Below are 135,412 nucleotides of genomic sequence, written 5' to 3' on the forward strand. Positions count from 1 at the left end.
CCAGCAGACAATGCATGGCTTAGAATTGCCACAGCTTCTTGGCCCGGGAGGGCAAGAAGGTGTTGGCTGCACCTGGCAGCAGGAGAGAGCTTTGTCTCAGCAGGAGCTGCCCAGGGGCTGCAGGCACCGCCTCCCCGCCCACCTTGGGGGTCACCTAAGGGCTCCCCCTGCCCCCACACTAGGGTCCTCAGCACCAACTTCCGCCTCCATTCCTTTCTGCTCTGGAAAGGAGGGGTCAGCGGCCTGCATGAGAGACTGGTCTCATGGTGGGGGGGGGGGTGACACATGTCTATGCCCATTTCTGTCCCTGCGGGTTGGGCTCTATGGCACTCGCTAGATCTGTGTATGTCCATGATCAGATCCAAGTACGTGTGTGTGTGTGTGTGTGTGTGTGTGTGTGTGTGTGTTTGTATAGTGTCATAAGGGTGGGGTGTGGGAGGGGCCTGGGTGTATGTATGTCATACCCGTGTTCATGGCTGGGCGATCCTCTGAAGGACGACTGGTCAGTGTGCCCAAGGCCCAAGGGGACATCTGGGCACCAGGTGTGTGCTATGTATGTCCCTGTGTGGTTGTGACTGCCAGTGTCACTTTGTGTCAGTGACACCTTGTATGTCTTTGTATCAGGGTCAGTGTGCTCCTTCCCTGGGTCATTAGGCATGTGTGTCCAGGTACCGGATGGCGCATGTTTGCACGAGAGCGTGTTAGCACATTTCCCCTTTACTAGTGTCATTCTGCGTGCCCGGCTGTGTCCTCTGCGATGCCACAGCTGCCAAGATGTTTTGGTGTGGCTTTGTGTGTGCCTTTGGGTGTCTATGTATAGGAGCTGTGTGTCTGGAGTGCGTCAGAGTGTGGTTGTGTGATGATGCCTGTCAGTGTGTCAGTGTGAATACGTATGTGCCAGCATGCGCTGGTGTGTGTGTCTTCGTGTGGATCGGTGTGTGTCCATGTGAGGCCCTTGCTGGCATGTGTAAACGTGGTTCGTAACTGGAACGCGGGTGTGCAGGTTATCATCCTGTGATGGTGGGCCTGGGTGCCCGTCAGCGTGTGGGTCGTGGGCTGGTGTGCGGGGGCGTGTGTCCATGCCGTGTGTGTGTGTGGGGGGGGGGTCTGTGTGTGCTCGGTTGTTGGAACGTGGAACGTGTGGCAATGCGTTCTGTACGTGACATGTGTGGCGGGGTCCGAACCCTGCTGTGTGTCAGCATGTGTCTGCGATGGAACGCGAGCCAGCACGTGTCGGGGTGGCTGTGTCGGTGTGCGCCCCCGCGCGCGCGTGTGTGTGCATGTGTGCGTGTGTGCGTGTGAGAGTGTGTGTGTATGTGTGTGTGCGCGCCGGCCGCCGCTCCCCCGCCCTGCCCGCCCCTCCCCGCGCCCCTCCTCCCGCCCGCGCCGCCCGCCCGCTCCCTCTCCCCGGAGTGCGCCGCTTCCAAACTTTGTCTAAACTTTCACTTTCACAGCGCGGCGGCGGCGGCGTTGGCGGCGGCGGCGGGCGAGGGTGACCGGCCGAGCGGCGGCGGCATGGAGTAGACGCGCAGCGGCGGCGGCAGCAGCGGACGCGAGAGGCAGCGGCGAGCGCGGCGGCGGCGGCGGCGGCGGCGGCGGCGGCGGCGGCGGCCCCGGAGCCGGCGGGGCCGAGCCTGCGAGCGGCGAGCGCGGGGCCGCGGGCCGGGCGGGCGCAGCGCGGCGGAGGCCGGAGGAGCCGAGCCGGAGCCGGAGCCCGAGCGCGGCCGCCGCCTGCCGGGCCTCCCCTCGCCGCGGCCGGCCGCCGCGCTCCCGCCCGGGCGCCCAGCTATGTACTCCCCGTACTGCCTCACCCAGGTACCGGCCGCCGCCCCTGGGCGACCGGGGAGGGGAGCGGGCGCAGGAGGCCGGCGGGCGGGCGGGCGGGCGGCCGGAGGGGGCGCGCGGCGGCCGGGGTGGGGGGGGGGAGTGAGCCTGCGGGCGGCCGAGGGGTGCAAGCCATGCTGTGGGCAGTCCCGGCACGCCTGCGGGCGTCACGGTGCGCGTGCGACCCTGGCCACCGGGCGGACTCCTGTTGGGGGCTCTGGGGGTGGCCGGCTGCGTGCGTGGCGCTGCCCCTGGAGCGCGGAGCGGGAGTGCGTGTGTGTGTGTGTGTGTGTGTGTGTGTGTGTGCGCGCACGCGCTCGACTGGGGTGCGGTGGACTCCCGCCGACCTGTGGGCGACTGTGCTGTGCACCCGGGCAGCGTGGCCACTGGCAGTGGTTGCGGGGGTGACAGAGTGGCAGGGGGGTGGTCCCGAGGGCGCAGAGCGGGGACTGGGTCCCGCGGCGCTCTCTGGGGCGGGCGCAGCTTTTCCCGAGGGTGGCAGCGGCCGGCATGCGTGGCGGCGGCCCCTGCGTGCAGCCGGGGTGCCCGGGGCCGGCCGAGCGGCCCGGGCGTCGCCCCAAAGTCTTTGTTCAGGCCTCACATGGGAGCGGGGCTAAGAAAATGGCGGGGCTCCCAAATTTCGGAGGGTTAGGGGAGGGGAGGGAGGGACGGGCGCGCTGCCAGCCGGGGCCGCGCCTCTCGGCCGACCCTGGACGTCGCAGCCGCGGCCCCCCCACCGCCCCAAACTTTCCTCGGCGCAAACTTTCCGGCCCCAGCTACCCCGGCTGCGGCGCGGTGGACCAGGCGGGCCGGGGTGGGGGAATCCTGTCCTGCCGCCCAGAGGCGGGAGGGGCGGGAGGCAACCGTGGATGCGGCCGACGGTGCTGCGGCCACGCCGTCGGGTCAGCCGCGGGCACTGAGAGCCGACCTTGGCGCGCTGCGAGAGCAGAGCGCGTCCCGCCTCCAGCGAAGTTCCCTGCGCAGCGCTCCGCGGAGGCAAAAGCGCGGGGGATGCCTGCCCTGCCACTCCGCCTTCCCTGGGCGGTGGCCCCAGGCTTCGAGAGGGCACAAGAACTGTCCAGAGTCCCGCAGTGGCCCTGGTAGCGCTGCCTGCCGGGCCAGGCCGCTGCTGGCAACACAGACTCGGAAGAGGGGACACCTGGGGGCTGCCTCGCCCTGCCTGCCAGCAAGGCCTGCGTGTGTGAGGGGAATCTTTAGGCCGGGCCCGGGGTCCTAATTGTCTCCTCTGCCCAGCCTGAGCCTTGCCAGCCTTCTGCCAAGCGTGCCCACAGATGGGAGTGGGAGTCCAAGTGAATATGGCTGCTACCAGGTGGTGATGTGCGGCGAGGGGGCAAGAGAGCATGTCAGGGGCTGCGTGTCAGCCGTGGCCACACCATACTCCCGTATCCACAGATGCGAGTGTGTATGTGTGTGTCAGTCTTGGGGGTCTGCCTGTGGCTCCTCTGGGTGGCGGTGGGCAGGCCTGCGTGGTATGGACATGTGTGTGGCCCGGAAAGCGGGTTTTCCTGTTTCGCAACTGGGTGTCGTGAGTGTTGGTGAGGTGCACACGCACATGTATGTATCACAGTGTGCATGCAGGTGTGAGCAGGCACTCTGGCCACTGTGTCAGTATGAGGGACCCCACCCCCCCCGGCCCCCGCATCTGTGCCTCTGACTGGCCAGTCGCTCTGTCTTGGACCGCATGACAACCCCGTCCACCCAGCGGGGTCTGAGCTGTGGCTGTCTTTGGGGCGGTGTTTGGCTGGACTGCGTGCCGGTGTTCGGGGCCTAGTGGAATCAAGACCCCATGCTCGAGTGTCTCCTTGCCCCCCAGCTACACCGCCGGCGCCCTGGCCTGCCCCGGGAGACCTGGCTAGGGCTTGGGCCCCTGGGAAAGAAAATGCCAGCCGATCCCCCGGTGATAAGACTAGGAAAGGGCTGGGGCACACCATGGCCATGGGCCATGGCCAGGGCTTGACTCTATGATACCCCAGAAGGGGGCAAGGGCTCAGCTCTGTCACAGGCCTGAGTGTGCCAGGGTGGATGGGGAGGAGAGCGGGCATGGTGTCTCTGGGTTGCATCCCTCAGCTCTATGCCGGCGGCTGCTGTCAGCTGGTCAGCAGGGTCTGGTCTGCCCCTCCCGACAGTCACATCTCTTGGATCCAGAGTCTCTGTTTTTACAAATCTTTCTGCTTCCATAATTTGCCCTGCCACTCTCTGTCTTTTTCTCTGTCTCTGTCTCTATATCTGGCTTGCTCTGCCCCTTTTCTGTCTCTCTCTCTCTGCCTCTGTCCTTCTAGATCTTTGACTGTCCCTGTCTCTCCTTGTCTCTGTCTCTGACTTTGGTTCTGGCCCCATCTCTGCTTCTCCCCTCCCCATGAGTCTCGGACTCTCTCTGTCTCTGTGGCCTCTCTCTCTCTCTCTCTCTCCCCCTTTTCTTTTTTTCAACCCAGAATTGGCTTCGATTTTAAAGTCAATAAATGATTGAGCAGGAACGAGCTTGGAGCAGCGGGGCCCTGGCGGGGAAAGGCACTGTGGGCGAGGGGGAAGGGCGGTGGGGGGGGGGGGGAAATCTCCTTCTGGAAAAAGCATCGAAATCCAGGGCGGCTGGGCGGGGCGCTTGCTGGCGCTGCATGAGCCCACTGCAGCCGTAGGCCTGAGTCCTCGGCAGACAGGAGGGGATGGACGGATGGGACCCCCTTCCCCGGCAAATAGACACGCTCCAGAACGTGGACATACACATACATCACCGTCGCCCCTAAAACGCGGACATAAATGACCTGCTCGTGCTGATCATCCAGACAGACACATGGACACTGACACACTTACAGACACAGGAAATGGTGGACCTGTGTTCGCTCCCACCCACAACGTGCACGCGCACACACACACACACACACACACACACACACCCCGCCTTGTGATGGGACATGTATATCGATGTAGGTTCATGAAGACATATCCAAGAGACAGTCCAAGAAAGGCTGACTCAAGTGTGTGTCCCCCCCCCAACCCCGCTCTTGCTCATATAGACTCGAGGACAGATAGACTCAAGGACCGAGGGATGGACAGACACACACCTTTATGTAAGACGCAATGCTGTTGGCTCACCTAGGTGCATATATAGACCTGCATGCTTGCTGACATTTCCTGCCACGCAGCCACGTGGGCAGTAGAATGTTCACGGACCCCTGTTTCTGGGCAGCTACACACACGCTCCTTCCAGGGAAGGGGGAATGGCTGGGGTGTCCCTGAAGCCCCTGCCTCAGCTGTCTCCTTGGGTCACTGTGGCCGCCCTGCTGCCCCCGTGATGCCGTTGCTCCCCTGGCACGGTGCAGCGCCCCCCTTTTATGGCACATTTTCTTCCTGTCTCCGGCCCTGCCTGCTTCATGCCCACTTCTGGGATAGGAGGTGTGCGCAGGCCGGAGCCGGCATGGGGCGGGCCATGCTTGGGGCTATGTTAGGCTCCATTAGACGTTTTGAGGCTGGACCAGGCCAAGCTTGGAGCCGAGGGGCATGCTGGGCTAATCTGGGGGGGTCCTGGCCGAGCCAGGAATGTCTTGTGTGGCCTCAGGGGCTCCCAGAAGGAGGCTGTGGGTGCAGAGATCAAGAATTGGGCTGTTTTTTTTTTTTTTTTTTTTTTTTTATAAGACAGTACAGGGTTTGAGCTCTGCCTCTGCGTCTTCTAATCCTGTGACTTGAACCACACGATCTTCCTGGTCTGCAAAATGGGTATCTCTCAGGCTGTGGTTAGGCTTAGCACAGTGCCTGGTATGTAGCATGTGCTCAAGAAACGGAATGACTTGTTGTCATTTTGGTTATCATCGTTAAATCACCCGTAGGCCTTCCTGACTGAGGGAAAACTGCTTGAGGCGGGTGGAAGGCAGAGTGGAGTGAGTGCCTCCCAACCATAGGAGTCCAAGTGGACTGCCTGGAGGAGGAAGCAAGAGAAGAGTTTGGGAGGAGGGAAGCCGGCTCATGGCCCAGCTCCTTTCCCTTGGGTGGGGTCCTATCAGCCAGGCAGAGGGCAGCAGAGATGATGGGGCGCGGGCAGGGGGTGGCAGGGGAGAGACAAGCCACGCGCTGACTGCCCTGTGGGGACCAGATACCTTTTTGGGGACCACTGGCTGCCTTGACCCTTTCCCTAATCTTGACCTTGACCTCAACCAGGCTCACTTTGGGGCTAGGCTCTGAGGTCTTGTTCTGGAGTGTGCAGGAATGTGTGTGTACATGAGTGTCCAAATGTGAGTGGGGCGAAGAGCCTGGGGTTGGGGGTGGGTCCCGATGATGGCTTAGGGATGTCTGTGTGGCTCCAGAGTCGTTTCTGCGTTTGCACCCGAATGGTGTCACCTGGGCCCACGATGGGGATAGGATGCATATGGGGGGGGGGTCCTATGTGGGCACTTGGCAGGGTCAGGCAGTCATTGCGGGTGTGTGCAGGGGGTGGGCACACAGCTGTGCCTGCTGGTGAAATTCCCCTGGTAGTGAATGTCTGACTGCTGCCTCCCATGTTCAACCTGCTGGGAGCCTGGTCTTTTCCGTCGGCTTGGTCCTTGTTTTTCTGCTCTCGAAGCACAAATTTGGGGTCCCTCGCTTTCCTCCAGCTGGGCCAAGAGAGGTAGAGGAGGCACGGACACCTGCGTTTTCCTCCAACAAAGCGCTGAGGACGGGGCTCCCGTCCCCCCAAGCTGGGGTGGGGGAAAGAAGGGTGTGTGTTCATTTTCCCGTCCACAAAGCCCCAGGTATGGAGGCGCAGAAGCCAGGGGAGGGCTGTGGATGGCCAACTGGGTTCTCCCTGATCCACATGTGGTCACTGGCGTGTTGGGCTTCAGAGCCACCATTTTGCTGCAGACGGCCATGCGGCCGCGAATGTCTGCACGGGTCCCTTTGCAAGTGTCCCCGAGTCTCCAGGCGTGCATCGTTGGGTGCTGCCTGCCTGTGTCTCCGGGGGTCATCCGAAGCTCTATCTCTGTGGATTCTGGCAGCAGTGAGGTTGAGGGTGTGTGCCCATTGGGTGTCTGATGTCGTCTTTGTGTCGCGGTGCTGCGGTGGCATGGCATGTCCCTGTGCAACCCAACGTATCCTCTGGATGTGTGGCAAAGGTCGTATCCGTGCGCCTTACTCTGCGTGTCGACCTGTGTCAGCAACCGAGTCCGTGCCTGGGTCTCCAGGTGTCACCCCCCCCCCCGTGGCATTTTGTGTGCTGGGCTCGTCCCTCTGACCACCAATGTGCATCTCACCACAAGGGCCCCTCTCCCTGGCCTCCCTTGGCTTTTTGGCAGCGTGCGAAGTGCCCACTATGGCGGCCAGGCTAGCGGCTGGGAGCGGGCCGGCCTCTCCACGGCTTCCCATGAGGTCGGGCAGCCGTGGTGGCCCTGCTGTGGGCCCCGCCCGTGCCCCTGGCCCGGCATGGACAGAAGCCCGTTGTGTGGCGAGGTGCGGGTGTGTGTTTGGGCCGCCCACAGGCCTCCCTCTGTCTGCCGGGTGCGCATTGATCTTGGCTTCTGCCTGTGTCCGTCCTGGCCTGGCCAGCTGGGGTGTCCGGCTGTCTCTGTGGGCTGAGCCCTCCGCCCCCACTGCCCCCACAGTCAAGCCTGCCCTGAGTCCCACACCTCCTGTGCCTCCCGCTGTCCCTCAGAGGCTCTGAGAGCTCAGATTTGGAAACTGAGGGCCCCCCCTTCTTTCTCTCTCTCTCTCTCTTTCTCTCTCTCTCTGTCTTTCCTCCCTCTCTCCTCCCCTCCTCCCGCTCCCTCTCTCCCTCTCTCTCTCCTCCTGCCAAACGCGTCTTGGCTCTGTCTGAATATCTCTCCTCCTCGATTTTTGGCTCCAGCTCTGGGCGCGTTCACTAAAAGAAGGGCTAGCTCCCCCCTTCCCTAACCCCCCCTCCTCGCTGCCTCCCCCCTCCTGAGGAGCCCCTCTGAGAGCGGGAGTGGCCGTGTGTAGGGGCCTGGGCCCCCCAAGTGGGCTGGGCCAAGGGGGCACAGGCCTGATGGGTGAGGGGGCTGGGTGGACAGGGCCTGGCAGCCTGAGGGGGGCGGCCGCCAGGGTGACCGCGCTGCCTGGCTGGCCGGGCGGGCAGGTGGGGAGGGGTCGGGGGCATGGAGCTGGGGTGTCTGGCTTCTGGTGGGGCTGGCAGGCCTCTGTGAGGCGCAGCTGTGCCCAGAACTCTGAGCTGCGTTTGCCACCACTACCGATGTGGCTGCGCCAGCCGGGGAGGGGGAGGCGGGTGGCGGGCACTGCGGCGATCCGTAGCCAATCGGAAGGCAGGGTTGCTCTGGGGAGCTTTCCCCCTACTGGGGCCCCACCCCGAGGGGAAGCTGGGGGGTGGTGGGCAGCAGCGGGCAGGGGGCCGTGCCACCACCGCTGCTGAGGACCCTGCCCCCTTGGCCGAAAGCTCGGTGCCAGTCTTCCTGGCACGGATCGGGCAAGGGCGGGGGTCTGTCCCCACCTGAATCTGCGGGAGCCCAGCCGGAGGAAGGGGCAGCTCAGAGGCCCACCCCGCCCCCTTGACCTGAGGAGGTGGCTTTCAGCCCCGGGGGCAGTCGGGACCTGGGGGTGGGGGGGGCAGATCATCCGGGAGATCCCATCGAAATATTGGCTCCCGTAAAATCGTCTCGGGCGGCTTATCCTGGGCCCATCTCACACAAAGTCGCACCCCGTCACCGGCACACGCGGGCACAAAGGATCACGCCGTCACACACAGGCACAGCACACCTTCCCTGAATCGGGAGCGCACAGACACCGGCGTCCCCACACAAAGGGACTTGCCTTCAGCACGCCAACGCCTAGAGACGCCCACCACACCCGAACACGTTGGCGTGGGCGTCGCACGCAGGGACGTGCGCTTGGGCGCAGACCCGCGGCCGCGCACGGTCACACGGAGACGCGCCACGCGGCACACGGCGCAGACACACGCGCTGCTTGTTGGCAAACACACAGGGGTGTGGAGCGTCTCACGGACCCACAGACACTCGGCGAGAGGCACGTGCACGTGCCAGGCACCCAGAAACGCACGCGAGAGCCCTGATCCCCGCACCCCCCCACCCCCCCACCCCCCGCCCCCCGCCCCAGACACACAGGAGCACATGCACTCAGCGTGCACGTGCACACAGTGTGTTGCACACAGCAACACACCCTCAGACATGCCGTGACGCACACGCACACACTTGGCAACGTCTGGGAATACATTTGGTCATCGCACTCGGAGGGGCGTCTGCTGCCGGTGGGGGGAGGCCAGGGATGCCGCCCAACACCCCGCAGCGCCCAGGACGCCCCCACCACAAGCACCGATCCGGCCCCCGATGTCACCAGCGCCGAAATGGAGACACCCAGCCCTCCTATTGTCAGTAACACACACGTGGACACAACTCACACCCACGACACACACGCACACACACGCACAGCCGCACACACAGTCTTGCTCATCAGGACCCAGAGGTTGTCGCAGATGCGACACCCCCTATACATAAGCCCGGGCACAAACGGTCTGGCGGTACACAGTCCCGAATTGCCCGGGTCCATGTGGCTGAGCGTCACGCCCACACAGACATTCACACCTGGCTTACACCTGGCCCTGCTTGGAAATGGTGTCTGAGAGATGACACCTGGCCTCCTCGGACCTCCCCTCTGCCTGCCTGCCCTCTGGCTGTCTTTGAGCGGCAGATTCAACCACCCTGACCTCTCCTGGTGGAATTTGGGACTCTGAATCCCTTGGGCCAGTTTGTCGCAGCCTGGGGAAGAAGCTTGGGGAGCCATATGCCTACCCTGCCCCCGGGGCACCCCCAGCCCTCCGGCCTCGCGGCCCTGCTCTGACCGTCCCGCTTCTGGAAGCCATCGAGACAGTCCAGGATGGAGGCGAGGCTAATTTCTGAAACTCTTGTCCTCCGTGGGGCTGTCTCGTTACTCCTCTGGCCATGGACTCTTCATTTCTGACTCCGCAGAAAGAGACAAGAAAGATGGCTGGCAGAATTGTGCAGGGAGAGAGCATTTTCTAGAATTATAATGACATGTCCTAAAAGCCATAGTGATTGGCTAAAGTGTGCCGTGTGTGTGCTTATCATGTTGCGCCCTGTGCTGAGTGTCTTCCCAGCTTGTCCCCGTGGAATCCTTCCACGTGAGGCAGGGGTGGCAGGGGTTAGCTGTGCCCATGTGGGTGCTAATAAGGCAGGCATTTGGGACACTTAGTCATTATTAGGAGAGTGGGGACTCAGAGCCAGTTTCCTGGGTTTGAATCCCGGTTCTGCTCTTCACTAGCTGTGTGACCTTGGACGAGTCGCTCAACCTCTCTGGGCCTCTAGTTTCCTCTCACAGGTTATGGTAAGGATCAGAGGAGTTGGCTTGTGGAACGTGCTTTAACATAGTGCTTGATGCGAAATAAGTGCTTGATTTTATAGATGAGAAGCCGAGAGACCTATCCAGCGTCAGGGTCAAGGGCTAGGAGGTGGCAGAGCCTGCGCCTCTTCTCTGGTGGCCGCCACCCTAAGTCCCACTGATGGAACAGAATCGTCCGGCAGCTTATTCTCTGGCCTTTACCAAAATTTCAGAGTGGGCCCGTACACCCCCACACTCCCATTGGAAGCTTGCCCCAGCTGTCAGCCCTTGAAGCCTCCTTACCACTCTGACCCTCAGATCTTCCTCCATTCGGGGCTCTGAGTGACAGTGGCTGGTTGCCTCACCCCCCTGCACCACCACTGGCCAGGCTCGCCTTCGGTACCCTGACAATGGGCACGATGCCTTCTCCCACACCTCGCTGGGCACCCTGCTGGAGCCTGAGTGCTGGGGGTGCAGCTGGGGGCCTATGCATTCCTTCAACAAATATTTACCAAGTACCTCTGGGTGCCAGGCCCTGTTCTAGACCCTGGGGGCTCCGCAGGGAGCAAAATCAGCAGAGGCGCCGGCCCCAGTGGGAGGGCAGACAGTGAACCTGATAAACAAGGGAGTGCCCGGTACTTGAGACAGTGACAGGTGCTAAGAGGGAAGGCACAGGTAGGGCCCACGGAAGCGCTGGGCAGCCGTGGTTTTAGCAGAGGTGATCTGGGAGGCCTCGCGGCACGGTGCTGACTTTCAACCCCACGCAGCTCTGCCACAGCTCAAGTGTGGCCTCCCAGGCCCTTTTCCCTCTCAGAGGGGACAGCCTGGAGGTCAAGGATACGTGGCTTAGCACGGATGCCCCCACCGTCTGCCCCAAACGCGCGGCCTGTCGTCGGTGCGGCCCGAGATCACCCGTTCCCCGTGCTTGTGGCTACACCGTAGGCTGCCCCCCCAAGACCAGGAGACAAGATGGCCGGGGTTTCTCCTGTGTAGAAACTGGGCGTCGACGGGCACCCGGTGTTCTCGACCCTGCTGCTCTGAGCTGGGGGTGGGGCGGGGGCAGCTGGTGGCCCGGAGTGGCACTTCCACCTGGGCCCCTCGATTTAGCTCCCCCGGGGCGGGCCCAGTTTATTTTTACCCCAGCCCGTCACCTTGGCCATGCCAGGCCGCGCCATCTTTTAGGGTCTTGGGGACCTGCCCACGGCTCGAGGGGACCTGGCTTTGTCTGCCGGACCTCTGATCCCCGCTGGGCCCCTGCCTTCCTCCAACCCCAAAGCTCTAGATGTGAGGGGTCCCGGGCCGGGGCCGGTGGGGTCGGCGCCGCCGGCCGGCAACCACCGTGCCCAGCCTGGTGGCGTTCAGTTTGGCGCCCTGCCTGCCCGCCACCCCCACCCCACGCCCGGGCAGAGCCCAGCGGCTGCTGCTGCCAGTCTCCATTTCAAAGCTTGGGGTGGGGGTGGGGGAGCGTTGGGCGCCTCCCGGCCCCCTGCCTGTCCCGTGCCACCTGGGGCTTGTGCCCCCATGCCTGCTGCCTGGAAAGGCCCCGGGCTGCCTTTCTCGCCGCCCCTTTGCAGCCCAGAGCTCGGCGAGGATGCCCGGCTGGCTTCCATCATCCCTGCTCGCTTCCTCCCTTGCTCGCCTGCTTGCCTGTAATGGCTCACCATTTTTGGCATCTCCTCCCCCTCCCCCTCCCCTAGGCACCAACCTCACTTCCACGCCCGCCATCGCTGGCTCTCAGGCCTTCTCTGCTGCCTGGGGCTGGGACCCTGGAAATGAGAGTTTGGGAGGGCCAGGCGTGTGGGCACCAGGGGCTTTCTGGGTGCATGTGTGTGTGTGTGTGTGTGTGTGTCTGTCTGTCTGTCTGGATGGGGACGCGTGCTCCGAGCCAGCGCGTACAACCTGCCTCAAGGCTGGCAGAGCTGGGCTGCAGAAAGGGGGCAGCACAGAAAGCGTAGACCCTCCCGTTTCTAACCAGACCCAGGGACCCAGAGTCAGCCTCTGGGCCACCAGGAGACCAGGGTGGGCCTTCTTGCCAATGTCCAGGGCCTGGACTGGCAGAGGCAAGGCTTTATCTGTGGGGTGCCCAGATCCTTCCTCCCCCGCCCCCAGGTCCCCCCAGGGCTTCAAGATTCCTGCTCCTCCTCCTGGAACTTTGGGGAGGGGAATTCAGCCCCATGTTGGGCACTCATGCCCCCAGAGGGGCAAGGGACTTTGGAGGAACCGGTTTACTACCCCCCCCCCCCCAAGCTCGCTGCCCGGGCCTCTCTGCCTCTCTCGGCACTAAACAAAGTTTGCTAAGTAACTTCAAATGTTATTTGAGGACGGCCTGGCCTCAGCCCAAGGCGGCCCTGTGGAAACTTGTTTTTCGCTGCCGAGGCTGCAAGTATCAAAGACACGCTTTCGGGGGGGGGGGTGCTTCGATGTCTCTCCCCCCTCTGTGGCAGGGGCTGGCCCTGAATGGACACACAGACGCACAGAGGCCCGCACCGACAGAGGGACGCATCCATCATGCAGTGTCTTGCACACCACACGCACGACAGCCGTGGACCACAGCCCATATAGCACACAAAACATACACGTCCTGACACACCGAGAGGGGGGCGGGGTTCACAGGGTGCTGCCCCCAGCCCACAGGGCCTGGGAGTTTTCCAGCCGGTGAGGTTTCTCGAAACCTGAAGTCCTGTATTCTCAGGTCTCCTGGGCACTAGCTGGTGCTCAGGCAAGTCCCTTCCCCTCTCTCGGCCTCAGTTTCCCCAGCTGTAGAGGGAAGAGGTGGGCCGGGGTGGTGTGAGAAGGGGAATCCCACGCTGATCAGGAGAGGGCCTGGGGTTTTCTCGTCCCTCCGGCAGGGTTGATATAAGGAGCGAGTCCCTAAAATCAGGGTCTGATACGAGCCTAGAGTACAAGCAGCGTTTTTAAGTGTTAGCGGGCATTTTTGGCAGCCCCCACCACCCCCCAAAACCTGATATGTGCCCACCGCGACTGGAGGCTCCAACCTCAAGCAGCCCCGGGTTCTCCAGGTCCCAGGGAAGAAGTGTCTGGTCTTCTCACCTTCTCCCTCCATTTCTCCCCTGGTTTTTCTTGAGCTTTCCCCAAATCCCTCCTTCTCTTGGTCTCCACCAGCCCTGGCCAGGCCTGGAGCTCAGGGAAAGTGTGGGAAACAGGCTTGGGGTCTGTGTCCCTCACTGAAGCCAGCCTGACCAGGGGGTCCTGCGCACCCTGAGATCCCCGATGGCCCTCCTGGGATCCTCTGAACCCAAGCAAGAAGCTGGGGGGGGGGGGAGCGGTGGGCACCTGAGTTGACCACAGCGGGTAAAGGGGAGGCTTTATCATAGGGTCCCTCTGACCCGTCACCTACCGAGGCTCACAAGCAAAGTGGAGTCCACTGGACACAACAGAAAAGCCAAGGCCCGAGAAGACACTGGACTGACTCTCTGTGGTCCCTGAGAGCCTCCCTCTCTCACTGTCAGCCAGACCCTCACTGAGGTAGGTTTTCGGGAGTCCCCCAGTCCCAGCCCTACACACTGCCTCATCTCCACTCACAGTCGGTACCCGCAACACCCCGCCACCCGCAGTCTGTCGCGCAGTGACAGCCTGTCACAGGCACTGCCGCACACCGGCACAATCTGTCGTCCACGCACAGTCTCACACACAACCTGTCACACACACGCACACACACACAGCGGCACAGTCGCACGCACAGCCAGCCTCCCGCCATCACACCAAGCGTCACAGCTTGTCACAGCCATAGACTCCTCACAATAAAAATAACAGCTACCAACTCCAGAGCAATTATGCCTGGGCAGCAGGCGGAGTGTGTGTGTGTGTGTGTGTGTGTGCGTGCGTGTGTGCGCGCGCGTGCACGTGTGGATGCACGTGACCTCCTGTAACCCTCTCAACCTGAGGCGGCTATGAGTAACCTGTTTTACAGATGAGGAAACAGAGGCCACAAGGTCAAGTGCCAAGGTCATGGCGCTAGAAATGGGGGTGGGGGAGGAATTAGTCAGGCCCCCAGGGGCAAGCAAGGCTTAAACAGGTCACCCTGCCTTTCAACTCACTCCTATTCAGCCAGTATTCACCTTCCTGGCCCTCCCCGTGGGAATTCCCTTCCCATTCCCTGGATGGGCAGAACTGAGGCTCTGAGCAGTCCAGCCAAGAAACAGGGGAAGGGGCCTCAAACTGTCTGCCCTCTGCTGAGGAAATTTGAGCCATGCTCTCCACCCCGAATGCTATTTGGCTCCTTGTGGGCCCGTGGTGGCAGGATTCCGTGTGTAGGAGCCTTTGACTGGGGCCAGGGTCTCTGTCCACGGGGTGGGGGCGGGGGAGCGGGGAATTGGCAGCTGTAGGCACCAGTGAAGTCCCTCAGCCCTAGCCAGGGCCCAGAGACTCCCCAAGGCCCTCCGCATTCCAGGGCGATTCCTCCTCCCCCTCTGCTGCCCGCCTTCCCTCACTTTCCCCTTCTTTGTTCCACCCCTGCCGCTCCCCGGGGCTTCCCCCATTAGAGCTGCCCTGGCCAAAACCAACACGCCTCCAATGACTTCCCGCCGAGGCTGGCTGGGCAGCTGGCCCTGCCCCCTGGCCTGCTCAGGCTCTGCTGGCCTCAACGGTGGCCCCAGCACACGTGGCCACTCCTAGGGGGCTTGAAAGCACATGTGCACGCCCTTGCACAGCATCCCGACGGTGCGCCCTGGCACCCGCATACCCATGTCTGACCACCCAGCAGGGCACTCAGGCGGGCTCTCGTGTGCACACCTAAGCACAGTCCTGCACAGAGGCTCAGATGGGTCTCAAGCACACCCTTGCCTGGCACTCCCCCCATGGGGATCCCAGGCACCACCAGTTAATATGCACACGCAGGCCTGGCACCCCAGTGAGATTGCCAGGAGCACACATGGCCATACACATGCCCCTTGCCCGACATCAGATGGGGTCCCCCCAACACACACACACACACACACACACACACACACACACACACCACGCATTCTCCTGCTTGTGCCCGGACCTGGCTCCGAGCGAGCGAGCACAGGCACTGCCCTGTGCCCCCATGGGTGTGCTGGGCCAAGGTGGGTCAGTGAGCCTAGGGGAGCTGCTGGTGCCCACACACGTGGCTCCAGGCCCACGCAGGTACTCACCTCCCCAGGCTGCACACGCGTGTGTTTCACGCGAGCCGCACACCTGCCAGGCCGCCCAGGGCACCTGGCTCCAAAGCAGCATTCAGGTTGTTGGGGGAGGAGACCGGGAAGCGGAGGCCTGATTCCCACCGCCAGCCGGATTTCTCTTAGAACACCCGCCTCCCCAAATGTCCCTGGGGCGAAGGTGAGCGCCCAGAACTGCTACCCAGTGGCGCCCCTGCATGTGATATATTTATATTGGAAATTTGTACCTTTAAATATAATTTATATAGAACCTCCCCCCCCATTTCTTCTCCACGTTTCTACTTGGATTTTGCCACCCCCCCACTCGGCTTCGTCCCAAACCTGCAAACCCACTTCGCCAAGCAGGGACGTGGGGCCAGGCGGCAGCAGCCTTCCCCCTTCCCACTGTGGACGCCCCACGTTCTTAAAGGCCGGGCCACACCAATGAATCCTGCCGCGCTCCCCCCGAAACACAATCGCGGGGGTGGGTGCTGGCGGCCAGACGTTGCTTTTTGGTGTGTGTTTGCTGTTGCTGCTTAAATTAATCCTGAGTGACGGCCCACAATTCCTCTCCACAAAGAGGCCATTTAATGCCCCCTCCTCCGCCGAAACTTCCCTTTGCCCCCCTGAGTCCAGCTGGGCGACTCAGACCCTGCGCTGCCCTCCTGGCCTTCCCCTCAGGTGTGCCTGGGGCGGAGGGAGTTTCCCTGGTGCGCACCACAGGATCTCAGGAGCGAGGGTGGGTGGATTTTGGAGGAGTGGGAGATAATCTTAAAATAGAAGCACACTGCTGAGGAGAGGTGGTGGTGGGGTTGCCTCAGGACTCCGTAGATGGCCCCACTGCCCCACTGTGGCGCTTTGATGCCCCGAAGATATCCCCCCTCCCCACCAGTGCGCCATGCATCACAATCGTGTGCCTTTGCAAACCCCGGCAGAAATGTGCCACCCGTGCCACGTACTAGCCCCAGCCTATGCCCCTTGCCAGGTGCCCGCCGCCTACAAGCTCCTTTCATTGTCGCCTCCAAGGTGTTCTTTTTCTGCGTGGCATTCCGGACCCGCTGCAATTAGCTCACGCCCCAAGGGGTAGGGGGGTGGGGCACAGGTGGGTGGAGGTCATGGGGAGCACCCCCCCCCACCTACTCGGGCAAGAGGAGGGCAGTATTCTTTCCACCCGGCAGAACACGGGTGCTGACAGTCACGGTCACTTGCGCCACACACCACGGGGTGGGAAAGGACAACATACCCCTCGACGGGGCGAATGGCCCCGGCCCTAGGGCACCAAGAGGGCCGTTGGCCCTGAGCGGGCCTTGCGCGAAGTCGGGTGTGCGCGTGCGCGGAGGCGAAAAGGCGGGAAGCCGTCGTGCAACAGGCGCCTGTGCACACGACGGTTGGGTCGCTTGGGCGGAACCGCGCCGGGCGTTGAGAGAGGAGTGAGGACCACTGCCCCCGAGGGCAGGTGAGGGGAAACCGGGAGCAGGTGTGAAGGAGCGGAGGCACAAGGCGAGGCTTTGAACGTTGCGGCCCTGAGGTCCGGAACCTTCGGTGTCCTTGCTCCCTCCCCGCCCCAGCACCAAGCCGCCCGGGCTCCCTCCCCGCCCGGGCGCGGCCTAACCCCTCGTGGCGACAACCCAAAAGTGGCCCCGCGTCGAGGGCCGGCCGGGTTCGCGTTCGGAGGCCCTTGCCATTTGCAGCGGCAAAGGCCGCCGCCAGAAGGGGCTCAAATGGCGGCGTTTTGGCCTGTAAGCTGGTTGGGTCCCCAGACGCCCCGGGTGGGGCTGTGGGCCGCCTTTGCCTAAGTTTCCCTCTTTCGTGCCCGTCCGGATACGCGACAGGGGATAATGCGCGCGAGGGCTTTGGAATGAATGCGATGTTGATAATTCCTGTTATTCTTTGGTTGCGCGGAGGACCTTGGGGGTTAAATGCCCCCAGAATCCGACGGCAACTTTGGGTCCTCAATCTGGAGAGGGTCCCTTCTCTGCGCCGCATTGTGTGCGCAGCGCTGTCTCCGGACCCCAGGCCTCCGAAGAGCCTCCCCGCTTCTCCCCAGGCCGCTTTTTTTTGGGGGGGGGGAACGAGGGAGGAGAAATTTACCAGGGGAGATTTTTGTTTGTTTCGAGGGTTGGCTGGGTTTGGGGGCGTTTGGCCTCCAGCAAGCACGGGGAAGAAATGTGACTAAGTGGCAGAAAATGTGCTTTCCCTTCCCCTCTCCTCTGCCTTCAGGCCGCGAGAGTTGCGCAGTCTCCAAGAACCTTTAAAAAAATTTCCTCCAGATCCCCTCTGAGCCACACTGCCTTCTCTCTCCTGGCTGACTTCTTGAATTGGGGGTGCTAAGCCCCCTTCCCCCCACCGTTGCCAGCCATTTTGCAGCACTACCTGGGCAGGCCCTGGGGGGAAAAGGATGGAAAAGTGGGAAAAGAACGTGTGCGCCGAGTGGGCCCGACTTAACCTGTTGGAGGAGGCTGGTGTCCGGATAAAGCCACCCAGCCGCTCCTCCGGAGCTCCGAGCAGCACCCTGGCATTCAGAGAAATTGCCCCGGGGGCCTCCCAGCCGGCCCGCGGAAACCAGTCATTAACCCGACTTCTTATCGCCCAAATTACTTAAATGCGCTTTGGTGGTGTTAGGTCCTTTAACTTTTCCATGTGCAGATGACTCAGCCTACTCCAGCTGCGCCTGGGGAGGTGACCCGGGCAGCGGCTGACCCTGCACCCTGAACCCAGAGGCGGCCCATCCCAGCAGCACCCTAGGGCCCCAGGCTCCCAGACCACACTTGGCTCCCCCCCCCCCGCCCCCCTCCACTTTATATTTCAGGTCATTTTCTCTCTCCCTTTTTTTTTTAAATATATTTTTTTAATTTAAAGGAGTTTTATTACTTTTTTTTTTTTTTTAAGCGTGAGACAGAGGCTGATGGAAACGGGCTGTTAAAAAAAGAAAGAAAGATACATGCCGGTGGCACTCTGTGGAGCTGGCGAGCCTCGCCTGCCTCACGACTGAGCTTTTTGGTCGCCAGTTCCCTTGTAGAACCGGGCATGGGGGCACCTGGGATCTCCGCTGCTGAAAAGGCGCTATAGAAATGCAAGGAATTATTATGATTTTAATAAAATTGTGTCTCATTTAGGAGCGCGCTTCTGCGCTGCCTCTGTCGTCGGAGCCCGGGTTTGCCGCGGCAAAGTCTGTAATCAGAGAAAAATACCAGCTTTGTTGAGGGTTAGAATGTATCATTGGCTAATGTGTGTGGTTTTTTTTTTTTTTAATAATGCTAAGCATTGGAATAATTAAAGAGTGAGAAATAACTCGTCTCTTCTCTCCCCTCGTCATTGTCTTATTTAAGGGTGAAAAGCGTGCTTTTAGGCAGAGCTGGTTAGTTTTAATGCGGGCTTTTTTTTTTTTTTTTTCTCGCCTGCCTTTCCCTCCGCTCCGGTCTGATTCGCAAATCCCCAAACTGGCACCAGCCGGGAAACTTGCGGCAGGCCGTTCTTCTCCCGGAGTTGGGAGCCTCGCTTTCCTTTTTTCCCCTCTTTCAGAGACAACCCTCTCCTCTTCCCTCCCCCGCCTCTGGGCCCTGACCCACTGCCTGGTTTGCGCTAGAGCGATTTAAAAAAGAAAGAAAGGAAGAAAGGAGCCGGGCTCTGGTACCCCTGTGCCAGCCGAGGGCGCGTTTCCCAGGCGGCGGGCTGGTGGGAAAGTCAAACCGGGTGGGGGGTGTGGGGTCTCAGAGGCAGAGTCTTGATGCCTACCCTGCGCTCCAGCACCACCAGTGCCCCCCCCCCGCAAAAGAATCAAGTATTTCTAAAGATCGCAGGATTAGAGAGCTCAGATCCCTTGTCATATTTTAAATTAAGCTGAACAGTTCTTTCTTCTCGGCCCCATATGCAATAGGAAGTGAAAATTCGGTCCTTGAGCCTGCCTTGGCAGCCCGGAGGAGCCGTGGTAGGGGAGCGAGCTGCCCACTGGGGCTGGGCCTGGCGTCCAGCCCCAGGACAGTGCTACCGCCCACGGGGCCTAGGTTTGAGGCAGGGGAACAGGGTACAGGGCCAGTGGCGGGCACGGCCTGGGGAGATGTGGGAATAGAGGGAAGGGCTCTTCACGAGGGCTGCAGAGGTCTGCTTCAGGCTGGTGGGGTGCTAAGTGGCTGCCCTTGGTCTTCCCCTCAGTCGTGGGGTGGATGGGCTCAAAAGGAAGAGGGGTTTCTGTAGTGCTTGGGGAAGTCACAGCTCCCTGTGAGAAAGGAAAGGGAAAAGTGGGCAAGAAACGGGGGTAGAGACTTGTGCCCACAGGCACCACAGGCAGTGCCTTCGCGTTGCAAAGGAGTTCTTTATTTGCTTCAGGTGTTTTTCATTAAATGTGTTTCTCTTTTGATTTTCCTTGTTATTTGGTGCTTAGACTTTTCAGCGATCCCTTGCATTTGTCTTTTTACATAAGCAAAAACCCCCCCACCCCTTGGAGAGATATTGTGGGAGGTACTTTGCCTTCAGTGCTTTCTCTTTCCTGCTTTTTTTAAAATTTAATTTTAAAATTATAAAGTAAATTTAGTGCGAGTGAAAGTGAGGGGGGGAGCCAGCTGGGGCTGGAGCCAGGGAAGGGGGAGGCAGATGTAGGAGGTTTGGGCCTCCCTTCCCGAGGCAGCTCTGCCCCAGGACCCCCTCACTCCTCTCCCTGCTAGACTCTTGGGGACAGGAATGAGGGCAGCCTGCCTGGATAGGTGCTCATTTACCCCTCAGGAATCTCTGACTCCACGGAGCCCCCCCCCCCCCCTTACCCACACACACCCGAGCCTCCCCCCCCAATCTCTGCCCGCCTGCAGGCAGGGTGAACGGAGGGTCTCTTACTCCCCCCCCTTGGTCACCATGGCTGTTTGGTTTTCAGCTCGGTGGGCCCTGTTTGTCCACCATACACATGCCCTGCTGGTCTGCTAACCCCGCTGCACAGTTGGTTGCCCTGTTGATGGGATCAGAGCTGGGCAGGCACAGAGAAAGAGGGACAGAGAGGCGAAACCCCTTTGGAGCAGTGAGGATTCGAGGGGCTTCTTTTCACCACGCATTTTTTTGTGGTCCTAGGAGGAGTACGGACCGCTCTGTTAACACACGTGTGTGCAGAGGTGCTCGCATTTGACACTACTGGTGGGGCAGGAGCTCCTTCTAAGGCACATAAACTATGAGAACTTCATAGCTTAAACGCTAAAGGCCTGTTCAGCCGTGCCGAATATGTTCGATCTCTTAATCCGGGTGGTGTGACACAGGTGAGTTCACTTTGTGAACGTGGATCGCGCTCCAGCCTTACAAGCGTGCGACCTGCTGCTCTTTCCACACACTTCAATTAAAAAGTTTAGTTTTAAGAAAGCAAGGAAGACCCAGCCTCAAAAGAAAAGGCATCACCTCACAAAATAACAACAATAATAATAATTATTATTATTGTAATAAATGATGATTTAAATAAGAATGTCCTCCAGCCTGCTTTGCTCAGGTCTCCCGCTAAGGAACGGTGGGAGGGCTTGTAAAAATTAGTGGGCTGATAAAAAAGCTCACAGGCGTGTGGCCCACGAGGCTTCCAGACCCATCCACGTGTGTGCCGAGTGCCAGGAAACTGCCTGCAGACCCAGGTTTAGCCGTAGGATTTTCACATCTCAGGACCCAAGGATGAAAAGTGGTTAAGGAAGAAGTTACTTGCCAATTACATTTTGCTGTCAACATCTGGAAAGCGAAATTGCAGCTGTTCTCCCTGCCCCCCGATTACCACCTCTCCTTTTTTCTGTACACTTAAATTTTTGTACGCGTGCCATCCATATTTCGGTTTTCTGCTCTGCTAAAACATCCTCACGGCTCTGTTCAAATCGAGTTGTTTTTGGGCTTGGGCTTTAAATACATACACATGTATCTTCTAGTCTGACAGTATAATTTTTTGAGCAGTTTATTTGAGCAGGCTGGCAATCAATTGATAATCCCTTCCCTTTTCTTTCCCCTTCTCGGCCTTCTCGGGACTGTTTAGGCCAGAAGCTTCCAGGGAGGACTTTCTGGGCTGCCTTCGCCTCTGCTCCTCTGGGCAGGTACTACCGGCTTCACCCTCCACGGCCCTTCTGCGGTGTTTTTGTTTTCCCTTCGCCCCCCAAAAATATTTGAACCAAAAAGCCTCTTTTTTTTTTCCTCCACCCACAGCAAACTGAAAGGGCTAGTGAACCGTGATTCAACAGAGCGAGGGCGCCTCTTTTCTTCCTTAGCATTAATTAACTCAAGTTCGTTAGGACGTTGGGTCTGTCGCCCACAGTTTTCTCTTGTGTGTGCTGAATCGGGTCATAGAGGGAGACTTCCCGTGCAAACAGTTTGTGTTGGAGCTGGAGGACACAGAGGGGGAGAGAGGGGGAGAAAGAAAGGGAGCCGGAGAGGGATGGATTGTGGCCGAGGGGTGGTCAGGTCCTGAGCTCCCGGCACCCCACCCCCCACCCCGCCCCGTGCCAGCCCCTGCAAGGGCTAGACCCCAGGGGGAATGAGGATTCTCGGGTTTTCTTGGCAATGATCCTGATAATAAAATAGTTGGCGGGGGGGGGGGGGCGGGGAGCAATACATTTTGAGGGATTGAAAAAATGTCTTCCTTCCAACTCCTAAAATTGTACATTTTGGGAAAGCCGCTTGCCCAGACAGGGCCGGCCCAGCTACCCTGAGCCCTCAAGCAGTGCAAAATCCCAGGCCGTTCCCATCCTGGCCACCCTGCTCTCTGCCCCCGGCTCTGGGCACTGCCTGTTGCTCCAGCAACTGCAAGAAATAGGCTCTCTCTGTGGGCCAAGGGTGTGAGGAGTGCAGACCGGCCGAGGGCACCGGGGGTTTGGAGAAACTCTCCTCTTGCCCTTGGCCCTTCTGTCCTGTGGCAGGGAGAGCAGACCAGGTAAAGCAAAGGGGTGTCACAAGGGACGCCGACGGAGCTCTTGAAGAGGGCCTGGGGAGGCTGCAAGAGGGGTCTTGGAGGTGCGGGGATGACTGGTTTGGGGAGGGAGGGGGACATCCCCTCGGGAGGATCCGCTCCGCAAGCCTTTTCTGGGATCGGGAGTTACAGTTGGCCTCCGGCGAATTTTCAACATTTTGCCTTTTGCTCCGGCCTTCTCTCTTGGCCTCTGGGTATTTTTACAGTGGCCCCGCAGGGACCTCATCTCGACTGGTTTCTCCTCTTCCCCTTGCCTTTCGGCAGTTTTTCAGTTCTCGGAGAAAGTTATGAAGCTGGCCTGTGGGGGTTCTTCCTTCCTGGGGGGGGGCGCGCCTTGGCCACATGGGGTGACACTTTCCAGTGGTACTCAGTGGGTGAGACTCAGGCTCCGCACCGCTCTTGCCCCTCGAGGCCGGTGCCTGTCTGTCATCTGCCCTGTGTGCTCCGGCGGAGGTCTGGGCTCTGGCCTCCCTGGCTTTGACTTCTATTCAGTGACACAAGGAAGTTTGAAGCTAAATAGTGAATTAAGGCCTAGAGTTTTTGTTTTTGTATTCTCTGCAGAGGATGGAAGTGAATTTACAGAGGCACTAGAGCGAATAGACGGTCTCCCCAATACCTCTCTTCCTACCCTATTTTATTTGGTGCCAGGAGGGTGAGGGGAGATGTGCCTGGAACAGGGTATCGTTGGGAGCCAGACCGAAGCTGCCTGTTGGCCCGGTCCCAGGCCACCGTTCCCGGTTTGTAGACAGGAGGAGAAAAAGAAGGGAAAGGGAGGCGGTTTTATAGGAGAGGAATGAGTGGCCTGGTTCTGATGCAGGCCCTGTCCTAGACCCAGCATGGGGGTGTGGGGCGATTCCATTCAGCAAGCGTGAGGACGCTAGAAAAACCGTGCGGGCCTGCCTTTCCTGAGCAGAGGAAAACAGGCCCAAGTCAGCCAAAAACCCGCTTTGTCCAAATTCTCTGAGCCTCCTCGCAATGTGCATTTTCTGGTTTCCATGCTTGGCATTTCCAGATTCTTGGATAATTTTACTCTGGCTACAGAGCCCCTTCCCGCCTTCCCCCACCCCCCGGAGAGGGGAGGCCCCACCTACCTCCAGGATAAGCAGCCTGGCCCCTTCCCTCTGCTTCCTACAATTTTGGTTTTTTTGTTTTTTTGTTTTTTTTTTTCCATCTCTGCCCCAGAGTCCGGACACTGCCTTCTCCTGCACCTTCTTGTGTCCCTCCTTCTGTGGGGCAGGCTGGGAGATGTTGGGGATACGAAGTTGGCCTCTTTGGCTTCGGCCCAAGGATGAATGAGAAAATCCCAGGAATTGGGCAGATTAATCAGGGCTCTATTCGTGGCTTTTTAAAATTTCCTGCTTCCTTTTTCACCCAGGCTGCAGATAATGTAGTAGTAAAATGGATACTGAAATATCTGGTTATTCCTATGTAGGCCTTGGGTTTTGTCAGTTATCTGCGCTCACTGTGTATAGTTATCGGAATTAGCATGGAGTGAGTGTGTGTGTGTGTGTGTGTGTGTGTATGTGTATATATATATATATATACACATACACACACACACACATAGTTAGCATGTGTCCAGGGTCTGAGAGAATAAATTTGGGTCTTAAAGCAAGCAGGATGTGGACAAATAGGATTATTTTTAACGATAAAGAAACGTTCAAACAGCAGCCCTGCCCTTAAAGATATAACTTCTTCCCCTTCTCAGTGTTTCATTATTGGCAGGTATAGGCCGCTTTTGAAACCTGTCTTGGGCTAGGAAAATTATTTTGTTTCCTTGAAGACTTTTGAAGACTGAGTGAAGTTCTATATGAATTTTCCTATTTTCCCTTAAATAATACACAAGGCTTCATTTATTTGGTGGCGTTCTGGAAAAGCACACACTCTACTTTCTTACGATGGAAGCGGTCATTTTCCTTAGCTGGATTTTCTTTTTTGCCCCTGACCCAGAGCCCTTGTCTTTTGTCCCTGCTCCTGTTTTTTCTTTTTTTTTTTTCTTTCTTCTTTTTTCTTTTCGGCCCTGTCCTCTCTCCGTCCATCTTTGTCTTTCTTTCTCTCTTTGCAGTTTTGGGCCCAGCTTGGCTTTCTCTCTCCAGGTTTGGCTTTCTTCTCTCTCTCTCTCTCTCTCTCTCTCTCTCTCTCTCTCTCTCTTTCTCCCTCTTTCTTTTCCTCTTTTTCTGTGGTCTAATCAGTCTTTTTCTTTTGGAGGCACATTTTTCCTAGTGATGGCTGAAACTGGCTTGGGTATTTCAGAAATGTTCCAGTGAAAACTGTTGCTTTAAAAAAATCAAATTCTGTATACTTGACCAGAATAAGAGAGGCCCTCCTCTTGCAAAGGCAGAAAAATTCCTTATGTTGCTTTTTAAAAGTCTTATCTCTGGCTTCTCAATTTTTCTTTTACGTGAAGAAAATACCTTTCCCCCCAAATTGCCTGCTTTCCCTTTATTCATTCCTCCCTCTTGTCTTTAGTTTTCTTTTTTTGCTCACTTCTCTTCCCAGCACCGCTGGCTTCCTCTCCCCCTCCCTGTTTTTTTCTGTCATTCTCTTTCCCCCTCCCCTCTGTGGCTCAGAGGCCTGCCCGTCCCCTTGCTCCCTCCATCCCCTTAACCCTTGTACTTGTGGGTGACTCAGCCCTGAGAAGCCTTGAATTGTCTGAGGGTTTTTTGTCTTGGCTCTTGTCCGTGTGCAGGGTGCACGGTCTCTGAAGCTCTCAGCCCCGGCGGGAGGGGAGAAGGGAAGGAGGCTGAGTCTGGGACAGGTAATCTTCCAACAGAGCCTCCACTCTGGTAACAAAAGGGGGACAGTCCCCTTTTGTCTGGGGCTCCTGAGGGGCGTGGCCAGGGCCCGGAGGCACCACCAGTGGCAGGCAGGAGGAGGAGGCTGCAGGGGTAGGGGCACACCAAGTGTTTCTAATGGAACCCGAGTGATTCTTCTCTGTGTGTGCCCACGAGAGAGAGAGAGAGAGAGAGAGAGAGAGAGAGAGAGAGAGAGACCTTCTCCCCTCCCTCTCCAAGAGTTAGGAATACCCTGGCCCCTGGCCGCTCTTCCAGTAAACTCTCCCTCACACCGCAGACAGCGGCCCCCGTGGGAACAGGGTGAGGGGAGAGCACACCCTGGGGATCCACTCTGCCCACCTTCAAGGTTACAGCAACTGGCAGGAGAAGGACAATTGGCGATTGTTCTCCTTCCGTGTTACTCCCCTGGGAAGGGCCTGTTGCTTCTCCTGTTAAGGGATCATTGAGGGGGCGCAGTGGGCCCTGTGTGGATCCCTGAGGCTCTACTGAGACGCTCCACTGGCCCTCCTGGGCCTCTTCTATGTCCAGTCTCTCTGCCACGCCATCGACCTTTGACCCCTCCATCCATCCAGGAGTGAATCATGGATCTTGTCCTATTTCCTTAACTTCCACGTGGATCCTTCCACCTGCCATCTCCCCATCACCCACCCAGCTGTACCAGCGGATCCGGCTTCGGAATCAAGCCGTGTTCGGCACATCTCTTCCACTCAGCCCCGTGGTCTGTGAGACGGAATATGCCAGAATTCTCCAGGAGGCTCATGTTGGTCATATTCTGTGCGGTGTCCAATATTCAGGATAAATCAAAATACCAGGAAAAGACCCGCATGCCAAATATAAATGCACTTGTAATTTTTGCCATCCCATCTTGACTTTAGAAAGATCGCTTCTCTCCAGGTGGAAAGGCAGCGTTTGGTATCTTATGTCACTCAGTTAACATCTTCGGCTGATCGGACTGAAGCTGGTTATTAACATGATGTTAATTATTGAACCCTACGCTAAGAGGCCTGTCCGCAACGACACCTGCCTCCTGCTTGTTCACCTCTGTTTCTCTTGGGGTCAGCTGTGGGCTCACTTCAGGCCGTTCGGGGACCTGGACTGGGGTCCCAGGTGCTGGCCAGCACCTTTCTCATTGTCAGGGTTCAGCGCCAGCCCAGGGCTGCATGTTTTGTTTTGGCACAGCCCGGGCGCTCTTCCGGGAACCTTTCTGCCAGCATAAAGGCCATTGAGCACAGGGTTTCAGATGGGGAAGAAAGGGGCACGAGTGAGCAGTGACCTTTTTTCTGCTGCCAGCTGAGGGCTGAGCCTCGCCTGGGGAGAGGGGAGCTGTAGGGACAGTTCTGAGCCGGATCAGTCTCTCCATGTCTGTTTGTGAACTCCTCTGCTCGGCCTCTCATAACTGTTTCCTCCTTACAGCTTCTCCAAGGCCTACGGCAGGCCGCTCAGTAGCCCCTCGTAGAGACAGCCCTGTGGAGCTGGCTCTCCTGGCCTCCCTCTCTCGTGCCCACCTTCCTGCCTGGTCCTGCCTGGTTTGGAAGGGCGGGGGGGGGGTGGGAGGGGCGGGGAGGGCTCTTCTCTGTGATTTTGGTTTCCCCAAAGTTGCCCTGCTTTTCCTGCTAGAGCCCTTTCCTCTCTGTTGTTTCCTTTCTTAGCTTTTCCCCTCTCACATCGGTTTCTTTCTGTATGCTCCTGCACCTTGCTCCCTACGGTTCGGGGCCCCTTAGCCTGAACTGAACTGGGGGCTAGGGGAGTGCCGTCCCTGCTCCAGCCAAGAAACCCCAAACACGGATCAAGTGGACGGACGGGGCAGGGCTAGAGACGGCAAAGAATGAAGCTCCTGGGGGTTGGGGGGAGGCATCATCGTAAGACTCTGTGACTGTTCGGAAGCAGTGTCCATCTTCCTGCCTTTGTCACTTCTCCCTGGGATTGGCTGCTGTGTTTGTGGCTGCATGTAGTGCTTGTCAGCGGAGTGCTGTGACAGGAGGCTATTTTAATAAACTGTTGCAGTTTCCCCGAGCCGAGCTGCATTGCGTTGGCATCCCTCGTCACCGCTAATGGAGCGTGCGTGGCTGGGTGTGGGCTGAGGGAGGCGGTCGAGCTCGCTGGGGGCCTGGGGGTGGGGGTGCACCTCGTCTGGGAGTGCTCCTGCCGGCGGCAGCCAGGCCCCGGGGAGGAAGGGGTGGCCGCACCCTGGGCGCCAGGTCCCTGCCCTGGAAGTGCGGCTGGCATGGACACTTTCCGAGCTCTCTTTCTTCTTCTCTTTCTATTCATAGCACCGCAGGCTCGCGGGTCTGGCCAGGGAGGAAAACTTCCACTCGCCCCTGTGCGCTCCATAAATAAAAAAAGAAATAGAACCAGAAAGAGAGTGTGAGGGCCTGAGAGAAAGAGACTGAAACCAAAACACAGAGAAGGCGCAGCTGCTCTCCCCAAGGCCTTCTGGGGCGCCCGCCCGAGCCAGGCCTTTATTTATTTCTTTTTCTGGCTTAAAAAAAGAAAAAAAAATCCGTGTCTTCCTCAATCCTAGTCCCCCCAGCCCTACCCCCCCACTCCGAATTTGCTGGCTGGCTGCTGCCAAATGGACCCGAGTGGGAGCCTGGAATGAAAAATTCATAACTGCTGGACTTTGCTTGTTCATTAGACGTGAACTTGTCGATTGGGCAAATTGTTTTTGGTCTCCAACTGCCGGGGGCTCTCCCCACCCTCCCGACTCGCCTGGTTCCCTCCTCCCCTTGGACACAGCCATTGGCTGCTCGAGGATGTCTCATTGCCAAATAGGTGGATCCTTCTCTCTCCCTCTCTCTCTCTCTCCCTCTCTCTCTCTCTCTCTCTTGCTTCCCCCCCTTTTTACTGGCTTTGGCACAGGCAAATGGATGGGGATTGAGCATGAAAGGGAGAGAGAGGGAGTTTGAGAGAGAAAAGCAAAAAAAAAAAATATATATATATATCTATCCAAAATCCAACCAGCACACACACGCGCGCGCACACACACACACACACACACACCACACTCGCACACACTTACACACACAGCACCATCCCATCCACGTCCTCCCTCGCTCTCTCCCTCTTTCTCTTCTTTCCTCCCTCCCTCCCTTACTCCCTCTCTCTCTTTTGCACGCGTCTGCCAGCGACGGTCTGCAGCCGGTCCGAACTCGTCCTCTTCCCCGGGAATCTGCGAGCTCCCCCTTTGCCTGTGATCAGGCTCAGAGGCGGAGGGAGGCGGCAGAAGTTTACATCCCTGTGCCGCTGCCAAAGCCGAAAGCCTTTTTCTTCAGCTGCCGCCTTCCCCCTCCTGGTTTTTGTTTTTGTTTTGTTTTGCACGGGGTGGGGGGGGGTGGAGTGGGGTGGGGGGTGGGGTAGGGTGTGCTGTGTGTTGGGGGTGGTGATTGGGAGGTAGGTTTTGATTTTGAAATTTTGCATATTTTCCTTCTCTCTCTTTTTTCTTAAACTGAAAGAGGATGCACAGGAGGCGAAATTGAACATTTTTTTTTGTTGGCTTTTGTTTACCTGGCGTGTGTGGCAACCGGCTCGCTCCCTCTCTCTGCTTGCTATCCCTGACCTTTCTTTCTTTTTGCTCCTTTTCAAAAAAAATATTAATTTCCCCCTTCTGTGCAATGGAGCGTGGAGGGGGGAGGAGGGGGAAGGGTTTGAGAATCCACCCAAGCCCGGCCCCTATTCCCCAGAACACCAATAATAACCCCCTTTAAAACATTTACCTTCCTCCCCTGCTCCTCCCCCTCCCCCCTCCCCCCACCCGCCCCCAACTCACAACTCTGTTGAGTCCAGAAGCTCAGAATCGGGCGTTGGGCTTTGCCGGGTGCTTCAGATCAATGGTAATTATTTAATTTTTTCCAGTTTTATTTTTGTAAACAGAAATCAATTATTATTTAAACTTCAAACAAGCAAACAAGCAAAAAAAAAAAAAAAACCAAAAAAAAAAAAAAAAAACCAAAAAGCGAGAGCCCAGCCCTCTGTCACCTGAGTGGGAAAGAGGGTGAAGGGGTCAGTGGGGAAGGGGCTGCAGGACGCCCCACGAGGCTTTTAACCCTAATGTGGCCGAGGCAACCACCTTATTTGTGCTAACAAGAAGTGTTTTGTTCCTTATTACCGTGATTAACATTAGTATCGGTGTCGGTAACAAAGCTGAAATCACATATTTAGGATTTAGATCTGATTAAAAAAAAAATGCTGGGGTGGATGTTCCAATTGGAGCAGGAGAAAAGGGAATGAAAACAGCGTGGGGAGGGGACAGCCAAATCCGGTTCCTCGCTGGCTCCTGGATGTCATGTTCTCTCTTTTTGGGGGTGGCCAAAAACCGACCGGTGTCGGGACACGAGGCGGCCCCCGCGCGCCTCGTCTGTGCGTCCACGGGAGTCCGTGCAGACCCGGACGCCGCGCCACCGGGGCGAGCTGCCGGGAGTTTGCGGCTGCGATAGACCATGGAGATGTCATGGGCGCGACAGAGCCTGGCGGGGATACCAGCAGCGTGTGTGTGTGGACGGCAACGTTGTCTGTGCGCGCGTGTGTGTGAGTGAGTGAGGGAGAGAGAGAGAGAGAGAGAGAGAGAGAATAGGTGTGTGCTCAGGCTCTGGGTGCCTCTGTCTGGCTGCTGAGGCTGAGATGGGAGCGAGCGGCTGGCTCGGCTGGCGGTGGCTCCAGACCACACTTTCGTAGAACAATCACGAGAGAAAATTGTCGTGGGAGGGGGGGAGGAGGAGGAGGAGGCGGCGGCGATTTTTTTTTCGTGTGCCCCCCTTCTAACGCTTCTTTTCTCCTTTTCTCTTTCCCCCTCACCCCGTCTTCCCCTCCTCCCGTCCTCCCTCGCCCCGCATGCTCCCGGCTTGCCGCCTGCAGGATGAGTTCCACCCGTTCATCGAGGCGCTGCTGCCTCACGTCCGCGCCTTCTCCTACACCTGGTTCAACCTGCAGGCGCGGAAGCGCAAGTACTTCAAGAAGCACGAGAAGCGGATGTCGAAGGACGAGGAGCGGGCGGTGAAGGACGAGCTGCTGGGCGAGAAGCCCGAGATCAAGCAGAAGTGGGCATCCCGGCTGCTGGCCAAGCTGCGCAAAGACATCCGGCCCGAGTTCCGAGAGGACTTTGTGCTGACCATCACGGGCAAGAAGCCCCCCTGCTGCGTGCTCTCCAACCCCGACCAGAAGGGCAAGATCCGGCGGATTGACTGCCTGCGCCAGGCCGACAAGGTGTGGCGGCTGGACCTGGTCATGGTGATTTTGTTTAAGGGGATCCCCCTGGAAAGTACTGATGGGGAGCGGCTCTACAAGTCGCCCCAGTGCTCGAACCCCGGCCTCTGCGTCCAGCCACATCACATTGGAGTCACAATCAAAGAACTGGATCTTTATCTGGCTTACTTTGTCCACACTCCAGGTAGGTCACTTCCAACCCCCCCCCCCCCCCCCCCCATTTTATTTCCCTCGCTGGCATTTGTTTTGTGTACGGTTCCTCTTCTTTCCGAGGGATGCAGGCAGTAGGCCTCACGAGTGCGCCTGTCCTGCCCAGGGCTGCAGCGTGTCTGATGTTCCCTGTTGCCTTCTTCCGTTTCCCTCCACGCTCTTCATGCTCCCTCTTTTGCTCCCTTGCCACGTTACCTGCGGGGTTGTCGGCCGTCTCCGTCTTTGGAGGACTCATCCTACCCCAGAGGCGCTGCAGGTCTCAGGACTGGGGCCAGGCTGCCCCAGAATTATCCACCAGGGTGAGAGTTGGTGATGAACACTACTGCACACAGACAAAAATCACTCGTTGCTCAGATTTAAAATGAGTCAGAAGAGGCACCGGGAGCCAGGTGCTGGCTTGCCTGCGGCTTCCCCGCAAGTCCTGGGGAAAAGCGGGATTTGGCACAAGCCGGGTGGGCAGCGGTTCGGTGGAGAGAGGGGCGTGTAAAAGCCCGGGTTATGAGCCAGAATGAATAGAAAAGAGGAGACAAGGCAGAGGTGGGCAGATTCTGGGACCCAGATGCCCAGTCCGGAGCCGGAGCCGGAGCCGTTTGGGCTGGGATTGTTGAGATTTGACTGTCGGAGAGTAGGAAAGTCATTTGACTTCACAGAGAGTGAAAAGGCGCATGAGATTCCTTCCGCTCTCCCCTCCGAGGCGTGCCGGCTGAAGTGGGGAGACCCCAGGATGGATGCCCGAGGCCCCCACCCCTCTGCTGGGAAGCCGGAGAGGCAGTCCCCAGCACAGGCGTGTCGGGGAGTGGCGTAGTTGCAGCAGTGGTCTGAAAGGAACAAACAATCCAAAAACTCTGTAAATTTCCCTTTTCCTTTTGTGTTCCAAGCAGTTCCACTTCTCCGCTTTGCTTTTCCAGTTTTGCCCAGCATTTTGGGTCGGGGTGGTTCAGTTCTCTTCCTCCGTTCCTTCCCCCCACCCTTTCCCTTTTTATAATTTCTTTCCGCTTTTGTTTTCTTACAAATTGAAACAGAGATGGCTGGTTAATTTTTAGCCTCCACTCAGCTACGCCCAATTTACTGCCGCCTTTGAAACCTAAACGGGCGGCACTCTGTGATTAAGCAAGGCAGAAGTGTGTTTACATTATGCCCAACCAACTTGTAATGAGAGGGCTACCAAACCTTTCCTTTTTCTCTGTGTGTGTGTGTGTGTGTGTGTGTGTGTGTGTGTGTGTGTGTGTGTTTTCCCTTTCCACTATTCCGGTATTTTTTCTCCCTTGTTTCCCTTCTTTCTGTCTTTATGCAAATGTAACAGAATGTGGCTTAACTTCAACTCTAGTGAGTGTTCTTTCCCGCAAGTGTGTGTGTGTGTGTGTGTGTGTGTGTGTGTGTGTGTGTGTGTCTTCCTTCCTGTTCATTCATAAAAAAGAAAAGCAACTCACTTTTCTGCTGTGGTCACTCCCTTGCCTGTTTGGGAAGTTGGGAGGAGTCGTATGACTTAATCCAGAAATGAAATTTTGGGGAACTTTTAGCATTGCGTCGGGAAAGTAACTTCCACTAGGATTAGCACTGAGGGTTTCTATGTTGGCGAACTCTGGGGATGAAAAGGTGGTATTTGAGGCCTCTCTCCTTACTCACACTCTCTCTCATTCTGAGAGGTGGCTTTGATAGTTTGTTGGAGGCAGTGGACATCCCCCTCCCACCGCCCCCACAGCCATTCCTCTCTCCGTGGATCTTTCTAGGCTTGCACTTGGCCTGGTGTGACTATCGTGACCCCTCATGAAGAATGACCAACTGCCAGTCCTCTCCTCTGTTCGCCCTTTTTCTTTCTGGAAATGAGACTGAAGAAACAAAATTTAAAGTTATCCTCTCATTCTCTGTCTCTACAGCAAGTCGGAGTGGGGAGGGTGTGTGCCTGGTAGTGCTGAAGGGAGCTTGGGGGAGGCTTGGAGCCTTGAGTTTGTGTCTGTCAGATAGATCCTCTGCAAGGGCATTCTGTACCTTCTGATTTTAGAACTAGGGCCGCTGAGATGGAAATCAATACTCACCTCTCTCTGGCTTCCTCCTACCCTGCTCTCTAGCTAGATCCCTGTAGCCAAGCTGTTTCCCTGGACTCTTATTTTAGGCCAAATTCTTTTTTTTTTTAATTTTTTTTAACATTTATTTATTTTTGAGACAGAGAGAGAGAGAGAGAGAGAGAGAGAGAGAGAGAGACAGAGCATGAACAGGGGAGGGTCAGAGAAAGAGGGAGACACAGAATCTGAAACAGGCTCCAGGCTCTGAGCTGTCAGCACAGAGCCCGATGCGGGGCTCGAACCCACGGACTGCGAGAGCATGACCTGAGCCGAAGTCGGCCGCTTAACCGACTGAGCCACCCAGGCGCCCCTATTTTAGGCCAAATTCTTGACGGCTGCCAGCATGAGGCTAAGGTAGGATGAAGTGTGCGTGAGGAAGGAGACCGTTTCTGGCCAGCCTCCTGGCTCCTGGACTAACCAGGCAGGTGTCTGTCGTGAGAAAGGAGGCATCCCCGCCCGCCCCCCAGCTATAATGAGATCATTTGCCCAGGAATATGAGTGAATTCATTGCCCCATCGAATGCGGCCGCGGCCATTTCTGTCCCGGCTGAGGTCCAGTTCCTTGATAAAAGCTGAGTGGAGAACTGGGGATATTTCAAAAGAATTCGTCTATACTCTAGCTCCCTGGACTCCAGATAGTTTCGACGAAGGTAGGATTTCTTGCTGGAATTGCTTTAATTCACATGTGCCTTACTGAAGGAGTAGGGGTGAATCGGTGCAGCATGGGCCTTGGGTAGATGGTCTCAAGATAGTGAGGTGCAGCCACAGCCTTTTTCTCCCCAAGCCACCCCAGTTGGCTAGAAAATGTCTTCTTCTGGCCGAGCCCCCAAACAGCATGGATCTGACAGCACAGCCTTCTCCTGCCCATGCCCCCCCCCCCCCCCGCCACCCCACCCCTGGACATGCTCAGCAGGGTGCCCCTTGCTCCTTCCTCCTGGTATAAACCAGGAGTAGGGGCTAGGGTGGCAAGGTCTCAGATGAGAGTTGCTTTGGATTCTTAAAGTACGTTTCTTCCCCGAAGACTGGGTTGAAGGACGCAGTCTGGGCCGAGCAGGCGGTGCCGGGTTTGGTGACAAGTGAACTTGACACGGTGGTAAGCATGGGGACGTTGCTTTACCTCCAAGTGCCATCATCATCCGTGGCCCTCTTGTGTTTTTGTTTTGCCCCACTTGAAGCTTCGAGAGGTGGCATGGCTGGGGAGGAAATAAAGGACGTGTGCGCGCGTGTGTGTGTGTGTGTGTGTGTGTGTGATGTCGGGAGCTCCACTCCCAGAGCGTGGGGTCCAAAAGACCGCCCAGGGTGTGTTACGGCCTCTTGAGCGTGGCCTTCCTGCTGGGAAGGAATCTTGCCATGCGTTTGTCCCATTCGGGAGGGGAGGTTGAGGCAGAGTGGGGTCAGAGAACCCGGCCATGGGGAGTAGTGGTGCGTTCCCGGTGATGTCCTTCCATCCAAAGAGGTTGCCCGAAGGCAGGTGGTTGGAGATATAGGGGAGCGTGGGTCTAGGAGGCCTCTGCTTGTGTGTGAGGAAGGATGGCTGAGCTGGTCCAGAAGTGCTGCTGGGCTATCTCCAGAGCTGCTTCTGCAGGGCTCTGAAGGTGATCTGGTATCTTCGGACCTGCCCTAACCTAGGCTTCGGTCCTAGAAAATGGAAAAATCTGGGGCGCCCGTCTGACTCAGCCTGTAGAGCATGTGACTCTTGATCTTGGGGTTGTGAATTTGAGCCCACAACGAGTGTAGAGGTTCCTTAAAAGTTAAAAAAGAGTCTGAAAGTAATAAAAAGCTTCACCGAATGGAAATGTCAGCTTCTCCCTGTCGGATTCCTCTGACAGGCCCCAGTGGAAGCCCGTGAAGTCCAGATACTCGGGTGGTGATTTTCTTTATCTCGGCTGGTTCACGATGGAGAAATTCACATGTAGAAGGAGCCCCCATCACCAATGCTGGTAGTTGCTGACTGACTTACGGTCAGGCTCCACTCACTCATCCATACCCCCCACTGCCCACCCACGCTGGGTTGTTTAGAAGAAAACCCAGGCATTGTAGCTTTTCATCTGTAAATATATCTGTGCATGTCTCTAAAGATGAGGAGTCTTGAAGAACGCAACCACACTATCACTATACCTAAAAATAATCAACCGTTTCTTCAGCCTGGTCAGGCTAGTAAGCGTTCACATTTCCCTAATTATCTCCCAGTTTTGTTTGTCTGGGTCAGGATCAAAATCAGAATCAGGTGCACACAGGGGCGCCTTGCTGGCTCCGCTGGTGGAGCATGGGGCTCTTGATCTCCAGGTCGTGAGTTCAAGCCCCATGCTGGGCGTAGAGCTTACTTAAAAGAAAAAAAAGAAAGGAAGGAAGGAAGAAAATCAGGTGCACGCATTGCGACGGGTCGATATGTCTTTCAGACTCACGATCTCTAGGCGGTCCTCCTCCACCTTGGTTTCTTTTCTGCCAGTTTTTGGGTTGTTGCTGTTGAAGGAAGTGGGTCATTTGTCCTGTAGGGTTTCTCCATCTGGGCTCTGCAGACTGTGCTCCCCTGGGTTGTTTGTGCAACACTCTGAAAGGAGATTCTGCCTCCCTCCTCGCCTCCGGGTCCTGGGACGGCCGGACCTTACCCGTCACAGGAAATGGATTGGCACCTAAGGATTTGTCTAAGTGAACTTTTCCAAGTGCACAGTCACCCTTCTCGGGTGTAAGAGTTCCCTGGTTTTGCTCTCTGCTTCAGACCTCGGGGCTTTGCAGTGAGTGCTGGTTTTCAGGTCCGAGGGAGGACTCTTCCTCTGGGCCCTTCCATGGTGGTACAGGGCATCGTTCGGCCATGTTAGCCCTGCCAAGATACAGACGATGCCAGCGATGCCCCTAAGCCTTTGCTGGACCCTCGGCCCATCTGGTGGCTCTGGTGGCAGTGCATGGGAGAGACCACAGGAGCGCCAGCCGCCTTCCTGGGGGACTGGCCCCTAGCGCGGCCTCTGGGCCACCTCACCCACTGCCTCTTTTTTCAAGGCCCAGAAATGCCACTGGTCTGCGTCGTTGAGGCAGCACCATCTGGTACCAGGGCTGGCGTAGACTGCAGGGCCCAGGAACCAGATTCGTAAGACTCGCGAGAGGCGCGGATCATCTTTTAACCCAACGTAAGGTCCCCTTTAGAACGTCCTGGAGGAGGTGTCACTGTTGTTCAAAGGTCAGCTTTGGCCACTGTAAAATTCTTCCGTTCGTCCAACCCAGAGAATGGTTAGAGGGTTGCAGCTAGCCTGTAAAGACACCAGCACATAGCAGGCAGGTGACGGATCACCGCTGCTGGCTGTCCTTGCTGTTGTTAGGATCTCATGAGCCCAAGGCTGCCTCCCTGTCGCCTTTACCTGTCAGTCTCACTTCTGTCAGGGGACAACTCAGGTGAGCGCTGAGTTTTCTGTGACACGGCAGCCTCTCGGATGCTGAAGCCTGCTCTCATGGTTCCTTTCCACCCTTCTCCCCAGGAAGCTGTCCTCTCTCCAGGCCAAACGTTGCCAGTCCCTCACGCCTCCCGCAGTGGATGCAGCTCCTCGAGCCCTTGCCATTTTGGTCACCACTTCCTGGAGGCCCTCTTAAACTGGAGCATTTGGTATGGAACACAGAAACTCCAGGCGCGATCAGGTCCCGTGGTCGCTGCGGGATTTGCAGGGCCTTCCGGCTACGTAATGTGTGGGGCCCGGTGCAAAACGAAAAGTGCGGGGCTCCTGGTTCAGAGTGATGAGGGATTGCGACGGGACGACAGTGAGAGCGTTAAGACCAAGCACGGGGTGCGTGTGACTGTCCAGGTTGCATACCTGTGAAGCCGGCCCGGGCCGCCTGTGCTCTGTTAATGTGACATGGGATGCCTTGCTTGGTGGGGTGGAAGGGTGACGGGGCTCAGGCTAGCCTCAAGAAGGGGATGTGACCCCCAAGAGGAGATGAGAAATGCCCAGTCAGGCGAGCTGTTGCCTACAGGCCTGGGACAGTCCTTTGGCTTGGTCTCCTTCTAGGACTCCCCTGACCATCTGCTCGTGTCACCTTTGTCCATAGCCTGTCTGCTCAACCAGTCGGGTCCACGCTGGTTGCGATGCACAGGGGTTCTCGGTGGAGTGCTCACTCTGCTGGCTGAGTTGGAAGCTATAGCTCAAGGGAAAAAAAGAATCACCCTCGTCTGAGCTTGAACCAGCGCTGTGGTTCAAGCCAGAGGGGACCTGGACGCCCTGAGCATGGGGACCAGCTGTGCTCCACCACCCACCCAGAGGAAACGGGGCCGCTCTGCAGCAGGAGGGCCGGGGTCCAGACGCGCGGAAGGACTTCCTGAGGATTCAGTTTACTTCTTGGCATTGCTGGAGGGTGGTCGAATTTCCTTTATTCACGAAACACGCGCTGGGTGAACCTACTGTGAGCGAGGCCGTTCTAAGAATGAGAGACTCCCGCATTCGGCTGGCAGGGTTTGGGTGAGGGCCTCGTAGTGACTTCTAGAAGATGCGGTCCCGTGGGCGTGGAGTGTGCAGTGATCCGTGCGGGGAGGGAGGGAAGACCCGTTGGGGCTTCACCAGGGGCCGTGAAGAGGGAGGCAGGGCCCATCTCTGCCGCTTTCTAGTGCTGCAGAGACCTGGGGTGCCGAGGAAGGGTTGGCCAGAGGGCCGTGCCATGGTCCCCCTCTGTTCTGGTGTCCGCAGCAGCTGTGTGGAGAGGACACAGCTGAGCATCCCCTTTTCTGCCCAAGGGAGAGGGTGGCTCCCTCCCCACCCCTTTTTCTCTTTGCCCCATCAGTCCCACCCCCCACCCCTGTCTCAGGAGCTGCCACGCTTCAGTTATCTTATCCTTCAGTGTCCGATTCAGAAGTCCTTTCAAAGGCCCCAGCCGTGTCAGCGCGGTGCTCGCACAAAAGGCCTCTTTGATTTCTTGTTTGTTTTCATTTGCCAGTGGAGGGGGAGGGGGCTGGAGAGAAAGAGCTTCTGGGTTTTAAAATTTTTATTTGGGTTGCTTCATTCTCAGAGGGGTCGGGTCCCTGGAACTCCTTTCTGAGTTGGGGGCTCGAGGCGATGGGCGGTCTTCTGGGCTGACGCAGGAAGTGGGGGCTGCCCCCACCAAGCAAGAGGGGGAAGCGTGGGGGCTCAGGATGGAGTCGTTGGTTCACCTCGGGCCTGTGCTAGGCCAGAGGGTCGGAAGGGGCAGGTCAGAACCTACTGCTTGGGTAGGGAAAGGTCCGACGTGCCGGGGACCGAAGTACATTCCCCTGGTAGCCACGTCCCCTGTAGAGGCCTTTGTCACAGCTGTAGGATTGGAGTGGTCCTGAACCTTGACTTTGCCGTTTTCCCTCTATCGTCCCAGATTCTGCTGTTTCCCTCTCGGTTGGATGGGAAGGGAGCGGGGGCCCTTCTAGCATGCAGACTCCTTGGAGATCCTTTACATACAGACTGGCCTCCCCACTGTCTGTCAGGGCGTGAAGTAGAGGGGTGACCGGTCTACCCAGCAGCCTGGTGTCCTGTGGGGCAAGGCCTGGGACAAGCCCCTGTCTTTGCAGGCTTGCTCTCTCACCTCCCCCCTCCCCGGCCCTCCCCTTACCTCTTGCCTCTCTCCGTGATGGTTTGTGAGACCGCTGCAGCGCGGGTGCCCCTCCCAGGGCACAAGGCCCATGGCTCGCGGAGGACTTTGAGGACAGGGGGCTGAGGCCGAAAGGAGCCGGAGGGCCTCTCTCGCCAGCAGTCTGGGACCAGAGGCACCCAGACCGATGCCCGTCGGGGTGCCTACTTCAAGCACACGTGGGTGCGTCCCAACATACAGTAAGAAGAGGGGCGGCCCATGGGTTGTCATGCCTGTGTGGAGGCCCGACTGCTGCGGCTCAGAAGGGAGCGCCGAGAGTGAGTGTTGGGCAGGTGGTCACGGGCGTCAGCAACAGGGAAGAGTGCCCACTGGGTGAGGGGGCTCCGCAGGGCCTGGTTGGCAGACGGGAGGAGGAGGCTGGGGGGCTGAGAGATAGATAAATATAGCTGATGGCATTTCTGATGATAGGTTTTTCTTGGCACCAAGGGCACCGTGGAAAACAGCACGACAAACGCCGGCCCCGCAGGCCGCTGTCGCCATTTTAAGCATGTTTGAGCCGAGGGGTGGCTGGCGTTAGAAGAGGGTCCCAGCAGGCGGAGGGGCTGCGGCAGGGAGGTCTGGCTGGACTCTGCCTCGCCCCCCCCCCCCCTGGGTGCCTGTGTTTTTGCCTCTGTCCGGATGGCTATCTCATAACTGATTTTCTGGTCCTCTGGGGAGTACAAAAATATTTTGGGGTTGCTAACTGAAGGGGTACCCATTCGTTCAGGCTCCCGACAACTTCTTGTTCCCCGTCGATGCAGGGAGGGGGGGGCACACCCCTGCTCTCCATCCCCTTCTTTAATTCCGTTTTTTCCACCGAAGGCCCCGTGTGGCTAAGGCATCGTGCCGAGTCCTGTCTGTGTGTTAACCACCCAAATTCTCACACCGATTCCGAGTTTGAATCTGTGCTCCTGGCTGCGTGCGTGTGTTTGTGCTCAGGTGACACACAGCGGGGGATCGGTGCAGTGGGGGATCAGTGGATCAGACCCGGGGGGGGGGGCCTGGGAGTCTTCCTGGAAGATAACCTGTTTGAACCCCATCTTGAAAGGACAGTGAGGAATTAGCTCGTTTTCGTCAGCCAGCTGAGCCTTTTCAGCCGCCCGAAGCTGATCCCCTTTCTCACAATGGTGGAGTGATATAGGCAGGGCAGGTATTATTATCCCCACTGTACAGAGAAGGGAACCCAAGTACAGAGATGTCACGGCACTGAGGTCACACGACGAGTTTCCAGCAGAAGGACCCCAAGATCCAGGTCATGGAGCACCTCAGCTGCCACCTGTGGGCCTTGCTGCTCCTCGAACTTCACGGGGATTGCTGGCCTTGGCAGAGTCTCAGAGGAGAAAGCTGTGCGGGTCCCCATGGTCTCCGTTGCTCTCTAGGAGCTGAGCCGGTGAGGCTGGAGCCTAGCCTGTGGCTCAGCTCAAGGGCTCCCCCAGCTGCTGAGCACGTGGGGTGGAGACAGTGATCGGGCACCTGGCCTGTCCTTGACACTGGCCTCCCCACCAGCTGGCCCCCTGCCTCTGACCCAAGAGGCAGCATGATACGGGTTGGGCCCACTGGATGCCTCCACCCTGCTGTGGCCAGCCCGGCTTCTTGGCACCTCTCCCCGGAGTGTGGGGAAGGGCAGGTAGAGTGGGCAGGAAGTCCAGGCCTGGGGCCAGGCCGCTCGGCTGGATCTTGGGATCCCTGATCCTTGCTGTGTCACGCCCTTTTCCTGGGAGTCTGCTTGGAACTGAAGTTTGAAATAAGAAAAATGAATGCAGTTGTCCCAATTAACCAGATGATGGCTGGAAGTTTTGCAGTAATCTGCCCTACATTGTCTTTTATGCTCCTTCACATAAACTCTCACGCATACCCCTTTCTTAAAGTTTGAAAACTTTGGATCTGCGTGCGTAAAAACTCTCCCAGCACGTGGAGGGGTTGGGTTATAGGAGAGGCTAGCCCATGCTAGAGATTTTCCTGTTTCCGTGGCTGGTAAGATAGGGACATAACCTCTTAACCACTGATAACAGCTCCTGTAGAGCAGAGTTTTCCAACCACAGCTCTCTCGGCCCTGGGGCCAGATCATTCTGTGTTGTGGAGACCGTCCGGTGCATTGCGGGGTGGTTAACAACATCTCTGGCCTCGACCCGCTAGATGTCAGTTGCGACGCTCCACCCCGGGTGTGACAACTGAGATACCTCAGGACATTTCCATGGGGAGAGAATTGCCCCAGCTGAGAGCCTCTGGCTTAGAAGAAACAGAGGGATTCAGGCAGAACATTGCCCGCCTTCACCTCTTGCCTCTCCCCTCAGTCTCATGGCAACAGAACCTCTGAGCCCTGGCTGTTCCCCTGTATGTCCTATGCCATTTTCCCTTTCTGGGCAGCAGGACCCTGGGCTGAAGCCATCTGGGGGCTCCTCTCCCTCCTGGGAATCATGAGCCCATCTGAGAGTCTCCTACCGAATATCCCTCCTCATATCTCGCGTCATGGTCTCTCCATGTGCTGAGGCCACTGATCTGGGGACTAGAAGAGGGGGTCTGCTCTCCAGCTGACCCAGGCCTATGTGGCGAGCCAGCGGCTCCGTCAGGCCCATCCCAGACCCCAGAGAGCAGCAGACATTTGTTTCTGCAGCGTGGGATGCAGAGACCAGAAGTGTCGCCTGAGCCTCAACACTACTCTTTTTAAATGATGTATTGGATTTTTTTTTATTACAGTAGTAAAACACGCTCTTTCTAAAAAATTCAAACAATAGAGAAATGAGAGAGACAGACAAGCTCCCCAAATAACCCTCCTGAGCCAGAGAGAAACTCACTTCTCAGGTCTGTGTAAGTTCTTCTCATTTCTTTTCATTAATTCCTGTATCAAATAACTTTTAAATATGGAGATATCTATTTTAAGAGCAGATGGTATGTTTGGGCTAATTGAACCGGGTCCAGGGAGTGCCACTGTGGTCTTAACTTTTCCCATTCCCTGCCCGTTCCAGCAATGTGTCCCCCATCACCCCAGGTGCAGAGCCGGTATCTGTCCTCTTTGACCCCTCCCCCGCCAGGTGACAGTTTCTGCTTATCCTTCCGGGAGCATGATGACCAGCAGGATGTACGTTGGTATCTGAGCAGCCAGGATCCTGCTGTGGGCATTTCTGCTGGCAGTATAACACCGATGGTGGAAGTCAGGGCCTGCCCCCCCCCCCCGCCAAAGGCTCAGCCACCAGGGGGGTTGGGGTGTGGCAGGGGCACTGAGGGAAGGAGGGGCGGATGAGAAGTGGCCTGCTTGGCTGTGCCCCGCTTGGCCCCGGCCTCTCCTCTCTGGAGCCAGCTTCCCAGCTCCTTCCTAGAGGGCCAGAGTGATCCTCTGTGTGGGGTAGACTCTTCAAGTAGCCTGGCATCCTAGAGGCTTTTCTAGACCCTCCAGTCTCCTTCCAGGGTTGGTGGTGGCTGCTGCCTTTTTCCTTTCTTAAAGGAAAGGGGGTGAAATGTCCCTCAGCCTTCCAGGATATATCCCATCAGAATTCTTCGTGTTGGGCTTAAAGATATGGCAGAGAGGAGAGTGTCCTCTCCAGGCCAGGGGCAGGGACAAGGCTGGAAGGAATCTGGAGAGAGCTTTGCGGCTGGGTCAGCCGGTCTAGGGGAAGCTGCAGATGACAGCCGGGAGTAGGGTGACACCTGGTGACTCTTCTGGACTGGGCAGAGTGTGCAGAGAGATCAGGAGATCCCCGGAGGTGGCCTGCAGGAGGCTGACTGAGTGCAGCCTTTGAGGAGTGTGTCCTTATTATATCCCCATTAGCGCATAATTATTATATAATGGGTGTTATTGCATAATGGCAGTTATATAACACGTGGCCCAGAATACGGGGTGTGTGTGTGTGTGTGTGTGTGTGTGTGTGTGTGTGTGTAATAAGTGTATATTCTCTGGCTATAAATAGCTGCCAGCCCTGCACTGAATCTGTGGTCACACCAGAGGCACCTTATAAATACCCAGCAGTGGGCTATAAATTTCTGAGTGGTGACGTAGGCAGACATGATACCTAGTTAGGAGGTGGTGGGAGGGACTTTCAGCCCCACCCGGCCACATGACATCATTGTTTCCATAGTAATAAGAACGCTCCCTGGGGGACCAAGCAAAGAGAGGCCTTTAAAGGGAGGAGGCAAATGGATAGGAAGCTGGGTGGGGGTGCTTTGCCTGGGGCTGACCAGGGTGGGATCCCCTGGGCAGAGGGCTGCAGGAGTAAGACAGGCCATCTCCCCGCAGGTATAGGAAACTCCATTTTCTTTCGTCTCTTCTTCAGAGGGTTTCAGGGCGCCTCCTTGTGTGGCTGGTTGTGCTGACTCTGCTGCCTGTTAGCGAGAGAGCCGGGGGAGCCACATGGTCTCTCCATCCTTCCCTCTCCCAGGTGACCTCTTCGTGGCTCTGGGGCCACTCGCCGAAGGGGAGTTGAACAGGGGCAAACCAGGGCTCTGCACCCCAGTCATATCCTCCACGGGGCGGGACTGCTTCCCCTACCAGAGGTTTTAGGCCAATTTTGGCCTTAGTAATATAAGAAATATGTGAACAATTTGGAGCGCATCTCAGCGAGCCTTGTGGAAGTCATGGCACTGGGAGATGGCGCCCGGGAAGAAAGAGGAGACACGGAAAGTGTTTGGCCCCAGAAGAAGCTAGGGGGTGGGATGCAATCTATTTATGTGTCTGAGACGTCGTAGTTTCGTACTGGGTGGCGAAGAGCTACTCTTCGAGTTCCTGAGGGTAGAGGAAGAGATCCGTTTGCTGGCAGGTGGTGGCATTGAGGTTAGCTGGGAGGAAGGAAGGATGAGTGACCAACTTGTCACAGTATGACCGGTAGTTTTCTGATTTCAGCACTAAAGGTCCCTTGTCCCAGGAAATCCTTTTGTCCCTTGCAAACCAGGACGGCTGGTCATCCTAGAACAATGGTTTTCAACCAGGGGTGAGTTTGCCTCCAGGGATCCTTTGGCAATGTCCGTGGACACTTTGGGTTGTCACAGCCAGGGGAGGATGATGTTGGCATCTAGTGAGTCGAGGCCAGGGCACAGGGTAGTCGATAGTCCCTCAACAAGGAATCGTCTGGCTCCAAACGTCACTAGTGGTGAGACGGAGAAGCCCTGTGTTGCAGGGGGTGTGGTAAGCAGAGCTTCTGGGTCTCCTCAAGACCTCCCTTGCCTAGCAGAGAGCCCCTTACTTACCCCGCCTCCTCCCTGCATTTCTTGCAGCTCTATTTTTTTGTGCTTTGATTGGTTATGTGCAGGGTTCTGGGGCCCGGAGACTTTTTTCTAGGGAATCCTGGGGCTTCTGAGAGGGTCCTTCCCCCTCTCAAAGCCCAGAGGCTTTTGCAGCTAAGACCGTGCTGAGCATGAGGCCTGCTAGGCAGCATGGCACTGGTGTGGATCTTTTGCTTGTTACTAAAAAATAATAAAAATGGAAAAGCCATTAAATAGCCATCCCTGCTTGCCTACCAAAGAGTTCCCGAGAGGCAAAACCTGCGTGCTTCCCTCGCCTTTCAGGCAAGCTCTTCCCGTGTAGGCCTGAGCAGGCCACCGTGGCTGCCGGCCCTAGGGGTCCCCTGAGTGTGCCAGTCCCAGGGCAAGAGCTTGTTTCCCCAAAAGCCCACTCCCAGACCCGGCAACGGGGGCAGGACTCTGCCACTCAAATGGGACCCTTTGCAAATGGGACAGATGAGGAAGCTCTGAATCCTATTCTAGCATGTGGGGTTCACAGAAATCTGGCTTACCTGATGTCATTGGTGGCAGATTGAACATTTTGCCTTCATGCGTGAAATGTAACCACGAGAGTATGTAGCACTTTCTCTCTCACCTGTGTTTCGTGCCTGTTTCGTTTACTGCCCGGCCGTGGCCTGCCTGGCGCCCTCTGGCCCTGATCACGTGCATAGTGTGGCCAATTAGGTCATTGTTTCTGCCGGGAGGGGGCCCACGGACGATGGCCGATATGGTGGTTCCGTGGTCTCGTCTGCACCGGGTAGCTGGCCAGAGCAGGAGGATCAGCTGGGCTGCAGGCTGCCCCTTATGTGTGTTGAGCTCAACTTTTGAGTTTGGACTTGGGATCGAGATAGCTAATGAGCACGGGCTGGGGAGGCAGGGCCCACAAGGCTGTAAGCAAGGCCCTGCCTGCTGCGCCACGGGGAACTCTGTGGGGAGCGGTGCTGGCTCCAAGCACAAAGGCCACTGCTCCACGGAGGAGTAATCTTCAGGGTATTGCCAGCCCGAGAATATGGCCAAATGAGAGGCCCCTGCCCCGAGGATGGGCCAGATTTCTCTCACTTCTTTATGGTATTGTGGTTTATGAAGCGGGCCCGGCACACGGATCTCTGGGCACAGTTTCAAATACAAACATTTCTTTTAAATTAAACAACACATGCAGTCTCTCTGTCTCTCTGTCTCTGTCTCTCTCTCTCTCTCTCTCTCTCTCTCACACACACACACACACACACACGCACGCACGCGCACACACACCCGGTCTGTTCACGCCGTGCTGCTGCCCAGGAGTATTCGGCCACGTGGGTCAGTAACTGAGGATGATGATTCTGAGGCCACCATTTAATATTAGATTTTGTAACTCAGAGATTCATTAATACAATTACTCAGATGCCAGCCTGGCTTGGCAAGGTCTCTTGAATTGTGTTCCTCTCCGACAAAGCGCTCTGGCTGCAGGGATGCCCCTGGTGTGCCAGAGCCCCACTCACTGGTTCGCGGGCTGTGGGCAGAGGCATGTGTTGGCCTCCTTGGCACACCCTCTCTGGGAGAGGCTGGGCGATCCCATGGTGGCAAGTCCTGCCTTGATGTGTCTCATTAGGAGACAGGCACCTCTGGAGAGTCTGCCGGCAGAAGTGAACAGTCAGCTGGGCGAGGCCCCATTTGGATGCAAGGTTGACCCGGGCTCGGCGGGTGGCCGGGTAATTTTGCTCCCCTGGGACACTTTGCGCTCATTTCGTAGGTTTTTCTCGCTAGGCTAGAATCTTGGAACTAGGACTGTGTTGTATCTGCCTTTGCATCGGTCCCTTGCCCAGTGTGTAGCTTTGTACAATCCCCAAACCCATTTTGAATATTGAATTACCTTCAGATGGGAAGTAGCCGACTGCCTATCCTTGAGATGACACAAAGGCACCGAATGGCATACAAATCAGAGAAGGGGCTGATGAAGGAAGGGACTGAAGGCAGGGGAGAGTGGCCGGTGTGCTAAGCAGCCATCACGAGGGGAGAATTCTGACAGATGAGGAGTGGTAGAAGCTTCTGGAAGGACAGCGGCAGGCGAGTGAGAAGCTGTGGGTTAGTGGGTTGACAGGGGTTCGGTTTCTCAAAAAAATGTATATATTTTTTTGCTTTATGGCCATTGACATACCAAGAAGATAGGGAAAGAGCAGCTCTCTTCCTGGCCCCCTCCTTCCCCTGGCCCTTTGTTAGAGGGGCCCCTCTGGGTGGGCCACCGGCCCCGGTTCGGCCGGCCCGCGCTCTCTGGCCCGCGCTCTCTGGCCTTCCCTCTGTCTCTCTGGCTGGCCCTGCGGGACCAGAAGGGGCGACCCCCCTCCTGGCCTTGCGGCAAGCACACGGTCCCCTGAGCCCGTGGCCTCTGCAGAGGCAGCCTGCGGGGCTGCCGAGCTCACCCGTGACAGGATCTCCTCCCGTGTCAGATCCTCTCCCCGCCCTGCTAACCTCGTAGATGCCCTGCAGCGTAGGCTGGGAGGCTGCGGGCCCGGAGCATCCGCTCCCGCTGGCTGGCGTGGAGCTCAGGCATCCGAAGTGTTTGCCTTTTGCTCTCCCCCTCGCCCCCCCTCCTCTTGCTTCAGAAGCCCTGGCCTCCAGGCCCCTGTGTGGAGGCAGACTCGTGGCTGCTGTTCCAGCCCTGTCTTCGGGAAGACCCCTCTGGCCTTGGCCTCCCCGGCCGAAGATGACCGCCGTCCCCCCAGCTGGTACCTGTGCTCCCGGCTCTGGTGGCTGGATTTGGTTCTTAACAATAAATTATTAAAGGAATGTGAACAGTCTCTCGCACAGTGGCACACGCACAGTCACCTTTCTGGGCCAATCCCAACGTCTCTTCCGCCGCTGCTGCCCCTTTGCTGGCCTCAGACCTCAGAGTGGGTCCCATTCGTTTTCGAGGTGATTCCCAGCTCTTCCCTCTCCGCCTGAAGACTCTCCAGCCAGCTGCTTCCTCCTTTCCCTGAGCCTCTTTCCTCAGGCCCCACGCGCCTGCCCGATACATTCTAGGAGGCCCCTTTCCCCTCCAGAGTCCCCCTTGTCTAGTTAGAGGAGTGGCCCCCTGCCCGGTCTCGGGGGTGGGGCGGGTGGGAGTACGGCGTGCTGCGGGGTGGCAGCGGTTTGGGGGTGTCACGCTCCTCCTTGCTCTGTGTCGTTTGGCCTGGTGTCCACGTGAGCATGAAAGTTTCATGTGAACACCGACGGACCCGCAGTGCTGTGGTTTCCCTTTGCCTCGTTATGTTCTTCTGCGATGTGGGGGGCGGTCACCTACATACAGTCTCTCATCCATCCGCTGCTTTAAAAAAAAGATATTTTCCCGATTCTAAGACTCGTGCACATTCATCATAAAAGACACCACATAAGCACAAAGTCTAGAGGGGTCAACAATTATCAACATTCTGGGGCGCCTGGGTGGGCGCCTGGGTGGCTCGGTCGGTCAAGCGTCCGCCTTCGGCTCAGGTCACGATCTCGCGGGTCGTGGGTCCGAGCCCCGCGTCGGGCTCTGTGCTGACGGCTCAGAGCCTGGAGCCTGCTTCCGATTTTGTGTCTCCCTCCCTCTCTGCCCCTCCCCAACTAGCACTCTGTCTGTCTCTGTCTCTCAAAAAATAAAATAATTTTAATTTTTTTAATCGTTTTTATCACCATTCTGCCACTTAAATAGCCACTAGTAAGCTTTTGTTGTATTTTTTGTACCTATTTGTGCACATGTTTTATTTTTAAAAAATTCTCGAGTTTATGATACTAACACTTTTGGGTGCTACTTTTACAATTTTAACACCTCTGTGTATTCGGCCGTATCACAATTTTTCAAAAACGAATTTTTGGTGGTTTAGCGTCTTTTCTTAGCTGCATTTCCCCTCACTTTCAACATTTCTAATGAATTCTATCCTCTTTTCATTTTGGAAATGAGAAATTACCTTTTATTATTAATGTAAGAGGTGCTTGGGTTTTTAAAAATTATTTATTTTGAGAGAGAGAGAGAGAGCGAGAGAGAGAGAGAGAGAGCGCGCGCGCGCAGGTGTGTGCAGGGGAGGGGCAGAGAAAGGGAGAGACAGAATTCTAAGCAGGCTCTGCGCTGTCAGTGCAGAGCCCGATGTGGGGCTCGAACTCATGAACTGTAAAATCATGACCTGAGCCAAGATCAAGAGTTGGATGCTGGGGTGCCTGGGTGGCTCAGTCAGTTAAGCGTCCGACTTCGGCTCAGGTCATGATCTCACGGTTCATGAGTTCGGGCCCTGCATCAGGCTCTGTGCTCACAGCTCGGAGCCTGGAGCCTGCTTCAGATTTTGTCTCCCCCTCTCTCTCTGCCCCTCCCCTGCTCATGCTCTGCCTGCCCCCCCCCTCAAAAATAAATAAAAACAGGGGCGCCTGGGTGGCTCAGTCGGTTAAGCGTCCGACTTCAGCCAGGTCACGATCTCGCGGTCCGTGGGTTCGAGCCCCGCGTCGGGCTCTGGGCTGACGGCTCAGAGCCTGGAGCCTGCTTCAGATTGTGTGTCTCCCTCTCTCTCTGCCCCTCCCCCGTTCATGCTCTGTCTCTCTCTGTCTCAAAAATAAATAAATGTTAAAAAAAAAATTTAAAAAATAATAAAAACATAATTTTTTTTTTTTTTAAAAGAACCAGATGCTTAACCGACTGAGCCACCCAGGTGCCCTATTATTGGTGCTTGTTTAAAAAAAAAATACAGGGGCGCCTGGTTGCCTCAGTCAGAAGAGCATGTGACTTTTGATGTTGGGGTCGTGGGTTCAAGCCCCGCGTGGGGTGTACAGATAACTTAAAAAAATACAAACATGCTTTTTAAACTGCTGCGTGAGACTTGAGCGGGCCAGAGTTGATGTAATCCCTCATCGGTGGAAGCCTTTACGGGGTACATCCTGCTGGGGTGGACATCCTGGTGTGGCAAACTTTGCAGCTCCGTGTGTGAACTTCAGACAAGACTTCCTAGCAGTTGAATTACCAGGCAAGGGGTACAGACTCTTCTTCATGTGGATTGTTACATTGCTGTCTGGCAGTTTGGTTCCCACAGACGACACGTGAGGACTTTGTTCATGCCACCCAGAGCCCCAGAAAGACACCACCATCGTTTACACACATGACACGCCCATCCTGTATATGTTACATGAGGGTGTCTTTTTTTTTTTTAATTGATACACTCCACCCCATAGTGCGGGGCTCGAACTCACAACCCCAAGATCAAGAGTCGTGTCCTCTACCGTGTCCGGGTGCCCCCAGGATGCGCTTTGTATGAGCCCACCCTCCCGTCCCTGTCATAGACGTCTGTCTGTTGCGTCGGCTCACGTGTCCCCAGGAGACATGGCCCTGTCATCCGCTGTAAGAGCTAATCTTGGACATCACCCCTGGACACCTCTGGGTTAGCACTGCTGGCAGGGGAGAGGTCCTCGGGGCCCTGGCATGGCAGTGTCCGTTCCCTCGGGCCGGGAGCTGGCAGGGGAGCCCCGGGACCGCCTGGCAGTGAGCAGGTGCTGGACACAGCATCTGAAAGGCAGCAGCCCCCCAGCGCCACGGCGGAGGCGCGGGCACACGGTGGCCACCGGCAAGCGCCTCGAGAGCTCCCGAGGAAGCAGCTGCTGCTGACCCCCGAGGCCAGCCCGGCCGTCTGCCGCCAGCACCCTGGGCCTGCCTGGGGAGGTGCATTCCTCCTGTGCCTGGAGGGGAGGCTAAGGGAGGGCGAATCCCTCACTCTGGGCCGTGGACGCTGTCTTCGCTAACACACACACACACAGAGATGCCCCAGAGATGGCATCCCCCAGGGCCACATGGCCCCCGTGCCCTACCCCGGAGCCAGGACTGTCTCCTCTCCCAGGTGTCTAGGCACGCGTGCGTGAGCTGCTCTCCTCAGGCTCCGTCCCCACCGGCACCTGCCCCGTGCCCCTGCCTCTGCGTGTGCACACGCGGGTGTTCGTTCGCCTTGAACCCGGGCCTTGTGTCACTCTCTCCCTCTCTGGCCCGTTGAGGCTGCAGGGTCTCAGACCCCTGGCGACTCTCGTCCCCCACCCTTCTGCTCGGTGCGCCGTCTCGCCCGGAACTGGACCGTCCCCAGGCACGGCAAGGTCGGAGCCTCCTCGTGACCCCTGCGGCCCAGCGGGAGGCCTGTGAGGTGCAGCGGCGGAGGGAGCCGCGGACAGGGAGGCCTTTCTTCCCTCCTCGCCGCAGCAGCTGTGGTGTGGCATCCCTGCCTCCAGGGCCCGTGGCCACGCCACCGTGGGTGGCACGCGTGTTTATGAAACTTAGTCCGTTCTTTTCCTCCGCGAGGGTTCGGCAAGTGTTACCCTGTGTGTGCCTGTGCGGTGCTTGTGTGTCTGAGTGTCAGAAGGTGGGCGTCTGTGTGTGAGTGTGGGCTGGAGGGTGTGTGTAAATGTCAGCGCGAATCACACCCTGGGGACGTAAGAGGCAACTTGGAGGGTCACCCGGTTCGCCCTGTGCTTGCTCCCATGAGGACGCAGAAGCCCAAGGAGAGTGCGGTTACCTGCCCCTCCCACCCCCGCCACCCAGTGAGTAGCACCCAGGTCACCCAGGGGCACAGCCGGAGGACTCCAGGCCCTGAGCCCCTCTGGCCTGGAGCGAGCGTCCACGGAGGCAAGCGTGTGCACTTGCCACAAAGTGTCAGGCCCTGCCCTGCCTGCTCGGCGCCTGAGCAGCTCCTTTCTGGGGCTCTTTGTGAACCTGCCTCGCTATTAATCTACCTGTTAGTAAAAGAGATTACAATTGCCATAATTACAGGGCGCTATGGCTCCACCGTCAGGAGCAGGGCTGAGTGAGAGGCGAGGGGTGGGGGGAGTCCAGCCCCACAGGAAGCTGCTATTAAAAGCCCCATGTTTTGATATGGCACAGGGACAACAGCCCTTCCCGGGGCAGGGGGGGGGGCTCAGGGGGAGGGGGTGGGCTGGGTTCCCACTGTGGGCTCTGGCATGACACAGGAGGTCAACGGGGCTAAGGACGGGGAGGGCAGGACGAGGGCCCCTGGCCACTCTGACCTCACGGGCCCCATGCTGAAGGAACAAGCCTTTGCAGGCCGAGAATGGAGGAGACATGGTGGCACTTGTCAGGATGGGACAGTGGCTCTTTCTGAAGGGGCTCCGCAGCCACCAGCCCCCCACTGGTTTGTGTGGACACGCAGGAGCACCTGGTGTGTGCCAGCCCAGAGTTGTGTGTGACATGCTCCTAGAAAAGGACCCGGGTGATCATATTACATAGAGGTTCTCAGCGTGTGTGTGTGTGTGTGTGTGTGTGTGTGTGTGTGTGTGTGTGTGAAAAAGAGAGAGAGAGAGAGAAAGAGAGGGAGAGATTCTATCCCCAGGGGACTTCGGGCAATGTCTGGGGACATTTTTGGTTGTCACTACTGGTGACAGTGGGCTGAGGCCAGGGATGCTACCAACTGTCCTACAGTGGACAGTATAGCCCCCCACAGCAGAGAATGATCCTTCCCCAACGTCACAGGTGTCACGGTGGGGAACCCTCAACACAGCAGAGGAAAGGAATGGCAGCGGGCAAGTCAGACTAGAGGAAGGCCCTGAGGACTTCCTGGAGACCTGAGCAAGTCTGTCCCTGGTGGCAGCCCAGGCCAGCAACCCAGTGTCCTGACCCCATGTCGGGGGACCACAGGCTATGGGCGTTCCTAGCCATTTCCCTCCCTTTTCTGGCAGCAAGAGCTAGACCCAGATTGGGGTTCTCACCCTTTCGCACTGCCCCCGGCCCACGTCTTCATCGCCCACTGAGGCATCTGGAAGGGAGGGGCTCAGATATTCTCCCTCAGTTGGAGCCTCCCAGGCCCCTCCGGGTGGGAAGGGCTTGCGCCCTCCTGCTGCCATCCTGCGAGGACACCAGCCACACCCTGGCTTCTCCGGAATGCACATCTGGCCCGGCTTCTGCTCTGAGGCATGGAGCAGAGCAGGGCAGCAGCCTCACCAGTGAACCCAAGTTTGCCCTTCTCTGGATGGGCGCGGGAAGCCTTCCTCCACTATTCGCTGTTGTCCACAAAAGAGACACTGCTGCCCCCTTTCCACTTCTGTTTCCACTTTTTGCTCCCAACTTTGCCCCCCCCCCGACCCTCCCCGCCGCCGCAAGGTGCTCCTTGGGAGAGAGGACAGGGTGGTCGAATAGGAGGCACACTAGGAAGTGGCCCGTGGTGCTGGGCAAGGTGGATGTGGGCACTCCTCGGTCCTCCCTCTTAGGGTGCGTGCACTCCTTGCGAGCGGCCTGTGTGCGGAGCGGCTTCTGGTGCCCTCTCCGCCCTCAGGCAGCCGAGTCTCTGTTATTCCGCAGACAAAGCGCTGAGCTTTTCAGCTGTTGTGAATTCTGTGTTTCACACCGAGTCCTTAATAGTGGAGTCACTTTGCCTGCCCCCCCCTTTTTCTGCCTTGACAGGTCCAACCTTATAATTTTACCTTCTCCCGTCTCGTGGTTGCTCCTTTCCTTCCCTCTCCCCTTCCTGGGGTTTTTGCGGCTCGTCTCTGGGAACCCCCTTTAGGAGGAATCGCTCCTGACAAGAGGGGTGGGGCTTCCTGTCAAACATTGGGAGTTGATGTTTTGTTTGGTAAAGTGTCTGTAAATAGGCTGTGAGGCATTAATTCTACACGGATCCCTGTGCACTAGAGCGTCTTTTTGTGTCTGTGCACGTCTCCGTGCGTGTGAATGTCAGGAGCAGAGAGAAAGAGAAGAGAAGGAGGAGAGAGGAGAGGGATCGCGGCTGAGGGTCCTGGTTCCCTTCCTTCTGGGACATTGTCTTGGCCTAAATCACAGGCCCCGATCAGGAGAGGGCCCAAGGCCCAAACCCTTCGAGGGCCAAGGAGAATGTCAGGAAAGAAGCCGTTGTGTACTATGGCGTTTCTGGGCTGGCTGTTCAGAAGGTTGGAATGGGACGGTGGGCCTGTGACTCTGGGTATCTAGGATTCTGAGGCCCTGAGAGATGGGTCATGGAGGAAACTATTCCTCCCGCCCAGCATCAGCGGGTCACCTCAGATTCTCGGGAGCAGTGTTGGTCTTCTACCCATGGACAGGGGCCCGTTTTTCCCTGGACACGAGGCTGTCTCCTAGGCGATTCAAAGCCACTCCCTGTGCTTTTAATGTTTCTGAAATTAATTGATTGTTTTCTTTTAAAAAGTAACCTCTACCCCTAGCGTGAGGCTCGAACTAATGACCCCAAGACCAAGAGTCGCATGCTCTACCGACTGAGTCAGTCAGGCACCCCTTGTTTTGTTTTGTTTTAAAGTAAGACTTCTTGGGGCGCCTGGCTGGCTCAGTCAGTTAAGCGTCTGACTTCGGCTCAGGTCATGAGCTCACGGTCCGTGAGTTCGAGCCCCGCGTCGGGCTCTGTGCTGACAGCTCAGAGCCTGGAGCCTGCTTCAGAGTCTGTGTCTCCCTCTCTCTCTGCCCCTCCCCTGCTCATGCTCTGTCTCTCTCTGTCTCAAAAATAAATAAAAACATTAAAAAAAAAATAAAGTAAGACTTCTTGGGGAGCCTGGCTGGCTCAGTCGGTAATGCCCGCAACTCATGATCTCAGGGCTGAGTTCAAGTCCCACGTTGGGCTCGGAGCCTGCTCGAAAATAAAAAAATAAATAGAGTAAGGCTTCTTGTTGCCTTAGATTGGCCCCCTGTTTAAGCTTCAGCTGGCTTACCTATCCCAGGATTTGGGCTCATAGTAAACTCACTAAAAACCCCGGTGCACCTGACTTTACTAGCTCAGCCACATCCGTTTTCCCCGCCATCAGCCTTCCAGACCGCGGAATACCCTCCCTTTCAGCTGCTCCTCAGCTGACACCCTCCCTGAATCCATTTTGCGCTGCTCTTCCCCGGCCCTGTTAGAAAATGTCGGCTCCAACCACACCGTCTTGCCAACAAAGGTGCAGAACGATTTTGGCTGCTTCGTCCAGGAAATAAATTCCTCTCCGGTGCCAGAAACCATTGAGTGGTGCCCCGTGTTGAGCTCCGGGGCCCAGCACCACGGGCAGGGCGTTGCTCCGGGCGAGAAGGGTGGAAGCTCGGCCTCCGGAGGCTCTGGGGACGAGAGCCTTGCTTGCCGCCCATTCCACGTGCCTTGGTCAAGGATCCGAGAACTTGCCGCTTGGCCTGTTCTCCCAGGCCTGGCTTTCCATCTGCGACTGCCTGTGGTCCCGTTAGTCCCTTGACCCCGGGTAGACAGACAGACAGACACACACACACACACACACACACACACACACACACGCCCCCACCTGCCCTGTGGCATCCAGGCTCCTTTCTTTCCAGGTACCTCGCCCAGGTTCTCCTGCTCCGTCTGCCTTCTAAAGGTTGATTTCCCCAGGGTCCTCCCACTCTCCTCTCCTCTTCCTGTAATTGATGATGCTGTCAGTGTCACTGAGCCCCATCTCACCTAAGCCCACGACAGTCCCCTCCCACTGTTGTAAGGATTACCCCGAGTTATGCCTGGAAACCCTGTGGACAGAAGAACCTTCAGCCTGGGGCCCGTCCCCTCCATGCACATCTGCCCCCAACCTCTGATCTCCCTGGCTCATCTCAGGACTGATGTCTCCAAACTCTTCTTTTGAGCTCCCCCCGGCCAACAGCCAGTTGAAACAGTATCCATAGTGACCTCACAACACTCCCTGCTCCTCGCTTTTGTATCCATTCCATGCCTGTCTCCTTTGGGTTGTCACCAACTACCCAAGCTTGTGAGCCCTTGCAACCAAATTAATGTGGCCCTATGGTGGCTCTGAAGCATCCCTGCCTCTTCACCATCACCGTCGTTTTCCAAATTCAGCTTCCCTCTTCCAGATTTGTTTTTTATTGGGAAATAATCCGCATAACACAAGCCACTGTTTTATTATTTTTTTTAAGTTTTATTTATTTACTTTGAGAGACACAGAGAAAACGTGAGTCGGGAAGGAGAAAGAGAGAGAGAGAGAGAGAGAGAGAGAGAGAGAGAGAGAGAATCCCAAGTAGGCTCTGCACTGCCAGCACAGAGCCCGACGCAGGGCTTCAAATCACGGAACCGTGAGATCATGACCTGAGTCGAAACCAAGAGTCGGACGCTTAACTGACTGAGCCACCCAGGTGCCCCACAGGCCACTATTTTTTTTTTTAAGAGGAGTCCATTGGGTTTATTTTTTTTCCAGCGTTTACTTATTTTTGAGAGAGAGAGAGATTGAGAGAGAGACAGAGCACGAGCAGGGGAGGGCAGGCAGAGAGAGAGGGAGACACAGAATTCGAAGCAGGCTCCAGGCTCCGAGCTGTCAGCCCAGAGCCCGACGCGGGGCTCGAACCCACAGACCACGAGACCATGACCTGAGCTGAAGTCGGACGCTTAACCGACTGAGCCACCCAGGCGCCCCGTACCGCATCTTTTAAATCCATTCTCCCATTGATGATCATTTGGGGTGTTTCCACTTGGGGGCGATTGTGGACAGGGCCGCTGTGAACATGTGTGTTACAAGTAATTTACGTGGACATATATATTTTTTTAAATTCTCTCGAGTATATACCGAGGAGGGGAATTGCTCTCTCCTCTAGAGTTTTGTGACCACCTTCGGCTGGGCAGGTGGCCATACCATTCTGGTCGCACCAGCTGCCGTCTTCTTAGGTGGGAACCCAGGATCTCTCACAGTCTAGCCTCTGCTGGTGGTTCCAGCATCATCTCCCCTCACTGTCCCTGGCACTGTGTTCCTGCAAACAGAGCTCCCTGCAGGCTTCAAGGATGCTGTGCTGGTCCTCCCCTCTCGGCTTCTGCTCACGGTTGTCTCCATCTACCTTCCTCTTTACCCCTTTGTCCAAACACCTCTCTCTTTTACACCCCAGCCCAGCTGCCACCTACCCTTGGTGCAGACTTCTCCCACCTCACTCCTCGCCCCCAGAGCCTAGCCCTCCTTTGGGAGGCCCTGCAGTTTAGCCATTATGCCCCCCAGCTTCGAACTGTGGGGGGATTTTCCCAGGGCAGCTTCTCTGGTCCTGTATTCAGGGGCATCTGGCAGGTAATAGGTGCTTAACAAACCTGTTGGATTAACGTTAAGGCATCGTATGTGCCTTCCTTGCAAGGGGCAGGTCTCTGGGTGAACCACCTGGGTGCCCCTGCAGACGCACAAATGAATATACTCAGGCAGTATGCCTCCCATCACCTTCTGGGCCCCAGGGTGTTAGCGTCCTCCCATTCGCTTCTCCATGGCCCCATGGGAGCAATGAAAGGAGGCGTATGGGACAGGATTCCAGGAGCCCCAGAGGTGATTCTGAGGGAACCCAGCCCCCTTTAACCCAAATAGGTGAACAGCAGGTCACCTGTGACCCGTTTTCTCGCTGTTCTTCGCTGCTCCTCTAAGCACAGAAGGGTTGTTCTTTCCTCCCATCCAGACCCAGCCGGTCTGGAGGTGGCCCCAGAGTGGCCTCCGTGGCCCAGTGTTGTTGGCTATGAGCACGGGCTCGCCTGAAGGGCCCTGTGCACCCTGGGGACCTTCCCGAGGCCAGGGCAGGGGGCGAGCAGAGGAGCCAGGAGGCAGCTGCCCCAGGCTTGGATGGATGCTGTGCCTGGATCCCAGATCCCGTCACAGAGGGTAGGGCTAAGGCTGTCCCACAAGGTGTAAAGGACCCTGCTTGCCCCCCCCCCTGCACCAACCCCACTCAGGCTCTGCCGGGTGGCCCGGGTGGGTGGGTGGCTCAAGGGGGCATGCCGGCCACCCCACTGCAGGCCGAAGGAGAAGCAGGGGCGCACTCACTCAGGGTAGGGGGGATGGAAAGAGAAGGGGAAATGCAGTCTGCACCTGAGGGGGGTCTGCACCAATCAGCAGGCAGGGGAGGCCACCCTCTTCTCCCTATGGCCTACCCACCCCCCCCCCACTGCCACCGAATCCTACCCTGTCCTTTCCTAGCTGGGGGTCTAGCTGTAGTCAGCCAGCCACACACAGGCAGGTTCCCCAGACAAGCTGGAGGCCCAGTGGCCCCGCTCCTGGCAACTCGCCGCCTTCCTAGGCGCTGCCTGGCCCTCCTCCTCCTCCGCCTCCCTCAGCAGCCCTCTCCTCTCCCTGGGCCTCTTCCCCACGTGGCTCATTACAACTCCAGTTGTTCAGGTCTTGACCTCAAGAGCCTTCCCTATTGACCCCTGACCAGCGATACTAATCTGTGTCAACAGGCCCCAGGGGTTAAAGAAACACAACCGCTGAGCTGCCTCCTTAGCAGGTGCCTGGAGGGGGCAGGGTGGCTCCTGGGAGTGCGGCTGGCAGAAAGGAGCTTCCTTAGCACCGCCCCCTCCCCACTTCACCCCGCCCTCCTGCTCCCCCTTTCCTGCTCTCTGGGATTCTCTTTTACTCTGCAGACCCCCTCCAGCCCACGGTCCCCTCCTCTCTGCCACCACTTCCTCCGGTCTTTTCCTTTGCTCTCCACTCTGCCTTGTAGAAATCAGGACCAAATGCCCCCTTGTGTCCAGGTCGTGCTGCCCTTGTGCTGTTCCCCCATCTGCACTCCTTCTCTCCCTCTCCCTCTCTCTGTCTCTCCCTCCTCCTCCTCCTCCTCCTCCTCCTCCTCCTCCTCCTCCTCCTCTCATTTTCAATCCTGGTCAGGATTCTCCCACTTTGCCTGTGGTTCTCACACAGGAGTCTACATCAGCATCCCCTGGGGGTCTTGTTAGACACCGATCCCTGGGCCTGCCCTGAGGGCATCTGCATTTCCAACTAGTTGCCAGGTGCTGCTGGCCCTCCGGGCTGCCCCCTCCCCACCCCAGCCTCTGCCAGCTGCCCACTCCCCCCACCCCCTTCTGCACCTTTGTCCCCAGGGGTGAGGCCACACTTGGGAGGCTGAGGAGGCAAACTGCTGGCCACCTTGGTGGGAAGCTCAGACGGGAGTCATCCCTGTGGGGGACGGACCCTCCCCTCCAGCAATCACTGTATTCCCAGAGCACAGGAGTGGGTCACCTGAAGGGTGATAATGCAGGGGTTGAGGCGTCCGGCTGGCTCGGTCAGTACAGCATGAGACTCTTGATCTTGGGGTCATGACTTTGAGCCCCACGTTAGGGGTAGAGTTTACAAGAAAAGAAAAAAGGAAAGGAAAGGAAAGAAAGAAAAAGATAGCGCAGGGTCTTCTGGGTGGGACCCATCCTGTATTGTTGGGAGTCATGCAAGGGAGAACCCCCTGGCCCTGACTCTGCTCGGGGCCATGTCAGCATGAGGGGCCACCCTCCTGACTTAGACAAGACAATCTGGGTCCTCTCAAGAGTTGTGTGTCACATGTGTCCCCTTTCTTTCTTCTTAAGCTTATTTATTTTGAGAGAGAGAGAGAGAGAGAGAGAGAGAGAGAAAGAAAGAATCCCAAGCAGGCCTGCACTGTCAGCGCGGAGCCTGATGCGGGGTTCCAACCCACGAACTGTGAGATCATGACCCGAGCTGAAATCAAGAGTTGGACGCTTATCCCACTAAGCCACCCAGGTGCCCCACCGGTGTCCCCTTTCTTGGAATGTGCCCTTAACTCTACCCACTGATGGAACCGTAGGCCACCTCCGCATAGCATCAGCTGCTGTGTGCTGCAGGGGGCCTCCCCCACCCCCACGTGCGTGTAACACACCCACACACCACGGGAGGGAGAATGCTGGGCACACGGACGTTGACCTCTGGCATTGTTCCGTATGGCCCCTGACACCCAGGAGTCTGTATTCCCACGTTGGCCTCGTCCTGCTCACAGCAAGAAGGACACCCAGGTAGAAGAGACCCCACAGGCCAGGAGTCCGCCTGCCTTCTTTACCCCCATTTTGAGCTTCTGTTACTGCCCCGCTCGCCCATCGTAACACATTCTCTCCTTCTGTGGGAGCTGCCCCACGCGTCTCGACTAGATACACACTTGTCGGCCGGCGATGGCCCCTGGGAACGTGCTGAACAGAGCGCTGGTGGGGCTCTAGCAGGGAGAGGCCACCACAGGCCTTGTGTGCTTGGGTGGGCTTGACGACATTTTGCAGGGGTCTTTCTTACTGCCTGTGGATGTGCCGGTGGGCTCAGGAATCCCAGCTGGGGGTCAAGCTGGCCAGTGGGGCACCCCTGGGTGCTCCCCGCCTTCCCTGGGTGCTCTTACTCTCTTGTGACTTTCTATTCTGTCCCCCCACTCCCCCAGACCCCTCCTTCCCTTCTTCCTCTTGGCTGTGGCTCCCTGGCAAGGCTGGAGAGAAATAGACAAACTCTTCAAAAAAAATTTTTTTAAGTTTCCCAAACTTTTCCAGATGCCAAGAAGAGGCCAGAGAAACCCTGCAACTGCGGGGGTGTGGGTGGGTGGGGTGGGGAACATGTTCCAAGGCCTCCCCCCCCCCCGCTCGGTGGAAAGGAGGGAAACTAGGGGAACAGGGTGACTTTGGAACCTCAGACAGCCCACCTGGAGGTCAGAGGGCCACTTTGCCATCCCCAACATGTGCCCAGCCTCACTTAACCCCCCCCCCCAGTGTGGTGAGGCAGAAGCAGAGGATAATGTCCACAGGGCTCCTAGGGACTGCAGTATCACATTGCAAAGGAAGTGACTTCTGGGGTTCAGTAGGACTGAATTTGGGACAGAGCACCAACCCCCCAAGCTGAGTGAGGTCAGGAGCTGAGAAGAGAGGTAACCTGGCCCCAAGGGCTCCCTCCCCCATATTCTGGGGCCTGATAAGAGAACCCACCACTGCTGGAACGAGGGGTGCGGGGGACAGACATGAGGGGGTGGTGTGGGGGGACCGTGCAGGCACCACTGTCCTCCCCTGGTCGCACCCATAAGGGGTGCTGCCCCCACCTCTGCCGTTCTGTCCATCCACTCCCTGGACACCTCCTAAAACAAAGGCCTCTTTGTGGTCCTGGCCCACTGGCCCGCTGCCAGCCACATTCTTTGCGTGTTTCCTGAGCACAGATCCCAGCTCAGTGGTCAGCTCCTCCCCCATTGGCCCAACTCCTCTGGGCTCAGAGCAGTCCCCTCTCTGCTGCCCTGCCCAGGGTCCTCCCACAGCTCCCATCCCTCCTGTCAACAGATGTGGGTCGAGAAGGGAGAGCCCTAGGAGCTCAGCCTCTGGGCCCACAGAGCTATCAGGGGCAAGCGGAGATTCTAGCCATCCTGGCTCTGACTGATCTCAGTCCGTTCCGCTGAGCCTTAATGTTCCCTTCTGTGCGAATGGGGGAAATAACTACCCCGTGGAACTATCAGACCGGTCAAATGTCTCCCAAACACCCAGCTCCTGCCTGCCACACAGTGGCTGTACCAAGTAACTCAAGCTCCCCGCATTCGGCACTGCACCCCGGGGGCTTGGGGAGCTGGTGGTAACTTCGGTGGATGGCTAAGGAGCTCAGAGGGTCTCCAGAGCCTTGAGTGGGACACTTCCTACAGTCCCATGGGAGACCCAGAACCCAAGGCTTACTCTAGGGGAGCCCTTGCCCTCCTGTGGGATAGAGCTAGGTCCTTAACAGTGGCCCACCAATACCAGGAGTGGTCCTGTTCCCTGTGCCCCCTGCCCTTCCTGGCACCTACCTCAGTCTGTAACAGCGTTGGGCAGCCCTCTTTGGGTTAGACGTGGGCCAGGGCAGGGGCTAGATCTCTGAATAAGGGGACCTGGGAAGGGTGAAGGCAGGGAGCCCAATGGAGAGACGGCTCTGCTTTTAGCAATAGAGCACTTTGGAAAGTCGGCAGATACACCCCCTGTCACCTCCAGTCACCAGTTACTCATGGTCACACACGGTCCTAATGAAGTCCTAGATTGCTGCTCTGGGGTCCCCCCCCCCCTTGTTAAAAAAAATGTTCATAATTTGGAAAGAAAAGAAGCTTTTTACAAGCTGGCGGCTCTAGGGAACTTTCCGTCGGGTTCTTTCTGGCCTCGTGATGGGTGGGGCCCACTTTTCCCTTCCTTCTCTCGAGCTCTCCTAATAATCCCCCTCCCCCAGCCCCACTAAACACACACACACGCTTTAGGCGACCTATAGCCGGCTGTCACCCCCAGAAAGCTGAAGGAAGGTTGGGGACCTGTCTGTGCCCCCCCCCACCCCCCGCCTTGGGCCCCAGCCAAGCCCCAGCACCACCTCCCTCGCCCCCAGAGATCTCTGACCTGGGCCTAGAGTCCTCAGAGAGCAGCCCTTCCCAGAATCCGCCCCGGGCCCCAGCCGTGCCCGCCCTCCCCCAGGGCTTGCCCCACTCCCCTGCTGAGTGAGGGTCCCCCGAGTCCTCCAGGAGTCCTGGGGCCCCTCCGGGGAGGAGGCGAGAGGTGCTGAGCTCACCGCCTCGGCATCTGCCCTCCCCCTCTCTGGTGCGAGGGCCGGCCGCACTCCCGCCAGCGCCTCGCTCCCTAATAGCTTTTTAAGTCCAACCACATGTGTCTGCGGAGCAAGGAGCCGCCCCTCGCAGGGCCTCGGCTCCCCTCCCTCGCCGGAGACCACCCTCCACTCGGAGCAGCCTCGGGGCTGGGGGAGGGGGTCTGCCTCCCGAGAGCCCATCTGCTTGCCGCCGGCCCAGCTGGGCGAGGAGGGCCGTGGAGGCGGCTGAGCGCTCGGGGCTCCCGGGAGCGCTGTGCGAGGAGGCCGGCCCGAGGCTCCGCGGGGCTCGAGGTCCGCCGGCCTCCCTTGCCGGTTCTGGGGTCCGCGATCCTCTCTCCCTGGGGCAGCAGGGAGGAGCCAGCTGTCTGGGTCTGGGAGCCCGAAGTGGGCGCCTAGGAGGTGGAGGGGGAGCTCCGACCTCCGCCTAGGGCCTCCCCGGCCACGGCTTTGTGCCAGCACCTCTCTCCCGCGCCCGGCTCCGCTGTGGTGACCCCGTGATCGCCCCCTCTGACTCGTACACGTGTGGCTCCCTGTGCGTGTGAGTGGTCTGTGGGGAGGCCTGTGGGGTGCGGTTTCGCAGAAGGGGAGTGAGGGCTGAGAACCAACGGGCAGGCAGGCCTGGGGTCCTAATGAGAAAATTGCTTCCAGCCAGGGAGCCCTGCTCTGCGGCTGAAATTGCATCCAGCCCGAGCCAACTCTGCTGCCGCAGTCCCGCCCTTCGGAAGGAGGTGGGGGAGCAGCCCTGGGCAGGGGGAGGAGCGGGGCTTGCACAAGACTCAGACCCCCTCCTCCCTGCCCCCCCCCACCCCCAACACCTTGGAGAGAGTCTTCCGGCCTCTCGGGGGAGGAGGGGACTCAAGTGAGCTCCAGGGCCAGGCTTGGCTCAGGACCCTACAGCTTGATCCTTGGGAGGCAGAGGCGGGAGAGGGGACGGAGAGATTCTCCTCCTCTCCCTTCCTCTCAGTTCCACCACATTCGTAGAGCCCCCACTGCGGGCGGAGGTCCTCAGAGAGGTGGACCCATTTACAGGTTTACTGAGAAAGGGTGCGAAGAGCGCTTTGTCTCCACAGAGATCCTGGGTGCAAGTCGATCCTGCCAGGAGTAATTTGAAATTCAGCCTCTCCCAAAGACTTAGGGTTCAGCCCCTCCTGCCTGCTGCCCCTGCACTCGGGGGGAGCCCTGTGTCTGCACACACCCCCCCCCCAGGCTAGGGGACCCACTCAGTGAAAAGCCAGCTTAGCTTGCTTTCTTCGGTTGCTCCAGCCTTTCAGGAGAACCACCTACAGGAAGAGCAGAAACCGAGGCCCCGAAGCCAGCCCTGCTTCTGAGGAAAGCTGCCAGTTGGCTCCGTGAACTCCAGCCCCACAGATGAACCAGCCTCGGGCGTGCCCTTGCCCTGCCCCAGTGAACCAGAAGGTCCACCTTCTGGTTACCTGCGGGGAAGACCTATCCCACTCCTGGGAAAATACTTTTCCTCACCTGGGGCTCTGGTCTCCGCTGCTGCTTTGCTCAGACTCTGGATCACCTGTTTTTTAGATTTTCGAGCTGGTGGTTAGGGACGAGGGTTGTGGGGCGGGGGGAGGGGGCAGAAAGAGAATGGGCCGCATCCAAGTGCTTAGCTGCCCTTGGCACCTGAGGTGAACCTGACCATGAGATTGCTCCCCAGAGAGCCTGCCCGTCAGCCTGGACCTTCCTGTCCCCCCGACCCCCTGGGTGGGGCCTCACCCAGCACTGGCAAGTTGTAAAGGCTGAGCAGAGCAGGGAGTGAGCAGGAGTGCTCGAGGGAGGGAAGGAGGCAGGAGGAAGGAAACAACCCCATTGTCATCCCCCAAATTACTGGCTGGGATGGCAGGGGAGGAGGCGGAAAGCCGACATTGTTTACTTAATTAAAAGTAAACAACAATTTGCGCTGCCAGCCTCCCATTAGCTGTGTGCCGAGCCCCAGAGCTGGGGACTCGGCTTTCGCTCCCGCCAAGCCTGGCTCCTGTCACAACACCCCCAGCCTGGGCTCCCCAGGGCCCTGCACCCTTCCCTGGTTCTGTCCTTCTCAGTCTGAGCGGAGGAAACAAGCTAAAACCAGTAGTGTCTCAGCGTCCTCTGGGGTGGGATGAGAGTCACTTGGCAGGTCACCTTGGGGTGAGAGACCCCTGCGTGTGTACATGGTTAGGCCTGGTTGTGGTCCAGCAGGGCAGGGCGGCGGGGGGGGGGGGGGCACCACCTGTCAGTTTAGCCAGATGTTGGCTCACTGGGGAAGGTGGCCTCCCTGCTTCTCTCCCTACCTGAGTCTCCAGTCTTCACTACCTGGAGGCTTGGGCCTCTCTGCCCCACCTCCCACTTTTTTCCTTTTCCCTTTTAGCAGCTTATAAACATCCTTCTCCCATCTTTTTGGCTCTGCTCCCAGAAGGGGGCTGTTCGAGGCTCCAGGAGGGCTTAGGGAGAGAAGCGAGCTCCCTGGGCCCGGGGAGAAGGGCTGCTGGAACTAAGTCTCCCCTCCCCCCATCCCTGCCAGGACAGCCACAGGTGACCCCGGGAACAGGGGAGGCGAGTTGGCCTCTGCTAGGCTGAGCTGGGGACACCCAGCTCCAGCATTTCTGGAGCCCCCAAGCAGGAGGGATGGTAGGATGCTGAGAGGGTGGTGCATTGATTTCCTTCCACCCACCTCCAGGGACTGAGCAGGGTAGCGTACCTTTCCAGGGGTCTGTCCCCAGGCAAGTCCCCACCTCTCCTGTGGACTCCGCTGTCCCCCCCCCCCCACTCCAGCGATACAGAGGTCAGGCTTCAGGTCTGGTTCAGGGCATGACTTTGGCTTCTGACTTTAACCATGACAGCTTTCCCTTCCTCTGTGGAGGTGGGGGCAAGTCACTTCCCAGCTCCGTGCTGCTTATCAGACCATTGCTGAGCTGGAGTTGCCCTCAGACTCCTCTGGCCAGATGGGTAAGGTGGGGAGAATATTTCAGAAAAAAAGAGCCAGACCTGAGACACTTGGGAAGTCAAGCCACTGGGATTTAAGCCCAAAGGGGGAGAGGTAGGGCAAGGCCCTGGTAGTAAATACGAGAGTCTCAGTTTTCATCTTGTGCCCCAGAGTGGCGGGTCCCACCAGGCTGATTCTTCCCCGAGGCGACATTCGCCAATGGCGGAGACACTTTTGGTTGTCACTACTTGAGGGGGTGTGATGCTACTGGCATCTAGTGGGTGGAGGCCAGAGATGCTCAAATCTTGCCCCACCACAGGGAATGGGCCATGGGGTGGGGTTTTGGAGAACCCTGGAGTTTGGCCCTCCGGCAAGATTTAGATACCCACCCTCTCCAAAAGCCATCCTGCCCCACCCACCCCTCTCCTCCCCCAATATTTGCATCCTTTTTGTCTTCCTCTGCCCCCATCAGGATTCACACATCCACACGCTCCCAGCTCCCGGATTCACACACATCAGGACTTTCACATGCACTCACACACACAGAAAAATCTGGGAAGTCTGTCCCGCGCTTAATTGAATTAAAGGACTGGGGTTTGGCAGGACATTGTGTATCTGAGCTGCAGCTTCTCGCAGCCGTTTCAGCTCCGGACAGGATGGTTCAGGCTCCCTGCGATTCCAGCTGCTGCTGTTCCTCTCCCCTCGCCTTCCCCCACTTTTCAAGCCAGGGGCCTGGGAAGGGCCAGGTCAGCGACACCCTACTCCTCTTCTCTCCGCTCCCTGCCTTGCGTTTAGATACTGCTGGCAGGGGGTCGGGCCTCCTGAAAAGCAGGTACCCCCTAGCATGAGGCCAGGGGACTGGAGCAGACCGGTCCAGTCCAGTCCCTCGTTCCAGGTCTCCTGCTGCCCCATGCCAGGGTCCGGAGCTACAGGGTGTCACTGGTTGGAAATGGGACGCGCTTCTTGGCCCGATGTACAGCCATCCAGCTCTGTCTGCCAGGCCCGAGGGCTCCGGGGAGCCCGCCCGCCCTAGTGGGCAGAGTGGGATTGCCAGCAGAGGGCACACGGTGCTGGGGTGGGAGGACTACCGTGCCTCAGGTCCTTTCCCCAACCTGAGCCCATGGGGTGGGGTAGGGCATAGGGTGTGCAAGGCGAAGGGGACGCTTTTCTACGTCTCTTCCCTCCCACTGCTGCCAGGCTCCTTCTGTCAGCCTGTGCTTTGGCAGACTGTGGAGGTGGGCCTGTTCTCAAGTCTCCCTTTACAACCCCACTCTGGCCCCTTCTTGGGAAACAGGAGTGACCTCAGTCCCTGTCTCTCATCTGAGGATGACTCCAGCACCAGAACCCAGCCCTCACTCTGAGGAAGCCCTGCAGGAGCCACGTCTATAGCCCAGAGCCCAAGGGTATTAGAAAGGTCCCATGTCTAGAATAGGTACAGGGGACGCCCTGGGCCTCACTGTGGGCGGGGGGGGGGGGGGGTAGTCAGCCAGCCTGTGCCTCCTGGGGCTCCATCTTCTAGCATGTGCCACCCTCCCTGGCCATGCTTTTGTGGGGGGGGGGCTGCTGCATGCAGATCTGCCCCCCCCCAAAAAAACCCCCACAGCTTAAGAGCAGCCAGGGCAAACTGCTAATGGCCGGTAGTGCAGGCGTCCAGAAAGCCCATTGGAGGATCCAGCCCAGCCCAGCCCCACATGTGTGACCCTAGGTACTTGGGCAAGGCCGGGGGTACGGAGCAGGGCTCCCCCCACTACCCGCCCCTGCTAGGCTGCTCCACTGGCTGACAGGAGGAGTGGGAGAAGGATTGGGGGGTCAGGGAAGCGGCCAGACCCAGTCCGGAGCCCTGAGCAGCGATCTGCACTGCCCAGGGTCAGGGGGGTGGGGGGAGCGGGCCTCACCTCGGCTAACCTCCCTGCCGAACAAAGGGGCCTTTCTCCACACCCGCCTGGGAGGGTGTGCCTGCCCGACGGCTGCCGCCACTGCAGAGAGCGCTGTTGTTTTTTTTCTTCCTCTTCTTCTTCTTCTTGACTTTTCTCCATTTCTCTCCCTCTTTTTGGTGCCTGATCTCTGACTTTTAGTCTCCATTTTTAACTTTTTGAGAGGCGGGGGCGGGCGGGGGGGGGGAGGCGGAAATCTTCCTCTTCAAGCGTTTATCGAGTACAAGCGTTTATCAAGTACAGGGGCAGGTCTGTGCTGCCCAAAGGTGGGGGCGTCGTGGGAGTGTTGGGAACAGTCCTGGGGTCACGCGGCCGCAGACTCGCCCACATCCAGAGCAGCCCCGCTCCGGGGAAGGCAGGTAGGGACCGAGCGGCGCGCTGGCGCCGTGCAGGGTGGGCCCGGGCTCGCTGGTTTACCCCCACAGCCGTGCACCTGGCAGCTCCCCCCTTCCCGCTCCTCCTCGCTCGCCCGTTCCCCGGCCCCCTTCCATCCGGCCCCCGCACCGCAAGCTGTTCCTAATCAATGAGAACGGGAAGCTCGGCCCTCACATTACATCACGGGATGTGCTTGGCAGCGGCAACGGCAGCAACGGGAGCCGCTGCCTCGGGCAGCACAGCCCTGGGTTCGAGCGGCCTAGGTCTGGCCGGGTCCTCCTTCCTGCTCAGGCCTCGTGGGTGTTGCAGAGGGAACCCGGGCCCCCGAAGCCTCCCGCGGGCGGCGCGCAGGTTCGCCGCCCCCGCCCCCGGCCGGGTCCCTGGCGCTGCCGGCGGAGGGCAGCTAGTGTTAACTCGCTGCGCCACCTAGCTACGGCGTCCGGGAATGCAGCGCGCCGTTCCCCCGGGGTGCGGCCCCTGGGCCCAGCTGCCCCACTCTCCGGAAAGCCCCATCCGGCCCTTCGGGGCATTGTCAATGGAGAGCTCGGCACCTGCCAACCTGGAGGGTCGATATCTAGCAGCCCGGACCATCCCAGCCCTGTGACTCTGTGTAGCTGCCCTTTGACAGGTGGCCAGCCTCAGTACTGTGTGCAGGTCCAAGCTTCTGGGAGATGCCCCTCAAGCTGCTGTTCAGGATCACAGCAAAGCTGAGACACAGGGCCCTGGAAGCTGACCTCCTTGCCCCATCTGTGCTGTCTTTATGTGTGCCTCACGCTTTATAGAGTATAAAACCATCGGGTCTCCTCTGTAAAAATCCCTACTCACAGCTCACTGTGCCGTCCAAGGCAAGCCTGGCAGGGGTTGGACCGGGAGGGAAAGGAGGCCTGGGAGACCACCGGGTGCCTCATAACAGCAGGTCTAGGATTTGGATTCCAGGCCCAGGGCTCGTTCTGGCACCCAGAGCCGTCTCGTCCCCTCAGGAGGCCACCTGCCTACCCACTTATTCAACCCAGCCTGGGCTTTCAGGGCTGTAAGTTGGAGATTTTGAGTCAGAGGCCCAGATTCTTCACGTCTTATCTGGACAGCTCTGGACGGTGGCTGCCTGAAGGCGTCTGGGGCTGGGGAGTGGGGAGCAGAGCAAGCTGGCGAGAGCGTCTCCCTGCCCTGCCCTCCACAGGGAGACACTGCATCCTTCCTCTGGTTAGTGCAGCCCTCGGGCGCGGGGGTCTGTGTGGCCAGGCCTGCACTCCGGGCCCACCTGGGCTTTGCAGGAGAATTAGTGCTACTGGGGTTTCCACATCAATTCCTCGGGTATTGAGCGTCAAGGATGGACCTGCAGGAAAAAATGTTCTCGGGACGCGGAAGGTGCCAAACACCTGGTGCTTCTGTCCCCCGGGTGGTCAGTGTAGCCACAGTTGGAAGAAGGATCTAGAAGGATCTAGAAGGATCTATTTAGAGTCTTGTCAACCGCTCCCAACTGCACGTCCAGGTGTGGTGGATATAGTCGTGAACAAAACACTGATAGGCCTTGACCCCAAGGGGATGATGGTCTGGTGGGGTGCTCCCAGGCAGGAACCCCTGGACCTGGGAGGCCTGGTGGCCAAGTCCTTAGGGCTCTTGAGCCCTCCAAAGCCAGAGTTTTCCACTCTTCCAGCCCTGGCCCAGCCAGAGGCTCCCAGTGTGGATGGGATTTGAAGGAAGGGCTACTTGGCCTCCAGACTCCAGGCAGCAGTCCTCCACTTAGACCTTTGATTGTGGCACATGTTTGTGTTTGTTGCCCTTCCGTGAGCCCAAGTCTGTCTCCCCGCAGAAGGCAAGTCCTTGGTAAAGAAGCTCCTTGAGCCTGAATGTCAGGTGCTGCCCCTTAGGGGGCTGAGGAAGTTAGAGTGCCTGAGGGTAGGAGGCAGGTGGCCTCGGCCTGCTGTCGCTTAGGTGGGTTCTCCTTCCCAGGCCCCCTGGATTCTCCTTAGGAAAGGGGGGCAGGTGGGGTAAGACCGTGCTCATGGCCACAACGGGAGAGGTAGCGTGGAACACAAGGAGGCCAGGGAGCCCTCGTGTTGCCCCATCCTCGCCGTCTCCTAGCCAGTCTGTCCGTCTTTCCATAGGTAAGGAAGCTCCACATGTGGGAGGCTTCCCCTGCCCAGGGCTGAGGGTACCTTTCCTCTCTGTGGGGACTCACTTCTGCCACCTTCTTTTCCTGGTCAGTTGTTCCTTTTCTGCCCCTTCTTCTCATTCTTTGCTTCCCCTCCCTTCCCCAGCACATTGCAAGGGTGTGTGGGTAGAGGCTCCTTGGCCTGGGGGCTCTCCAGGCCCTCACCCTGACGAGTGCCCTCTGCAGCCAACGGCTGGCTGCAGCACAGCTGTGCTTAGGAAGCCACTCCTGAGTATCTTCAGGAAAGTTTTCTCCCCTTCTGTTTTTGTGGTTGTTGTTTTTTTTTTTTTTTTTTTAAGGAGTCATTTCCTCCTTTCCTTTCTCTTTCTCTCTCTGCTTTCTTCCCTCTTTCTCCCTCTTGGAACCTTCCCCTTCTCTGATTTCTTTCTATGACAGCCTTGTTTTGAACCACTCTGCTTTGGTTCTGATGTGCTGTCTTGGCCTCTCTCTCTTTTAGTTTTCATGTTGCCTTCTTGTCATTCTCTTGCTCGGGGGCTCAGTGATTGCTTCCCTCCTTTCCCCTAGCTCCCACTTGTGTCAGGTGTGTCCCTCCAGAGCTTCTGCGCCCCCCCCCCCCACTTCTCATCCCTGGTTGGCATTAGCACCCAGAGGACTCTGTGCCTTAACAAATAATTAGACCAAGGACAAGTGTATTTGGGGGATGGGGGGAGGGTGATGCCTGACCCTGGGAGGTGGGGACACTATTAATAGTCCTAAGAGCAGCTGGAGGTGGGGGCAGTTGTCTGGCCGGGCCTGGGCAGCTTACAGGGCCAGAAAGGGCAACGCTGGAAATAGAGCGGGTGGGGGTGGGGGGGAGCAGCTCCGCGTGCCCCTAGCCTGGATGGGGGGGGACACCCTCCACAGGGCCCACCTTTTCTTGGTGTGCTGGGCCCACTGTCAGTTTCTGTCTGTCAGGCTGAGGAGGGGACAGAAGCTTTAGGGGCTGGGGGCCACTCTTCTGGACCCCACTATTACATGACTCCTGGCCCCAGGCCCTCTTGCAAATGTTGGCTTCCAGCTGCTGGTTGAGCCGTGGCACCAGCTGGCGCTCCCAGGAGAGGCAGCTGGGCACCCGCTGGGGCAGCACCTATGCTTCTGGTGTCCTCAGCTCTCTATACCCTTACCGCTGGGCTAGGCTAGGCAGGGCCTAGGGCCCAGCGTCCTCAGAATCCAGGGCACAAGCATTTTCTCCCCCTTCCCTGTTGCCCTTACGCATCCCCCGGGTAAGGGGATTTCCAGTGTGGTGGCCGTCCAGAGACCATTTACCGTGACCACTGACTTTGGGGAGGGACACGCCTTGTAGAAGGCATCCCACTCTTTCATTTCCAGACACACCTCTCTGCCCCTCTTTGCAGATCGTCATGGGCCAGGCCCTGAGGGAGCCCCTCAGCTTACTGGCTGTGTTCCCTGGGGCAAGACACCGAAAAATAGTAATCCAGGGCATGCTCGGGGGTGTCATAAAGAGTATGCACGCCTGAGGGCAGGGAGCTGAGGGCCAGCCACACTCCCCCACGAAGCAGCCTGTGAGCAGAGTGGGAGAAGGAGGCGCAGTTTCAGCTCGTGGAGGTGAAGCACCTTTTACCTGTTTTCTCGTTTTCCTCGCCCAGGAACCCTAGGTGGTGGGTAGCACCTGCATTTAACAGAGGAAGAAACAGCTCAGAGCTTGGCCAAGGTCACTGCGCTGGTAGATTCTAGAGCATGGATGTGAACTCAAGAGGAGCCCCTTTCCACTGTCGCTGGTTATCCACCTCTATCCCCCTCTGCCCTCCCTGTGCTGGGGTGAGCCCCCCCCCCCCTTAGAGCAGACACGGGGTCCAGACCAAGGACATCTCCCCTGGATAGGCCAAGGCAGGCTCTGGGCAAAGGTGGGCCAGGGCCCGGGGCGGGGGTGCTCCCGCCTCCCGCCTCCCTCCTCCCCAAAGACCCCTTCCTTTGGCTTCTTCAGTAGTGGCCACTTCACCCCCAATCCCTGTCTGACAGGAATTCTGATCTGATGGGATTTGCTGGCTCCTGGGCACCTCTGGAACACCCCAGATGGTGTTACTGCAAGGCACTGGGTCTGCTTGTTCAGAGAGAGCCACGGAGCACTGACGTCTGAGGTCTCGCAGGTCGGTGCTGAGTCCCCTGCAAAGGGGGGACCCGGGAGGAGCCCGTGGGTCTGCCCGCATCCCCCAGGGCTGCCTGCCGGGCTGGGCGTGGAGAGGCCCCCAACTCGCGGATGGACCTGGCCTTTGCCCCTCCATCCACCTGCTGGGTGTTGTGCTCTGCACCAAGGTGTATCCTTCCTCCTGTCTCCTTTATGGGCCACTGTCTGTCCTCTCATGGGAATAAGCAGGCGGGCACCCGGTTCCCTTGGGCTTCAGTGACCGGGTCGCGTCTCTAGTTCTCCCTGGGCTGGGGGCAATGCCAAGGAAGGTTCTCCCGTTGGGTGCGGGGCAGAGAACGCTGAGCAGCTCACACCAGGGGAGGACCACAGACGGCACTGGCGGAGGCAGGGTGGGTGGAGGTGGGACCGGTCGTGCTCGCCTCCAGGGCCAGGGCCTGCGACTGCCGTGTCCCATCCAGATGTTCCCTGCGGCCTGATCTGTTGTCCCTGCCCCATCCTCCCTTCATGGCCTTCTTGAGCTCAGGCCTCAGGGGCAGCCAGAGCAGGTCTAGCCTACACAGGTGTGACCGGCACGCCACCTCCCCCCCCCTGCACAGGTGACTCAGGTCAAAGGCTCAAGCCCCTCCAGATCCATGAGTAGAGGGGGAGTGAGGAAAGGAGAGAGGAAGGTAATGAGGGGGTGACGTGTGTGCCTATCCTGCCCCTGGCCACACCCCTGCCCAGATCGTCGGGGCTGTGCTTCCTGGTCATGCTCCTGTCCCCACCACGTGGGGCTCTAGGGGTGACAGAAGAGGGATAAACCTCAGGATGGCTCCAGGGCCCGTGTGTAGGCATGAAGCTGGGGGCGGAGCACAGAGTGGAAAGAAGGAAGGAAAGATCCTAGAAGCCCCCTGGGCCGGGCCCAGGCCGAGCCCCTCCCCTCTTTGCCCTCTGGCTGCCCTGCACTCTCAAGGACTTCCTCGGTCCCTGGGTCTCCTGTTTGCAGAGAACGGGGAGAACCCCTCTGTGACCCGTCTCCCTAGCCCCCCACCCGTCCGCGGCTCCCCTCCTCAGGGTGTCTCAGATTCTCAGACTTAGGTTTCAAGAGGCACAATAGTTACATTCTCCGGCTCTGATCGCCGCAGGCCAGGCCTCTGGCTCCCCTTGAGATAGGGTTTCCAGTGCCCCGGATGCTCCGGAATCACAGAAGAGGGGGAGCCAGGTAGGGGGAGGGGAGTGTCACACTGGGGAGGGCCAGGATCAGCTCCTGAATTGCATCGGCCCTTCAGAGGACCCCCAGAACAGCGCACGCTCCCGCCTGCTTCCCGAACCCCAGACCTGGAGAAAGCCTGGGGAGGGGCAAGCGAACTGCAAACTCCGGGGGTTGTGCTCGCTAGCCCCCAAAGGTCAGAGGTCCGGCCGAGCTAGAGGTGGCCTCCTGTCTGGCCCGGTGCTTAGCACTGAACATGCCGTGCCCGGTGGGACCACGGCTCTGCGTGCATCGTCTGCTCCTACCCCTACGGGGCAGCAGGAAATCGCTTGTTGTGTGTCCAAGCGCGTGCGCGTTTGACTGCGCTTGCCTCACTATACGCACGTTGTGGGTGTGGTTGAGCTGGGTCTTTCCGCCCCTCTTGGCCACCTAAGAGCTCACTCTGTCAGTGATGTGCGTGGAGGCAGCCGGCCAGCAAGTTGCATGTGGCCCCTTTCGCGGAGAGAGTTTGTTTCGGGTGGGAGCTGAGGCAGAGCGTTCCCTGCAGCGAGCAGGAATTCGTCCTTCACCTAGCGGGAGCCGTAAATATCTCCCCGTCTGTGAGTGGAAATATATATACATATATATATATATATAACATGCTGTCGACTGGGGTTCGGATGCGACACTGGGCTCTTCCTGGCTGCTGGAGCTTCCCCTCCAGAGCTCCAGTGAAGTGTCCCTTTTGGATACACACACACACACACACACACACACACACACACACACACACACAGAAACGGCAAGGTCAGGAGAGGAAAGAGAGCGGGAGAGAGGGAAAATGAAGGAGAAGGAAGGACAGAGAGGAGTGCGGAGCCAAGACAGAGAAAAAGGAGATCAGAAATGGGATTCCAAAGGGAAAGGCGAAGAGCTCCATAAAGAAAGTAGTGGGGCTTCAAGGGCTGAGAAGGGCTGGTGGAGGGTCCAGAGAGGCAGTGCTGGAGGGGGAGCTTCGTGGCTGTTCCAGGGGATGTGAAGGGACCTAAGGAAGAGAGGGGTCCACGCTGCCTGCCAACTGTTGGCCGAGCTTGGCCCAGGTCCGGGTATTTGCAGAAGGCCACAAGCCATTGATGCAGGGGGGTGACCGAGGACAGGTGTGCAGACGAATGGGGAGTAGCCCCAGACCCGGGAGCCATGCTGAGACAAGAGTCCAGATCTGTCACCTGCCTCTGCATAATCCTCCCTTCTGGAAGCCTCCACAGCGGCCAGAGCCCTAAGGCACTACTGGCAGGTGGCCTCTCCCTCAAAGGTGTGGATCACATGAGAAGCCCAGGTCCCAAGCAGAGGGCAGTCAGCAGAGCATGCTCCTGGGGGTGACATGAGCTGGCGTGACCCTCGGCAGCACGAAGAATAAGCTCTGGGCTCTGAGATTCTCTCCGTCCCCAAACCTGGCCCCGGGCTCAGGGACCCTGATGCCTGCCTGCCCAGGGCGTGCATCCCAGGGCATCAGACACAGTGGCTGGACTGTTCCTAGGAGGCTATATTTGATAGGCCTCACGTGAGAAAGCTTCAAACCAGGGAAGGTGCTTTGGTCCTCAGCGCCAGGAAAGAGGGAAAGGTTGAGCTGCGTCAAGGCCAAGAGCGGGTAGTGGGGCCCCCCCCCCCCCCCCCCCCCCGCCGGCTGCTGCGTCCCCTCTCCGGTCTCTAGGATGTGAAGGCAGCAGTTGTCTCTGAAGAGAGGGGTAGGCAGCGGGGTTAGGGTTGCTTTGCTGACCTTGGTCAGGGTGGCCCTGAACTGGGGGGTGTGTACCTAGGGTCCCCACGGCTCTGGCAGCCAGGCTGGGGAGAGCCGAGGCCACAGAGGCTTCCAGGGGATGTGGCCCGGGAAGCCCGGGGAACCAGAGTAACAGCCTCTGGGGGCGGGGAGGGGGGGGGCGTGGGCCGGGTGGTTGGGGGAGGGAGGATAAAAGATGGAGCTGGGCACCTGTCTGCCTTGTGCCAGCCAACACTGTCCCTGCCCCTCCACTGGCCCACAGGCCACCAGCTGGCCCATTATCCCTGGCGAGAAAGCAGACACTGGAGGGGGGCTCCCATGCAAACCCGCCCGGCAGGGACTGCCAGGGGAGAGCCACCCTGTTCTGGGTCGGGGGCGAGGGGAGAAGGGGGGGGGCAGCGGAGACAGGAGCCCCCGCCGCGCAGCAGTCAGGTCTCCTCCTGTGCTGTTGGCAGGGGGCAGTGCGTGGGGCCTGTGAACAGGAGATAAAGAGTTCAGGCAGAGGGTTTTTTCTCACTAACCGTGGATTTGTATGTTTGTTCAGCTGGTGGCTCTGATAAGCCCCATTCTGCCAGATAAAAGCTGAGCAGCCATGAGGCGGGGCGTGGGGAGGGGTGTCATAAAGGGACCTTCCTCCTGTCTGTCCTGAGGCCTGGGGTTATCCCCTCCCCCAGGGAGCCCAACAGGGAAGGGAGTCACGATGCTGGGCTGGCGTGCCCCCCGGTGGGCTAGGCTGATCCCAGAGGGCTTCTGATCCTGGAGGGTTGTCTAGAGCAAGCCCCGACCTCCAGGCGCGGCTCCCCAAAGAGCCCACAAAGGCCGGCCCAGGGGGCTCCCACTCCTGGGGTGGGGGTGGGGGGGGTGGTTCTCCTTACCCTCCCTAGAAGCCTGTCCACCGGGGCCCGGTGGCCGGTTTGGGCCCCACGGCTGCTGTATGGGTTCCTGCCAGTCCCCTGCCCCCGTCCGTCCAAGGCGCACCCCTAAGCCCACTGGGTGGACGAGGGCCTGCCCCCCCTCGTGTCCCTCCCTGTCCTGCCAGGGCAGGGGTCCTAGTTGAGCCCCTGGGCCCGGGGATGGCCCGTGGGGGGCTTCGGCTGCCTTGGAGTAGCACGTGGCGTCCCCAGGGCCCCTGCCTCAACCCTCCCTTCTCCTTCTGCGGGGTGCCGGCCCCCCGAGGGTGAAGGGGGTGCCGCACGCTGGAGCAGGACGGTGGGGCCCTGGCTGAAGCTGCCCCTGCTGCAGGGCTGCCTCCTGAGCCTCCGAGCCTGGGTCCAGATTTCCAGTGTTTCTGCCTTTTGTCCTGGAGCCGAGCTGAGCATGCCGGGGGCCGGCGGGGGTGGCATTGTGGGGACGCTGGCTGGGCCGCCAGCCGTAAGATGGCTGCCAAGGGCTAAAATGGCTGCCAGCAGCGCCTGGAGGCGCGTGGCAGCGGGCCTCGCCCGCGCTGGATCCTCGCTCCCGCTTGCTCCTTTGCATCAAGCTAATAGTAATAACAGCAATAACGTTTCGGGGCAGTGTCCTGGTTTAGAAGGATTTCCTGCCTATCGCGCTCTCCTGGAGCCCCATTTGTCTCTGCCTTAGTCGCTGGCCCATCTCCATCTCTTTGTCGGGTTCTCTCTAGCCTTTCTGTCCTTGGGCTGGGTGTGCGCATGCGCGCAGCTTTCTGTCTCCACGTGGCCATTTTCAGGGGGCCCGGGACCGCACCCGTGGGGGGACTCCTCTGTCTCCCCCAGCTCCGCCGACCGGGCCCCGGAAGGCCGGTGGGGAACGAGTTGGTCCCAGGATGGGTGGGGTCGGTAGCGGGCACCCCCGGGGCAGCAGAGCCTGGAGTGTGTGCCCCTCAGTGGGCTCCACGTGCTGGTCGCCTGGCTGTGCCCTTCCTGAGTTTTTGAATGGAGGAGAGAGGAAGCAGGCTCAGGGTCCAGGGAGGGCCTAGCGTGGGGTGTCCACGACTTTAGCCCCTCACCTGCTCCTTCCTGGACAAGCTGGGGGTGGAATCAGACCTAGATAGCCGGGAAGGGGCCAAGGTGAGAGAAGGACGGAATTCATACCCACGAGGCACCGTGGCACAGAGAGGTTGCCCTCCTGGGAGCGTGGGGGGAGGTCCTGTGAATTCTCTCTCCGGAGCGGAGAGCACCACGGGCAAAGAGGCGGCGGCCTGGGATAGGATTCGCCACCCCTCCGCACACCACGGGGGTGAGCACAAAGGGAACCGTGGAAGGCTGCACCCCAAACTGGGCGGGCCCGGGGGGGGGGGGGGCGAAGGACCGCCATTAGCACTTCCCTTGTGAACCTCTCTGGGTGTTTGATTTGTGACAAGGTTTACTGTTCTTTTTTGGAATTAGAGGGAAAAAAAAAATTGAACAGGTAAAGAATCGGGGGGAGTGGGGCCTAAACCTGTCCTGTAGGCAGCCTGTCCTTTCCCACTGGTCACCTTGAGGCAGGTGGCCGAGAACTCGGCCTGAGCCAAGGCTGGGCCTCCGCTCCCATAGGGAAGCTGTTCTTACCAGCCCCTGTGGCCATCACTCTCTATCCCTCCCGAGTGGCCGCAGGGCCCCCTGCCGCAATCTCTTGGGCCCACACCTTGCCCTTTGGGAACTTCCGTGCTGGTCAGTCCCCAGTGTGAACAGCTTGGCTGTGAGGCCAGCGAGGGGTGAACTCTCCGGCCAGCAGGCTGACCTCGGGGCGGTGGATGAGACCCAGGAGGCAGGGCCAGAGTTGGGCAAAGCCCCGGCCAATACCAGGGCACGGTTTTCTGATGCCACCCCCACGTTGTCTTCCTGTGAGCAGCCCTTTCTTTACCAAATGCCTGCCTTCCTCCTGCCCCACAACCTGCCCTGGCCCCCCTCTGCCACCCTCTCGCCAGCTGTCGTGCCTGGGCAGGCATTCTGGAGGTCCCCATTGTGCCCCTGGCACACAAAGCTTTGAGGACCTGGGGGGGGGGGCGGGGGTGGGGGGGGGGGCTTTCCCAAGCTCAGCAAAATATTCACACACACACTCCACCCTGCCCCAGCCCTCTGTGAGCTCCCACCGCACAATGGGCCCTTGTCTCGGGGCTCCCTCTGAGCAGCTGTGGCACCGGGGCATGAGACAGCCCAGACAGGCTGGCACAGAGCGGGCGACAGCGTTAGGGCAGGCCTCCCCCCTCTGTGTTGCCAGGCACCGCCTGTAAGCATAAAGGTGAGGTGGGGGTGGTTCAGGCTGACAGGAATGGCCGTAATTAATGAAGTGAGAGAAGGACGGGGCTGCTCCTCTGGGGGCTTGGGCTGAGCGGAGGACGGGGGGACCCTGGGGTTCGTCCCAGCTGTGCTGGGTTCGTCCCACTGGCTTCTTTCACGGGCACCCTCCTTGCCCTGGTTCTCAGCCACTGCTGCCCACTTGAGGGCGACTTCGCCCCCCGGGGCGCACGGGGCAGTGTGCATGGAGGCAGTTCTGGTTGGCACACTGGGGTGCTACTAGAATCTAGAACGTGGAGGCCAGGGCTCCTGCCAGACACACCCTGCGGTGCCCAGGATGCCCCGCCGCGGAGAAGGGTCTGGCTGCGCTGTCAGTAGCACTTTCTTCCTCCTCTCTCCAGGTCCCCCCAGGCTGCTCCCCTCCGAGGAGAGGGTGCTGTGAAGGTGTTTGCAGGGCTGAAGGCGCAGCTCCTTGGCTGGCGTTGGTGGGGCGCTTCGATCCTGACCTCTTCTCCCCTTTGTGTCTCCCGCAGAATCCGGACAATCAGATAGTTCAAACCAGCAAGGAGATGCGGACATCAAACCACTGCCCAACGGTCAGTGCCCCTCCACAACTCCCGCTGGCCCACGCCTGGCCTCTTGGGCCTGCCCCGCCCCCCTCGCCCTCCTCTGCCCTCCAACACCCTGGCCAACGTGGCCTCCTGTCTGCCCCCATTTCTTCCCCTCGACTCAGCTGTTCCTCAGCTGAACTTCCGCTGATGGCCAAGGGGGTGGGGGCTCCCCTGAAGCCTGCTCGGTCCTCCGTGTAGACGTGAGGGCCCTGAGGGCCGGCCTGTGTCTGGAGAACACGAGGCTTGGGAGGAAGCGAGTCGAAGCAAGAGTGGGGAGAGCTCTGGGGAGACAGGCGGGTGGCCCCTCCGAGCCTTGCCTGACTCACTCACTTGTCCTTTCCACTCTTCAGGGCACTTAAGTTTCCAGGACTGTTTTGTGACTTCCGGGGTCTGGAATGTGACGGAGCTGGTGAGAGTATCACAGAGTAAGTGAGTTCTTTCTTCCAGCCGTGGCTGAGCTCAGCAGACCGGGGGGTGTAAGGAGGGGGGATTCGGACCCCATGTGTCCCCCCTCCAGCTGGTGGGGTCCTAGTAGGGGGCAGACAGGATTTCCTGGGACACTCTGCCCATTGGTACTGGGCTAGGTAGAGCAGAGGTGCCCAGAGAGCCCTATCTCTAATCTCCACTGTTTTGGAGGAAAACAAAATCATAACCAAGGGCTCTTTCCCAAAGACCCCCCCCCCCCCAGCCAGGAGGAGGCTTCTGGGGAGCCGCTCGTGACAACAAAACAGGCCCCACCGAGCCTTCCACACCGTCCAAACCTCATCACCTTCTCGCCTTTTCCCAGCTCCTGTTGCCACAGCATCAGGGCCCAACTTCTCACTGGCGGACCTGGAGAGTCCCAGCTACTACAACATAAACCAGGTGACCCTGGGGCGGCGGTCCATCACCTCCCCTCCTTCCACCAGGTGAGCCCAGGACCCTGGCCCTCCCCTCCGATCCCCAGGCCGTCTCGGGGGCTGCAGGCAGCTGTCACCCCTTGTTGAGGGTGTTGACTCCAGCGCAGCCCGGGCCCAGCGTGCCGCCAGCCCCCTGAGCTTCCTGCTTTGTGCTGTCGCTGGGCATTTGGTGCTGGGGACATAAGCCCCAGCGGGGCACAGCTCTGCCTACAAGGCACTCCCCGTGGGGATCTGAGAAGGCCTCTCTCTTGGGCAAGTGACACGAGCCCAGACGTACGGGGGCTGGTACACGCACAGGGGTGGGTGCTCCAGGTAGAGCAGCCTCTGTCCCGGGCAAGGATGGACGTCCGGGTGGGACCCCCAAAGAGGGCTTTGGAGGCCAGCGGAAGGTGTTTAGACGTAAAACCCACTGAAGGGTTTTAGGTTTTAAGCAGGAGATGCTGGGGATTTGTGTTCTAGAAAGTACCCCTAGCAGCAGCACGTGTGGGCGGGGCTGACAGCCAGTTAGAGGCCCTCCCAGCAGGCTGGAGTAGGGGAGGGCCTCAGTTGGGCGGGGGAGTGGCATGAGAGGACCGGACGGAGCTGAGAGGTTTTGGGGAGGTGGGCACATTCGGCCCTTGTCAGGGCCAGTTGTTCGGGGGCAGGAAGGGACCCTGTGCCTTTTTTAAAAAGCTTGAACGTTTGGTTCATCGTGAGGTTTTGGGAATTTATTTTTATTGGTTTGAGTATCGCCCTGTGACGTTATGATGTTCTCGTGTTAGTGATATTTTAACATAAAAGAACACAGTATCCTGATGTCTGAATTCCGTAGCACCCCTTGGCATTTTTGCCCCTGGCGAGTGCCTCTCGACCTGCCCTGGCCCTGGGGGCTGATGGGAAGTAGAAGGTGGGACCCCAGAAGCAGTTGAGGGGGGTTTTGCGGATGAAGGTATCACGGGCCGAGAAGGGGTTCGAGGAGGAGGAGCAGACCTGCGGGGTCCCGAGGGACTCTAGGGCCCGTCTGGTCTCAGGGGAAGGCACGTAGCGAGTGCTTGGGAACGCTGCTGTCATCAGGCGCCTGCTGCCCACCCGGCGGGTCACCGGCGCGAACCGGGGAGCAGTTCGGGGGCCGGGACGTCAATCTTCCCTTGTCCCGCCTGATCCTCTTCCCCAGCACCACCAAGCGCCCCAAGTCCATCGATGACAGCGAGATGGAGAGCCCTGTCGATGACGTCTTCTATCCTGGCACAGGCCGCTCCCCAGCAGCTGGCAGCAGCCAGTCCAGTGGGTGGCCCAACGACGTGGATGCAGGTATGGGTGCTGCAGGGCCAACCCCGAGCGGGGCGGCTGGCGCCTCTTTTTCCCTCTCGGTTTCCCTGGCGCGCCTCCCTCTGCTTCCCCTGCTGTGGGAGGCGCTACCTCCTGATCTCCCAGAGGAGGGCGGACCGGGCCAAAGGAGGGAGTGGAGGTGAGGAGCTGGGCTGCGGCTAACTCGGCCGCAGAGCCGGCAGGTGCGGTGGAAGGAAGGCAGAGGCCCCAGACTTCGAGCCCCCTTGGTCTCCGTCTCCTGCTGTTTCTCTGGAGGGGTTGCCCTAGCTCCTACGGTCCTCGTGGTTTAAAGCAGTTTCTCAATCCGGGCACTGTTGACATTTGGGGCCACGTCGTTCTCCGTGGTGGGGCCATCCTATGCACTGCAGGGCACTGAGCAGAGCTCTGGCCTCCAGCCGCCAGCCAGTAGCAACTCTCCCGTCCTCCCCAAAGTATAATGACCAGAAACGTCTGGACGTTGCTGAACGTCCTCTGGCATAGGGGGAGAGGAGACCAGAATCATCCCGAGTTGAGAACCACTGGTCTGACGGGCCCAGCATCACAGAGAGGAGCAGAGCCTAGGAAAGAATGACCAGAATCATTTTCCAATCAAGCAGGAAAGGTAGGGAAGGGCAGAGGTCTAAAGGAAGCTAGCTCAGTCCTCCCAACAGCCTCCAACCACCCCTTTCTTGGTGAACCCACCCACCTTCACGTCTAGTCTTGACGGGAGGTATAAGCAGACCCAGAGAGCCCAGATGGAAAGGAGGGAGAGTGTGTGCATGCGTATTCCCGCGCGCGCGCGCGCGTGTGTGTGTGTGTGTGTGTGCGTGCGCATGTAAATGTACGAGGAGACTGGCTGCAGGCTATTTCTGCCTGACGCACGGGTGGTACAACCTGTGTGTGTCCTCGAGGTGTGGGTTTCTCGGGGCCAGAGAGTGCGACCCATGTGTGGGCGTTGTACGTGGGGCGTGTCTGCTGTGGTCAGGCCTGGGGCTTTGCTCTCGAAGCCGGAAGAGAAGGGTCTGACCCGATGTCCCCTTTGCCTGGCGTTTTCCAGAAGTGCGTCTACAGAGATGGGCCACGTGGATGGGCAGGGGTAGGAACTGGGGGAAAGCGAGGCAGAAGGGCGGGGAGGCGCTCCTGCTTTCCCGCGGCCCAGACACAGGCTGCCGCTCTCAGCTCCCTGGGAGGAGGGGAGGAGGGTCTGAGGGTACGGGCTGTAACCACTGCGAAGCTCATCCCTGTGGGACAGCTCCCTGGCAGGCCTTTGGGTGCCTCCCCCAGGGTTCCCTCGTGGCAAGCAGGTGCCTGGGCCGACACAGCCCAGATACTTCCCCGGGGGAGAGAGAAGGGGTTGAAAAGGCCCTGAAGACTCCCCAGCCAGGGCCTCAGTTAAGGGACTGCCCCCTCAAGGACTCAAGCGCCCCGAGAGCCACATCCACAGCTGTTTCCTGGGGTTCAGCCCCCAAGTCCCTCTGCCCAGACCTGGTTCCCGAGGAGATGTCCCCTCCCTGGCTCCCGCTCTCTTTTCTCAGCTGTCTGCTCTGGTGCCTGACGTTTCTGCTCCTTCTAGCTGTCCTGCCGCGCACGGCCCCCAACATCCTCCTGCAGCACCCCTGGCTCCTCGCTTTCCCCTCTTTTCCTCCCTGCCCCCCCCCCCCGCTGTGTTGTTTCCCCGTGCTGCGACAAATCGCCAATTAAGCAGCCCAGCTGCAGGACAGGGAACAGCTGGGGAGGCGCTGTGCGGCCACGGGGACAGCTGTGCACAGCTGGTGGGGGTGCTCCCCACCCCCTCACTGTGCCAGCTATCAGGTGGCACACAGCTGCTGCCAGATAACGCCTCTGCTGGCGGCTGGGAGTTCGCCCTTCCCCCCACCCTTCCTGCAGTGAAGACTGCAGCCCCCTCACCCCCCATTCAAACCGATTCTCTGCCTCAAAGGTGGCAGCTCTGGAGGTCTCCACACCATCTTACCCGCCCCCCCGCCCCCCCGCCCCCCCAGCCCTGGGCACGGCCTCAAGGCTCAGCCCAGGACCGGAGACAGACTCCCCTGGAGGACCTGGCCCAGGGGCCCTGCTGTGTCATAGCACCATTTGGACATCGTGCCCCCTGGGCTCAGAGATGAACTTGGTTGGCATCATCAGGATCCTACAGGCGGGGAGCTCTGATGGGGTGTGCTCTGTGCCCCGGTTCCCACTGAATGCCATCCCATCTCTGGCAGCGGGAGCAGAGCAAAGCCTTGGAATGTCCCTCCCTGGGATCCCCCTGGCAGGGGGTCCTTTCCTGTCCAGCTCTGTCCCCAGGGCCCACCCAGGCCCTCCAGCCCCTTCCCCACTCTCTTGTCGGGTGTGGTATCACCCCCTCGGTCCCGCCTGAGGACTGGTGGCTTCTTCCTACCGGAGCCTCCCCCCTTGCAGGGCCCTACAGAGCAGACCCCGGCACGTGCTTCCTCGAGGTCTCCTTCACCCTCAACCTAGCTCTCTAGGGCTCCTCCTGCACACCTTTCTCCCCCCCCCCCCCCACCGCATCCCACCCTTCATTCTGTGCCCTCTGAACTTAGCCGCTCGGCAGAGAGCAAGATGGGCCCTCGGGTTTGTCCCCTCCCCAGCACACCCAAGGGCTCTCCTTTTCCTCTCCCTTCAGAAGTAGCTGGCCAGTCGGAGCTGGAAGTGGGCAAAGGAGGCAGGAAGGGGTGTGGTGGGGCAGGGGCAGCCGGGAGGGGGCCTGAGAAGAGAAGGAGCTAGCTGCTGGCTTCCCGCCCTCCCTTGCTCTCACCCCAGCCCAGCTAAACCTGCCCTGTGTTGCCGATTCCTCCCCCCAGGCCCGGCTTCTCTAAAGAAGTCAGGAAAGCTGGACTTCTGCAGTGCCCTCTCCTCTCAGGGCAGCTCCCCGCGCATGGCTTTCACTCACCACCCGCTGCCTGTGCTTGCTGGAGTCAGACCAGGTGAGAACTGCGGGCCCCGAGGGGGGGCAGCGGGGGAGGCGGTGGGCCAGCTGGCCAGGTGAGGGAGCTAGGGCCACCCCGAGTGACAGCCCCAGGCCCTCTGAGTAGGCAGAGGGCACGGGAACGGGCCCTGCGTCCCAGGCGGCACCTCCTCACCTTGTTCCCCAGCTTCTCACACGCGTGTGTGCTTGCGTGTGTGCCTGGGTGTGTGCGCACGTGTGTGCTGTGCCGCACGGGCCCGTCCTGAGGCCCTCTGCGACTTGCCGTGTGACTCGCGAGGCCTCGGGCCTGCGCCTGCCCAGTTCTTTCCTCCTGCCAGCGGCGGGTGGGGAAGCACAGACTCCTCCCTCGGTCCCCCTTTTGCCTCTCCCGGCCCGCTGGCTGAGCCCGGGGCGGGGGGGGGGGGGGGGGTCGGGGTCCGGTGTCCCCGGCACCAGCCCGGGGCGGTGTGGGGTCACAGATCGACAGGAGCACTCGCGGGAAGCCAGGCTCCCTTCTGAGGCCCTCCCTGCCCTTTTCCGAAAGCGAAGGGCTGGGCCACAGGGGATGAATGCTGGCTCCTGGGTTGTCTTCCAGGGAGAGGAACAGGCCCACTGCTGTGGGGGGCTGTCTCGCTTCCGTCTTGGGAGAGGGGGCTCGGTGGGGGCGGGGGGAACACCTCAGTGTTCCCGAGGGGATGGAATCAGGCAGGGAGTTGTGGGAGCTGAGTCCTCATCCTGGCCACTCCCTCATTCGCCCCCAGAGGACCCTGCCCCGTGTCCGCCCGCCCACCCGCCCGCCCGCCGTCTTGTGGGCCCTTCTGTAGGACGCAGAGAAGAGTGTGAGGTTTACCCTCCCGGCTTCCTCCTCAGGGCCTCCTGGCTGAGAGCCCAGAGGCAGCCTGCACTGGGGCAGGGTGTGGTGGCCGCAAGGTGGGGGCGGGGACCCCAGGCCCTCTGTACAGGCAGCGGGAGGGCGGCAGGCCCAGCTCGGCTCCGCTTTTATGAACTCCAGAGAGAAGCCAAGTTTCCTCAGCCCCCTAATGAAACCGAGAGCAAGAGCGAGCTGATTGGAAACAGACTGGAGGGGGAGGACTCGGCTCAGGGAAGAGCCGGGGCCTGCGCTGGGGTGGGAGTTGTATGTAGGGAGGACGCGTGTGCGAGGACGGTGGGGCTGAGCGCTCCAGAACGTGGCCTGGGCGCCTCGGCCAGATGCACGGTCATTTGTATGCAGGAGCGGGGGTGGGGGGGAGGGTGTTATGCGTGTCCAGGGCTCATCCTACACAGGCAAGGGGCCCCGTCTCTACCCAGAGACCAGGAGCTGTTGGCCTCCTCTGTCCCTCATCCAGGCTCCCACCTGGGCCCTGGGCCGGGGTGAAGCCAGTGAGGCATTCACCAGGATGCAGGACGTCACGAGGAGCCAAAACCCTAGCCGTCGAGACACATGATAACGTAGTGTCATATTTTTAAAAATTAGAACCAGTGCGAAAAACACGCGACGAACAGATATCAACGTTTTCAACAAAAGACGGGGCTGGCCTTGTACTTGCACGGTCCTGCTTTGTTCCTGTCGCTCTAACTCCAGCCCTGGTTCGAATCAATATTTACGAAGACAGGCAGCTGGCTGACTAGCCCTAGTTTGCCAACTTGGCTTTTTAAAAATATTGCATTGAAATGTTAGTTACCTCACGGGCGCCTGGGTGGCCCGGTCGGTTGAGCCTCCCGACTCGTGATTCCCGCTCAGGTCGTGATCCCAGGGTCGTGGGATCGAGCCCCGCGTCGGGCTGTGCGCTGAGCCTGGGGCCTGCTTAGGATTCTCTCTCTCCCTCTGCACCTCCCTCAGTCGTGCTTGCAAAAGCAGGCACGCTCTCTCTCCAGTTAAAAAGGAAACGTTACTTACCTCGGGGCACCTGGCTGGCTCAGTCAGTAGAGCTGCGACTCTCGATCCTGGGGTCATGGGTTCAAGCCCCACGTTGGGTGCAGAGATTACGTAAATAAAGAAGACGGAGAACGTTGAGAAAAACGTTCCTCACCCCGGTTGCTGAGTTAGTAGGCGCTGCCTTAAGTCTCTCACTCTCCTCACCCTGGTCCTGGCCCTGCTCCTACCCCATTCTCCCCTTGCCTCTGGCTCCTCAGTGCTCTCTGTCTGACCAGCGGCCCCCGCCCCCCACTGCCGCCCATCGTGGCCCCCCACCCGCCTCCTAGGCCCTGATGCCCTTTTCTTCCCGCTCATGTACACGCAGGGAGCCCTCGGGCCACGGCATCAGCGCTGCACTTCCCCTCCACGTCCATCATTCAGCAGTCGAGCCCGTATTTCACGCACCCGACCATCCGCTACCACCACCACCACGGGCAGGACTCGCTGAAGGAGTTTGTGCAGTTTGTGTGCTCGGACGGCTCGGGCCAGGCTACCGGACAGGTGAGTCCCGAGGGCCCCAGGAGCCCCGCCACAGCTCATCTCTGCATCTGTCCGTCTGTCTCGGGGCTCACAGGGAGAGGGTCCAGAAGCCAGGAGCCCTCCTGGGGCTGGAACAGCAGACAGCCAGTAACGCCAGACGCCTCGATCTCCTGGATCTGGGGGTAGGGGTCTGTGTATGATGCCGGGGTCTGTCTGTCTCACGGTCTAGAGAAGGGCGGGGCAGTGGCCGGGCCCACCTTGCTCGGGCTCCTTGCCCCGCCCTTGGTCTCTGTTCCCCCGGTAGGAGTGTATCCGCGATCTATCCGACCCGACCTGGGCTCCTTGCCTCCTAACACCCCTCTCAAAACCTCAGGGCTACAGGGATTTGGTAGGTTCTAGACCAAACGTTTCCCGGCCTTGGCACTGTTAGCATTTGGGGCTGTTCGTTCTCTGTTCTGTGGAGCTGTGTCCTCTGTGGCCCCTACCCACTCAATGCCAGCAGCATCACCCCCTCCCAGCCCCGATGACCAGGATGTCTCCAGACTTCAGTGGGCCCCAGGGGCATCATTGTTTCCTGGTGAGAAGGCCTGAGTAGAGGAAAGGCCCCCTGCCACGGGAGCTGTTCGGAGTCTCCTGTTGGCAGAACTCTTAACAAGAGTTTCCCAGGCCAGTCGCTGTTCTGGAGCAAAGCCCTTGCGCTCCTCAGCCTAGAAGAGACACTGGTTCCCCCATGGAGCTCTGCCGCCCCACTGCCCTTGTCCGTCGGCAAGCCCCAGGGCCCAGTCGCTGACCAGCAGAAACAAAGGCCACTCAGCAAAGGGCTTATTCCAGACAGTGCTGGGCCACAGGTGACCCTTCAGTGGGACAGTGGTTCTGCCTTAGTCCCTGGGAGACCACTCTGGGTTGGGACACGGGTGGTCTCTAGACCTCTGCGAAGGTTCTAGAGCCCCAGCAGCACACTGCGCTGTGAGAAGGCCCAGTTCCTCTCCCTGCCGCTGGTCCAGGCTGGAAACCTGCTGTGAGAGGTCAGGTGGGGTGGGGTGGGGTGGGGGGGATGCTCAAAGGGCCGTGGTGGGGAAAGGCGTTCGGAAGCCCGTGCCAGAGGCAGCCCGGGGAGAGCCGTGGGCGGCTCTTGGCGACTCAGCCCAGTACTGCCTCGGGGCGCCCTGTGCAGAGTGGGCATTTTCTAAGTGCTGGTGTATTGATTTGGGGCAGGGCTACAGCTCGGCCTCCTCGCTCTCGCTGTCCAGAACGGAAGCCAGTCCTCTTCCGTCTCCTGTTCTCCCTCCTTCTGCTTTCCTTGTTCCCTTTTCCCCTTTTCCCTGTGAGGTCTTCTCTTGCTGGCTCTGTAGCTCCTTAGCGCATTCGGAGCCTCACCCACGTCTCTGGACAAGCTCCGTCCACTTTCAGGGGCATGGAGGGAGAGGTGGCCATGACCCCCGACAGCTACGACACCTCCTTCAGAGATGTCAGCCGAGTCTGCGGGAGCCGCCAGCCCGTGTCCCAGCGTCCAAGAGGCCTGGGGTCTGGATTATGGATCAGAGAGGCCAGAAGCTCCACCTTGCCTGCCTTCTCGCCCACAGAGGCAGCCGGGGTTTGGAATCAAAATGAGACTGACCTGAAGGACCATTTTAGCCCAGAGAGCCAAACCTAAACCCACAGGACCTTCGAGAATATGGGTCAGTCATCTTTAAGCATCCCCATCCTGGCTGGGTCCTGAGCCTCTCCCTTGACTTGACCATCCAAGATTAAGCGCTCACTGGGTCCAGAAGTTTTCCTCTCAAGGCAGATGCTTGCTCCGTGGATAAAACACTGCAGACAGGAGGGCCAACAGTCACCCTGGTTAAACAGAGAGGCTAGCCCGGCTGGGGAGTCTCTCTGGGTTTCCTCCTGTGGCCCGTTGTGCCAAGAGCCGGGGTTGGGGGGGGGGCGGTAGGGAGGAGGGTTGTCTCCAGTGAGCCTGCTCCATGGGGCTCAGCTTCTGAGAGGAGGCTAGAGACGCCACCAGGCTATGGAGGAGGACAGAGCCAGAGGCCCCAGACTCCGCAGCTGACCTGGTGACAGGGAGTGGCAGTAGCAGGCTGCACTTGTTCCGTGGCTACCTCCAGAGCAATAGTGCTGTGTTAGCATGCAAGAGACTCACCTCTAGGGCCCACTAACACACAGCTGCCTGGGCCTCGCCTGATCCTGATTCAGCAGGTCTAGGGTGGGGCCGAGAATCCGCACTTCTCCCAAGTTCCCCAGGGATGCTGCTTCTGGTCGGGCGACCCCGCTTTGAGACTCACTGATCTAAAGCCTGAAGGAGTAAGTTCCTCACCTCTTTGAGACTCTGGAGTTACAGACCATCTTTGCAGAAAAATACACGCGCCCAGAAATGTTAACAGTTTGCAGAAGGGTTCCGGGCACCCCTGTGTTCATCCTCGGACCACAGCGCGAGCCCCTAATTGAGAGGCGCCAAGTCACCGACGGCCAAGGCCAAGTGGCGACACCGCTCGGAGGAGACGCAAAGGGCAGAAGGAGGATGCCTGGTTCGCTGTATTTTCTGGCAGAGAAGAGACGACGAAACGAACGCGATGGAGAGGTCACAGGGCCTGATGGGATGGCGTGAGTCTGGGAGGCGGGAAGACTGCTCGTAGCTCGGCCTCATCCAGCAGCGCCCAGAGCAGCCAGGCCTGCGTCTTCACCTGTCAGAGGAGAATGAAGAGCTATCCCAGCCTCCAGGTTCCTTCTAGCTTTTAACTCCTGAGGTTTTCAGGCACCACAAAATCACAAGACCTTGCGATTTTAAAACCTCGACTTGTACCCCAATCAGAGCTGAGACATCCTAGCCTGGTTGGAAGTAGCTTCCAGAAACTAAATGTCGTACATCAGCGGTTTTCAACGTCCGGCCGTATGGGGCTGGGATTGGCTTTGTCAAGTGCGATTAACGATTTAGATCCTCCTGAGGGGAGACAGGGTCTGAGGACTAGGAGGAGGCACGGGCCACCCTATGGGAGCAAGGGCTGCCCGGAAGGCCACGTGTCCCAGCTCCTTGGGGGCCCAAGCTCAGGATGGCCTGGCCTGAAGGAGTGAGGCTGTGATCTGTTGGGATTGTCTGTTTCCTGCCCCGATGGAGGATAGGCACAAGATAGGCTGTAGAAATGGGGAAAGGCAGATGCCGTGTGCATTTCAGCCTCACCCCTGTAGGGCTGGAGACCCCTGCCCTCTGGCCTGTGCTTTTGCCTGTTTCTGAAATGACACCTGGCACAAAGGGTCTCCAGCCCAGGACACAAACAGGGACCAGCAGCCCCGGCTTGCTTTGGTCAGGGGCCTCTGAGCGCGCAGGAAAGATGAAGTCAAGGGAACCATATGGAGGGATGGTGTTAGACCTTGGTGTCGGTCATCAGAGGTGAAGGGTAGTGGGTAGAACAGCCAGAGTTCAGAAGGGCATGGCCTGCACGAGTCAGCCATGGGGCTCGACGGTTTAAAGTGCGGCCGGATGGACGAGTGGATTCAACTCAGTCAGTGGGACTTGACAGGTGCCGCATGGGCCACGCAGAGGTGGTAGTCCGCAGGCTTGTTGGGGAGCCTGGGAGGCAGCCTACTTCGAAGGCTCCGGTGGAGGTCAAGAGCATCTTCGAAAACAGGGGGCAGGGGCACCTGGGTGGCTCAGTCGGTTAAGCGTCCGACTTCAGCTCAGGTCACGATCTCGCGGTCCGTGAGTTCGAGCCCCGCGTCGGGCTCCGGGCTGATGGCTCAGAGCCTGGAGCCTGCTTCGGATTCTGTGTCTCCCTCTCTCTCTGCCCCTCCCCCGTTCATGCTCTGTCTCTCTCTGTCTCAAAAATAAATAAACATTTAAAAAAATTAAAAAAAAAAAAAAAGAAAACAGAGGCAGAGAGAGATGGATGGTGGCTTAGGGTATCTGGCTGGCCCCACGTCGGGGACGGTGTTTTCTGGGCAGGCCTTGAAGGGCGTGGGAAGGGGTGTTGTAGACAGGACATTCTGCAGGGAGCGCGTGTGCAACTCCTGCTCAGGCTGTGTTCCGGAAACCCCAGGTGGTCGGCAGTGGGACGTACTTGGCGGGAAGGGAGTGTAGGGGCATGAATGGTGGAGACCCCCCGTTTGGGCTCCACCACATGGGCCTTGAATGCCCAACTGGGGAGCTTGTATTTTGTGTTACACGCGGTCAGAGCTGTGGAAAGGAAGGGGAGAAGCCTGAGAACCTTTGGATTTGGAGAAGAGGGTTGGGATGAGCCTGCCGGAAAGAATCTATAGGATCCCTAGAATCAGACAGACACGGTTGTGAGTTTCAGGCCTCACCAGTTACAGCTGGGTGACTTTGGAGAAACCGCTTAGCTGCACAGAGCCTCAGTTTCCCCAGTTGTGAAAGGGGGGAGAATGGAGCTCCCCTTGCATCAGGGATTCCCACCCGTGACACTATTAACGATTGGATCGTTGCGCCTTTATCCTGGGGGCCATCTCGTGGGCTGCAGGGTGTGTAGGAGCAGCCCCGGCCCCCAGATGCCAGCAGCACCCCCCTCCCCAAGTTTTGCTACCCAGAATGTCTCCAGACATTGCCAGTGTCCCCTGCCGGGGCAGAATCCACCGCACCGTCCCTGCCCCAAGCAAAAAGTGCTGCCTTACTGGGTCTGAGGATTGGACGGAACGTGAGTCAAGTGCCTCGTACAGAGCTAGGCCGAGACCCTGGGCTGACGAGTACACCGTTGGCATAGGGGAGACCCCTTGGGAGTCTCATTGCCCTAGTCCGGGTGAAACCAGGGAGGATAGTAGTTGGGCTGGCTGGAGACATCAAGGGAGTGGACTCCACAGGGTCCGCCCACCAGCAGAAGAAGGAGCGCAGGAAGCTCCCAAGGTCTCACAACCTGGGTGGCTGGGTGGCAGAACATCGCCCCTCGGGACAGGGGCCCGTTCAGGACCCAGAGGTCTGGCCCAGCCCAGGCAGTAGGTGGTGGTTGAGAGCGCCGCCCGGAGCGGTGGGAGATGCGTGTCCGGAGCTCCAGGGAGGCCTCTCCAGGGAAGCTGTGCTCCGCCCCTCCCTGTGGTGCCTTCGCCCCCTGAATCCCAGAGGCTGACGCACCCAAGGCCACGTCCGGGTCTGGGGAGGAAACTTGAATCTGAGGCGCCAGAGAGGGAAGAAAGACAAGGAGTGGACCTGGTGACCGGGCAGCCCAGGCTTCCGAGGGCACTGGACACGGAAGTCCTCTCAAAGAGCCTCGTGGGAACCGGAGCAGCGATGGATTTTCCTCTCGGGCCGTTCTGTAGAGAAGAGGCCGGCACCCCGGGATCCTCAGGCTGCCGGAGCCAAGGGCGAGCCCCCCAGCGCCCAGCATCTCCCCAGGCCGCGATGTGGGATGGACGCTGGAGGGCCTGTAGTTCTTGGCTGGGTCAGCCGGCCCCACCCCGGGGGCCCACAGAGGGAGGCATGCGTGTGTTTTCCGGGGACAGTGTGTGTGGGGTGGGGGCGAGCTGGCGCATCTTACCTGCTGAGGGAGAAGGTCTTCAAGAGCGTGAGAGTTCTAGGCGCAGCTGCTTATATGGCTAGGTGACATGTTTTAGTACCTAAAACATGTTCCCTGAGAAATAACAGACCACTCGTCGGACGCCCCCTTTCGTCCCTCCCTCAACTTCAAAAGAGGACCACAAAAAAAAAAAAAAAAAAAAAGAGAGAAACACCTGAGAGACCAAATAGAAGCCTCACACCCTCACCCACCCTGTGCCCCGGAGGAGAGGACCCCATCCTGCATCTTCTACCGGGAGCGCCCGCTCTCAGGAGCGAGCTGGCGTGGCCGCGCAGGGGAGCGTGTGTCTGTGTGTGATGTGCCTTCATGCGTCACTCTATTTATGTTGTTCGCAGCCCAACGGTAGCGGCCAGGGCAAAGTCCCGGGGTCATTTTTGCTACCGCCGCCGCCTCCAGTGGCCAGACCTGTGCCCCTTCCTATGCCTGATTCCAAATCCACCAGCACTGCCCCAGACGGCGCCGCCTTGACTCCTCCATCACCTTGTAAGTGGACGATGAAACCGAAACCACAACGCCCAGCATCCCTGGCCCATCCAAACAGTCTCCACTGCAAAAAGAAAAACCCCTGCCCCGCCCACCGCCAAAGCACCCCAACCCAGAGCGCCATGGAGCCTCCCACCCGGACAAGAGCAGAGCTGAGCCCCCCAGTCACGGCCTCCTGGGCCTCAGTTGCACCAGCCAGCACCCCACAAGCCCCCCCCTGCCCACCCGCGGCTCCCAGCCGGGGCGCCCCCCCCTCCCCCCGGCCCAGGCCCCTCCCGGGGGCGGGAGGGGGAGCACAGTGGGGCACGCAGGCCAGGGGTGCTGGCCAGGGTGGGAGGGGGGTGGGAGGCGCAGCCATGCCATCTTCATGCCTGATTGCTGTTTTTTTTTCATTTTTCGTTTTTTTTTTGTTTTTTGATTTTTGTTGTTTCGTTGTGCCCCGCTACACAAAAAAAAAAAAAAAAAAAAAAAAAATTAAATGTGACCACAAGGCGACGCCACCACCATCCCCTTTTGGCCTTGCGCCCTCACCTCCATTCGGGGGGCCCGTGGGCCTCTGACGGTACAGCAGGCCAGCCCCTGACCTCCTCCCCTTCAATCTCACATTTGGTTTCTCGTTGTTCCTCCTTTTTTTCCTCCCCCCTTCCCATCCCTGTCCCTTCCCCAGGTTGAATGTTCCAAGGACAAGGGCGGGCTCTGGGCCTTGGCTTCCTTCATCTCTCTCTCTCTGTCTCTCTCTTTTAACCAATGACAAATTTTGTCAAAGGGAAAAGAAAATCTGAGTTGAGAGGCCCCAGGTAGACCCGACGCGTGAAGGACAGGAGAGGTGGAGGGTGGGCAGCGTGCCGTCTTCGGGCAGCGGGGTGGGCAGCACTTTGGGCGCCCTGGGGGCTGGCAGGACTTCCTGGTCAGCAGTGGGAGGGGCGGCCCATCTCACTTTTCTCCGTCTCGCGCTCTCTGTTGCCTTCTTTCTCATGGTTTGAGTTCTTTTCCCCTTTCCATCCTCTTCATGCCATCTTCCCATCTGCATCCGCCATAAGACACGAAGTCATGGTCATGGTCATTGGAGGTGGGCAGGGTGGGGGGAGGAGGCGCCCGGCTGCAGGGTGGCGGTGGGGGGGGCACCCTGGACAGAATCTGGTGAGCACGCAGTCCCTGGAGTGTGTCTGGTGGGGAGGGTGTGTGGGGGCGGGGGGGGGGGGGAAATCCCCGGCAGCCTGTGACACTCCTTGTCCCTTCTGGGGACATCTTCTCTACCGGGGGTGCAGGACCCATTCCCTCCCATGGGGCTCCAGCCAGAAAACCTGAGAAGAGCTCGGGGCCGTTTGGCTGCCCATTCGCCCCCTCAGGCTCCAGAACAACCACCCCTGGGCACCGAAGCCCGAGGGTTCTGCCAGGCCCTCCAGCGTCCTCCTCCTCTGGTGCCTTGGCCCACCTCAGGCCCTGGGAACCACAGGACCTGGCTCATCCATCAGAGGACGAGAGCGCCTGCTGGGCCTGAGCCTTGCCACCTTCGGGCCCGAGCTGGCAGCCGGCTCCTCTCTCTGACCCTGTCCCACCCCGCGCAGCCCGCTGTTGGGCCCCTTCAAATTCCCTGAGCCATCGGCCCCATCCTTGGGACTGCCCGGTGGGGTTGAGCGGTGCAGCACCCACCTAGCTGACCTGGTTGGAGAGGTGGCCTGGCTGAGCCGCCCTTCCCTGAGCAGGGTGGGGCCGGCCCGCCAGAGCTCCCACCCTCCCGCCCTCCCAGGCTCTCTCTTTCCGGACCCGGGACGGTCAGTGGGAAAGCAAGGGTGCCTTGCGTCCGTGAAGGCTGTCCTCAGTCCTGCTCGGTGCCTGGCTAGGGAACAGAACAGGGTCGGCTGAAGCCTCCAGGGCCCCTCCCTCACCCTGGGCCAGGAAAGAGGACGCCTGGCTGAGGCGGGGTGCTAGGGGTGGGGGACGGAGTGTGCTCCTGGTCAGTGAGAGGATGATGGGACCCCTCCGGCCTGTCCTTCCCACTGCCAGCCTAAGCCCTGGCAGCATGGTCTAATCCAGTCTCTCCCTCTCTCAGCAGCCCCGAAGGGCAGTGCCCGGGCAGGCCCCAAGGCCTCACGGGGTCTCTCCCTCTCTTCCCTGCTCCCCACAGCATTCGCAACGACAGGCGCCTCCTCTGCCAACCGGTTTGTCAGCATCGGACCCCGGGACGGCAACTTTCTGAACATCCCACAGCAGTCTCAGGTAGGAGGCCCCACCCACGCTGTGGATGTGGGCAAGGGGCAGGGGAGGGGGGGGGGCGCCGCACAGGCAGCGGCGGGGGCATCTGGGGAAGAGGCCGGTTCCTTGGGGCCAATCCGGGAGGAAGGGCCAGGGCAGGGCTGGAGGGCCCGGGCTTCTGCGCGCCCAGCTGAGCCTGCCTCCCCAGGCAGCCCCCAGGTCCTCTGGCTAATCAGCTAATTGGATAATTAGCTCTGACAGCCCCGGCCCTGGGGAAGGCGGCCAAAGACCTGAGGCTAGAGGCGCTCTGGGCCAGGCCTGGTGGGAGCCCGAGGCCCCGTCAGGAAGAGGACAGCGTCTGCCTGTTGCTCTCCTCCCGCTCCAGCTGGAAGCCCTGGCCCCCAGCCCTCCTTTCTTCCTTGGCTTTGGGTGGGCTGGGCGAGGGGTGGAGGAGGGACAGAGCCGTCCTGGTGGGCTGCGTGCCCAGAGACTCTGGCACCCAGGGTAGGGCAGGGCCTGTTGCCACCCTGGAGGCCCCTCCCTCGAGTCCCCATGAATCCCGTTAGAGGGGAGGCTGGGCTGCCGGAGCCTCCAGTCCAGCTCCCCGTCTGTCCCCAGTCCTCACAAGGAAACCTCCAGCCCTCCTGCTGGAATCTCCTGGATCCGGCTTTGTACAGGCATCTGTGCACACACACGCATGTGGGCCCCCTCCTCCCTGTGCCTGTCCCCAAGAGGCTGGGAATAGCCCGCGGAGCCCAGGGCCCCGGGGTGCAGGGAGGACCCACCTCAGGAGCCGGGCAGAGGCAGCTTTTACAGCGCGGGGCTTCTCGGAAAAGAACGTGCAAATATCTTTCTCTTTTTCACGGTTTACAAAAACATCACCCTGTGAGCCCAAGGCCTTGGAGGCTTTCTCAGCCCCAGGAAATCCACCTCAGCCCAGGGCCCCAGGGCCCCCTTTTTCGGCTCCTGCTCCTTTACTGCTCTGAGGCCTGAGTCCAGAGAAAGTTGGTGGATGGAAGTTTTGTGTGTGTGGTTTGAGGTTTTGTTTTTTTTTTTTTTTTTCCCTTTTCCTTTCCCTCCCTCAAAAAAAAAAAAAAAAAAAAAAAAAAAAGCCAAAAAACTTTGTCAAACTTCAAACTTCAGAGCTCCCTAGTGGCAAGGAGGGGAGGGGAGGGGAACTTCAACCCCCTCCAGCTTCCCACCCCCTTTCCCCAGAGTCACGTCTGACCCGTCTGGTTTCCAGGAGCAACCAGACATGATGTAACACCCAGATGAACTTGAACTTGGGGGTGTTGAGAAGAAAAACAATGGCTCCGAGCAGGGGCTGGAGCCAGCCCCCTCCGCTGCTCTGTGCCAGGGAGGCAGAGAGAGCCCTGCTGGCAGAGGGCGGGAGGGGGTGCCAGAGGAAGGGACAGCAGGCGGGCCTCCCCTCCTGGCTGTGGGCCGGCACCAGGCAGCAGGGCTGCGTCGCCCTCTCGCCCGCCCGCCCTCCCTCCCTCCCTCCGCCCCAGCCGCCTATAGCTCCGACTGTTGTTACTTGCTCACTCTTGGGGACCACGGCCCCGGCCTCCCCCACTCACCCTGTTTCCGCCTCCGTGTGCTTTCCCTTCTTCACTTTCTCTGCGCACTTTGCTTAGACTTTGGGGCCAAGTCAGAGTTCGAGGCAAGTTTGGGAAACGGTCTTCCTCCCTCTTGTTTTGCAAGGGGCCTGGGCCCCGGGCCCCGGCAGGCAGGTGTGTCTGGGGGTGCCGGTGGGGGAGACTGGGCAGCCGGGCAGGGCCCAGCCGCTGAGAGAGCCCTTGGGCCTGGGGGCAGGCAGGCGACTGCAGCGGGCGCAGGGGGTACGGTGGGGGGCGGTTTCCACAGTAACCAGTGACTTTAGCTGATCTCTGGAGCACCAGATGGAGAGAGAACAATAGAATGAGGGAAGAAAAGAGAATTTTAGCAATTTTGTCATTCCCTGGGCAGCGCTTTTTACTTAGTTTTAATCAATTTTGGACCTGGCTCAGGAAGTAGAGAGGGTGAGCAGGAAAAACCACTTTGTGCTTGGCAGCCGATGCCCCCCCCCCCCTTTCCTGGGATCCGTGAGGAGGCACTGGGGAGCTTTCCTGGAAACACCTTTGTCCCTAACTCCAGGCCTTGAACTGGAGTCGTCTTCCTCTGAGGGAGGGGTGCTCCCCCGTCCCGAGCACTGGTGGTTGTCCCCCTGCTGTGCAGCTCAGGGGACCCCAAGGGGACCAGCCTGGGGTCTGGGCCTGGTCCGACAAAGACAGGGGCCAAGCAGGCCCTCCGTGTCCCGGTTGTCCCCCGCCCCCCTCCGTCACAGGGAGGGTGAGGACCAGGCTCGCACAGCCGTGGCGTGAGGGTTCCGGTGTGGTCTCCCCTTGGGAAGGGGGCTCCAAAGAACACCGAGGCCTGAGACCGCAGTGACAGGGGCTCACTGCAGACAGCTCCCCTACCTTCTCAGGCCGGGACCGGAAGCCCAGGGGCTAGCTGCCGACTCAGGCCCCGCCAACAGCTCAGGGGGTGCCTGGTGCCTGGGTTTCCCCCACGCATGGCCACGTGTCCCACGAGCCTCCCTTTCGCCTTCAGTCAGCGGATGGGGCTGGACTTCGGGCAGGTCCCCTGGGAGCCCCGCCGCAGGACGGCCGGTCTCCTCCGTGCGTGCCGTCCAGCACGTCGCAGGCAGTGAGCATCTCTGCCCGTCTGGCAAATGCCAGTAGCACCCCAGTCATTGGGGCACCCCCAGAGCCCCATGTTTCCCAATGCCTTCCATCTGCACCATCCACCCGGGCAGCCACTGGCCACGTGTGGCTGTTGAAGTTTAAATGAAATAACTAACTAGAGAAGACTTTTAGTCCCTCAGCCACACTGGCCCCATTTCAGTTGCTTAGAAGCCACTGCGTGGCTACTGGCTACCAGATCGGATAGAGCAAACCGGGAATGTTTCCGTCGTCACAGAAGGTTCTCGGTGATCTTCCAGGCCCCTGCTGACACTAAAACTCCATGTGTTTATCTCACAGTAGATGACAACCTGCGGTCCCCAACCAGAGCCGGCGGGGCAGGCCCGGCCTGCAGGCATGATCTGTGTGTCTGAAACAAGTGTTGTTAAACATTGACAACTTTCACATGAAAATCCGTCTGGCCCTTTGGCTTCTTTTGAAGAGTTGGCCGATCGGGCCCCCCCCCCCCCCCCCCCCAGGCCCTCACTCCAATGTGGCAGCCTTGGCCCTGGGCTCCCTGGGAGCATGCCACATGAAGCAGTCAGGAGCATCGACTCTGAACTGTTCCCTGCATTTGAGTCCTGGCTGGGCCACGCGGGTGGGCGGTGTAGCCTCAGGCAGATCAGCCGCCCTCTCTTCATCTGGCTTCTGTGTGTGGTTGGAGCAGGGCGGGAATGGGTCACCACCTAGTGCAGGCTCTGTTAGCCCGGCTTGGCCCCTGCCGATCTGAGTCTGCGGCCCGGAGCCCCAGAGGAGCCCTGAAATACATTTTCAGGGACCCCTTTTTGGCCCCAAGGGTATTACCCAGGTACTGTAGGCCAGAGAGAACACGTCCCCCTTCCAGCCCTCCCCCGCTGCCCCTTGGCCACAAGGTGGGGCCAGAGCCTCTGGTGGAGGGCATTGCCAGGCGGCCAGGCCTCCGGGTCAGGTGTGTTTTGTGAGCAGGAGCCACCAAGGCTCGTTTGTGGGAAGGTGGCTCCCCCTGCTGGCACCCTTAGGGAAGCCACTCCTGCCCCAGGGAGACTGCGGTCCTTCCCCAGCACCAGGTGCCCTGAGGATAGAGGATCAGGCACAGTGGGCTACGGAGCCCCTCCCCCAGGCCTGGTCCCGCTAGGGACTAAAGCCATGTGGCATCCCCCGCCCCCTCCCCAGCCTTTCAGCCTGTGGGACCTTGGCTGGGGAGTACAGACGGGAATTTCTGCTTTTAATCCAAAGAGACAGAAAGAAAACTCAGCAAGAAGCTGTGCCGCCCCCCACCCCACTCCCAAAACCCCTCTGGGGACAAAAGCTCCAGCCTGGCATCCTCCCCACCCTCCAGGACCCACACAAAAACCTAAACAATTGGAAACATGGCCAGATCCCAGGTCTGTGCCTGTGCCAGCTTCAGCCACGGGGGTCCCACCCGCTGGGCACCGTGCCCACGGGAAGGCCAGCTGGACTCTGGCACTGGGGGCAGGGTCTCTTGGGGGCGGCAGGATTCCCATCGGAGGTACCGACAGAATGGGGAGGTACCTCTTCGTGGGGTGCCGGTGTCCTTGGCTCTGCTGGGACTGGGCCCTCCAGGGACCTTGGACACTGGCCTGCAGTCAGCTGGCCAGGTGGGGGCAAGAAGAGCGGTGCCCCCCCCCGCTCTTTTCAATGTCGCCTCTTTTTTTTTTTTTTTTTTTTTGTCCCGTTTCAGTCCTGGTTCCTCTGATAAGATCGACAGAAGAAATGACAAAATGTAAAGAAGAGGTTCCTCAAACGGGGGGAGAAGAAATTTTGAGACGTGGAAAAATCCCCCAGCCCAGCCCCACCGAAAAAGCAAAAATTAGACGTCGTCAGCCACTCAGCCCTTCTCTCCTCCAGCCCGGGGACCCCTGCAGGCCCCCAGAAGCAGCCCAGTTCTCGGAGAGCCCTCGGAAGAGGTCTCGGTGGAGCTGTGCACCAGCAGCCAAGCAGAAAGAAACATGCAACACGGACTCTGTTAAGTAGAGGACAGAAAGAAAGAAAGGATGCGGCAGAACTGCCTTTCTCCCCTCCCTACCCCGCCCCAACCTTCCGGGGAAGGAACAAAATCAACCCAGCAAAGCAACCAGCACGGTTCTAAAGGGCCTCTCCTCCACCGTCACCCTTCCTAGGGGAACCCCACCCCCAACTCAGTCCGGGAGCTTCACTAGGGAGCTCAGAGGACAAGCTTGTACAAATGACGGGGTGCAGATCCAGAGGGTTCTCCCTCCGGACTCTGCCTCCTCCCTGCCTGTCTCCCTCTCTCCCAGCCCCCTCCCCACCCCCACTGCCTTGGCCTCTGGCTTCTCCCCGCCCCCCTCCGCCCCCCCCCCTCCCCCAGCTGCTTTGGACTAGGTGAGGCACGGTGGCTTCCAGGTTTCCCTGCCCTACCTTTGGGCTAGAAGGCCCCCCCCTCCCGCCGGGGCGGCCAGGAAGCGTCCTCTGGAGCTAGCTTCTTGCTCCTGGAATGGAGGGCGTTCTGCCACTCCACCCTGAGCTTCGGGGGTAGTTTCGGGGCCCCAGACTTCTCTGTACAGTCCACAGGAAAAAGTCGGAATGCTACAACAGCCCGTCCCAGCCTGGGACAGGCCCCCTCTTCCCTCCTCTCTGCAGGCCAGGAAAATCACTCTCTTGCCACGCCACAAGTGAGGGGAGGCGGGCCCTAGGTCGCCCCCACACCCCAGCCCCGCATGCAGGTGCCCTCGCTCCGCCCCACCGGTCCCTGCCCCTGCCCCTCACACAGACAGCCCTGCTGTGGCCGGGGCCGGAGAGTGGAGCAGAAAAGGGACCCCGGAGCCGAGCGAGGAGGACGAGGCAGCCGCCACTGCCATTGGCTAAGCCGCCACCTGCGCTAGGTAGGCGTCCTGCTCGCCGACTTTCAGTTCCTTTGGAGGGTGTTGGGTGTTGTCCTTTTTCAAAAGTGTTTTGGAGCTTTCTCTGTCCGCCCTCCCCCCCCCAGCCCCACTTTCTCCACCACATGGGCCTCCTGGCCACTTCTCTCTGGATTTCAGCTGTAATGTCTTTACTCTTTATTTAGGGGTGGGGCATTCATCGTTTGGGTCTTTTGCTGTTGCAATTGGGAACTCCTCCATTTGAGCAACTTGGGAACAATTTGGTAACACACGACAGGAAGTAGCTCTCCTCTCCCCCTCCCTGCAGCCCCTTCCTCCTCCCAAGGGATGGACGGGGGCCTGTCCAGAGGGTCTTCAGAAGCCCCCTGGGAGGGAGGGAAGCAAGAGCATGCCCAGCCCCCCCTCCAGGGTGTGACTTGGCCCCTCTGGCTTGTCTTTCTGTGCCTTACTCCCTCCTCCCTGCATCTCCCTTCCTAGGCCCCCTTCTCGAGTCCTCGTGCCTCTCTCTCTTTCTTAACTGTATGAAAACACAAAGCACAGGTCAGGATCCTCTGAAAGTCAGTCAACCCAACATTGCACCGCAGGGGCGGGTTGTGGGCTTTATTTATTGTGAATCTAGTTTGCGAGGCTGTGGCCCCAGCAGGGAGGGAGGGAAGGAGGGGAGGGAGCTGGCTGGGGAGGCAAGGAGGGCCCTTACCTGGGGCAGAAGGGGCCAGCGCGCGGCGCGGTGCGGTCCTCGCCTGGAAGCCACAAGGCGGCTGGCCCCAGGAGTGGCTTTTGTTGGAAGTTGAGCGAAGGCCCTCCCCCCATCCGCGTGCAGCCCTCGGGGAAGACCGGGACTGAGAAGCAGGGGACAGGGGATCCCACGGGAGCCTGGGGTGGGGGGCGTGGGGAGTAGGGCGGGGGGTGGGGGGGCCGGGTGGGCCGGGCGTGACGCGCGGTCAAAGTGCAATGATTTTTCAGTTTGGTTGGCTAAACAGGGTCAGAGCTGAGAGGGGAGCGGAAGGGACCCCCTGCCCGGCCGCACGCGCCCCTTCCCTCGAAGACAATCGGGGCCGCGGGCGCGGTGGGCCCGCGGGAGCCGGGGTCGGCGGGGCGCCCGCCCGGGCGAGGTCGGAAGCTGCAGGCCAGCTGGGCCGGGGCGGGAGCGCGCCCGGCGGGGCTGCCCGGGCGGGCGGGGGTGGGGTGGGGGTGGGGGGCCGCTCCTTTCCCAAGTGTCGTTGTGAGGGGCAGGCGAGGGGCTACGAGGGCGACAGGAGATGTGGGGACGTGTTAGAAGAGAAAAAAAACCCACAAAAAATATATATGGGGGAAATGAACTTTTTTTTTTTCATTGAACCAAGTGCAATGCATCAGAGAGTTTTCCTATCTTTGTATGTTAAGAGATTGTTAAGAAAAATTCTATTTTTGTTGTAATGTCCTCGCGGCTCTGGGGACGCTAAAAGAACTGGGCCCGCCCCGCCCTGCGCGGGGATAACGAAAGCTGAGTGTTTTTTCCTTTTTTTTTTTTTTTGTTCGTTTTAGGTTTTTTTTTTTTTTTTTTTTTAAGTCGTTTTCCTGCGTTGACGAGGATGATCTGGGGTTTTTATTTGTTTCGTCGTTCGTTCTCGGTTTCGGTGGGAGGGCTGAAGGAAACGTTCACATTTTAGAGTTTAAAAAAAAAAACACCTCGACACTAAAAAAAAAAAAAAAAAAAACAAGATCAAAAAGGAAAAGGACGAGAGAAAATTATTTTTAAGATAATTCAACATAAAAACCCTGGTGCTTCTTACATTATAAAGTACGTTTTAAAAAAAACCCACAAACTATTATACATAAGTTTATGAATCAATTAAATATCCTGCACTTGTTAGGAACACGCATATCCCTTCTTTGTTGAGTTTAACGGAACGGGACAGCGGCATGCGCCCGGCGGCTGGGCTGCTCTGGTCGCGGGTCTTCCCCGGGCGCCCCCTCCCCAGGGCCCAGCGCCCCCCTCCTCGCCCCATCCCCGTCCGGGTACGGGGGCGCGGCGGGGGGGTCCCCAGCCCCTCCCCCGCAGAGGTCAATGCCAACGAACAAACGTCCCCTCCCTCCCTCCCTCTCCCTCTCCCTCTCCGCCCCGAGCGCCCTTCTTTGAGCCAGACGCCAACTTGACCCTCACCAGCATTATCAGGAGCGCGCTCAGCAAGTTGGTAGTTACCCTCCCTTTTCCCCGGCGCCCCCAACTCAACATCATTCCTCCAACCCCTACCCCTAGCCCCGTCACCCACCGGGGAGCACGAGGAAGGCTCGAAGCTCCAGGACAGGACCAGCCAAGCTGACAGGTCGATTCGCCCAGGCCCGCGCCCGCACGCACGCACGCACACGGCCCCGCACACAGCCCCACCCCACCCTGCAACCAGCCCCGTCGACTGCCTTACACACCCGCCCCCGCGCTGGCCGGCCGACCTAGTGCCTTGTTCTCACCCCCGTGCTGGCGGAGCGGACGCCGCGCTCTGGGTCCCAGAGGGGCCGGGTGGCTCAGACGACCCACCATTTCCTCACCCCGACCGTGCTGAACGGACCCCCCCCCACATGAGAGAAAATAAAGGAGCAATAAAGTCACGAGAAATTTCGTCCCCCAATCGAGAGCCCGAGGGGCACCCCAGCCCCGCCTCTGCTCCCCCCCACCCCCCCACCCTCGGGGCGCCCCCCTCCCCCCCAAGCCAGCCTGGGCCAGCCCCGCTTCGGCCCCTCCCGGGAGATCCGTGCGCCCGACCAGCACCAGCATCGCGGACCGCAAAGGCCGCCCGTCCCGTCAAACAAGTTTCTTCTTAGGCTAAGAAACGCAGTATATACGAGTATCTCTATATATAGTACTAATGGATTTGGTGTGCTTCCCCCTTAGCGTCCCCCGTCCCTCCGCTCCTCTTCCTTCAGCCTGGTCTCCCCCTCTCTCTGCCCTCCACCCCCGTCTCTGCACTGAGATACATAAGAAACAAGGGTAGTTTACTGTCTGTTTTGTTTTCTGGGTTTTCAGTGTCCTAGCGGAATGCAAGTAGGCAGCCAGCCCGTATGTTCCCTCTCTGCCCCGCCCCGCCCCGCCCCGCCCCCGTCACTGCGCTTCTGTTATACCATCTTTGCCTGACTCTCTCCGGCTTCTCCATTGAATGGCTAATGTGTATGTGAAATAAAGAAATAAAGAAAAACAAAAGTAAGAGCGCCCGAGCCTTTGCTAACGCCGTCGTGCGGGACCGGTTCGGGATCGGTGGGGGGAGGGTCCCGGCGTCGATTCTGCGCCTCCCTCGGCGCACCTGGCGCGCCGCAGACGCGGTCCGGGAGCGCGTATCCATGAGTCTCCAGGAGGGGGCGCCGGCGAGAAGGGCAAAGTCCAGCCCCCTACCCCGTCCCTCCCCACCTCTCTCGGTGACCCCAGCCCGGAAAAAAAGGCACCACTTTAGTCCGATGACCTGTCTGCCATGTTGGTTCCCGGACCTCGTCCCCCGGAGGAAGACGCGGGAAAGGTCATTTCCAGCGGGCGGTGGGTGGGTGATAGAAAGGCCTACAGGGCCCCCGCGGGCGACAGTCGCCCCTCCAGATCCCCGGGCCCTATTCCCCCGTTGGGAACGTCCTCACTGGTCCCTCTTCCGGGGAGTTCGCTCCAGAGCAGGCGCAGAGCATCGGCCGCCCCTTTCTCGACCGCCCCGGGCTGAGTTCCCGGTGCCCCTCGGCTCCGAGGCCACGCCCGCGGAGGTCACCGCACCTCAGGGCTCACGGCCGCTCGTTCCGTCTTGATGGGCCGGGCCGCCCCATCGGGGCTGCCGTCGGGGCCGGCCGGGGGCGCGGGCTGCGAGCGCATCACTGATTCGGCCCTGCGACACGGCCCGCGGCGGGCGCTGTCGTTCGGGCCCCGGTGCGCTGGCCCTGGCCGTCTGCGGGGCCCGGGCGGGGCGGGGCCTGCGGCCAGAGCGGCCGCCTGGTCGCGCAGCAGCCGCACCAGGAAGCCGATGTACTTCATGGCCAGGCGGAGCACCTCGTTCTTGCTCAGCTTCCGGTCGGGCGGGTGCGTTGGCAGCAGCTTCCTGAGCTCTGCGAAGGCGCCGTTCACGTTCTGCTGCCGCCAGCGCTCCCGGCTGTTGGTGAACACACGCCGGGCCACCTTCTGGGGCTGGTGCCCTGGGGAACACGAGGGGCAGGTTTGGCGCGGAGGCCCAGGGGGCGCCCCCTGGGGCCCTCACTTCAGCGCCCAGAATCTCCGAGGGGACTTCCACACAGGCGGCGCGGGCTGGGGCTTTTTCCACGCAAGGGCTCCACAAGTAGGATCCATGGGTAGCTCCCCTGCTGGGTAGCCACCCCTCTCCCACCCTACTCACCCCAGCGGCCTAGACAAGGACCGTCACCGGCCCAGGCTGCAGGCAGCCGAAGCCTTCCGAACCCGACTGTCCACACTTCTATGTCAATGGCCGAGACTCCCTAGGGACATGTTTCCTGTGGCTGTCAGTCTGGAGAGCTGTCCTTGCGGTCCCCATTCTGAGTGTGGCCCTGCACGTGGCTGGATGTGCACACGGGTCTGGGAGGTTCTCTGGGTGTGAACGTGGGCCTGCGCGTCTCGGGTGGCTGGCTGAACTCCTGGGATATCTAAATGGCTGTGGTTGCCTATGATCGTTGCCGGGTGCTTGTGGTCGTGTGGCTGTGGTTCTGTGGCTGACTCTTGTGGGGCCATGGTCCTGAGTGGCTGTGGTTGTGTGGCTGTCCCTGCTGTGGTGGTCGTCCTGTGGCTGTTCCCTGCGTGGCCGTGCATTCGACTGGAGCTGTCATTTCGCGGCCCCCATGCCACGGTACGTTTTTGCCATGACTCTCCGTGGCTTGTTGGGTGGCTGTGGTCGTGTGGGACCGGCCCCGGGCCTGTGGTTTTTGCACAGGAGTGTAACCTGAGCACTGAGCCCCCGTGTGGGCTATCCTGTGTGTGCCTGGGCGCACCTGCAACAGCTCTCCCCGTGGAAGACGCGAGCCCCCGCAGAGATGGCGACGCACACACGAACCCGCACTCACCCTCGGCCAGCTCCAGCTCACAGTGGCTAGGTCTCCGCTTCAGCCGGCTGCTGGGGAAGATGCCAAAAGGTCCTGCCGGCCCAATGTAGAGGCTGTAAGGGGTCGTGGGTCACTAACGCCTTGTGGGCAAGGACCCTGGCCCCGAATTCCCCCCAGGTCCCAGCCCCCCCACTGACCTGTTGAGAAAGGGGTGAGGGTGGTAATGCAGGGCCAGGGGGGGCGGGACAGTTCCCAGGGTAGAGAGATGCAGCAGCGGGGGCCGCAGGGTGCTCAGCTCCGTGGTGGCCATGGTTGCCCCGGGAGGCCTGGTGTGGCCCAGGCTGATCACTGGCACGCCAGGGGGCAGCCTGGGGGGCGAGGAGCCTCGGTGGCCAACCTCCTTCACCTTTGGGGGCCCAGGTGAGGCAGGCTTGGGGGGCGGAGCGGGCGCTGGGCTGGGGGCACACACCATTTCCGCCTTCTCAGTCATGGTGGGGCCCACCTCTGTCTGGGCCTGGGGAGGGCACATGGACCCCGAAGGGGTGCTCACCTGCGGGAGACAAGGAAGCCGGTGGGGAGGGAAGACTCAGATGCCACGCACATCCCTTAGCCCAGCAGAGCCCTCAAATGAGAGGGAAAAGGTGGGGGTGGGGGTGGGGGTGGGGGTTCGGTGGGCAAAAGCAGGCGGGCTCCGAAACCACCAGGACACGGGAGGGGACCTGACGCAAGGGCAGGAGGTACCCAGTGACCCCCTGGGCAGCGCTGAGCTGGGCAGTGCTATCTCTGAGCTGTTTGTGACCCACGAGGGCCTCAGCTGCCCAGCTCCTGAGCAAATTTCCCTTATTCCAGAATCCCTTCTCACCTGGAGGCGGGAGCGAGGGGCGAGGCCAGGAACCCATGACGGATCCTGCGGCCCCCAGGATGACCCCGTAACCTTCAGATCTGATCCCAAGACCCCTCACCGGTAGTGTGTGACCTTAGAATCCCTCTGTAATTGACTCTGGCCCTTCACCGATTCCCCCCACCCCTCCCCCAGCTGACCATGTGGCCCTCAGCTATGACCCCGAGAGGCTCTTCCCAACACCTCCCTGTCACACCCTGAGAGTCCTCTATAATCGCTCCATTGACGCCCGCCCCCACTGAAAATGTCCCCCTTACTAACCCTGTAACCCCACTGCTGACATGATGATAAAAAATGCTGACCCAGGATCCCAAACACTGACTCCACTGCCCAATACACAGGGTCATGTCCCAATCCTTCTCTGGCCCTATCAGCAGCTTCCCCCACCCTCCCCACCCCATCAGCATCCACTCCTTTGCAACCTGGGTAGCCGTCCCTGTTCACTCCTGGCCCCACGGCTTGGAGTGTCCCAGCAACTTCTGGGACTCCTGGCCCCTCTGTCCTGTCTTCCCTACCTAGGCCCTGGGCTCTCACTTAATGAGCACACCCGCCCCCCCCCCCCCCCGTTGAATGAATGAATGAAGGATGGATGGAATGAATGAATACAGGCGGTCCCAGGATACCCCACCTTCAGGCAGACTCCGCTCTTACCCCGGCGCTGGTCCTGCTGCCTGGTGAGAGCCCCGGCTCTGTCCTGCAGGGCCAGGATTCGGGTTCGGCTGCAGGCCAGGCTCCGTGGCCCTGATCCGGTCCGGCCTCTGCGCTCTGGGCCGCTGGGAGCTTGCCGCCCCCTCCCGGCAGCGACGTCGGGCCGCGCCTCTTCCCGGGCTCGCTAGGGCCCCGGCGACGGCGGCGTGGATCCCTCGAGGGAAAGTGAGCTGCTCCTGGCCGGCCCGCCCTCTCCCCGCCCCCGGCGGCCCAGTTTCCTCCCTCTCACCCCCGGGCCTCGCCGGAGGATGCCGGGCCGGCACAGATAAGGCCCTGGCCGACTGGCCGCGCCTGATAAGGAGCCGGGCTGACCCCGGAGGAAACCGGCGGGCGGGGAGCTCCGAGCCGGGGCCTCACGGCCCCGCCCCCGGCCGGCGACGGACAGGGCCGTCACCCCTCAGGGCCTCACCTTACGTCCTCCCAGGCACTGGAGTGGCCCAGGGTCTCTGAGGACCCCGACCCAGCGCGCCGCTGGGAGTGAGGTACCCGGATGCACGCAGAGGGGGAAACTGAGGCAGGGAAGCAGCAGCCTCCAGGATCGCGCTTGGGTTTCACCTCCGGCTTTGAACACCCCCTGCCCAAGTGTCCGCGCTGATGGGGGTGGAGGAGAGCCCTTTCCGGCAGTCTGCGGCCTCGTGACCCAGGGCCCCCTCCTGCTCCTCCTCTCCTCACCCTGCTTTGTTCCTCTTTTTACAGACCGCCTGCCGGGCTTCGCGCCACCCCCACCCCCACCCCAGACTGGGGCACTGGAGGGAAGGCAGTTCTGACAGTCTGCCCTCACGTGTCCTGCCCGGCCCAAGTGTCCTGGGCCCCCAGGGCCTGCTCTCCACACCACCTTTTCAGGCCCAGGAGGGTGAGAGGAAGCACCATGGCTGGGAGGGACTTCCTAGGGAGCCAGGGCTGGCAGAACCTTACAATAGGTGCCCCCAGCCCGCCCTGTGGCCACGTGGATCCTCTAGGCCACCGGGTCACACAGCCCCAACTTGATGGTCTCTGGCCCTCCTCCCACATCACAGGCCGCTTTGGGGACGGTGATAAAGAGGCGTTGGGCAAGCATCTTGCAGTGGTGGGAAGCTCAACACCCGGCTGGAGCCTGCTAGAAAGGCGAAAGGCAGGGCCCTGGGAATAGTTAGGGAGCAGGGACAAGACTATACTTTTCTCCAGGCCCCCCTCACCCGCGTCCATCACACTTTGCCTCCAGTGTATCTGGGGGCCTGCAGGAGCAGCCCAGCACGGATACTACCACCACCCTCCCAGGAGTCTGGTGAAGCCCCGAGCCAGCCGGCCTCCAACCATCCCACTGCCCCAGGGAAGCGCGAGGTCAGCTCTGAGCCCCCAAGTTAACGGATCACCCCAACAAACTAGGTTCTGGGATTAGGTTCCTTTTACAGGCGGGGAGGAAGCCAAGGGAAAGGTGTTTGCGGGGGGGCCCCACGGCTACCACGTGGGGGTGGGGATTCTGCCCTAAGCCTCTCCGTTAACGTTGCTAACCCTCCGTCCCGGAGGGGAGGGGAAGCGGCAGGCCGGCTAGTGCCTCAGTGTGCTCGACTGAGGGGCCGCGGAGCAGGAAGCACCTGGCCTGGAGCGGATGCACAAGGCGCCTGGTTCCGGTCCGGCTTCCGCCACCGCGGCCCTGTGGGGAGCTCGGCCAGAGAAACCGGGCGGCGACGCTAGGCAGGGTAGGGGCTGGGTGACTGGAGGGCCCGCCTGTGTCTGGGTGCACGCCAACAGGGGGGCGGAGGCCCCACGAACACGAGCGCACGGCTGCCGCCCCGTGGCCGGCTGGGGAACTGCAGGCGCCAGCAAAGGGGCGGCGGGCTGAGCGCCTCGTGCTGCGGGACAGTCCATCCCGCTGGCCGACGGTCAGCTCCCACACCCGCATACAGACAGAACACTCCAGATGGCAATACTGACAGCACTTCGGTCGGGCAGGGACAAACAAACCTCCAGATGCATAGCGCTTCCCCGGGGAGTGAAACAAAAAAAGATGCACAGAGGAACGCACGCTCCAGACACGCAGCTGGAGAGACGGACAGAGCCCCTAAGGCAGATGGACAGACAGACCCGCAGGCAGCCTCCCGACTCAGACGAATGGCAGTCGGAAAGGTGACATATCTTTATTGGCTCAGTCTACACCCGGACCAGCGGCAACGCCAGACCCAGGCGGGTTCTGGTGAGAGGTCTTGGGATGGTCAGGGGAGGCGGCTGCAGCGGTGTCCTCGGGTGTTGGGGGGCTGTGGGAGTAGCAGCACTGGTCCCCGCGTTGACAGGTGCCCTGGTGGGAGAACGGTGGGTGTGAACCCTGGCTCAGTGCTCAGCAGCCTCTGCTGGGTCCCCTTCCTAGACGGGGAGCTCGCTCGCACGCCCTGCCCGCCCCGGTTTTCCCAGCCCTGCTGCAGGGAGGGCGGTCCCTGGGTGCTGCTGTGTGGGGTGGTGGGGGTGCCTCACCTCCTTGAATCTTTTACAGGGAAAGGTCTTGAGCCGGGCAGCCCGCTGGACCGGGTCCTCAGCCGGCTCCTTTCTCTTATTCTGGTGCAGCCTGCGTCTCTCCTCCATAGCTTCACCTGCGGCCTTGCCCCTGTGCAGGCAGAGGAGTAGCTGGGACCCCATCCTGCCCCGGGCAAGCCCCACCGCCACCCGCGCTCTCACTCACCCTGGCCGGGCACGGGGCCGGGGGCCCCAGTTGGCCTCAGGATTAGCCTGGAAGCGCTTGAGTCCTCGCTGGCGGGAGCTGGGGTTGGCGTCATCCCGGACGGCGAAGTTGGCCTGCAGCCTGGGGACGTGGGAGTGGGGGCTGAGGGGCAGGTGCCCCGCAGGTGTGCACGGACCACCTGCCAACCCCTGTGCAGCTCCACGTGCCTTGGGAAGGCCGTGTCCGCCCGGCTCGGGATTCTCATCCAGTTCATGAACATGTATCCAGTGCCCACCACGAGCCTAAGACCTGCCATTGGTAAGGCCGACGTTCCAGTGCGGGAGACGATGGGACAGATCAGAGGTGAGTGAAGTGCATCGTGTTAGGGCACGGATGAGAGTTTTGAGAAAAACAGAGCAGGACAAAGGGAATGGGGAGGTGGGGGAAGGGGCGCAGGACAGGACAGAGCGGTCAGAGACACCTGAAGGAGGGAGGGAAGAGCCTTCAGGGGACCCGGGATGGGCACTCCAGGCACAGAGAACAGCCCTTATAAAGGCCGTAAGGGGGCGCTGCGTCTGAGGAGTGTGAGTGCGGAGGCCCAGTATGGAGGGAGGTAGGGAGAGTGGGGATGAAGGGGGAGGGAGGGGACAGGGAGATGGTGCACAGCTTGCAGGCAGAACTTGGGTTTCTAGTGAGTGAGGTGGGAGTCACAGAGGGTTCTAAACAGAGGGTGGACAGGTCTGACTCTGGTCCTCACCGATGTACTGTGGCTGCTGTGGGGAGAGGCTGGGGCCAGAGGCGGGGGGGGGGGGGGGGGGGGGGGGACCAGGGCGGAGCCAGCAGCACTGGTCCAGCTGAGCAGTGATGGGGCCAGACCAGGGCAGGGGCAGAAGGGGAGGGGAAGCGGGAAGATTCTGGATCTCACTTGAATGAGCATGTGTCTGTGGAGGGAAGGATCTGCGTTGTCCCCTGCCCACACGTGAGCCCCCCACACCAGTGCCCGTACCTGGGCTCCACGCTGAGAATACGGAACGCAGGGCTGGTCTCTGACAGCCTTTCCCGCTTCACCGGACACTCCTTTTCCTGGGAGGTAAAGTTCAAAGGTCAGGGGACGCTGGGCCTGACCGTGTCCCGGCCTCGCACCCCCATCTGGTCAGGCCAGCCCTCACCCAGCAGCGCATGATGTCCCAGAGGGCTGAGGAGGGGGCATCCGTCTTCACGGCATTCTTACAGGCGTGGGAGAGTGAGACCCGGAAGCCGGCATGGAGGAGGGCTGACCTGGGGACCAAGAGGGGCCGTGGGTGGGGGGCGGGGGGCCGGACCCCAAAGCCAGTGCTGATCCGTGCGGGTGTGACGCAGCTGAACGTCTCACGGTGACTACGCGGCCCGGGTAATGCCAGTGATTGTGATGGGGAGACTATCTCCCTCCCCAAGGCTCAAGGCCTCCGCGCTCTCTTCTAAGCACCTGCACGTAGGCCTGTTGGAAAGCTGTTTTACCCAAGACTCTGGCCTTGAGGGGGGCCGGCCTTGCCCCAGGGCACCCGGAGGGCGGGCGAGGGGCGCAGACTCCTTCCGCCCGGGACTGGGCACTCACCGCAGCTGCAGGAGGCTGGGCGTGCTGCAGCGGATAGTGCTGCTCAGCTGGTCCAGCGTGTAGTAGAGAGGCACGTCCGGGAGCTCCTGCCGGTGGGGACAGGACGGGCGCGGGGTGGGTGGGGGAAGGATGGCTGGGCACAGGCGGGGCCCCCTCCCCGTCACCCCGGGCCCCCACCTCAGTGATGACGCTCAGGACCCCCTGGATTCGCTCCGAGGTGTGGAAGCGGCCAGGATTGGCGCTCACAGCCTGCAGCACGCGCCCCACGAAGTCCAGGTCGTGGATGGGCTCCGCCCACAGGGGACCACCAAGCTACAGACACGTGGCGGGGGGGGGGGGGCGAAGGGCCAGGTGTCAAGAGAGCCGGAACCCCAGCGTCCCCCTGGTTTCCCCAGCCCTGCCTCACCTGGTGTCGCTGCCCACAGTGCTCACACTCAGGGCTGATCGGGGGACCACAGGCCGCAGAGAACTTGACCCTGCGGAGAGAGGGGTGGTTAGGGGGTGGCGACCCTAGGACGCCTCCTTCATCTTCCTCCCCCGGCTCACCCGTGCTCACCGGCCTCCAGAGGCTCCGGACGCTTTGCCAAGGCGCTGGAGGTGAAAGGTCCCGCAGCCCACACACTGGAACACCAGTGCCTGCTTGCTGGGGTGGGGGGGGGGGGGCAGGGCTCATAAGCTCCCCAGCCTGACCGCCGCACCCCAGCTCCTCAGCTCCTCCCCGTTAGGAGTAGGCCCCAAAAGGCCCTGTTGCCCCCCTCTGTTCGTTGCCTCCCTTGCTTGCCCCAGACTAACCTGGCTGAGGCCTTGACTTTGGCCTGGCCGGTGAAGACACGGACAAAAACTCTCACGTAGAAGTCAGCGCTGACGCTGAGCAGTGGCACCACAAAGCGCTGGTAGCAGTTGGCTCGGAGGTCCAGGCTGTGCAGGACGATCCTCAGGGCCTGAGGGTGGGAGGCGGGCATCAGCCAGTAGCCCTGCCTCCACGGACGCCTCCCAGCTACCCTGGGGCCACACCAGGTGCTCATAAGCACAGCCTCAGGGGCGGCTCCCGGTGTTGCAAGCCCAGGCCCAAGCGTCCTGGCTGTGTGACCCTGCCAAGTGAATGCCTCAGTTCCCCCATCGACGGGATCACAACAGTCTATGTCTCTTTATGGGCCTCCTGGGGGTGCTACGTGGTTACGGAACGCACAGGCCCACCATCCAGGGCGGCAACATCCGTGTGCCCCGCGCTATGCGATGTGCTCCAAGGACCTGTGTTCCGGTTTTCCAGACTGACCTGGTGACAGGGCCCTTACGGAACAAAGCCAGGCCATCCTCCTTTCCGGCTCCCGCCCTCTCGAATCCCCAGGGCAATTCACCATCTTGGGCATTTCACAGAGGCCAAAAGCGAGGCCCAGAAGGGTGAAATGAATCACCCAAAGGCACCAGCAAAGCTAGGATTTGAACCCAAAGCCAAACCCACTCCTGAAAACTGTCTTAAATAACAATTTTGAACGAGTTGTTAAAACCGAGGGCACTAGGAAAAATAATGCGGCCACTGGCTCCCGCCCTGGGCAAAACCACTGCCGTCCGAGTGACCAGAACTGGAAGTCCGGGCTCTAGAACTATTCTGGTTATAGACCTGCTTGTCTTTAACATCTTGGGACGGATCTGGCCCCTGCTGCCTGGAGGAAGCGAAGCAGGTCTGCGGGGTGGGAAGGGGTGGGGGGAGGGCGGCTCACCATCTCATGGCAGGCCCGGCTCTTGAGGGCCATGGCCCCGTACTTGCTGTAACAGGTCTCCCCGCTGTTCCCCGCCAGCACTGCCATGTCGGTGCAGGTGACGCACAGCAGACCTGCAAGGAAGGCCTGAGCAGTGAGGATCCTCCGGAAACCCCGAGCCCTGCTCTGTGCCCAGGTCAGTGTGGCCTCACCTCCTTCGCTCACAGCCTGCACGGCTGCATCCAAGAAGGGGGCGGGGCTGCCATACGGGTCCAGGTCGATGACGTCAAACCGCTCCGATGCCCTCTGGTGCTGGTACATCAGCATCCTGGGAGCGAGAAGGCCCCGGTCCTCAGCCCCCCTGCATTAGGGACCTGCTCTGTCCCCTACACGTGTCCTCTCATTGGGTGTGATGGTTTCGGCCTGCATTTGGAGGCCAGCTGGCTAGGTTCGGACCCTGGGCTGGCCATGTGCTAACCAACCACGTGACTTTTCTTCCTTGGGCCTCAGTGTACTCGTGTCTAACAACAGCAATAATAATAGCCAATGGTGATGTGACATACCTATGCCTGACAACTGTTTCAAGCCGTTTATAGATTAACTCATTTAATCAAATAACCTTCCAGGCAAATCTTACGGATTTGGAATCATTATCGTTTCCTTTGTAGGTGAGGAAATGCAAATGCTGTCTTCTCCAAGTTGCCAACCCTAACTGTTATTTAAAATTGCAACCTGGGGCGCCTGGGTGGCTCAGTGGGTTGAACATCCGACTCTTGATTTTGGCTCAGGTCACGATCTCACAGTCCATGAGTTCGAGCCCCGAATCGGGCTCTGCTTGGGATTCTCTCTCTCCCTGTCTCTCTCTGCCCCTCCCCCGCTCATGCTCTGTCTCAGTGTCTCTCTCAAAAATAAACATTGAAAAACACTTTTAATAAAAAATAAAATGAAATGAAATGAAATAAAATAAAATATATAAAATTACAACCCATCCACCACCTTCCTCCATCCCCTCCAACCTCCAGTTTTTTCCCAGAGCACTTTTCACCTTTTACTTTTCTTTTTTTTTTTCTTTTACTTTTCTTTTTACTTTTTCACCACTTTTACTATACAGTTTGCTCATTGATCTGGCTGTCACTGTCTTTGTTTCCTATCAGATTCTAATACAGTCCAGAAAACAAATACTTTTTCTTTATTTGTGCTCTGTAAAAAGTCAGATAGTAAATATTTTAGGCTTTGTGGGCCACAAATGGTGCCTTTTTTTTTTTTTTTTTAAACCCTTTAAAAATGCAAAAAACATGGGATGCCTGCCTCAGCCGGTTGAGGGTCCAACTCTTGATTTCGGCTCAGGTCATGATCCCAAGGTCGTGGGATGGAACCCCCACACTGGGCTCTGCGCTGAGCAGGCAGCCTGTTTGGGATTCTCTCTCTCCCTCTGCCCCTCTCCCCACTCTCCAGCCAGTGCGAGCGCTCTCTCAAGAAAAGAAAATGCAAAAAACATTCTTAGCTGGTGGGCCAAAAAAAAAAAACCACAACCCAGGCTCTGGCCTCCCAGGGGGCCTCCCAGGCGGTTGTTTGCTGGACCCCAGCATTAGAATGTGAATGCCCCAAGGTCAGGGATTTTGCCTATTTTGTTTACTGATGCCTGGCACATTGTGGATACTGGCTTTGTGCTGGCTCATTTGAATGAATAAAAGTACCAGAAGTTGAGAAGTTAAGTCTACAACGGAAACCATAGCAAAACAATCAGTGTGATTTATCACATCAATTAAAGAAAGGACAAGAACCACGTGATCCTCTCAATAGATGCAGAGAAATCCAGCATCCTTTCTTGATAAAAACCCTCAAGAAAGTAGGGATAGAAGGATCATACCTCGAGATCATAAAAGCCATATATGAACGACCCAATGCTAATATCATCCTCCACGGGGAAAAACTGAGAGCTTTCCCCCTAAGGTCAGGACCACGACAGGGATGTCCACTCTGGCCACTGCTATTTAACGTAGTATTGGAGGTCTTAGCCTCAGCAATCAGACAACACAAAGGAATAAAATGCATCCAAATCGGCAAGGAGAAGTCAAACTTCCATTCTTTGCAGGATGACATGATACTCTATACGGAACACGCAAAAGATTCCACAAAAAAACTGCTGGACTAATCCACGAATTCAGCAAAGTCGCAGGATATAAAATCAATGCACAGAAATCAGTTGCATTTCTATACACCAGTAGTGAAGCAACAGAGAGAGAAATCAAGGAACTGATCCCATTTACAACTGCACCAAAAACCACAGAGTATCTAGGAATGAACCTAACCAAAGAGGTGAAAAATCTATATGCTGAAAGCTAAAGAAAACTTATGGAAGAAACTGAAGACACAAAAAAATGGAAAAAGATTCCATGCTCCTGGGTTGGAAGAACAACTATTGTTAAAATGTCAGATACTCCCCAAAGGAATCTACATATTCAATGCAATGCCTATCAAAATAACACCAGCATTCTTCACAGAGCTAGAACAAAAAAACCCTAAAATCTGAATCAGAAAAGACCCTGAATAGGCAAAGCAATCCTGAAAAAGAAAACCAAAGCAGGAGGCATCACAATCCCGGACTTCAAGCTGTATTACAAAGCTGTCATCATCAAGACAGTATGGTATTGGCTCAAAAACAGACACTCAGATCAATGGGACAGAATAGAGAAAACTAGAAATGGACCCACAAACATATGGCCAAATAATCTTCGACAAAGCAGCAAAGAATATCTAATGGAATAAAGACAGTCTCTTCAGCGAATAGTGCTGGGAAAACTGGACAGCAACAGGCAGAAAACTGAACCTGGACCACTTTCCTACACTTTCCTACACCATACACAAAAAGAAACTCAAAATGGATGAAACACCTAAATGTAAGACAGGAAGCCATCAAAATCCTCGAGGAGAAAGCAGGCAAAAACCTCTCTGGCCTCGGCCACAGCAACTTCTTACTCAACAGGTCTCCGGAGGCAAGGGAAACAAAAGCAAAAATGAACTATTGGGACCTCATCAAAATAAAAAGCCTCTGCAAGCGAAGGATTCAGCAAAACTAAAAGGCACCCAACAGAATGGGAGAAGACATTTGCAAACGACATATCAGACAAAGGGTTAGTGTCCAAAATCTAGAAAGAACTTATCAAACTCAACACCCGAAAAACAAATAATCCAGTGAAGAAATGGGCAAAACACATGAATAGACACTTTTCCAAAGAAGACATCCTGGCTAACAGACACACGAAGAAATGCTCAACATCACTCACCATCAGGGAAATACAAATCGAAACCCCAATGAGATAGCACCTCACATCTGTCAGAACGGCTCACATTAACAACTCTGGCAACAACAGATGTTGATGAGGATGCAGAGAAAGAGGATCTCTTTTGCCCTGCTGGAGGGAATGCAAACTGGTGCAGCCACTCTGGAAAACAGTATGGAGGTTCCTCAAAAAATTAAAAATAGAACGACCCTACGACCCAGCAATTGCACTACTAGGCATTTATCCAAGGATACAGGTGTGACGTTTCAAAGGGGCACATGCACCCCCATGTTTATAGCAGTGCTAAGGACAATAGCCAAAGTATGGAAAGAGCCCAAATGTCCGTGGATGGGTGAATGGATAAAGAAGATGTGGCATATACATATACACATATATGTATATGTGTGTATGTGTGTGTGTGTATATATATATATATATATATATATATATATATATATAGTGTATTACTCGGCAATCAAGAATGAAATCTTACCATTTGCAACTACATGGATGGAACTAGAGGGTATTATGCTAAGCGAAATTGGTCAACCAGAGAAAGACAAATCTATGACTTCACTCATATGAGGACTTTAAGATATAAAACAGATGAACAGAGGGGAAAGGAAGCAAAGATGATATAAAAGCAAGGAGGGGGGACAAAACACAAGAGACTCTTAAATACAAGGAACAAACTGAGGGTGGCTGGAGGGGTTGTGGGGGGGGGTGGGCTAAATGGGTAAGGGACATTAAGGAGGACACTTGTTGGGATGAGCACTGGGTGTTATACACACGGGATAAATCACAAAATCTATTCCTGCAAACATTATTGCACTATATGCTAACTAACTTGGATGTGAAGTAAAAAAATTAATTAATTAAAAAAAAATAAAAGTAAAATGGAAACCATAGGGGAATCTGGGTGGCTCAGCTGGTGGACCACTCAGTGACCTGTGACCAGCTTGGGCCATGGTCCTGGAGGTCCAGGTGGAGCCCTACTCCACCCTTAGCATGGAGCCTGCTTGAGATTCTCTCTCTCCTTCCCTCTGTCCCTCTCCCCTGCTCATGCACTGTTTCTAGAATAAGAAAATAAATACAAATGAAAATAAAATGGAAACCATAATGGGACTTATTTCTGGCTAAGCATCATCTCTCACTTAATCAACAGAGCAACTCCTGTAATACTAACATTCTCATTTTATAGACAAGAAAACAGGGGCTCAGAGAGGCTAAGGCACTCTCCCAAGGCCAAAGAGCAAGAATAGGACGGACTTAGGACTTGAGCCCAGGCAGCCTTGCTCTGACATGCACGTTCCAGCCTTCAGGCTCGGCTGCCCCAAACCTACCTGGCATCGGCCTGCCTGGGATGTACCAGGTGGGCCACAGCGTTGAGCTGCACATTACGGCACATGAGATCCACGGCTCGGGCAGAGGCATCGTTGGCAACTACAGACTGGAGTCCAGGCACCTCTCGTGCAAAGCGAATGGAACGTAGGCCCGAGGCTGCCAGACCCTCTAGCACTCGAAGGCCTTCCTGTTGGAGTAATCAGGGAGCCCCACTCACGTGGATACCTCTATCCTCTGCTGGGCCCCAAGGAGCCCCCACCACCCACTTCCTATAGCTCTCCGGCCTCAGGAGCCTTCCTTCCTCCATTACTGGAGGACTCGGGGGCCGCCACCTCCTCTGTCCAGGCCCCACCTCGCAGATCTCCCCAACGGCAGCCGTTCGAGGTTGGTCTCCCGGGGCCAGGTTTGCACCCTTTTTCAGTTCAGCCTTTTCCTCCTCTTGCTCTGACAAGTCCACGACCACCTTTTGCACGTCCTTCTCACCTGGCACCTTGACTGCAGCCACCCAGAAGCACAAGTCAGGGGTCTCAAAGCTCCCTCTGAGAGACCTCCCCCTATTCCTCAGTATACAGAAGATTCATGGGAGAAAATCTTCCTCAAAGCCCCTGGGGAAAGCCTGAAGGAAATGAACCCAGGGCCTGCAAGGTGCCTGGAGCCTTTTAGAACTTTAAGGGAAAGGGGGCGGGGCAGGGCAGGGAGAGAGCTCTGCGTGACCCCGGCCCACAGGGAGACTGGACCTCAACTCACTCTGGATTCCTTTGGCCCCAAGCTGAATGCGAGCAAACTCGGTGATCACGGCACATCTGCGGGAGAGACGGGGGGGTTGGTTAGCTCACACTCCCTCAACCTTGCAGATGCACTGCCCTCTGCCAAGCTGGCCCCACACCCCTGCTCACGTCAGGTCCCGGTTGAACTCTTGCACCGGGTTGTAGAAGACTTCGTTGGCGCTGGGGAAGGCTATCTTGGCGGCCCCCTCGGTGACCGTCGTCTCCTGAGCCTCGGATGCTCGCTCTTCTCCGCAGGGCTCGGTGCCGTTCTCCATGCCGGCTGGATTCGGCGGCCCTTGCGGCTGCCCCTCCATAAACCCGGCTCTACAGAGACTGCGCGTGGAGCGGAGAGTTAGACTTAGCCACAGACCGATTCTCGCACGGGGCATCCGCAGGAGCCTCTCCCTGCCAAGCCTGGTTTGGGGGGCGGGGGAGGGCACAGGAAGGGCATCAGGGAGGTGCGTCCCCGGGCCAGGTGGCCTATACATCAGTAAAGATTAAGACCCTGCGGCCTCGGTAAGCTGACACTACACCCCATCTTCGGAGTACCGGCCCCTGAGAAGCCAGAGGCCAGAAGCCCTCTAGAGGGCCCGACACTGGCCTGGATCCCTCCCCGCGTCGCCCACGTCCTTCTCACCTTCGCTCCCGGCGTCCAGGACCGTATTAGCCTGGGTGCACGTTTCCCGGATTAGGTCCTGGGCGTCGCCATGTTGGCACAGTGGGAGGGCAGGTCACATGATAGAATTTAGCCAGTCAGTGATGCTACCTACAGTGGGTGGCCGGGATCAAAATGTACGGCGGAAAGCTCGGAAAGTGTAGTGTGGATAGCCTTAATCACGTCGGCTCCCCTGGGAGGGGAAGCATCACTCGCCCCATTTCACGGATGAGGAAGGTGAGGCTCAGAAAAGGGGCGGTAAGCGGAGAAATTCAACATCTACTGATCGGCTTCTGTGCACTGAGTGCTGTAAGCACATTATTTCAGGGCACTCTGCAGGAATAATTAAGGCTCTGAAATCAGATTTACTGAGTTTGAATCCCAGTCCTATCACATGGTCTTGGCAAGTTACTTAAACTCTGTGGGCTTCACTTTCCTTACCTGTTATATAGGAATGCTAACTTCCAATATAGAGCAAAAATTAAGGGACAGAATGCCTGGAAAGTGTGCAAAGCATCCCCTCTTACGTAGTAAGTTCTCAGGAGGTTCTAACCGTGTAGGACGGGAGGGGAGCATAGTGGCCTGCACTGCCTGGATTCCAGTCCCAGCTAGCCTTGCTACTTGTTCTTGTCTCCATCTATGCTTAAGTTTGCCCATTTGCAAAATGGACATAACTTTTTAACGTTCGTTGTTGTGTTGTGGTGAGTTTTAAACGACTTAGTGCAGGTTAAATGCTTAGAACAGAATCAGGTGTGGCATAAACATGAAAGCATTAATTTCATCGTCGATTCTTGATTCGGGGTTTGAATCCTGGCACCCTCCATCACGTACTTGCTGGTAATCTTCAGTAGGTATTTTTCATTTCTGCGTGCCTCTCTTTCTATGAAGGGTGTATAAGTGTGTAGTCATTTCTACTTAAAAATGTTACTGTGGCGTTTAAAGAGATAATGCCCATTAAGTGCCTAAAACAGTGCCAGGCACAATAAATAGAAGTCATTGTTGTTTTCGTTTTACAGGAAACGAATGATCGAAAAGGCGAAGAGACTTGTCCAAGGTCGCGGAACTAGGAAGTGGCAGGGTCGGGAGTCGAATTCTCCGGCCGATCAAGGAACAGGCGGGGGACCCTGAGGGGCGAAGGGAGAAAACCGAGGTGAGAAGGGGCGCGCTCGGCGCTCAGCTGGCCTCGTCTCGGGGGCGGGGCCGGAGGCGGGCAGGGGGCGGGGCCGCGGCCGCTCCTCCCCGGCCGGGTTGCGGCGGCGGCGCGGCTTGCGCTCGCTCGGCGCTCGGCTGGGGCGGCCTGGCCCACAATGAATGGCCGCCGCGGCTGCCGCTGCTGCTGAGGCGGAGGCCGCGGAGGCCGCGGAGGCGGAGGCCGAGGCCCCGGCGCAGGGGGGCGCGCCCCGGGCCCAGGCCCGGCCCCAGCCGCCGCTGCGGAGCCCGCTGGGAGCCCCCGGAGCGCGGCCACGGCGCAGGTGAGGCGGCCCGCCCCAGGCCCGGTTCCGGCCTCCTCTCTCCGGGGCGGCCCGAGGGCATCCGAGGGCCGGCTGAGGGCTGAGCGGGGAGGGCCGGGGGGGCCTCCTCCGACAGAAAAGGAACCGGGTCCGCAGCCTGCACTCTGCCCGGGCCGGCGAGTGCGGAGAGGCCCGGCCCTCACGAGCGGCCTTGAGTGTCCAGTCCCGGGCCGGGCCGTGGGGTTTGGGGGTGGCGGGATCGGGCCCAGACCAACCCCCCCCCCCTCACTCTCGGCGACTGGGGGGGCTCGGAGCTGTGCCCGGGCAGGTGCCGGAGGCCCGGGAAGTTGGAAGGCCGGAGGAAGAAAAGTGAGGAGGCGTCCGGGGAGGCCGGGGCGGGTGGGGGGGGGAGGGGGGAGGAGTCGGGCTTTGGGCCGGCCGAGTGGGGGGAGGAGGGAGAGCGGCGCGGCCGGAGGGAAAGGGCCCGGAGGGGGGGGGCGGGGAGGGGCCGACCTGCAGGTAGTGTCCGGGCGCCGGAGGAGGTGGGTGGGTCAGGTTACAGGCCTGGGGGCGGCTGAGGAGAAGCCCAGGAAGTGGGGCAGGGTGGGTGTGGGCGGAGTTAGTTCGGGTGGGGGCGGATAGGAGATCCCAGAGATGTTTGCAGGGGTCATATGAGGTTAGGGCTTGGAGAGATGCGCGGGGCGGGGGGAAGGCCAGATCCGGGGGCCATCAGGTAGGTTGAGGAACTACTGTAGGAGATCGGGAGGGGGGGGGGGAGGGAAACAGCGCCTTTGGGCTCGGCTAGTGGAGACACGGGGCGTCCCGAGAAACTAGTGCGATCCAAAGGCACATGCCACCCCTTCCCCCACCAGGTGTTCGCTCCGGGCCAGACCTGGGCTGTGTCCTCTTTTCCTCATCCCTCTCGGGCTCTGGGTCCCCGACCTACCCTTGGAGCAAGCCTCTGCTGGCTCTTCCAAAGCGCTGGCCCACCGGGTGGGTGTTCGTGTGGAGAGCTTGGGAAAGTCCGCAACACCTAGCTGGGCATGTATGTCTGCCGGGAGGCCGCCCAGCTGCCCTTACCTGAGTATCCTGGGGTGCTAGATTCTTTCCCCATTTTTTGTGAGCAGAGCCTCGGGGCTCCAGCCCAGGCGATGGGACCTCGCAGCCACCCACCATCTTATACCATGGCCTCCCAGGCCCCAGCTCCCCAGGGGTGAAGGACTGGGAGGGGAGCGTATAAAGCTCTGTTCATCGGGTCTTGGAGGCTCCTGATGATACCAAGTCTGGTGTCTACACCCTGGCCCAGGCCTTTGGGTCTCTTGGCCCCCGGGCTCTGCCTGTGAGGTGCCCTCTGGAGCCAGGCCCTGGGATGAGCTCGTTGGTTGCCGGCCCACGACTGGATCCACTTCCGCCTTCTCCATGATGGGAGGAAGCTCAGGCTTCGTTCGGGTGGCTTGCTCCAGGCCACACAGCTAGACAGTGGCAGATTGGGACTGACCGGCCCTCGGCTCAAACCCACAGTCTCCCCAGCTGGCTTTTGAGGGGCATGGCTGGAGGAGCTCGGCTGTTGGGATTCCCTGGTGGGGCTTCTGTGCCCGGGCGTTTCCTCTCGGCCCTCGCAAGGAATGGATCCGTGCCCTTGCGGACAGAGTTTTCCTGCTGTTCCAGGGGCGGGAACAGTGGAAGCGTCTTTCTCAGGGGCCTGGTCACACCTCATCCCCCGGCTCCCTTCTGGGAGCCCAGAGGTCAGGGGTCACGGAACTGTGGGCTGGCTCGGGGAGGCAGTTTCGAGGACGAAGCCTGGCTCCAGAGCTGCATGGAGCTCTGCTTGCCTGGTTTGTCTTTTTCCCCCTCTTTGGTGCCCGGTCAGACGTCCACGGCGTTCGTTGCTCTCTCTGGGCTAATTGTTACCAGTGTGTTCTGGGATCTTCCACACCTGAGGCAAGAGCCACAAACTGCTGGGTCGAGTGGTTATCAGCTGGGCCTGGGCTTAATGATGGGTTGTCACCCTCCTTCCCTGCCTTCCCCCAGTCGGCCTGTAGTTCCTCGAACCCATCCCACCTGGGCCCTGCCCTCCTCTCCCTGGCTAGCCTCCTGGTTCTGGGAGCGGGAGGAACTGGGCCGGCAGCCCCACTTAAAGGTGCCTTTTCCCTGTCTGGTTGGGCCGAGGCTGGCTGCTGTGGCCCAGACTGGGGCTCAGGGCTGGGTACTGAGGCCGGGGGTGGCTACCTCTGGTCACATGGCTGGAATGGGGCCAGCGACTGGTGGGGGCTGGCCGTGGTGTGTGGATGGCAGAGGAGGGCAGTGGCTCTGAGCTGCCTCTGGAGCTAGAGGAGAAGGTGCTCAAAGGCTGCCTTTCTGTGCGGACTTCGGGGCACACAGACCTGGGGTGCCAGAGGAGGCCACACTAGCAAGTACAACAAGTAAGGGGACCCTTGGGACAGTTTTATTTCACTAGGGTGTCGACTGCCTGCTAGGGGTGGGGGTGGGGGAACAGCCTTGAATAACAGATCCGGTGGGGGGGGGTGGGGGGGGACAGTGGAGAATTTCAAATTGGGTGGTCAGGCACGGCTTGTGGGAGAGCTGAGCCCTGAATAAGAAGAAATCGGCCTGGTGAGGGAAGCTGGGGCAGGGGAGGAGCGAATGTTCTGGGCAGAGGGGACAGCACATTGAAAGCCTTTATTGAGCATGTGCCAGCCTCCTGCTAAGTACTCTAAATATCTTGTCCTCGTGAGGGAAGGAGTGAGGGGGGTGACCCCAGTGTGGAAATGAAGACCCTTAGTGCCGCTTACAGAAAAGCACCCGGGTCGCAGGGTCTCCTGGATCTCCCCGCTGCCCCCAGATGAAAGTCCAGACCCCTTGGCCTGCCTCCAGGCCTTTTAAAGTCTGGCCAGCCAGAGCTGTGAGGACAGCTGAGTTTTTGTCAGTCTTGCAGGATCTGTCGTTGGGGTCAGCCTGCAGGCGCGGGTTTGAAGGGGGTTGGGGGTTGGTCCAGCCAGGTGGACTCGGAGTTCATCAGTGTCAGTGCCAGAGCAGGTTGATGGAGAAGGGAGCCTGTGTTTGAGGCCATGACGAGCCCCCCCGGGCTTGAAGACGAGGCGGCGCTGCTTGAACCGCCTGTGCTCCCTCTTGGGGTCCTCCCGGCTCCTCATCACCCCGATCCCTTTCCTCCTTCCCCAGGCCCTCGGCGCCCCTTGTGCCTAGCAGGGGTGTGCGGGGGAGGCCCGTCCCCCTGCCTCTGCTCTCTGGGTCCCCCCTGGAGAGCCCTCTGAGCTGCAGCTGCAGTGAAGTGAATCCGGTCTGGTGGCCGGCTGTTAGAGGTTGTGCCCAGTGCCTGCCTGTGGTCATCGTCCCATCTCTCCTGTGCTGCCTCCTTTGGTGAAGGTCTCAGCATCCTTCGAGACCCAAGGGCCCTCTGTGGGGACTGTGACTCTTTTCTGAATTAGGCGGAGGGTGGCTGAGGGTGAGCAACCACGGTCTAGTGGAGAGTCTGATTCCATCAGCGCCATCCTCCTCAGCCATGAGACCCTGGGCAAAGGTGGCGACCTCGGGCACCTCCTGTGTCCTCCCCTGATGGGTGGGGACAAGCAGGCATGCCTGTGCAGCAGTGGTTCTCAATGAGGAATGGTTCTGCCTCCTCTTAAGGGGTGTTTGGGAAATGTCTGGAGACGTGTTTGGTGGTCACAGCTGGGGCTGGTACTGGCCTCTAGTGAGCGTAGAGGTCCGGGATGCTGCTCAACGTCGTACGTAATGTATAGGATGGTCCGTCCGTCCCCCCACCCCCCCCCCACCCGCCAAAGAGTGATCTGGTCCCAGTGGCCACAAGGTCGGGGCATCCTCGCTGTGTTGTTACCATGAGGAGCACAGAGATTGGTGTCTGGGGTGTTTGATGATGCTGGGAAGGCACTGGGGCAGGGAGGGAGCCCTCAGCAAGTACTGCTCGATTAATCATGAAATGGCATAAGGTTCTGGGGGTGTAGGATGTGGCCGCTGCTGTCAGAGACCTTACAGCCCTGCGAGGGGCTTAGGGGAAGGAACAGAGGGGACGTGGCTAATAACAGCTGGTGTTACCGGGTCCCGGACTCAGGGTAAGCACCAGTCTGCCTGCATTGCTTGCTGGTTCCGTCCTTGGAATGGCCGCAGGAGGTGGCTGCTGCTGTCAGCCCCTTTTCGAGTTGGGAAGACTGATGTCAGGCTGTCAGCGCCGCTACAGGGAGATGTTTTCTGGCGGTGTAGAGGAAAGGAAGCACAATTCTAAGCAGGAAGCTTTGCGCTTTGTGTAAAATAACAAGATTCGTATTCTTAAGCCCTGCCAAGGTCCTGCGTCGCCTTCCAAGCCCTTTTCGACAGGCCCCTTCCCAGGAACCACCTGCCCTCCAGCCCTCCAGGCCTCCTGCCTTAGCTACACCAGCATCACCTCAGGGTCTTAGCATGTGACACTCCCTCCACGACCCTTTGTGTGCCTGCCTCCACCTCCTCCTTCAAGTTTGAAGGCACACAGGGGTTAGGGTGTAACTCCGAAAGGTGGGCTTGGGGTGGGGGGTAGGGCTGCTGCCCGTGTCCTTGTAGGAGCTGCTGCTGTGGGCGGAGGAAGGGAGAGTGGGAGGAGAGAGGGAGACCCTGGGGCAAGCGGGGGACTGGACTGCTCATTTCCCAGAGGTGGCAGGGGGGAAGGGGAGGGAGTAGCTGGGGGAGGCTGGGCAAAGGAGAAGGCCTCCTGTAGGGGAGGCAGGAACGGCACGCAGCCTGGCCCTCAGAGGGCACCCGAGATCCCATTAATGGAGAAGACATACCCAGTGAAGATAAAGAGCCCCAGCTCTGGCCTCTCTGAGCCCCAGTTTTCCCATCCATGGGATGGGTCTAGTCACGGTGGCCTGCGTGCCTCGGGGAGCGATGGGACCACGTGGGGGACGAGCTTGGCATGGGCCAGCCGTGGTGAGGAAGCCTCAGCCACTGTTACCTCCGATTCTGGGACAGGAGCCAGAGGGCCTGGGCGCAATTCTGGGCCTTGCTCTCTACGCCCGGAAAATGGCGGGAAGAGTTGTTTCTTCCTCAGAAACCAGAGAGAGAAGTGTAACAGAGCCCTTGCCCTGTGCAGGTGCACAGTAGGGGCAATGTAAATGCTACTTGCCAGCTAATGCCCTGTCACAATCCTGTCACCCACTGTGGATATCATGGCCACTTTTTTTGTGGGGGGGGGGGATGCCAACAGTAGGGGGGTGCCTCGCTGGCTCAGTCGGAAAAGCCTGCGACTCTTCATCTTGGGGTTGTGAGTTCAAGCCCCGTGTTGGGTGTAGGGATTACTAAAAAAAATAATAATAAAGTCCTTTTTTTTTTTTTTTTTTTTTTTAAATGCCAGCAGTAGAGATCTGTACAGTCAGGTAGCACTTTGTTCTTCATTAGCAAATGTTTGCCTCAGCTGCTTTGCAGTTGGCGCCTACTGAGGGTCAGAATGGCTCTGGGCCAGGAAGGCTGCTCTGGTAGCCTGGGGGTGTATCCCCTCCCCCCACCTTACTCTGACCTCCTGCTGAGCTGCTTGAAGTCCTGTGGGGCTTTCCAAGGGCCTCTGGTCCTTTCACTTGGGGTTGGTGGTTTCCCTGAACTGGCTCGCACTACATCGGGCAGCTCACAGCTTCCCTGGAAAGTCAGCCGGGAAGACAGACAGTCCGTCCCTGGTGATGGCGCACATCTGTACCCCTAGCTCGTGCTGCCTGGGGAGTTTGGAGCTCCCTTTCCAAATCCCTGCCAGTTTCCACTCCCAGGAGTCGCCCTGCCACCCAAGTGCTTGCAGTTCAAGCCTGCCGCACCCCGGCACGATCAGGCAGTGGTGTGAACAGTTGGTGGGAATCCGAAATGCAGTGACACTGAGCTCAGAGCGGGACCCTGACTGCAGGCCACCCGCCTGGTGCGGCTGCCCGAGGGGGGCACCGGTCTGCGCGGCACCCTCCACACTGGCCCTGGGGGCTCCCACCCTGTTTGGGTCACATTCGTGTGGAACAAAAAGGGGAGTTAGGTTGGAAGTAACGGAAATAATTTTTCATTCCACAAACAACTATTGAGCACCCACTGTGTACCTGTCTGGTCCTAGGGGGCAGCGAACACTGCAGTATAAACCGGATAGGCAGGCACCTTGCCCTGGTGGAACTGACACAAAGCCAAGGACGCGTCTAGCTAGCTAGATGGTAGGAAGCACCAAGGAGGAAAAATCAAGCAGGAGAAGCGAAGGAATTGGGGTTGGGAGAGGTTCTGTCTTTGGGAGTTTGAGATAAGTGACTGGGCAGGTGTGACGAGCTGTGGCCATCTCGGGGACAGCATTCTAGGAAGTCCCAAGAGCAGGTGGTGAGAACAGGTTTTGAAAGAGTTTGGGGGTCAGATCAGGGTGTTGGCCTGAGCAAGGAAGGCTGGAGCTGGTGAGAGCTTTGGCCGGCGGGCTTGGGGGTGTGGGGAGGGGTTTGGCCGCAGGCACGTCGAGTTAGTATTGGGGACATATACACGTCTGGCACCCATAGGAAGCCCAGGACAGGGGCTCCACGGGGGAGTTGTAGGCGAGAGGATGCTACTTCAAGCCTGTCTTGAGCCAGCTAGCCATAACAACACGCCAGAGACGGGGTGGCCGAAACAACAGACATGGCTCCCACTTCTGGAGCCTGGAAGTCCAAGACCAGGTGTGCCCACACGGCCTTGGTGTGTGTGCTTACAGAGAGAGAAATCTCTCCCTTCTCTAAGACTCACCGGTCCTAGCAGATCAGGGCTCCCACTCTTAGGCCCTTGTTTAATCTTAATTACCTCCTAAAGACTGCATCTCCAAATACAGACGTGTTGGGGGGTAAGAGTTCAACCCATGAATTGGGGCGAGGAGGCACAGTTGGGTCCAGAGCAGAGCCCTCGGTCTGGGTTCAATCCCTGGGAAGAGAGAAACTAACCAAGGATTGGGCCCAGCACCAGCCTTCATTTACCTTCACTTTCTGGAAGGACTGTGCCTGCTTCTCTCTCAGGACTCTGCACGGTCTCCCTGTACGTTGAGGGCTATGCTCCCATTCCACTGCCGCCTCGTTCTATCTGCCCCCCCACCCCCCGTCCCCGCTCCAAAATGTCAGCTGTAATGTTAGAGGCCCACACATGCGGCACGTTGATCTGTGAAACTCTGGATGTAAGACCACGTTCCCTGTTGGACCATGAGCCCTGGAGGCAGGCCTTGTCTCAATCATGGCCTGCCCCCGGGCTCCCAGGCACTTCATGCCCCAGGCAGGCGCTTGGCAAATATTTGTTGAGTGACTTGGGAGGTCATGGAAACGGAGTGCTGGGCCCTTGCATCTCACTGGGAGACCTGCTCGTGTTTGGGGCCACGACACTAGCGATGCTGGGAGGGTCCCTTTGGCCCTGCATAGGGCTGGGAGCCGCCCCTTCCTTCGAGGGGAGTCTGGGGACCCCAGAAGATGGGCAGGCTAATACGCCACATTGTGAGGTCTTCTGCCCTTAAGGATTCTCTAGTCGAGTGGGATTTAGTTTTCTCAGAGGTAAGCATTAGGGCTCTGCGTGTGGGAGCCGGGGAGAGTGTGCAGAAGAAGGGCATCTTCTCCAGTCTGGAGAATTCTCAGAGCCAGGGGGTAACAGTGGGAGAGAAAGATGTGGGCAGTGGGAGGAAAAGGGTTCTCCTGGCAGGGTGCACAGCCGGGACAGACGCCTGGCGCGGGTGGGAGAGCCATGCAGTGTGCTTGGCGGGGACAGGACTGCTGGATGGTTTAGAAACCCCCGACTCTTGACTCCATCATCACTGCCTAGGCAGCAGGTACTATAGACCTGTTTTCTGGGAGCCCGTCGTGCTCCACGGTCCCTCCCCTCACAGGGCTAGTGTGGCTAAGGGGCTTCAGGGAGAGCCAGGACAGCCGTTCTTTCTGAGTCCAGAGGACTGGATTGGGGCATTTGCCCAGGGAGGGAAGGAGGGGAGCCTGGGGGTGACCTGTCCTATGCTTCTAAAACCAGCCAAGCCCTTGCCTTTCGCTGCCCTTGCAGGGACAGCAAGGCCACACAGGGTCTCTGCATCTCAAGCCCTGCCACCCCACTCCCCTGCACCGTGGAGGGGGTTCCTGTGCGTTGACTGGTTGAGCCGTTGGCACTGATTGCCTCCCCCCGCCAAATGGTTAAGGCGTCAAAGCCCTGGGCGCTGGGCTGTGAGGCTGGGGTTCACAAGGCCTGGGGGACCCCAGCCTGAATGTCAGGTTGGTTCTCGCCTTTGGGAGCGCCTCCCTGTGTGTGTTCCCGCTGTCACCCCAGGGACCTCAGCACTCTCGTTGCTGAGCTTTCCCCGAGCTGAGCTGCCATCCGGTGCCGGTTCCCGGTGAGGGGTCAGGCCCTCAAGTCCAGCCGCCTCGGGAGGGGCAGGGCCGCGCTTCAGTCCTCACCTGTGAAGCGGGGCGGTCCTTGTGCCCTTAGCAGCAACTGGCACACCACCGTTAGGAGAACCCCCCAGAATTTCTTCTGCAGCCCCGGGATGCAGCAGCTGCCACGTCCCAGACTGGAGGCATTTATTCTCGCCTTGGTGCTCCCTCCTCCTAGCCACTCACTCCTGAGTCTGACCATCCTCTCTCTGTGGCTGCCCCACTGCCACCTGCCCCACCACTGGCCCAGCCCTCAGTGTCTCCCCTGTTTTGGTTGGGAGTTCTCCCGAAGGCGGTCTGGGCCTGTGTCTCCCTTGCTCCAAGCTTCCCACTGCTCCCGCGGAAACACTTCCCCTCACCAGACCAGGGCCCCCCGTCCCACCCCTTTCCCAGCAGCCCTGTTGCCCCTGCACTCGCCTCAAGCCGCCGCTGGCCTCCTGGGGTCTTCTGACTGCACCTCACTCCTTCCTGCCCCAGACTTGGTGGCCCTCTGTCCCCCTGTCTTCACCTCACTCCCAGAGTCAGCCCAGCCCCTCTGACACACTCACCCCGGCGGTATATGTGTCACTCCCGGTGTCTTCCCGCTAGACAACTGCACGTGGAAATAGCCAGTCTCCTTTAGGGCTGTGTCCCTCGCGCCTTGCAGTTTATCAGGGTGGGTTGGATGAGTGAGTCTCCATTTTGCAGATGAACAAACCAAGGCACAGAGGGGAGGGCCTGGCAATGGAACCCAGGTCTGGGGTTGGACTCCACTGCAGGCCTCTCCTGCCTTGGTCCTTCCCCTTACCGTGAGAGCCTTCCCAACTGGGGGTCTAGTGATCCTGTTGAGGGAGCTGGCCTCACCCTTGACCCCCTTGGCTCTGGTCACTTGGGCCCCAGTACCTGGGGTAGCTTCATTTTGGCAGCCTTGGGAATTGGGTTGGGGGTGCCAGGCCCCTGGAGCGGGCTCTCTGGGCTGCGTCCTTTGCCTCCACTTGGTGCCTCAGTTTCTCTTATCCACACACAGAGGGCCAGCCCCTAGCCCATCTGGTATTGAGTTTGAACTCCTGAAGGAAGGTGCTGCCTTCTGACGGTGGAGTCCCTGTCCCTGTCTCCCCCCGGGATTGCCTTAAATTGTTTTTCCTGGGGGTGACAGTGATTTTGATGAGGACAAGGAAGCAGAGGGCATAGCTAAAGGAAATCACACGTTTCAGTGCCCACAGAGACCCTGATTTGAATCTTGTCCGTACTGTTCCCTCAGCGATGACCTTGAGACTGTTTTTAACATCCCCCCATGGCCTCAGTTTTCCCGTCTGAAAATTGGGAGTATGAAATCAGCCCCGTGGGTGTGCTAAGAGGATTCAGAGAACTCCTATAGGTCACCAACTATCAGCTCTTGGGTGGCCCGGGTGCTGGGAGGGGCAGGGCCTGCCAGTGTCTCCCTCAGGGTCCATCACATGTAGCAGCTTAGTGAATGCACACTGGATTTGCACAATCGGGTTGGCCTTAACCAACATCTGTTTCCAAATGGAGAAGCAGAGATTCGGAGTTCCTGCCTTCAGGAACAAGTTGGTTCTGGAGCCAGGACTTACCCATGGGCACATGGCTGCTTCTGTTGTCCTCTTGGTACCTGGTGTTACCACAGTTGCACCGTGTCCCAGGGTTCAGCCTGTGGAAGCAGCTCAGAATGGACTCACTAGTGAATTAAAAATGTGAAAGAAGCAGGCGAGCTAATCTGAGAATGAGGGGAAACAGCTGGGGGCTCTAGTTGGTACCTGCCCCAGGGCCTTTGCACACCGACTTTCTTCCTTCTCACCAGCTGGACTCTTCTCATACTCACCCAGCCCATTCAGGACCACTGCCTTCTATATTCCATAGAATTGCAGGGGACTCACTTTTACCATGGGTACAGTTATAAAGCCGCCTTGTCCTTCAGTGCCCTTTTATGAGTGCCCTTAGAGTACTGGACATGCCCATCCCACCCCACCAGTTCTGGGTTGGAATGTGCTGGAATGTGCACTGATGGAATCGGCTGTGATGCAGAAGTTCCCATTTGAGAGGTGCCTGGGCTTCCCTGAGAAGGGCCACAGTTTCTTAAATTGGCATTTCTATCCCCCTCTAGCACTTTGGTGTTAATTTTCACAAATTAGATGTGTATGCTACGATTTCACACATTTTACGTCTTTTAAAATATTACCTATTTTTGTAAGTAGGTGTAATACGATCACCAGGTTCAAAATTCAAGACTCAGGAGTGTTCGTGGCAAGTTTCTCATGTCTTCTGCCCAGAAGAAACCGGTCCTGTGGATTCTTATTTCTTTATTTGAGCTTTATTGAGATACACATACCATGAAGTTCATTTAAAGTGTACAACTCCATGGTTTTCACTACAGGTGACCCTTGAACGAGTTGAGATGGGGGGGGCGTGCAAAGTCGAAAGCCCATGCAAAATCTTTGACTCCCCAGAAACTTAACAGCCTACTGTTGGCCGGGAGCCTTACCGATAATGAAAACAGTCAATTAACACATACTTTGTATAAGTATTCTATACTATGTTCTTTTTTTTTTCTTAGTGTTTATTTTATTTTTGAGAGAGAGACAGAGTGAGTCTGGGAGGTGCAGAGAGGGAGACACAGAATCCAAAGCAGGCTCCAGGCTCTGAGCTGTCTGCACAGAACCAGATGCGGGGGCTCAAACCCATGAACGGGAGATCATGACCTGAGCTGAAGTTGGACGCTTAACTGACTAAGCCACCTAGGCGCCCCTACTGTGTTCTTACGATAAAGTAAGCTAGAGAAAAAAAATGTTAACCAAGAAAATCATAAGGAAGGGGCACCTGGCTGGCTCTGTCAGAGGAGCATGCGACTCTTGATCTCTGGGTCATGAGTCTGAGCCCCACTACTTGGGTGTAGTGATTACTTAAAATCATAAGGCAGAGAAAATAACAGTTATGGTACTGAACCGTATTGAAGAAATTCTGTGTATAAGTGGACCCACACAGTTCAGACCTATGTTATTCAAAGATCACAATTGCTTATTCAGAGTTGTGCACACATCACCACAATTTTAGCCCATTTTACATTACGGCAAGAAGAAACACTGCATTCTTCTGCTCACCAACCCCCCACCTTGCCAGCTCTGAATTTGCCTGTTTTGGAGATCTGGATACATGGGATCATATAAGAGTGCCTGGCTGGCTCAGTCAGCAGAGCCCGTGACTCTTGATCTCAGTTTTGTGGATTCGAGCCCCACGTTGGGTGTAGAGATTACTTCTGATCTTTTAGCTAAATAAGTAAATGAAAGAACCCATCCATACATAAAATCCTATAATACACAGGTCTTTTGTCTGCCTTCCTGCATTCAGCATAATGTTTTCAAGGTTCACCCATATCCTAGCCTGTATCCGTGTTTGTTCCTTTATGTGGCTGAATAATATTCCGTTGTATGACTGGACCATATTTTATGTATCCACTCGTCAGTTGATGGACATTTGGGTTTCCACCTTTTTGGCGATTGTGAACGGTGCACAGGATTTTCTGTGGATCTAGGTGTTTGTTTCTCTTGGGTATGATTCTAAGGAATGGGATTGCTGGGTCATATGGTAACTCCGTGTTTAATCATTTGAGGAGCTGCCAGACTTTTTCCATAGCAACTGCACCATTTTGCATCCCCACCAGCAGCGTAGGAGGATTCCGATCTCATCCTTGCCAACACTTGTCTGTCTTTTTTATTCCATCCAGCCCCGTTGGTATGAAATGGTGTTTCGCTGTGGTTTGGGCTCGCGTAGTTACCCTGACGACTAGTGATGTTCTCGTGCGCTTTCGGGGTTTCTTGAGTAGGTTATTCATTCATTCATCAAACAGTGATTGGGGGTCACGTGCTCAGCCCTGTGGACGCAGTGTGAAAAACCAGACAACCCTGGCCTCTTGGTGTTTTGACGCCAGTGCCCTTCGCTAGGGGTTGCCCTGTCTGTGCGTGTCGTGCTGGTGATGCTTAATGCTCACAGACGCTCACTGTGTTCGCTCATTTCAAATTCAGGCACATACGTGTAAGTGTGCGTTTGCCCTCCTGTCTGCAAGGGACGGCCAGCACCCCCCCCCCCCACCCCGGGCCTGTGGCTGACATAACTGATCTGACAGTCTGTCATGGAGGCAAGTCTGTGCCAGGACTGAAGGCGTGGGTGGCTCCCGGTGATTCTCACAACCGCGGCCGAGTCCACCCTGTGGATGCTGCCCCCACGTGCCTCCCTGCAGCAGGTGAGGTTCACGAGAGGAGGGCTGAGTCTGCTGCCTGACCCCGTCCCTCCGTCTGTCTCTCCCTGTCCCCCCCCCCCCCCCCCCCCCCCCCGCGCAGCTGCCGCCATGGCCCAGACCCTGCAGATGGAGATCCCGAACTTCGGCAACAGCATTCTGGAGTGTCTGAACGAGCAGCGGCTGCAGGGCCTGTACTGTGACGTGTCCGTGGTGGTCAAGGGCCATGCCTTTAAGGCCCACCGGGCCGTGCTGGCCGCCAGCAGCTCCTACTTCCGGGACCTGTTCAACAGCAGCCGGAGCGCGGTGGTGGAGCTGCCGGCTGCCGTGCAGCCCCAGTCCTTCCAGCGGATCCTCAGCTTCTGCTACACAGGCCGGCTGAGCATGAACGTGGGGGACCAGTTCCTGCTCATGTACACGGCCGGCTTCCTGCAGATCCAGGAGATCATGGAGAAGGGCACCGAGTTCTTCCTCAAGGTGAGCTCCCCCAGCTGCGACTCCCAGGGCCTGCACGCTGAGGAGGCCCCATCGTCCGAGCCCCAGAGCCCCGTGGCCCAGACGTCGAGCTGGCCGGCCTGTGGCACCCCGCTGCCCCTCGTGTCCCGCGTCAAGACGGAGCAGCAGGAGTCGGACTCCGTGCAGTGCACGCCCGTGGCCAAGCGGCTGTGGGACAGCGGCGGCAGTGGCGGTGGCAACGGCAGCCGCAAGATGGCCAAGTTCTCCACGCCAGACCTGGCTGCCAACCGGCCGCCCCAGCAGGCCCCGGTGGTGGCGGCGGCACAGCCCGCCGGGGTGGCCGTGGCGGCGGCGGCGGCGGCGGCGGCGGCGGCGGGGGCCGGCACTGGGCAACCGGCTGTGGGTGGGCGTCAGCAGCGGCGGCGGCGGCGGCGGCGGTGGCGCAGGGGCGTGGTGAGCGGGCCCAGCACATCAGAGCGGACCAGCCCAGGCACCTCGAGTGCCTATACCAGCGACAGCCCCGGCTCCTACCACAACGAGGAGGATGAGGAGGAGGATGCAGGCGAGGAGGGCACGGACGAGCAGTACCGGCAGATCTGCAACATGTACACCATGTACAGCATGATGAACGTCGGCCAGACAGGTGAGGTGCCTGCCCTGCCCTCCCGCCCCAGTCCCCGCCCCCGGCCCCGCCCTGGTCCCCGACACGTGCTGCTCTCTGCCCCCGAAGCCGAGAAGGTGGAGGCCCTCCCTGAGCAGGTGGCCCCCGAGTCCCGGAATCGCATCCGGGTGCGGCAAGACCTGGCGTCTCTCCCGGCCGAGCTCATCAACCAGATCGGCAACCGCTGCCACCCCAAGCTCTACGACGAGGGGGACCCCTCCGAGAAGCTGGAGCTGGTGACAGGTGGGCCAGCGTCACTTCCTCCCCAGAACCCCCCTTTCCTCCCCCACGTCTGCCCTCTGAGCCAGCGCCCCTGGCCCGGTGTTTAGGAGCCACACTTGGGATCTGACTCCAGCCCCGCTGCCACCGCTGGCCGTGTCTTGGGGCAGCTGACACCCCTTGGTGTTGATTCGTCCCGAAGGCCGGCCTCCAGGCTTCTGCCCCAGAGGCTGGTATAATTGTGGGTCGGCACTGTTGGCCACGCGGGTAGATGAGCGGCCTCTTAGGGTGGTTTGGGGGTTACCTGATACGGTGGCTGAGAATCTCGGCTCTTGGAGGCAGGGTGCCTTGGCGTGAGCTTCCACTGCCTGTTCTTTTTGATGCCCAGGTGGTTGTGTGGGCAAAAGCCCCCCGTGTGCAAGCAGGGCCCGGCATGTTCTAGGTGCCCCGTGCACAGCGGCACCACCATCTGTCCTCGCCTGACCGCTGACGAGGCCACGCCGGGGCGAGTTGTCAGGGAGCGTCTTGGCCGGGCCCAGGCCGGGGCCCGGCCAAGTGGGGAACGTGGCAGTTTGGGGCCCCCCGGCCACCCTCCTGCTCCCCACTCCAGGCACCAATGTGTACATCACGAGGGCACAGCTCATGAACTGCCACGTCAGCGCGGGCACGCGGCACAAGGTCCTGCTGCGGCGCCTCCTGGCCTCCTTCTTTGACCGGTGAGGCCCTCGCAGAGCCCGGCTGGAGGGGAGGGGGGCCGCCCCATACCCCCTGCCACGGGCGGCCTGACTCCCCTCCTCCGTGCCCTCCACCCCAGGAACACGCTGGCCAACAGCTGTGGCACCGGCATCCGCTCTTCCTCCAACAACCCCAGCCGCAAACCGCTGGACAGTCGCGTCCTTCACGCTGTCAAGTGTGAGTCTCTGGAGGGGCGGGGCCCGGGGCAGGCGGATGGTCCTCTTCCGCGTTGGCCCTGATAGATGGGTGGGGTTTGGGGTCAAGATTCTGAGGCTCAATCTAGGCCTGTGGGGAAGAAGGCTGTGACTGGATAGAGATTTCCCCGTAGTGAGGGGCGGGGGGGCACTGAAGGTCAGCCTGTGTCAGCTGTGGGGGTGGGAGTGCGGGGGGAGGGGGGAGGGGTCCTCGGGGAGTCATGGGAGTGGTGAAGCAGCCAGGCCCCAGCCAGCTGTCGGGAGAGAAGTCTGGGTTTTCGTGTGGAATCTCTCAGTTCCTAAATTCTGGCAAATGACCCAGACTTTTCAAGAGCCCTGGGCCATCCTCTCAAACCCCACACACGGCCGAGCCCAGTCAGGCATGGGGTCAACTGACGTCGTGGCTCGCGGGTTCCTCCGTTCCGCCACCTCTGAGGGGGGTTCGGGGCTGCCCTGGGTGTGTGTTTGGGAATCAAGGAGCAGCGTGACCGCGTGGCTGCCGGCAGTGTGAGCGGCCGGGGCCACACTCTGCCTGAGCCCCGCTGTGTCTGTGCCCTCGCAGACTACTGCCAGAACTTTGCTCCCAACTTCAAGGAGAGTGAGATGAACGCCATCGCAGCCGACATGTGCACCAACGCCCGCCGCGTCGTGCGGAAAAGCTGGATCCCCAAGCTCAAGGTGCTCATGGCGGAGGGCGATGCCTACACCACCTTCATCAGCGACACGGGCAAGATCGAGCCGGACATGATGGGCGTGGAGCACAGCTTCGAGACGGCCAGCCACGACGGCGAGGCCGGCCCCTCGGCCGAGGCCCTCCAGTAACTACCACCGGACCCTCCCCGCGGGGCCGTCACACTCCCCTCCCCCCCCCACCCACCCGATCACGCCCACCTACCATCTTGGTCACGAGCTACTGTCTGTCCCTCCCCAGGACCCGCGGGGGGCGCTGCATGCTCCCAGCCCCTCTGCCTCCCCATCCCACTCTCTGACCCCAATCCGAGCGGGCTAGGAGAGGGCAGCGGCCGGTGCGAGCTCTGCACTGCCTTCCCTAGCACACTCGGGCGCCGTCAGGGGGGCTCCTGCTCCCCCTCTCCTAACCCCTAGCGGTGGTCTCCCCACTCACCAGGCCAGGTGGGGAGGGGCCGGCCTGGGGGGCTCAGGAAGGCTCCCTCCCCAGGCCCTGGGCCCCTTGCTGCAACCTCTTGGGACTTGCAGGGGCCCCAGGGTTCTCAGGACCCCTCCTGCCACCACCTCCCAGTGCTTCCATGTTTCCAAAAGCGCCTTCCTGTCTCCCTCGTCTGTCCCTGCGCCTGGGGGCTGGGGTAGGCGAGGCTGAGGGGACTGCCCATTTCACAGCTGAGGAAACTGAGGCTCAGAGAAACTTCACAACTGATCTAAGGTGGTGGGCAGTGGCGGGCCCGGCGCCCCTCTCTCTCCCCACCCTGTGCCCACCTCTGTTGCCCCCACTTTTCCCCTGGGGCCTGAGTGGGGCAGGTCCCGAGTGGGAAGCTCTTGGGGAAAGACTGAGGGTCTCTGCGAATAGAACGAGAGGTTTCCTGGGCTCACAGAAGTGTGTGTGTGTGTGTGTGTGTGTGTGTGTGTGTGTGTGTGTGTGTGTAGAAGTTTTGCTTTTAAACAAATGGATATGCGAGGCAGTAGGGCCAGGGCTAGCAGCCAGGGGAGCAGGCTGGGGGGCTGCTGCCCTCCCCCCCCACCCCCACATCCCACGCTGCCCCCACCCCCTGTACATACTTTTTAAAGCATTTTTTTAGCTAATGAAATATTGAAGTATAAGATTCCTTTTATTTTTCAAACCAACGGGACTGTCTGATGTCCCCTTCAGTCCCCGGGGGACGCGGCAGGCAGGACGGGGTGGGGGACGGGGGCAGGCTGAATGAATGCGTGCGTGCGTGAGTGTGGAGTGTGGGTGCGCATTTCTGAGGTGGGGACCCGGCCAGGCCTCTGCTCAGGCTCCTGTGGGTCTGACCAGCTCCTCCCTTGCTCCTCTGTTCCCCAGCGGGGCTCCATTTGAAGGGGGGGTGGGGGGGCCTGGCCTTGGCCTCTTGGCTGAGCCCAGCTTCTGGGGACAAGGCAGGGCCCACTTCCATTGTTAGCAGTTTGCAGAATTTTCTCTAACCATTCCTCTTTCTGTCCTCGCCCAGCGCGAGGGGGTTGTGTTTTTTTGAGTTTTACATGTGAACTCTGTGGAGGGTTCTTTTTTTTACTCCCTGTCCCCCCACACTGGGTGTCCTTTACAATTTCACCTTTCCCTCTAGCCCTGTCCCCACTGCCTCTCGCCGCCTTCTCCCCAATCTGACCAGCCCATTGCTTCCGGCAGCCTCTCCAGAGGCAGGGGGATTGTGGGAGGTGGGGTGGGGGTCAGCCCCAACCCTTGGAATCTGACTCAGAGGTCTCCCCCACCCCCTCCAGCAGCCCCCACCAGTCTGTGAAGGGGTCCCCTCCTGACATCTTTTTGTGGGGGTGGGGGGGCGTCTGGTCTGGCTGGGGTCCTGGCATCCCACTTTCCTGGCCTGGCCCCTGCACCTTAGCCCTCAGCCGGCCCAGTGTATGGGGGGAGTCGACGCCCCAGCTAAAG

The 135,412-nt window shown here is 59.0% G+C and overlaps 4 protein-coding genes across 14 annotated transcripts in view; 2 read left to right on the plus strand and 2 right to left on the minus strand.

The window, feature by feature from the left end:
- The first annotated feature begins 1,761 nt into the window (after positions 1 to 1,761).
- Positions 1,762 to 96,841, plus strand: NFIX (nuclear factor I X). 6 transcript variants are annotated; one of them, XM_030301683.1, is made up of 11 exons: positions 1,762 to 1,815; positions 29,829 to 30,360; positions 76,575 to 76,637; positions 77,003 to 77,077; positions 77,440 to 77,560; positions 78,705 to 78,841; positions 81,658 to 81,780; positions 84,002 to 84,177; positions 90,011 to 90,158; positions 92,287 to 92,378; positions 96,759 to 96,841. In XM_030301683.1, the coding sequence occupies exons 1-11, from the start codon at positions 1,789 to 1,791 to the stop codon at positions 96,771 to 96,773; spliced, it is 1,509 nt and encodes a 502-aa protein (XP_030157543.1). In that variant the 5' UTR covers positions 1,762 to 1,788; the 3' UTR covers positions 96,774 to 96,841. The 6 variants fall into 6 exon arrangements, with proteins under 6 accessions (XP_030157543.1, XP_030157547.1, XP_032447229.1 ...); XM_030301687.1 differs by lacking the exon at positions 1,762 to 1,815 and adding an exon at positions 28,746 to 28,807; XM_030301675.2 differs by lacking the exon at positions 1,762 to 1,815 and adding an exon at positions 29,392 to 29,464.
- A 2,380-nt stretch (positions 96,842 to 99,221) lies between these two features.
- On the minus strand, positions 99,222 to 105,161 carry LYL1 (LYL1 basic helix-loop-helix family member). 2 transcript variants are annotated; one of them, XM_030301691.1, is made up of 5 exons: positions 104,462 to 105,161; positions 103,107 to 103,459; positions 102,931 to 103,022; positions 101,642 to 102,054; positions 99,222 to 99,592 (listed from the first exon to the last, which is right to left on the minus strand). In XM_030301691.1, exons 2-5 carry the CDS (start codon positions 103,436 to 103,438, stop codon positions 99,563 to 99,565), a joined length of 867 nt encoding a protein of 288 aa, XP_030157551.1. In that variant the 5' UTR covers positions 103,439 to 103,459; positions 104,462 to 105,161; the 3' UTR covers positions 99,222 to 99,562. The 2 variants fall into 2 exon arrangements, with proteins under 2 accessions (XP_030157551.1, XP_030157552.1); XM_030301692.1 differs by having other exon boundaries at positions 99,416 to 99,592; positions 100,170 to 102,054; positions 104,462 to 105,159.
- A 1,458-nt stretch (positions 105,162 to 106,619) lies between these two features.
- Positions 106,620 to 116,560, minus strand: TRMT1 (tRNA methyltransferase 1). Of its 5 annotated transcripts, XM_030301648.1 has the most exons (17): positions 116,477 to 116,560; positions 115,969 to 116,253; positions 115,820 to 115,875; positions 115,425 to 115,567; positions 115,072 to 115,259; positions 110,657 to 110,772; positions 110,466 to 110,578; positions 109,537 to 109,685; positions 109,301 to 109,387; positions 109,151 to 109,220; positions 108,922 to 109,056; positions 108,745 to 108,830; positions 108,320 to 108,428; positions 108,157 to 108,233; positions 107,172 to 107,291; positions 106,967 to 107,096; positions 106,620 to 106,793 (listed from the first exon to the last, which is right to left on the minus strand). In XM_030301648.1, exons 2-17 carry the CDS (start codon positions 116,226 to 116,228, stop codon positions 106,644 to 106,646), a joined length of 1,989 nt encoding a protein of 662 aa, XP_030157508.1. In that variant the 5' UTR covers positions 116,229 to 116,253; positions 116,477 to 116,560; the 3' UTR covers positions 106,620 to 106,643. The 5 variants fall into 5 exon arrangements, with proteins under 5 accessions (XP_030157508.1, XP_030157499.1, XP_030157491.1 ...); XM_030301639.1 differs by having other exon boundaries at positions 110,466 to 110,772; positions 115,969 to 116,172; XM_030301631.1 differs by having other exon boundaries at positions 110,466 to 110,772.
- An 81-nt stretch (positions 116,561 to 116,641) lies between these two features.
- NACC1 (nucleus accumbens associated 1) overlaps positions 116,642 to 135,412 on the plus strand; it is a 19,437-nt gene continuing 666 nt past the window's right edge. Inside the window, exons 1-8 of the mRNA XM_030301702.1 lie at positions 116,642 to 116,731; positions 117,511 to 117,644; positions 130,655 to 131,396; positions 131,454 to 131,650; positions 131,738 to 131,911; positions 132,498 to 132,603; positions 132,702 to 132,799; positions 133,379 to 135,412. The exon at positions 133,379 to 135,412 is cut by the window's right edge and continues 666 nt beyond it. Of these exons, the coding sequence (XP_030157562.1) occupies positions 130,663 to 131,396; positions 131,454 to 131,650; positions 131,738 to 131,911; positions 132,498 to 132,603; positions 132,702 to 132,799; positions 133,379 to 133,638 (1,569 nt within the window). The 5' untranslated portion in view covers positions 116,642 to 116,731; positions 117,511 to 117,644; positions 130,655 to 130,662 and the 3' untranslated portion in view covers positions 133,639 to 135,412. The remainder of the gene's footprint in view (positions 116,732 to 117,510; positions 117,645 to 130,654; positions 131,397 to 131,453; positions 131,651 to 131,737; positions 131,912 to 132,497; positions 132,604 to 132,701; positions 132,800 to 133,378) is intronic.

This window comes from Lynx canadensis, chromosome A2, assembly GCF_007474595.2.
Source record: "Lynx canadensis isolate LIC74 chromosome A2, mLynCan4.pri.v2, whole genome shotgun sequence".
Taxonomy (NCBI): domain Eukaryota; kingdom Metazoa; phylum Chordata; class Mammalia; order Carnivora; family Felidae; genus Lynx; species Lynx canadensis.

Excerpts from the sequence above, each read along its gene's own strand:
- NFIX (XM_030301675.2), top strand. The coding sequence starts at position 29,414 with ATGGAGATGTCATGGGCGCGACAGAGCCTGGCGGGGATACCAGCAGCG. Across the intron at positions 29,465-29,828 it reads CGGGGATACCAGCAGCGTGT|GATGAGTTCCACCCGTTCAT; the intron begins GTGTGTGGACGG and ends TGCCGCCTGCAG. Across the intron at positions 84,178-90,010 it reads CGGGCCAGGCTACCGGACAG|CCCAACGGTAGCGGCCAGGG; the intron begins GTGAGTCCCGAG and ends TGTTGTTCGCAG.
- LYL1 (XM_030301691.1), bottom strand. The coding sequence starts at position 103,438 with ATGTGCCCTCCCCAGGCCCAGACAGAGGTGGGCCCCACCATGACTGAG. Across the intron at positions 103,023-103,106 it reads CCTCACCCCTTTCTCAACAG|CCTCTACATTGGGCCGGCAG; the intron begins GTCAGTGGGGGG and ends GACCCCTTACAG. Across the intron at positions 99,593-101,641 it reads GAGCGGCCGTGAGCCCTGAG|TGTCGAGGTGTTTTTTTTTT; the intron begins GTGCGGTGACCT and ends TTTTTTTTTTAG.
- TRMT1 (XM_030301631.1), bottom strand. The coding sequence starts at position 116,228 with ATGCCCCGTGCGAGAATCGGTCTGTGGCTAAGTCTAACTCTCCGCTCC. Across the intron at positions 115,260-115,424 it reads CCGTTGGGGAGATCTGCGAG|GAAGGCCTTCGAGTGCTAGA; the intron begins GTGGGGCCTGGA and ends TTACTCCAACAG. Across the intron at positions 107,292-108,156 it reads ATTCTCAGCGTGGAGCCCAG|GCTGCAGGCCAACTTCGCCG; the intron begins GTACGGGCACTG and ends CCACGTCCCCAG.